This window comes from Danio rerio, chromosome 1 (assembly GCF_049306965.1).
Source record: "Danio rerio strain Tuebingen ecotype United States chromosome 1, GRCz12tu, whole genome shotgun sequence".
Classification (NCBI taxonomy): Eukaryota; Metazoa; Chordata; class Actinopteri; order Cypriniformes; family Danionidae; genus Danio; species Danio rerio.
The window spans coordinates 5,490,001-5,630,000 of NC_133176.1; the positions used below are offsets into that span (position 1 = coordinate 5,490,001).

At 34.7% G+C, this 140,000-nt stretch overlaps 2 long non-coding RNA genes and 1 other non-coding gene across 5 annotated transcripts; all 3 read right to left on the reverse strand.

Annotated features, from left to right (window-relative positions):
• Window positions 1-11,099: 11,099 nt before the first annotated feature.
• LOC141384400 (uncharacterized) lies at window positions 11,100-79,592 on the reverse strand. 2 transcript variants are annotated; one of them, XR_012405397.1, is made up of 4 exons: window positions 79,503-79,592; window positions 66,695-66,921; window positions 12,904-12,966; window positions 11,100-12,765 (listed from the first exon to the last, which is right to left on the reverse strand). It is a non-coding gene; the product is annotated as an uncharacterized lncRNA (long non-coding RNA). The 2 variants fall into 2 exon arrangements; XR_012405398.1 differs by lacking the exons at window positions 11,100-12,765; window positions 12,904-12,966 and adding an exon at window positions 63,676-64,059 and having other exon boundaries at window positions 64,732-66,921.
• Window positions 39,666-39,815, reverse strand: LOC137496058 (5.8S ribosomal RNA). Its single transcript, XR_011016145.1, has one exon. It is a non-coding gene; the product is annotated as a 5.8S ribosomal RNA (ribosomal RNA).
• A 51,834-nt stretch (window positions 79,593-131,426) lies between the features above and the next one.
• On the reverse strand, window positions 131,427-135,348 carry LOC137495394 (uncharacterized). 2 transcript variants are annotated; one of them, XR_012405388.1, is made up of 7 exons: window positions 135,296-135,348; window positions 134,872-134,978; window positions 134,414-134,615; window positions 133,774-133,900; window positions 133,512-133,597; window positions 133,131-133,173; window positions 131,427-133,033 (listed from the first exon to the last, which is right to left on the reverse strand). It is a non-coding gene; the product is annotated as an uncharacterized lncRNA (long non-coding RNA). The 2 variants fall into 2 exon arrangements; XR_011015233.2 differs by lacking the exon at window positions 134,414-134,615.
• Between the last annotated feature and the right edge of the window lie 4,652 nt (window positions 135,349-140,000).

Consider the following 140,000-nt stretch of genomic DNA (forward strand, 5'->3'; position numbering starts at 1 on the left):
TTCAATGGGTAATTTGATAAATAATATAAATATCAATAATGCATAATTACTTTTTTATGTACATTACGGTGATGGTTAGGGTAGATGTTAATAAAATACAATTATTGGGTTATTTACTAAATGATATAAATAATTCTCATTAACTTCTGGCCACAGCTGTATCCCTTCTAGGAACAACCGATTGAACAGAGTGACTGAATTGAATAAATGTGTTCATTTAAAACATACAATGGCAGCCTGACAGCATGACTGAAAATATGATTATTTTGGAGGAATGTTTAGACAAAACAAAGCAAATGTTTTAGGTTTAGAAGAATTAAGAAAGCAACATTTGAAGGAGTATCGCAGACTTTCAATTACAGCAAGCACAAACATTTGGTATTTGGAATAATTGACATTTTCTGAAGGAAAAAAAAAACAGATCAGACCTTTAAAAAAAAGTAAAAAACAACAAATACATTCTAAATTACATACAAAGTGACAATTTTCTACTGATTTAAACAATGTATTATAAAAGCAGAGAAATATGATAAATTATTATTATTATTATTATTAATATGATAATAGTTTTTTGTTTATTTCATATTATTATTATTACATATTATTTTGATTTTATTATTATTATTTTTTCATTATCATTATTATTATCAGGATTATTATTATTAATAATAATAATATTAATACTACTACTACTACTACTACCACCACTACTACTACTACTACTACTACTACTACTACTACTACTAATAATAATAATAATAATAATAATGAAGATAATAATAATTGTTTATTTATTTCATATTATTACTATTACTTCTTATTTATTAATGATAATGTGATTATTAATAGTAATAAATAATAATATTAATAATAAAAATAATAATAATAATGATAATAATATTTTTATATCATATAATTATATATTTTTTTCTTTTATTAATAATAATATGACTAATAATAATAATAATAATAATAATAATAAAAATAATAATAATAATAATAATAATAATAATATTATTATTATTATTATTAATATTCCAACAAAAAATTATGAACAAAAATGTATAATGCATATTTAAAAAAACAGCAATTAATAATGATAACAATAATAATAAAAAATGTAATTTATTTGATATTATTATTATCATTATTATAAAATTATTATTATTATTATTATTATTATTATTATTATTATTATTATTATTATTATTCCAAAAACAGTAAACAATAAACAAAAATAATTAATGCATATCCTAAAAACAACAATTAATGAAGGTAATAATAACAGTACAATATTATTATTATTATTATTATTATTATTATTATTATTATTATTATTATTATTAATACTACTACTACTACTAACGCTAATAATAATAATAATAATAATATTAATAATAATAATAATAATAATAATAATAGAAAATAATAGAAAATAATTTAAAATAATAATACTAATAATGCAACTGAATCACAATTATAATATAATACATTTAAATTATATTTGAAAAATAAATTTACATATTTCTCAGAAATGGGTTGCAGCTGGAAGGGCATCCGCTGCGTAAAACATATGCTGGAAAAGTTAGCAGTTCATTCCGCTGTGGCGACCTCAGATTAATAAAGGGACTAAGACAAAAAGAAAATGAATGAATGAATGAATGAATGAATGAATGAATGAATGAATGAATGAATGAATGAATGAAATTTACATATCATCATAATCCATCATTTTGTTGTTCATATGCAACAAATCCCTCCAATGGCAATTATGATCAGTTCAGATGAGAAATTCAGATTAACAAGAGCACAACTAAAAGAGATTCAGTGACATCTACGGTCATGGCAAAAAGTAAAAGGAGTCGGTGACACCTGAGGCCTGAGGAAACAAGACCAAAATCCATCAAATAAAGCAGCTCAGTCGGGACTGACAGCATAACGAGGCAATTCACAAAAACCAAAGGGTCAGCAATAAAACCCAGCGACCTCTGACCCCCGTCCCACTCCAGGATTCCTCGGATTTAAAGGGCAAGCGCACACGCCAAAGTGACCTCTGCTGAACTTTGTGTTGTTGTCCACTTGGTCTGGAGCTTTTTCTGATGTACTGGTCTGTCAGTCTCACTTCCGGATAAGCACTGGAGTCAAATCTTCTCTACAATCTGAGTCCGGCCTCTCACAAATTCACAATGCCAGTCTGACCAACCCTGAGGCTATTTTTAAATGCTTCACTGCACCTCCAAAATGAGCACCAGCCTCTCTTTTCTCCATTTGATGGCCTCTTCTTTTTAAAGTTTGGGAAATGGGGCAATCAATTGCTCTTGCATGTTATGCAATGATCTCACGACTTCACTTCTCACGTCATATATCATTTCCTCTTTAGCCCTACAGTGCCCTCAAATAACATTGACATCCTTAAAGGGGACCTATTATGCAAAAATCACTTTTATATAGGGTTTAAACGCAGCTATGTGTCAACAGTCTGTGAATATAACCAGCTTCTAATGGTAAATTTTTTTTTTCATTTTTTGTTTTGTCATTATTAACAACTTTTAATAAAATGTTGAGAATAAACATTACAATATATTTATATAAAAGTTACCTATACCTTGACAAAAAAAAAAAAGTTAAGAATAAACATTCAATTTCAAGAATGAAGTTGTTTAGAGAAAAAAACTAAAATTAAAAAAAAAACTAAATTAAAATTGAGAATTCATCAAATTTAGGAGGGAATGTTTAAATGAAATGTCAGGAATAAACTAAATTAATTTGAGAGAATAAATAATTAGAGGATAATGTTGTTTTAAGAAAGTAACTTGTGACATTTTAAGATTTTTTTAAAAATAAATTGTTGGGAATAAACTCATTCAATTTTCAGAATAAAGTTATGTTCATAAGTTTGACCGTACTCAACACATTTTGTAAACATGAGCAAAGAAAAACAATTAATGTTCAACTTTTTATCTTTGCATAAAATATTAACAAAGAAAAAAGCTGGACAGTTTAGTTTGTTTTTTAGGATCAAAGTAGAGGCTTTTTTCTTAAAGGGTCACGAAACACCAAAACACATGTTTTGAGCTGTTGACAGTCATATATGTGTCCCACACTGCTATAAACACTATCAGGACACCTATATTTCACTAAAAAGTGTAAATTGGTTGTTTTTGAGTTATTTCAAGCAAATTCGTACTTCCGGTTTGAAACTAATTTTTGAAGCTGCGTCACGATCATGAGATAATATCGTGTATTCCAGCATGCAGACTGGACGTCTGTGCCAGAGTGAGTCTTATTACGTCTTACAGTGTGCTGCATTAATGCATGAGTAAGGCTTGGTTCAAACCAATCAGTGCGCTCTATTGTGCAACTTCATTAATATTCATTACTGTCACAGTGTTTAGACGACAGAGACGCCACGTTGTGTTGGCAAAACAAGCGTGAAGTGTTGCTTTTATAGTTTGCTGCCGTTAAGTTTTGTTTTCATTTTCTCTCTGTGAGAGCGCAGCTGGAGTCACGTGTGGATTAACAGTGTACGCGACGCTCGACAACAATAACTTACGTGTCTAAGGAGGATTATTGTTTACCTGAGAGCTGTTCTCATCTGCAAACGCTGAGATCCGGATTCGCTTGTAGTCTCCTCTTAACAAAGACGCAGCTCTAGTTGCTGGTGATTGTTCTGTCTCTACAGATTTGGTAAGTGAGCGACCAGTGCTCTTTGTTTATTCAGTTTGTTCATATCGAACTAAGTTAACTATTGCACCGAGTGTAAACATGTTAGCACCACAACCAAACTTTAACCTCGTGTAGGGTTTTTACCGCATTTTGTGACCGGAATAACACACGCGGCTTTCTGACGCCACCTGCTGTGTGCATCTAAGTTTCCGGGAAATGCTGAGTTTTTTTCTCTCTCATTCGCCGTGCGGTATCAAACATTGCATGAAAAATACACGCTTAGAGCAGATCCTCGAATCAAATATCTCGTTTGTCGCGAGGGGCATGAATGAATTCCCTGAGTAAAAGAGCCAAACTGCAGTTAAAGTCCACCATTTAATAATTTGGCAAATAATTCGACTACAGATGTCCATGTAAACACCATCACTTTCTCCTGTGTGTGTGTGTGTGTTTTGACTCTGAAACTCGCGTGTGTCCAAATAGACACTCCCACACCATCCTACTTTAGTTCCTCCGACACTCCCCCCTAAACAGAGCTGGACACGCCCACTTTTCTGACTTTTTCCAAAGTAGAGGTGTGAAAACACCCTGCTGAAACGAGGGGGTTTCATGGCCCTTTAAAGAGAAAGAAACAGTCATGAACATTACATAATTAGGAAGCCTAAAAGGGTCAGTTTCACAGGGTTATAAAACATTATTTGTGTGTTATTTTAAGTTGAAACTTCACATACACATCGTAGGAAGATCAGAGACTTATGTTACATCTTGTAAAAATAGGCATAACAGGTCCGCTTTAAACAATAAGACTTTTTTTTTCCAGTTTTCTTCGCTCATATTTACTAAGGCTGTCAATATTCGTGGAGGGCTCATGTCTTGATTTGTTGCTTTGGCTTTGGGTATTTTTTTTTTTTTCCACTCAGCAATATTTCCAGAAAGTTCTATTTCTCAGGGTACCTGGCAGGATAATCTCAGGATTACGGCTTAAAGCGTCAGTGATCTCGACTGTCAAAACTCTCCTGTAGTTACACGTGTAAACGTATGATTACCTTTGGTCTGAGTTAGCAGAGTAAACACAGAGGAATTTAGAAAAGCCAGATGGAGGTGGGACGGCATGACAAGACGAATGTGCATTTTCTTGCTGGGGTGTGTCTTTGTTCTGGCTACAGGGCGAACGTATCATTGTGTTGTTTATCTGAAGTTTGGAGATATGCGGCTGGACAGTGTCCAAAACCAAGGGTGTTACTGAAAGATTGATGAAGAGTGGGATTTAAATAAAGGAAACAGGAAGATCAGGTACATTCGACATGGCACCTGGTGGAGATTCAGGTGACGCTAGTTGCTTCTGTTGATGAATCATTCACATATATAACAGCACTGATCATACATTTACTGTAAATCACTGGTAGATGGAGAAGAAAAGGATTAAAAATACCTGCCAAACCTTAAGATTCTGCATCAAATGCACATAAAAAATAAACAATAAATATAAATTAATAAAGAAATTTAACACATTAACACATTTTCAGAAGTTAACTATTACTAAATAAATTACTAGTTATATTTTGCAATAATCCATTACACTAAACAAAAGTGTCAATTCAAATTTTTATATTTTATTATTATTATTATTATTAATAATATTTTGAGTTTTATATGCATCAAGAGAACGGTTAAATGTTTTCACAAAATTAAAAACGTAATAAAATGTCAAAATTAATAACAGTAATGAATAACTTTTTATTATTTTAATTATTTTTGTAAAATAATGTTTTTTTTATTATTGACATTTTCCCATTATTCACTTATTTGAAAGTTTGTTTGTTTATTTTATTAAAAAAAAAAAAAAACATCCTAAAAATCACACAGACACTAATCTATCATGAATACAAAATACATGAATGAAAGAATGAATCATACAATTTTATTCAAAATAAAAATCTAAAAAATAAAACAAAACAAATCAACTTCAGACTAGGAATTGTTTTAATTTTAAAATGTACACCACCTCTTTTCTCTCCACACAAGTGGAGTAATTTAGACTAGCAATTATTTATGTTTAAATAATTAAAACAGTTAAACAGTTAAAACAAATATACATGTTTAAAATCTACACCCCGACTCTTCACTCCACCCTAAACAAAAATAACATTAAGAAATAATATTTCGTACCAAAGAAAATTACAGCAATAATAATTACAGCAATAATAATTACAGCAATAACAATTACAGAAATAATAATTACAGCAATAAAAATTACAGCAATAATAATTACAGCAATAATAATTACAGCAATAACAATTACAGAAATAATAATTACAGCAATAAAAATTACAGCAATAACAATTACAGAAATAATAATTACAGTAATAAAAATTACAGCAATAACAATTACAGAAATAATAATTACAGCAATAAAAATTACAGCAATAACAATTACAGAAATAATAATTACAGCAATAAAAATTACAGCAATAAAAATTACAGCAATAATAATTACAGCAATAATAATCACAGCAATATAAATTACAGCAATAATAATTACAGCAATAATAATTACAGCAATAATAATTACAGCAATAAAAATTACAGCAATAAAAATTACAGCAATAATAATTACAGCAATAATAATCACAGCAATATAAATTACAGCAATAAAAATTACAGCAATAATAATTACAGCAATAAAAATTACAGCAATAATAATTACAGCAATATAAATTACAGCAATAATAATTACAGCAATAAAAATTATAGCAATAAAAGGATTTTCTTCTTGAATTAAATAATAAATTATCCAGTTTTCTTCAAAATAAAAATAAATAATTAAGTAAATAAATAAAATCTCTTTGTCTAGCAATTATTTCAAATATACCTGTTTAAAATATACACCCACCCCTTAACCCCACACTAAAAAAACAAATAATAAAAAAATAATTTTTTGTACCAAAGAAAAATAGAGCAATAATAATTACAGCAATAATAATTACAACCACAATAATAAGAATTCATATTTTATTTGAATGAAAGAATGAATTATCCAATTTCTTCAAAATGTAAATAAATAAATACATGTATAAATAAATAAATAAATAAATCTATTTTAAACTAGCAATTAACTTAAATATACATAAATAAATACCTTAAAAAGTTAATTACAGCAATACTCACAGCAATAATAATTAGGATTAATATATATTTCTTGAATGAAAGAATGAGTTATCCTATTTCCTCAAAATAAAATAAATATTAAATATAAATCTATTTTAGGCTAGCAATTATTTCAAATATAGATGTTTTAAAATGTACATCCACCCCTTTGCCCCACCCTAAAAAAATAAAATAATAATAATCCTAAGAAATATTTGTACCAAAGAAAATTACAGTAACAATAATTATTTTATTGTTTTATTATAATTAATTTTTTCTTTGCTATGCATTGAATTCCTGACCCCATTTTGTCATTATCATCACCATAATTTCTGATGATATTATTTCTGATGTACGAGTTTGCCATGTTCCTATAACCCAGTGTTCTCTGAAAGGAGCACTCCTCATGTTTTAGCTGTAATGCCTCTACCCACAGAACCACAGAGCAGCTATTTCACAGTGGAGGGAGAGGGTCCGTGTGTGTCTTTGACCTGCGCAGGGCGTAATGTTACACAGGTGTGTGACCAGAAGCACTCCTTTCAGCTGTCTCTCAGCACGCAACAAAACACACGAACCCTCAGGGCTTCCACACGCCGAAACCACAGCCAAAAAAAAAAACACAGCGGCATTCCTCATGTCAGAGGACTGCACTTCAAGCACTCCGGCACGTAAAAGCAGCGATAAGTGCTGATAATGCCATGAAAATGATCAGCTTATATGTTTGTGCATACATATCAAATCCAGGTCACTGATTACTCGGCTGTGAAAGAACAAAGTGAAGCATAAATAACTGTATATTAGTGCAACAACACCCGGTTTTAATGTGAGCTTTTGTCGGCAGAGATTATTATTATTATTATTTATCTTTATAAATGACATTATGTGATTTAGTCTATGGTAAAGACAATGGGAGTGGTGTTAAAATATCGTGAACGTACTTAGCGAAGGATTTTAAAAACAAATCTTCTCAATGAGCTCACTCTGCACAGGATTTTAAACAGCTTAATGCATGTATACACTAGCAAACGGCACACTGAAGCATTGACAAACTATTGCAGTTGGTTGATGTGATTTGGTGCTGTGGTTGTGTTTCTGTTAAAAACTGTGTACACTGAAAAAAGTGTAGGGCTACTTTTTTAGTTGGCAGTACATTTTACTTTAAAAATGCCTTTAAAATGTTAAAAAAGGTACTTCCTTTTTTCAATTAAAATTGCAAAACTGCAACGTATCACGATTAATATTCTGCAAATATTACAATTTTCAGTTCAGTTGATAGTGCAAAATCATACAAGTCACTATATAAAACATCAAATACCACTCAGTGCAAAAAAATTAAATAAATAATATAATACCAACAAATTTGTACAAGAATACACAAAGACACACACTCACACACACACTCACACACACACACACACACACACACACACACACACACACACACACACACACACACACACACACACACATATATATATATATATATATATATATATTTTTATATATATATATATATATATATATATATATATATATATATATATATATATATATATATATATATATATATAAAGAGTGCATACACAAAATCCAAAGCATTCAGGGTTAATCTCTGAAAGGGACACAATCAATCAATCAAAAGATGGATCAATCAATCAATCAAATCAATCAATCAATCGAGATAGATGAAATAATCTATATTCTAAATATAAAAACTGAATTAGAACAAAAGATAGATGCAACAAAAAAAGAGCAATACATTGGATGGATGGATGGATGGATGGATGGATGGAAAAATAGAAAGAACCAAAGAAAGAATGATAGATAGATAGATGGATAGACAGGGATAGATGGATGGATCAACCTATATGATGAATAAAAAAACTGAATGGATGGATGGAATGATAGATGCAGTTAAAACATTAGATATATACAACAAAAAATAGAATGATATGGATGGATGGTTAAAATGACAGACAGACAGACAGATAGACGATAGATAGATAGATAGATAGATAGATAGATAGATAGATAGATAGATAGATAGATAGATAGATAGATAGATAGATAGATAGATAGATAGATAGATAGATAGATAGATAGATAGATAGATAGATAGATAGATAGATAGATAGATAGATAGATAGATAAATAGATAGAAAAAAATAATAAATAAATAAACAATAAATAAATCCAATGGGAAAAAAATTAAATAATAAATATTAAATAAACAAACAAATAAAGAAAATAAATAATATTAGAACAATGGATGGATGGATGGATGGATAGATCAATAGACAGACAAATAGACAGAGATGTATGGATAGATGGATGGATGAACAGACAGACAGACAGACAGACAGACAGACAGACAGACAGACAGACAGACAGACAGACAGACAGACAGACAGACAGACAGACAGACAGACAGACAGACAGACAGACAGACAGATAGATAGATAGATAGATAGATAGATAGATAGATAGATAGATATAGATAGATAGAATAAATATAAAACCACTTAATGACCTCCTCTAAATGTAACATCTCCTCATGCAAAGGTGTTCTAGTGTTCCTTGTTTGTTGCTATGCGGTTGCTAATGTGTTCTGCGTCACTTCTCACAGGTCTGAGTAAAGTCAAAATAATTTCTTTCCTCTCTTCATTTATTGTCTACCAGGTGAAAATCATGAAAACCAATTACAAAAAAAAAAAGATGAAAAAAGTAACAGCTCATCACTTCTCCACAACACACTTGATACTGTACGAGCGTTTCACATCTGCAGCACGGAGTGTGAGATAAGATACACACCACAGTCTAACACTTGAGGTCAATGCCTTTGAAAACCCCTCCTAACCCTATATAATGGCGATGCTTGCCTCAGCAAACACCACTGACGGCATTATCCTTCAAGAACTAAAGACTGCTGACAACATCCAAAGATTTTATATATTACAAAAAATAAATAAATAAATAACAAAGGAAAAAATTTCGCAGCCATCTAGCTTATATGCATCTATGATTCAGAAAGACACAATAAAACAGTAGACACATCCATATACTTTGCCTGTTGGCTGAAGAGTCTAATAATTCGGCAATAAAGACTAAAGATTCATAGTGTGAAAATGTTGATTAATAAGAAGAGAAATATTAAATGTTTACCTCTGTTATGAACAGTTTCATTTATCTTCTTTACGGCTTAATCCCTTTATTAATCAGGGGTCACCACAGCGGAATGAACCACCAACTCATCCAGCATATGCTTTACGCAGCGGATGACTTTCCAGCTGCAACCCATCACTGGAAAACACCCATATACTCTCATTCACACACATACATTACGGCTAATTTAGCTTACCCAATTCACCTGTAGCGCATGTCTTTGGACTTGTGGGGGAAACAGGAGCCCCCAGAGGAAACCCACATGAACACGGGGAGAACATGCAAACTCCACACAGAAATGCCAACTGACCCATGGCTTGAACCAGCGACCTTCTTGCTGTGAGGAGATCATGCAACCCACTGCGCCACCATGACGCTCCCTTTTCTAATAGAATTATTATTATTATTGCTTTCCTTTACAATGTAAATTGTAACTTTGTGGAATTATATTTGGCACCTTAAAATTTGGAAATATTGTGGAATCCCCAATCAGGGGCCGGATGTTGAAGCTCTGAATTTATGAAAGTAACGATTATTTATTTTATTTTATTTTGTATTATTTTTCGGTCTGAATCGAAAACCTGAAGGAAACTGACGGGAGCCGACAGATTTGACTTAATTTCTATCATTTTAGACGGGGTCGGGCAAGCCTCAGGTTTGCGCTCCGGCGGTAAATGAACAGTTATGTGATACATTTCGATTAGCACGAGAAAGTAATCAAATCGCTAGATACAACATCAAAACCCATCCCTGCAAAGGTGAAACAAATGATGACAGAGAAGACAGAGGGAATTTTGCAGAGTGCAACTATATATATATATATATACATATATATATATATATATATATATATATATATATATATATATATATATATATATATATACATATACACAGTTAAAGTCATAATTATTAGCCGCACTTTGATAGTTTTTTTCTTTTTTAAATATCTCCTAAATGATGTTTAACAGAGCAAGGAAATTTTCACAGTATGTCTGATAATATTTTTTCTTCTGGAAAAAGTCCTATTTGTTTTATTTCGGCTATAATAAAATCAGTTACTAATTTTTAAAAATCGTTTTAGGGACAAAATTATTAGCCTCTTTAAGCTATTTTTTTTTTTTGGTAGTCTACAGAATAAACCATAGTTATACAATAACTTGCCTAATTACCTTAACCTGCCTAGTTAACCTAATTAACCTAGTTAAGTGTCTTGAAAAATATTTAGTAAAATATTATGTCCTGTCATCATGGCAAAGATAAGATAAATCAGTTATTAGAAATGAGTTATTAAAACTTTTATGTTTACAAATGTGTTGAAAAAATCTTCTCGGTTGAACAGAAATTGGGTAAATATTAAACAGGCGGGCAATAATTCAGGTAGGACTAATAATTCTGACTTCAACTGTATATATACATTTTCCATCAGATACTTTTTTACTCTTACTCGAGTAACTTTTAAGGTTGTTATTTTTACTTTTACTTGAGAAAAATCTCCGCAAGCACTCACACTTTTACTTGAGTATAGACTTTGGACACTCTACCCATCTCTGCTCGCATCCAATATCTCGTTTGTCACGGAGGCATCCATAAAATGTTCCTGAATGAAAGTAAAAGTCCCAAACTCCATTTAAAGTCGACAAATTAAAAATGAAACACCTGAAATACATGAAACTCAGAAGGCAACGTGGATAGAGCAGTGAAGCAATGACTTTAACTGAATTATGTGCTATACAATGTAAAACAAGATCATAACAGGAACATCAAAAAGAAACTCATGCGAACACCTTAATCATAGTATTGTCTAATTCAGATTAAGGCAAATAATTCGATTAGTGATGTCCATGTAAATGTAGTCGCAGATTTGTAACGTTACTATTGAATCAACACCTCCTCTAAGCGTTTCTCCCATTGACTTTTCATAAAAGCTTCCTCCATTACGCTCCCTAGAATGTGACGAGCAGAGAAATAATCTGAAAAGACTGAGAGAAATGTTCCAACATGCAAAGTGGAAATTACAAGGTTTTAGCACTCATGTGTCGGAGTGAACGGCTGACTATTAGAGCGCTCAGTCATGTGGAACAGTCAAATTTGTGGCGTGGCTGCACTGGAATACACTGCTTGATATGTACTGTATGTATATGCGAGTGTGTGCTCCATTCGTGGCGTCCCTCATGCGAGTCTAACTATATCCCGTCTAAAAAGCGAATGGACAGTCAGTGTCACAATTCATGTCCTCTTGCAGATTCATTTGGATGTCAAGTCCGCGGCTCCCTTAAAGTTGCCTACGCGCTGCTTTATTTTGCTGGCCACTGACGGCCAATGTGGATGATGAAGCAAGCAGCGGTAAATTTCCACATCTACAGCTTGAAATGAGCATCAGCTGCTGTTGATAAGCCACAGATATAAGCAAGATATGAGACTCCTGTTGGAAAGGTCATTTTAGTGTCTCATGGCATGGCGTTTGAAATGGTGCTCTGGTGAACCGTGTCGCGATCTGCCAAAAGTCATCATCCTCCCCTGATGGCGGGTCAGGATATCCTCAGAAATGGGACGATTACTGGTTTATTTGAGGTGTGTGATGATTGTGACCAGTACAGTGGTGATATTTCCTCTTGGTGCTCAAGTATTTCATCATAATGTTGAGGCTAAATGGAGACTTCCGCTTGCTGGATTATTATTCTGACTTTAGTCTTCATTACCTCAGTTCTCGGGTGCTGTTTAGCATGATGCAAAGCAAAGCAAAGGGTTGTATATCGCCTGAAGATGATGAGCTGCTTTTGCAAAAAGCTAATAAAATAGACAACAACTTTAGGGTTAGGGTTCGGAATTAATGATCATGATGCTATACAGTTAATTGAGTTAAAGTTATATGGTTTAGTAATATAGAATTAATTTGACGTGCTCTTCCAGCTGCGCATATTTCACCTGCTCCAATGGTGACTCATGCAGCCATTACAGAGGTAGTCTCTTGGTAAATTTTTGGGAAACCTGTCAAAAAAAAAAAAAGCACAGGTACCATTTCAGCCTAAAAATGAGGAAAGAAGAACAAAAATACACAAAGAAAAAGTTATTTGCATAAAGAAAAAAGTAATCTGCTGGTATACATTAACCTAAATTGGGACATTATCTTTAGATGAATCATCATAATTTATTCCCATATTGTAACCGATATGTTTAGTATTCCATATTCAGTGTGTGTGTGTGTATATATATATATATATATATATATATATATATATATATATATATATATATATATATATATATATATATATATATATATATATACAGATTTATATATATATATATATATATATATAAATCTGTATATATGTATATATATATATATACACACACACACACACACACACACACACACACACATACATATATATATATATATATATATATACACACACACACACACACACACACACACACACACACACACATATATATATATATATATATATATATATATATATATATATATATATATATATATATATATATATATATATATATATATATACAGATTTTTCCAATGAATCATGTGTTGAACTGCATCCCTATCATCATAAATACTGCAGAAGACCTACTGGAACCAGAATGGACCCAAGATTCTTACAGAAATCAGAAAGTTTGTAGAAGGAAATATCATGTTTTGGGGATACATTTAGTATAGGGGGTGTGAGAGATCTGCAGAGTGTATGGCAACATTAACAGCCTGAGGTGTCAAGACATTTGTGCTGCCCATTACATTACAAACCAAAGTAGATGGCAAATTCTCCAGCAGGATAGCGCTCCTTCTCATACTTCAGCCTCCACATCCAAGTTGCTGAAAGCAAAGAAGGTCAAGGTGCTCCAGGATTGGCCAGCCCAGTCACCAGACATAAACATTATTGAGCATGTCTGGGGTAAGATGGAGGAGGAGGCATTGAAGATGAATCTAAAGAATGATGAACTCTGGGAGTCCTGCAAGAACGCTTTCTTTGCCATTACAGATGACTTTATTAATCAGTGATTTGAGTCATTGCAGAGATGTATGGATGCAGTCCTCCAAGCTCATGATGGAGTCAGACACAATATTAACTCTTTTTCCACTGCACCATGACTTTATATTCTATACTTGACATTATTTCTGTTAAGTGACAAGACTATTGTCTAAGCAAAGTCAGAGCTTACTGTCCTAATTAAATAATTAAAAATTAAGGCATGATCATATTTTATTTTGGTCAAATAAGCGTAATCTAGAGCCCTTTACCTTTCATTTAGGCCACTTCTGATACCAAAGGATCAACTACAAGTCAAGTTATTATGTGTTGTTCCTAAACCTTGGATAGACGACACCACTTTTGTCAGGTAGTGTACACATTAGTGTTTCTTTTTATCTATTTGCATTTTGACAAATAGCTTCTGACGTTTTATTCTATACTATACATGTCTTGCTTTAAGCATTATCAAATAATGTACAGTTCATTTTAAACATTTACCACCCCTCAAGAGCCTCATATCTCAGTTCTTCTTTCTCACTCTCTTACCATCAAACGCTTTCAAAAAAAAAAAAAAAAACGAATAATAATACAAGAGCAGATCTCGAAGTGTCAGAGCCACAGTTGTGATGGCCACCAAACTTACACCCAGTTATCATTAGCCGGTGCCTGCTAATGACTCAAGTGTAAGAGGGCTGTCACTGCCTATATTTTTAATGGCCTTCAGCGGGATCTTCTCTACCTGTCACACAGGCTCCGTGACAGTGGTCTTCCTTCACTCGCTGACGGAAACAGTCGCCCAGAAAGCACTGCGCCTTCCTGCTCATCACCAAGCTCATCGCCTTTCAATATAAACGCTGTCACCATTTTAACAAACAACACGGCTCGTCTGACATTCACGTCAGCCGCTCAAGTTCCCCCGCTCGTCAGCTTCTAAAACAAGATAAAAAAGGTCATTTCCAACTCAAGACAGGCTTGAAAGTGTGTTGCACACCTCGTTGAAAAGGTAAGTTTCCTGGCTGAGTGACAGATTTTCCCAAGGCAGAGTTTTTACATGAAACGCTCAACCTCAGAAGCCAAACTGTGATTCATTAGAGGAACAATATTGCTGAAAAGAAAGGTGCTCTTTTGGGTTTTGATTGCATCGGGTTGGTACAGAGGTGAACTATGCCAAAAGTGTGGGCGGTTGAGCTGTTTGTCTGGTTTATGATCAAGGGCACAGACTGAAATCACATTAAAACAAATTTCAAGTGGTGAATATATTTATTTGGTTCAGAATTGGACTTCTTGTGTATGCATTGGGGATGTAAGAATTAGTGATGGGAAGTTCGGATCATTTTACATTTTATTTCGGATCTTTCAGTCTCGTTCATTTTTTTCTTTTTTCGAGTCATTTGGTTCATTTGGTTCAATTTGCCAAAATATTATTAAAATGTTACGAACTGCTTCCAAACACATCAACAAGCAACAAAGGTTAAAAGACAACAACAACAAGCCTAAAAGGTTGATTGCACGACAAATAAGTCATAAATAGAATATAAAAAGGAGAAAATATTAATTCAATGTTTACCTGCTCTTTTATCTATGAAGGTATTGTTGTCTCTTTGCTCAGCTCACCTCTCCATGTCTTCAAATGTCAGGGGTTCATTCACGTTACACTGACAGTCACATATAATCTTAATCAATGCACAGCATAAGCCGGTAGGAGCCATGATCGTTCGTTCATCACGTGACAGAATGACTCAAACCCGATGACTCGAGAGATGAACGGATCAATTCTTTTTCCAGCCCTAAACGCGTTTCATTGCCCGTGAGGAACGAATGATTCAAACCCGATAGAGGACTCGAGAGATGAACTGATCAAAACTTTTTCCGGCTCTAAGCGCATATGATTGGCCCGTGAGGAAAGAGTGACTCAGACCCGATAGAGGACTCGAGAGGTGAGCGGATCAATTCTTTTTCCGGCTCTAAACGCATATGATTGGCTTCTGCCAATGTGATGAAGACTTGAAATTAACGATACTACCTGCACAAATGTGCGCACGCGCGAATGAACGAATCACTCCCTGAGAGGACTCGTAGTTCCCGAGTCATATTGAAGATTCGTTCAAAATGAACGAATCGTTCATGGACGACCCATCACTAGTAAGAATGGGTTTTAATCACATCAGTTCGAACTGTAGTTTTGCCGTATGACTAAAAAGTTATCAGCATGATGGTAAAAAAACTGTACATTTCTAGTCAAACCATTCTTCTGCAATCTTATACCAAAAACGGAAATAAGGGCCGTATTAAAGGGCACATAGTTTACCCCTTTATTATGATTTAATATTAATTTTATGGTTGTTCTGAGTGTGCCAGTTTAGGTTTAGTTCAACACACAGTTTAGCTGTTTTTATTATAATGCGTTCAATAGTATCATACTGTGGGTGTGTACACAGCTCGCTGTTTTAGGGGCGTGTATTTTCTTCACATGAAAATTTATTCGGCTTCCCGCCCAACGTAACAAGGGGGCGGAGCCAAGAGCACCCATGCTCTGTGTTTGCAACAGACAGGCAGAGAGAGAGAAGCTAAGCTATGATCAGCATCCGGCGCTACATGTACGACTTGGACACAGAGCAAGCAGAGAGTACAAAATCATTTGTGTCTTTGTATAATTTGTATAGTCTCGGTGTACAAGTGCCGATTAATAACCACACACACTGAATTAACTTTGACTGAGGCACCGGATAAGCCACAGCACGGCACATTAAACACTGTCAGTGGCACGGCAGAAACATGAAGTGTTCCGAATCGTCGCGCTACGCAGCGCCAAGCATTACAGAACTCACAAGCCTCCACCAGGGCAAACACAACTGCACCCCAACAGAAACCCATGCCCAGAACTCCGAAATGCACGTTGCCAAGAGGCGCTTCTTGTGTGCGACCGGCACACAATATTTACATTAAAAACGTTATTATAAAATAAAGTTGTTAATTCTGTTCAATTTTCTTTCTTCATAAAAAAAAAACACTACAAAAAATACCGATAAGAGAACCGTTAAAGTACCGAACTGATAAGTGGTATCGATAAAAGTAGTAATGCCACTAAAACCTTAACGATATCCATCCCTATGTGGCTCACTAAGTCAAAGTAAATGTCATAAGTCAAGCTGTGATTAACTGTGTACCAGTCAGCACAAAAATAGTGTGTTTGACTATCTGGGAAGCAGAGTGTATTCAGCATTCTCCACTGTTTTCAACTCTTCCTCCGACTCAAAGAGGTAAATCTTGTTGTTCAGTCTGTGCAGTGACACTTTAAGTTAAGAACACACCATATGAATTGGTAAGGAGTATGTGCGTTTTTGTGTATGTGTGTGTCAAAGCAGGCAAAAGCCAGTGATTTGATTTAACTGCTATAAAACCCTGAACTTGAGTCGCCAGTACTAAGAAAGGAGAAGAAAGCTGCTGAATAAAAGCTGGAATCTGCATCTGTTCCTCATAATTGCATGGCTTCTACACATCAATAAAATCAATTCCTTTTGTGATTTTTTTTTGTGTTGCATTTTTTGGTGTATTTTATGGTGCTATTGTGAGTTACAACATGATTGAAAAACAAATTCAAGTAGCGTGTTCACACTGAAAACTTCAAGAATAAAGAGTGCACTTCAGATACCAGAATGATGCACTTACTTAACATAAAAAAAACACATGAAGGTTGAAGGTTGGACACTTCACACTCAACAGATGCAGCTTTAATTACAGTGGAGAGCTGATGATGAATGGCAAAATAACCTTATAAAGTTCATACAGGAGGCAGTTGAGAGAGATGTGGAAATACATCAACGTGTCAGTCGTAAAGATCAGTGTTATAGGATAAGTCATGGTTGGCGATTACAGAAATTGTATTTATTTTAAGGTTTTAAAGTGCACTCATGTTTAACATTATGAAATGGTTGTTTGGAACAGAACAAAATGCGCTCTCTTCTCTATTTAATAAGTAAATGAGTAAACTGCATTTAATAAATCCGAGTTTAAAACAGAATGCCTTTGATATGACAATGTAATACAATATTTTCAAAATCTTAATGCCATGGTTTAAGTATTCAAAGACTTCACTTGTAACACCTTGTTCGATTTGGGGTAAACTTTGGGGTAAAGTTGGTTTTATATTTGCACATTCATTCATTTTTAATCAGTGACATGCTAATTTAAATATTCAGTCTGAAATTGCATGTATGATGTCAAAACAACATTAGGGGCTTTATTTTGACAATCCATGCGCAAAATGCAAAGCACAAAAGCAATTAGGGATTGTCAGAATTGACTTTTGCTAAAATAAGGACGGAAAAGATCCACTTTTCTAAAAGGGCTGAGCTTATTCTCTTAATGAGTGATAGGGGTGTTTTGAGAATAAACCAATCAAGAGTTTCATCTCCCACTCCCTTTAAGAGCCAGTTGCGTTGCGCCATAGCGCATTTGCTATTTACATGGCGAAATTTGTAAGTGGAAAAACTGAGCGTTTCACTAGCAAGAGAACAGTTAAACAGAGCATCTGCAGCGCGAGAATGAGATGAGCCTTCTCATTATCTACTTTTACTTTCGCTCTCGTGGATAGGCAAACCTTGTACGCACAGATATCCATTAGCCTATAAATAATTAATTTAGGCTGTTAAGCGCAAAGATTTGTTTCAAAACTATTTCTGAATTCAGTTCTAATTTCCAGCAAACGAATAAATGAACAATAATAAAGAAGTGTGGTCAAAAAACTGAGTTATGTCCAAACATGCATGCTGTGCCCCATATGGTCTAAATCCTGACAGGTGGACAAATCTAAGCTTTTTTTTAATAAAGCTGCCCTTCCAGCTGCAACCCATCTCTGGGAAACATCCACACACACATTCATACACACACTCATACACTAAGGACAATTTAGCCAATTTAGCCTGAAATTGATATGTTTTATCGCGTGTAATTACGTCTGTAAAGATCATAAGTAGAAAGTTGTGCATGTTGTCATTATTTCAATATTGCATATTTAAGTCTTATTAAAACATCAGTATTGAACAATTCAAAGTACACACACGATTGGTAGAACCACACTTTGTGCAAAATGCACATGGTTGCTTAAGAAATCACAATGGCCGTTTTAGTTGTTTCTTACAACAGCAGTGTTTACTGGAGAGAGAAAAAAAGCACCAATTGTTTCATAGAGGACATTTGGTTTAGTGTCAGACTTTGTACTCCAGAGAGCATTTCTGTATACACACACACACAACAAACCAAAGTCTTGGCTACAGAAAGCTATTGAATGTGCCCACCATTATTGTCAAGAAAAAAAAAAAAGGCTTCAGTTATGTCCATCTTCTGTTCTTGTGCACAACATGCCCCGGCAGCATACTGTACGGTTACTGCCAGACTGTACTAGTCAAAATGTCACCATGGGAACCTGATGCTGTGGGCTATTTAATGGCTTTCCATGGATTTAAACTGGAAAAGTAAATTATAACACACACAAAAAAAAAAAAAAAAAAAAAGATGTGAAAGGTGACTTGCACATTTAGCTTAAATAAATTAAAAGAGTTATTTAAATAACTAAGTTTACAAAAAATAAATAAATAAATAAAACATCACAAGTCTTTAAACTAGTTTTAAATCTATCTATCACCGTCCGTCCGTGCGTCTATTTAACGTGTTTTTTTTCTGTTCAGTTAAATGCTTCTTTTTAACGTGCAATACAAGACAACAAAGGAGAGGAATACTGATATTATTAAGATCCTTGTAACAAAATAAGAATCCACTTGTATAAACTAATTTGCTTAAGTGAATTAAATCTCTACCAGCGAACAGAGAATTGCTGAAAATCTAATTTGTGAATTCTGGCTTTACTGACATATTCAATCCTATAAAACAGACTATGATTGTGTTGCAAAACTATATTTGGGAATACAAACAGGGATTTGCAATCAATTTTATATCCATAAATGTAAAAACTAGCAATGGAAACTTCATCAGTGACACTAATAAGATGATGGTGGTGATAATAATAATAATAATAATAATAATAATAATAGAAATAATAATAATAATAACAACAACATCAACAACAACTGTTATAATAACAACAATAACTATTGTTATTATTATTATTTAAATTTATTTTTTATTTTAAAATATAATACAATATAAAATAATCTATTAATTATTTTGCTCATGTGATTTATTAAATAATAATAATAATAATAATAATAATAATAATAATAATAATAATAATAATAATAATAATAATAATAATAATAATAATAATAATAATAATAATGGGACAGCACGGTGGCGCAATGAAGCCGAAAAGAAAATGAATACATCAAAATGAATACATTTTTTATTTAATTTTTATTTTAAATAATACAATATAATACAATATAAAATAATCTATTCATTATTTTGCTCAGGTGATTTTTTTGATAATAATAATAATAATACTAATAATAATAATACATAGAAAATAAATATTATTATTTTTGTTGTTGTTGAATTAAAAATTATCAGAGCAGATATTCATTTTATTGTGTTACTGCATGCACTATCAACTTAAGGTTTTTAATAATAATAATAATAATACATAGAAAATAAATATTATTATTAATATTTATCATTATTATTATTATTATTATTGTTGTTGTTGTTGTTGTTGTTGTTGAATTAAAAATTATCAGAGCAGATATTCATTTTATTGTGTTACTGCATGCACTATCAACTTAAGGTTTTTAATTAAAAAAATAATAATAACAATAGCAACAAAAAATGTGTGTTCTTTTATTTCCATTCGAGCTTCTCTTCAGCCATAATTACTCAAATATCATAATAAACATTTCAGTGCAGAGAAAAAAGAGGGGGTCCAAATGTGGCCTGCAGATGCACAAAACAGAGATTAGATTTAGATTAAACATCTGGGCTTCGTGCCCTCTAGAAAGATCTGAAAGAGGGTTTGTAACGCAGTATGGTGTTATTCTTGTTATTCATGTGAATTTACATGTACATCTACAAATACAAGATAATAAGAGACAATGTTTAACAAATAAACACAGACAGGGAGGTTTTGAATCACCCTGAAGGGGTTTGCTTTGCGAATGTGCAATCTTCTACTTATTATGTGGCTAATCGTTAAATATTTTAATAAATGGAAGAGGGAAATATTGATTTGATTTTAAATTATTTTAAAATGAGAGGAAATAGAATAAGATGTGGCACAGGAGAGAAATATCTGCAAAACGATCAATACCACAATTAAAATATAGCAATAAATATAAATGTAATGTGCAAAGGCTTACATGTGTATGCATACATCTCTTTCAGTGTAACTGTGGGTCTAAAATTAGATTTGGACATATACTTTTACTTTTATTAGTATATTATTTATATTTTGCTGGTTAAATTAATATAATACAAGTAATACATACTTTGAGAGACTGCATTTTGTAATTAAAATATGTATCTTACCGTTATCTGTCCTCAAGATTATTGCTCATTCATTGATTGAATGGCATTTGTTTATTCATCACTCATCATTTCGGCTAAATCCCCTTATTAATCTGGTGTTGCCACAGCGAATGAACCGCCAACTTATCCAGCATATGTTTTACACAGCAGATGCCCTTCCAGCTGTAACCCATCACTAGAAAACATCCATACACACTCATTCACACACATACACTAAATGTTTTTGGGCACCCAGAGGAAACCCCCATGAACACGGGGACAACATGCAAACTCCACACATAAATGCCAACTGACCTAGCCGGGGCTCGAACCAGTGACGTTCTTGCTGTAAGGCGATTGTGCTACCCACCATGCAGCCGTGCTGCCCGTCATATGTTTATTGTTTTATTATTGTATTTCAAACTTCTTGTGCATTAAGTCCACTTTACTGTGTAATTTAAAAAAAAACAAACATGATTTATTTCAAGAATGCATTGCTAATAAAGACACGTAGTGTCTAGGTGTAACATTTCATGTCATAGTTTAATAGTTTATTTATATAGTGACGTAAAAAAAAATAGACCTGAAACACAAAATACAATATAGATTTTGAAACTTATGTTTTGGTAAAAAATATAAATAAATAAATAAATAAATAATTAAATTATATATATATATATATATATATATATATATATATATATATATATATATATATATATATATATATATATATGAGCAATATCACACTCTTAGCAGTGCGATATGGCTGTATATCGGCACTGGTGGGAGGCATGCCTTAGTGCCCCCACCAGTGCCGATATACAGCCATATCGCACTGCTACGAGTGTGATATTGCGTTTATACAACAGTTTGACAACATAATTGTGTATATAAAAACAAAATCAAACATGGAGAGTCTCAAAAACCCTTTTGTATGAGGAACTACTTTCTTCCGCATTGGATTCAAATCATAAGGTGACAGTTTAACAGCTGTTAAAACAGTTAAAAGCATCTTTTAAACTTTAGATCTGTAGTGTCGGCTTTTTGCTGGCTGTATGTGGGCGGTGTAATACACAAAGGGTAAAGAGGCTGTAGGAGTTCTGATATTCCAGTATATGGCACGGTTATCAGCCAATCAGATTTGAGAATCAGACAGAACTGTTGTATAAATATATATTTATGTTTGTGTGTGTGTGTGTATACTGTGTATATATATATATATATATATATATATATATATATATATATATATATATATATATATATATATATATATATATATATATATATATATATATATCTCACACAGTCGGTAAATAAATAAGTGACTTGTTAAGTATTAAACACGTCATAATTTTTTCATAAAAAACAGACTTGAAATTTTTACCAGATGTTATTAACAATCAAAATAATTTAAAATATGCAAAGAAAACAAATATTAATTAGTTTACAAATGAAGTTATGTGTATTAATATGAAATGACAAAGGAAAAAGTATGGAACACATGAAGAAAGGAGGTGTAAAAAGGCAGTGAAAGCCCAGACAGCAGCTGGAACCTCTCCGTAGTTTCTCAGCAAGACAACACAGAACCATCAAGAGTTTGACACTCTGTTGAAGTCTGTGAATAAATCACACCTGAGCAATGCATGTGACTTCATTCTCCAAATATGAGGCGTCTTTAAGCTGCCGTCACCAAAAAAAAAAAAAAAAGCCTTTTATATAAACTACTTAATATATTTCAGTAGTTCGGTACAGTGTAATTATTATTTTTTTTATTATTGTGCCTTGTAATTACATTTGCAAGTGTTTTGTAATAAAAAAACAACATTTTATTTTAAATCAATTTATTTATATAGTTAAAAAAAACTATAAAACTTTTTTCAAATTTGCATTTTATTTTCAGAAATATGAGCAAGCTGTTGATTTTTGTTACAACATTCTTTATGATATATGTCCAATCCTTTATTTTTTAACAAAAGCCATTGTTTAAGTAAGGCACAGCACACTTGGAAGTTAACAAGAGCAAAGAGTTTGAGCAGAAGACGGATGTAAACAAATGGCAGATGTTTATTCCTGCGGTTTCCCTGGAGCTGAACACAGTCCGGCCACATTAATGGCTCATGATGAAGATGGAGAACAACACCATCATACAATATTAACAGCAGCTCAGAGGCAGCGCATGATCAGCAAAGACAAGCCGTTTTTGCCTTCCTGAATAAAGACAGCTGTGATTTCCTTTTGGAAAAACTTTGGACAAACTCACCTGCACGCTCACATCTGGGTTCATCCTTAAACTTGCCTTTATGGAGGATGACAGCAGTACTTATGATTCTGCAGATTTTCTTTATTTAATAACATGATAATGAACAGTGAACTTCATTGTTATAAACTTTAAAATTATTCAGTGAAAAAAAACAACTGGGAAGTGATGCATTAAATGACAGCACAACGTTTTAGAGAGGAAATATGAAAAGCAAACATATAATAAATGAATAGTTGTAATATTTATTTATTTATTGCATTTATTATTATTATTATTATTTTATTTATTTATTTATTTTTGGTCAGTTTTTAGCACTTGGAAGTTATATTATTACGGTATACTGTATGTGTAAAACATAAACTGGATAAGTTCAGGGCAACCCCTGATTAATAAAGAGACTAAGCCGAAAAGAAAATGAATGAATGTTATATATTTATGAATAATATTTATTTATTGCCGGATTTTAGTAATAGACAGTTATGATTATTTTAATAAAGGAACTAATTTATTTATTTATTGTTGCACTTGACAAGAATGTTTATGATATTTTATTATTTATATATTCCCGTGTTTTAGTACTAGACAGTTATGATTATATTTATTTATTAAACAATTAATTTATTTATTGTTGCACTTAACAGTTATGTTTATGATAATATTTATTTTATGGTTACAGTTATGCTTGTTTATTTATTTTATTGCCATTTGTTTTTTTTCACTTGAAAGTTGTGATTATGATAATATTTATTTATTTATGTATTCATTGCTGGTTTTTAGCACTTGACAGCTACGTTTATTTCTTTATTTAATTAACTTTTTAGCCAGTTTTTAGCAGTTAACAGTTATGCTTATGATAATATTGATTTATTTGTTTATTTATTGCCAGTTTTCAGCTAACAACTATGTTTATGATAATATTTAATATTTATTTGTGTATTTTATTTATTTATTTGTTTTTTAGCACTTTACAGTTGTTTATTTATTTATTTATTTATTGTATTGCCTATTTTTATTACTTGAAAGTTGTGATTATAATAATATTTATGTTTATTCATTCATTTATTTCTTGCTGTCTTTAGCAAATAATAGTTATGTTAATAATAATATTTATTTTTATACATTTTCTATTGTCTATTTTTAGCAGTTAACAGTTATGTTTATGATCATATTTATTAATTTATACCTGTTCTATCTATCTATCTATCCATCCATCCATCCATCCATCCATCCATCATCTATCTATCTATCTATCTATCTATCTATCTATCTATCTATCTATCTATCTATCTATCTATCTATCTATCTATCTATCTATCTATCCATCTTTCCATCTATCTATCTATCTATCTATCTATCTATCTATCTATCTATCTATCTATCTATCTATCTATCTATCTATCCATCTTTCCATCTATCTATCTATCTATCTATCTATCTATCTATCTATCTATCTATCTATCTATCTATCTATCTATCTATCTATCCATCTATCTCACAGAATATGAAGTAGAACCTTTTTAAGATGTGCCATTGTTGCCTTCCTGAAATAAAGACATCTGGGATTTGTTTTTGGAGAAAGTTCAGATAAATTCACCTGCTGCTCATATTTGTGTTTATCATCAGCCTGTCACGGCTATAACTGAGGCTGTCTGATGCACAGATTGTTGCTCAATCTGCTGCCAAGTGACAACTGCTGAAATCTCATTCCAATAAAACTAATTAAAGTTCACCCGAACATGGAAATCATGTCATTTTTACTCCTCCTTATGTCCTTCCAAACCCATATGCTGATGTTCATGAGTTGAAACACAAGGAGAATTCCTGAAAAAAAAACATATTTGTATTCTTCAACAACACATCAACACCCCATCAAGATTTTCAGTGAACAGACATTAAAAAAAAAAAATAAACATGAGAATAAAAAAATAAAAAAAATAATCTAAATTAGCTAAATGAATAAATACCATGTGTAACCAAGTATTTAAATTTATGTTTCCTTTTTATTTATATTTATTCGGAGTACTTAAGGCGTCAAGGTGGCACAGTGGGTAGCACGATCGCCTCAAAGCAAGGTCGCTAAATTGTCTTTAGTGTATGAGTGTGTGTGTGTGTGTGTGTGTGAGAGAGAATGAGGGTGTATTGGTGTTTCCCAGTCATGGGTTGCAGGTGGAAGGGCATCCACCGCGTAAAACATGCTCTGGATAAGTTTGTGGTTCATTCCGCTGTGGCGACCCCTGATTAATATAGGGACTAAGCTGAAAAGAAAACGAATGAATGAATGAATGAATGAATGAATGAATGAATGAATGAATGAAAGAGCGAATGAATGAATGAATGAATGAATGAATGAATGAATGAATGAATGAATGAATGAAAGAGCGAATGAATGAATGAATGAATGAAGTACTTAAATAAAACATTATGGTAAACAAAAATAAAATACAAAACAAATTTAAAATTAATGTTTCATGTTTATTTTTTATTTACTTGAAGTATTTAAACAAATCATGAGGGTAAGTAAAAAGATAATACAAAAAATAAAAATAAATAAATCTGGGTAAACAGCATATACCCATGTATTGTGTGAGGGTTAGTAAAAATAAACAATGAAATAAAATGAATCAAAATAAATCCAAAAATTAAATAAATAAATAAATGAACGAACGAACGAACGAACGAACGAACGAACAAACGAACGAACGAACAAACAAACAAACAAATAAATAAATAAATAAATAAATCTGGATAAAGAGCATACATTCATATGTCCTGTTCATTTATATTTATTTGGAGTATTTAAATAAAACATGGTAAGTCATAAAAATTTAACAAAACAAAATAAAAATAAAAATAAATGGATAGATGGATGGATGAATCAGAGTAAACAGCATAAATTCATGTATTGTGTTTATATTTATTTGGAGTGTTTAAAAAACAACATGAGAGTTAGTAAAAATAAAATGAAATAAAATAAATCAAAATTAATTAATTATTTAATTAAATGAACGAATGAACGAACGAACGAATGAATAAATGAATCTGGATAAACAGCATAAATTAATGTGTCCTGTTTATCTATATTTATTTGGAGTATTTAAATAAAACATGATGCTAAAAAAAAAAAAAACATATTAAATAAAATAAAAATGAATAAAAATAAACAAATAAAACAAACAAACAAACAAATCAATAAATAAATCAAATAAATAATTAAAACAGATAAATAAATAAATAAATAAATAAATGAATAAATAAATAAACAAATAAATGGCTGAATTAAGAAATGTATGTCTCCTGTTGATATTTACTTGAAGTATGTTATATTTAAATAATAAAATGTGTCTAAATCATAGACCTTTATTGTTTTTTGAAACATCTCTGCTTTACAAGACAGCATCATTATATTTTATAGTGAGGGTGAAAAACACACATTAATTTTCAAGTCAACCCTACAATTACACAAATCAATTACTTTACAGACTAATTAAAAAGAAAAAGCCAATTTAAAACATTACCAATATTTAAAAGCCTACACAAAGCCTACACAGATGACGTAAAAAAAGAGGTGACATGAATAAATAATGGCCGAAAAGCACTTCGGCCCCCGCAGTGCTATTCTTATGTCCATAAGCACAACTCTACACTGTATGCGCTCGTGGATATTTAAGAGCTTTATAACTCTCCAATCACATCCGATCCATAAACAGTGTGATGGAGCGCACCATTAGGCTCAGAGAAACAATTATATTTAATTATGCAAATAGCTGAATCGCCCAATAAAATCCAGAGAGGAATGGAAAATGCAAGTCGGGTCAGCAGATATTTTCAGCAAGCTCACTTTCGGCATCACAGCTTGATTTTCACAGTCACAATCTCCAGAGTTAATTGAAGTCAATAACATTCGGCCCCTGGGGTGGGATTTAAATGGTTTGTTGCAGGTGAGCACTTCAAAACCCGACCATACTTTGATTTATACTCTTGTGGAGGAAGAAAGAAGAAAAAAAAACACTACGACACAAAGCAGAACCGCGCCGAGGACGAAAGGTAATTGTGATCACAGCATTCTTGTACAACATTTCTGGAGACACGAGGAAAAATCAATAGCAGTTTGACAGAGTTCAGGGGAAGACAAGCGGGTTTGTGTCTAACGCACAATGAGACGATGACACAAACAACTTTCAATTCACTCATTCACTCCGCCATAGTAATAATCAGTCGCCAACTTGAATAATAAACAGATGTAGCGTGATATTAAGTATTATTACTTCAATACTGTACTTCAGTATAGAGTGCATCCGGAAAGTACTTATAATGCTTCACTTTCCCCACATTTTTTTATGTAACAGCCTTATTCCTAAATGGATTAAATTAATTTATTTCCTCAAAATTCCACACACAATACCACATAATGACAATTAGATTTTTTTTTTTTTAATTGTTGTACATTCATTTAAAATAAAATAAAAAAACGTGTAAATAATGCACTGTAAACAATCTGTAAAAAACAATCTGTAAACAAGTAAACAACTCATTGATTTAAATAACCCATTCAGAGTGAGTCTCTGGTAAACAACTCACCAATTCAAATGAAGCTTTCAGAGTGAGTCTCTGTTAAACAACTCACTGATTCAAATGAAGCTTTCAGAGTGAGTCTCTGGTAAACAACTCACTGATTCAAATAATCCTTTCAGAGTGAGTCTCTGGTAAACAACTCACTGATACAAATGACCCATTCAGAGCGAGTTTCTGGTAAACAAAACACTGATTCAAATAATCCTTTCAGAGCGAGTTTCTGGTAAACAACTCAATGATTTAAATGATCCTTTAAGAGCGAGTCTCTGGAAACAACTCACTGATTCAAATGATCTTTTCAAAGTGAGTCTCTGGTAAACAACACACTGATTCAAATGATCTTTTCAGAGTGAGTCTCTGGTAAACAACACACTGATTCAAATGACCCATTCAGAGGGAGTCTCTGGTAAACAACTCACTGATTCAAATTATCTTTGCAGAGTGAGTCTCTGGTAAACAACACACTGATTCAAATGACCAATTCAAAGAGAGTCTCTGGTAAACAACTCACTGATTCAAATGACCAATTCAAAGGGAGTCTCTGGTAAACAACTCACTTATTCAAATGACCCGTTCAATCCGAGCTTCTGGTAAACAACTCACTGATTCAAATGATCCTTTCAGAGTGAGTCTCTGGTAAACAACACACAGATTTAAATGACCCATTCAGAGTGAGTCTCTGGTAAACAACACACTGATTTAAATGACCCATTCAGAGGGAGTCTCTGGTAAACAACTCACTGATTCAAATGACCCATTCAATGCGAGCTTCTGGTAAACAACTCACTGATTCAAATGATCCTTTCAGAGTGAGTCTCTGGTAAACAACTCACTGATTCAAATGATCCTTTCAGAGCGAGTCTCTGGTAAACAACTCACTGATTCAAATGATCCTTTCACATTGAGTCTCAAGTAAACAACTTATTGATTCAAATGATCTATTCTGAGGGAGTCTCCAATAAACAACTGCCTGATTTAAATGATCTGTTCAAGGTGAGTCTCCAATAATTATCTCACTGATTCAAATACTCATTTAAAGTAAGTTTCCAGTAAACAAACGGATGGAGTTTAGCGTGAGAATGTATTCACATGTTTTCAATGCAATTGCCATGATTATCTGTGTGATTATAAGAGAATGAACAGTTTAGGTATCAAAAAAATCAAGGACTTTTGTATTTTTACTCAAGCCACATGTAGCAAAAAGGAAAAAAAAAAAAAAGTTATCTATGCACCAGACACTTACTTCATTCAGACCAAATATGTGACTTCACAAAAGCTGATGTTGTAGCAGATGAATTATAACTTAAAAATATGAAATAAATAGTTTGATAGTATATCAATCAAGATCTTTGCATCTGCCATGTTTGTAGTTTTGTATTTTTTTATGTACTTTGTAGTTCTAATCTAAAACACATTCAGTGCACTAATGCATTTTGAACAATATTAGCCATTATAGTAAGCATAGATTTGCACAACTATTTTTTTTTTTTAAATACTGGAAATATTAGACCATATACAGTTCATTTCAGGCTACTCATTTAATACATCAAATTGAGTTCAGGTCAGTCAGTTTGCAGCTCAAATATACAAATTTGTGCTCTCAGAGACTGACCAAATTTCCTCCTGCTTTCTTGTCATGGCAACATTTTAGCAGCTCAAGGAAAATAACATGGTCACTAATGGAAATAGCATTAGGTTGAGTAGACTTTTAATTTTAATGTAGCAGTTATTTATTCCCATCAAGACAAATATGAACAGCATGTCCCCTGTTCTGACACATTGAGAAAATGGGCTTAAAATGTTGTTTTTTTTTACTTTGAAACATAAAAGCCAAGGATCATATTATTATGTGTTCTTAGTAAACAACTGTGCCCATAATTTCACCTCTAACAAACACTGTAAGACATGTAGCATTAAAAAAAAAAAAAAAACATCTTAATATACAATCACTGGGTTTTATCAATGTGAATGAACCAATTATATCACAAGACAATACATACTCGATTAGTATATATTTAAAGATAATTCATGGAAATATATGGTGGGCCGTTATCGGCGTTAAATGCTGCGTTAACGCAAGACTCTTATCGCGCGATTTAAAAAACAAAAAACAAAACAACAACTTTAATTGCGTATTAACTTTAATACGCAAGCTATGATAATTTTCACTTTGATTGTTTAGTGCGGATGTATGCCTGACCGGTGAGCCGTCAGACAAAATAGTACCCTTCTGAATGAAAATGAATTCTGAATAAAAAAACAACATGTTTATATATATATATATATATATATATATATATATATATATATATATATATATATGCATTTATTCATTTTCTTTTCGACTTAGTCCCTTTATTGATCTGGGGTCACCACATGAATGAACCGCCAACTTAACCAGCATATGTTTTACGCAGCGGATGCCCTTCCAGCTGCAACCCATCACTGGGAAACACACATACACCTTCATTCACACACATAAACTAAGGACGATTTAGCTTACCCAATTCACCTATAGCGCATGTCTTTAGACGTTTGGGGGAAACTGGAGCACCCGGAGAAAACACACGCCAACACGGAGAGAACATGCAAACTCCACACAGAAACGCCAACTGACCCAGCAGAGACTCAAACCAGCAACCTTCTTGCTGTGAGGTGATCATGCTACCCACTGAGCCACTATGTTGCCCACATGTTCTCCATCTATATAAAAAATGTTGCCCTTAACATTTTTTTCATAATATAGCAAAAAGTAGCCTATTTACATATTTAGAGAATTTTTTGACAACACATTACCATTCGTTTAATTCAAAAGCAGAAGTGTTAAGAAATACATTTTTGGTGAAATAACCTAAATGAAAACATTATTCGTGCATAATGTCCTTTATTTCTTCCTTTCTTCCATCCTTTTTTCTTCCTTATTAAGCAAGTAAGCTTAAATAAATAAATACTTCCCCCCCTTGGATTAATTATCTTCCTAACATGCCCTGTTTTTACCAGCTGCTGTAACTCCATTTATATTTATATAATCAATAATTAATTAAATAAATCTTTCATTCACTAAATTTTCTTCGGCTTAGTCCCTTTATTAATCTGGGGTCACCACAGCGGAATGAACCGCCAACTTACCCAGCATGTGTTTAACACAGCGGATGTCCTTCCAGCTGCAACCCAGTACTGGGAAACAACTATACACACTCATACACTAAGGCCAATTTAGTTTATTTAATTCACCTGTTCCACATGTCTTTGTGTGACGGAGGCCAGCTAGTAAGTGCTGTGCAGGTTAACCTCACTCCTCTGACCTCTAAAGGTGCTCTAGCGACAGACGCTAGAGGCCATGGTCTTTAGCCTCCTTGTTAGAGCAACAGACTCCCATGCAAAAGGTCGCCGGGTTGATCCCAGCTCGGAGTGGGTTGGGTGATGTAGGACCGGTGGGGGTTACATTGGTGCCGTGACCCAGATGGGAGTGAGGTTTAGAGGGGTGAGTGTAACGGAGGCCAGCTAGTAGGTGATGTGGAGGTAAACCTCACTCCTCTGACCTCTAAAGGTGCTCTAGTGACAGACGCTAGAGGTCATGGTCTTTAGCCTCCTTGTTAGATCAACCGACTCCCATACGAAATGTCGCTGGGTTGATCCCAGCTCGGATTGGGTTAGGTGATGTAGGACTGGCGAGGTTACATTGGTGCCGTGACCCGGATGTGAGTGAGATTTAGAGGTGTGAGTAAAACGGATGGCAGCTAGTGTGTGATGTGCAGGTAAACCTGACTCCTCTGACCTCTAAAGGTGCTCTAGCGACAGACGCTAGAAGCCATGGTCTTAAACCTCTAGAGCAACCGACTCCCATGCGGAAGGTTGCTGGTTTGATCCCAGCTCGGAGCAGGTTAGGTGATGTAGGACCAGCGGAGGTTACATTGGTGCCGTGACCCGGATGGGAGTGAGGTTTAGAGGGGTGAGTGTGGCCAGCTAGTAGGTGATGTGCAGGTAAACCTCACTCCTCTGACCTCTAAACGTGCTCTAGCGACAGACGCTAGAGGCCATGGTCTTTAGCCTCCTTGGTAGGGCAACCAACTCCCATGCGAAATGTCGCTGGGTCGATCCCAGCTCGGAGTGGGTTGGGTGATGTAGGACTGGCGAGGTTACATTGGTGCCGTGACCCGGATGGGAGTGAGGTTTATAAGGGTGAGTGAAACAGATGGCAGCTAGTAGGTGATGTGCAGGTAAACATGACTCCTCTGACCTCCAAAGGTTGTCTAGCAACAGACGCTAGAGGCCATGGTCTTTAACCTCCAGAGCAACCGACTCCCATGCGGAAGGTCGCCGGTTCGATCCCAGCTCGGAGCGAGTTGGGTGATGTAGGACCAGCGGGGGTTACATTTGGACTGTGGGGAAAAACCGAAGCACGCGGAGGAAACCCACGCCAATACAGGGAGAACATGCAAACTCCACAAAGAAATGCCAACTGGCCCAGCCAGGACTCAAACCAGCAACCTTCTTTCTGTGAGGTTACAGTGCTGACCACTGAGCCATCGTGGTACCCTAAATAAATATTTTAAACAGTAAAATTATTTCCAAGCAAAGGCTAAATTGCATCATATCCCCAGCCCGAGCGCCTCCTGGAAGTGTCCTTATTTTATTACTAAGACTAATGAAGCATTTGTAGTTTTATTGCATATCTCGTAGCGAGGACATGTTTGTGTCCCCTTTTTCTGCCTCTATCAGTATTTTGCGAGTTTTATTTGAGCAGATGGTTTACCATGCAGACGGACTGGCTTCACTTCTGAATGGATAAACACAAGTCAAAGCATTTGTGGCATGAGTGAGCTTTACGCCGATAAATGAGTGTAAAAAAGAAAGAAAAAAGGCATTCCCAGCAGACCAGACTGCTATGAACGCACGGCTGACACCAGCAGCCCACTTATCCCGCAAGCCTTCATGGATATGGGACAAGGTCTTCTGCCTTTTTTTAGACGTACGAGATCTTTTCCGAACCTGTCACAGATTACGCTTTCTAGTTCCCTGTAAATGCAGAGACACTTGTGTGTGATGAATACATGGATGAGCCTGGACTGATGGGTTGAAAATAGCAGTTTTTATTTTATTCAGACTGTTGCATCACTTCGGCGTCGCTCAAAATAACAAGTTCAAGACCCACGGTGAAGACGACAGGGAATCATTAGGCTACCGCTGGATTTTGTGTGCCATGTCCAAGTGCTGGGAAGTCATTCTTAGTACTAAAACACATGAAGTATTTGAAGATGTTATTGTCTTTGAATAAGAAGAAGAATAAGAAGAAAAGAAAGCTGAATGGCATATTGAGCTCAAAGGTTTGTAGGACAACATCTGCTGGGTTTTCCAGACAGGCTAGTCTTAAAGGGATAGTTCGCACCACACTGAAATTGCAGCCATCATCGTTCATTTGTTCCTGTTTGAGTTTCTTTCTTCTGTTCAACACAAATGAAAATATACTGAATAATGCTGAAAACCTGTCACTATTGACCTTCATGGTATTTGTTTTCTCCTACTATGGAAGTCAGTGGTTACAGTTATGTATTTATTCATTTCAAAACAAAACTCATAAAAGTAGTAAATCAGATTGAGTGCAAGTAAATTGAGAGTTTGTTTACATTTTTGAGTGAACTATCCCTTTAATATGTATAACAGATTTATAATAATATTCTTGTTAGACGATGAAAAATTGGCAACGCAGTTGCTCAGTAGGTAGTGATGTTGCCTCACAGCAAGAAGGTCGCTGTTTCAAGCCTCGGGTGGGTCAGTTGCCGTTTCTGTGTGGAGTTTGCATGTTCTCTCTGCCTTCGCGTGGGTTTCCTCCGGGTGCTCCGGTTTCCCCCACAGTTCAAAGACATGCGGTACAGGTGAATTGGGTAGGATAAATTGTCCGTAGTGTATGAGTGTGAATGAGTGTGTGTGGAGGTTTCCCAGAGAAGGGCTTCTGCTGCGTAAAAACGTGTTGGATAAGTTGGCGGTTCATTTCACTGTGGCGACCCCGGATTATTAAAGGGACTAAGCCGAAAAGAAAATAAATGAATGAATGACAATAAAAAAATAATAAAAAATAATACATGATAATAAATCTCTTTACATCTGAGAATTAAAAAGAAAGAAGGAAAAACTAGTCATGTATAGATTTGTAATGCAAAATGCATCGAGTGTGATCATACTGTTATATAATACTGTCTGCAATATCATTAGAAATATATATCCGTAGTTCCAGAATTGAAAAAAAAACTTCAAAGGCAAACAACATCAGAAATGTTCTTTAATTAATACACACGAATTGGCAAAATGCTAAGATTGTATGTATGTTGCCAATATTTTATGTATGCATGTACTATTTGTATGTAAGTACATATGCACAGTATATATTTATAGTGCTCATTAAATATTAAACAATAAGCATAAAAAAATCAAGTTAAGTTTTTCTGGAAAAATAGGACTGCCTGTGATTTGCTAATATGATCAATTCCTTGCAATTGTCAACCTTGCCATGAAAAAAATTAAGTTTTTACCAAAATACAGAAATCGTTTCTGGGTTTTTTGGGCAAGCAAGTATTTTACAGCGCTTTAGAAATACTCAAATGCATCGGTCAAATTTTTCAAACTATTCTATTTGATTTCCCAAAGTCACACACGTGGCAATTTCACATGCGTGACATCCATAACGGAGAGATGTCACATTCATAATGACACTTTTTTCCTCATAAATGTGAAAATATTAAATAAAATTAAATCAATCATTTTCGTTTTATAGAGATCCAACTCTTATCCTTTTGATTATTATTGTTTCTTTTGGGTTATGTTGTAGTATGTTGTATACTGTAAACATGCAGACTTTTTTGTCACATTCATAACGCATCTTTATTTTCCTCATTTTAAATACAAATCATGTTTACAGATTGATATTTTTGAACAATTCCTTGCTCTGTTAGACATTTGGGAAATATCTGAAAAATAAATTCACAGAAGTACTAACAATTTTAACTGTACATACTTTTGTGTTTGTCATGTCTTGTGAACACGCGCAGCTAACCCTCATGAGTTACTGTACACAATCCTGGCGCTGAAATTAGTATCAGATGCTCAGGATCTCCAAATAAGCTCAACGCATCTGGATGACTTCCAGACCCCATCTCCTTTATGGTGCTTATAAACCCTGAGCCGTAACTTAAAGTCTGAAACTAAAAACAGACCAGACTTGGCAGATACGAAGTGCTGATGGTCTACAGACCCTCGCTAAACCTTAAACAATCAGAAAAAAAAAGTAGAGTTCAAGCCGGGAGCTCAGCAAACGCACACAAACCAGGCTGTTGGATCTTTTTCTAGCAACATTTTTGTTTTTTTTCTCTCAAACTGATCTAAAATCAGTCCTACAGCTTGAATTAATGAAGACCTATTATTCCCATTTTTACAAGATGTAAACTAATGGCCAATCCCAATTCTATTTTTGTATCTCTACCTCTTCCTTGGCCCTTGAAACAGAGTGAGAAGGGGAAGGCTTTCAAAATGTATCCCTATAAGAAATGACACACATCTACAACACCTGTACACGTCATCACATGTCATCTCGTCATCATATGTCATGCTGTAGTTATTCCAGTAGTTATTCCAGTTCCGTTATTTTTTGGTATTTATCCTCAGGAAATCACTGAAGACAACAATATAATGTGGCAATAAGGTCGTAACTGTACTGTGCATTTACACCACGGCCAAATTTATGTAACAGTAAACACAAGAAAACAACATTAACATTATAGCAGACACTGTAAAAAGGTCAATCCCAGCCAGTAGATATTTCTGACAGATACTCGAGGGTCATCGAGTGACACTATACCGGAGTATATAGGAGTTATCATTATTATTATTATTATTATTATTATTATTATTATTAATAACAATAATACATTTTATTTGTATAGCAATGTTCCTACATACATGCAACTCAAAGTGCTTCACAAGAAACAAAAAATAAATAAATAAATAAGCATTGTAAAATTAACCAAATAAAAAAAAATGTATAGACAAAGCAAAATAAACAACTAAATATATACTCGGATAAAAAAAGCATACACGTACATGCGTATATAGATATATACACACAATCACACACATAATAGCCTTTACATATGCATTGACATGCACACACCGTATATATATACATAACACCTACGCAATATATATATATATATATATATATATATATATATATATATATATATATATATATATATATATATATATACATACATACAGTTGAAGTCAGAATTATTAGCCCCCCTTTGATTTATTTATTTTTTTAAATATTTCCCAAATGATGTTTAACAGAGTAGGAAAATTTCCACAGTATGTCTGATAATATTTTTCCTCCTGAAAAAAGTCTTATTTGTTTTATTTCGGCTAGAATAAAAGCAGTTTTAAATTTTTTAAAAGCCATTTTAATGACAAAATTATTAGCCCCTTTAAGCTCTATTTTTTTCCGATAGTCTACAGAACAAACCATCTTTATACAATAACTTGCCTAATTACCCAAACCTGCCTAGTTAACCTAATTAACCTAGTTAAGCCTTTAAATGTCACTTTAAGCTGTATAGAAGTGTCTTGAAAAAATATCTAGTCAAATATTGTTTACTGTCATCATGGCAAAGATAAAATAAATCAGTTATTGGAGATGAGTTATTAAAACTATTATGTTGAGAAATGTGTTGAAAAAATCTGCTCTCCTTTAAACAGAAATTGGGGGTAAAAATAAACAGGGGGGCTAATAAGTCAGGGACGCTAATAATTCTGACTTCAACTGTATATATACATAAAATAAAATGCATACACTTTACATATTGTTATATTCAATTTTAAAAAGGTTCATTTTAAGATGCTTTGCAAAAACACTGTAAAAACTTTTACTTCATTTGGCTTTTTACTATATCTTACTGTTGTATTTTAGATGTGCAATACCTGATTTCTTAAATTAAATGTTTTTGCTGTCTAGTACAATTTGTTTATTGTTAAGTATACCATACTAAATGCAGTAAATAACTGAACTTAACAATTATGCTGCATATGTTTCATTGGAAGTTTTACTGATCACTAAAACAGAACTTGGATTGAGTAACTAATAGCTTAGCTCACAACATTTTCCCAGTAGCTTGCCCAACACTTTTGAAGTTTATAATTCCTCTTACTCGCAAACATTATCTTCAGCAGGTGAAAACTCTAATGCCAGACAGCTGCTTCGTACTCATGGCTGTTTATGCTAATGAGGGAGAGATGGTCACTAATGGGTGGGGATTTCCCGTTCTGATGACATGTACAAAGGAAGAATGTTAATCACAGTTAATATTTCACAGTTTTTATCAAGTATGATTATAAAAAATGTAATTAATACATTACATACTGGCTATATTTGCACACTGCTGCCACACAACCACTTATAAAAGTGATTTTTGCATAATAGGTTCCCTTTAATGGTAGTGCTCAGGTCTCATGCAGGATGTGGTGGAACCAAAGCAGCGGTAAACACTGGCTCCAATCCAGAGCTCCAGAGAAATCCAGCGCGTGATGTGTTTGCATAATCAAGACTGTAACACAATATGATAATTTGAGTTAATGGGGAGATGCACATTAAGTGATGTTTAATAAGTGGGGCTGGCTGTGGCAAGCGTCACTATTAGGGATGCTCGTAATTGGGGTTAGTTACATGCAATCTGCCATGCACTTTTTGTGCAATGGTGTGTTATAACTTTTAGGTTTGTTGGATAAATAAAGTGGCCAATATCTGCAGCATAGACAGCAAAAAGGAGGGAATCAAAACAGCACAAATGCTTATGGTGGGATTTTTACAAACTTAGAAAGCATAAAATAAAATAAAAAATAAAATAAAATAAAATAAAATAAAATAAAAAAATGAAATAAAATAAAATGACAAAATAAAATAAAATGGCAAAATAAAAAAATAAAAAATTATATTAATAATAATAAATATAAAATAAATATATAATAAATAAATAAAAAAACAAATACATAATAATAATAATAAATAAATATAAAATAAATACATAATAAATAAACAAATAAAAACAAATAAATAATAATAATAAATAAATATAAAATAAATAAATAAACAAAAATAATAAAAATAAATTATTTAAAGAATAAAATAAATAATAATAGCTTGGGATGAGGTAAGGATGGTATGTAATATTGACAGGTGGATCGGTGCAGCGGCAGCAATAATGTTTGTAATGGTCGATGTACCAGTCCGTAGTGTTAAAAAAGGAGCTGAGCTGAAAGGCAAACCTCTCGAGTTACCGGGCAAGATCTCGAATACAAGCGGCCGAAATGAGTTTCCTTCGCAAGGTGGCAGGGTGCACCTTTATAGATGTGTGAGGAGCTCTGACACCCGGGATGAGCTTGGAGTAGAGCCACTGCTCCTCCACATCCAGAGAAGTCAGCTGAGGTGGCTTGGGCATCTGTATCGGATGCCTCCTGGATGCCTACCTATGTGTTCCAAGCATGTCCCACCGGGAGGAGACCTCAGGGAAGACCCAGGACACGCTGAAGGGACAATATCTCTCGGCTAGCCTGCAACGCCTCGGGATCCCCCCGGAGCAGCTAGAGGAAGTATCTGGGGAGAGGGAAGTCTGGGGCTCTCTCCTAAGACTGCTGCCCCCGGAAAGTAAACAAAAATGAGATGAAAGATAAATAATAATATTAAAAAAAATGTAAATAAATATATAAATAATAAAAATAAATAAATAAATATGAGCTGCAAACACCATTTCATCATGGTGGCCTTAAACAAAGAAAAAAAAGTCAATAGTTCAACTTAATTATCATTGTTTTTTGTCACTGGCATGATTTAAATGCATAAGAGAGGTTCAGGTTTAATTATCGCTTTGTCTTTTTCACTTCGATTCACTTGCACAACAGTTAAATCAAAATATTGGCAGGAGCATTTGTTAATCTCACAGCCTTAGCTCAATAGTGGCATCAGAGTCATATCTGAAAATATTAACATCATAGAAATATCTTACGACAAGCCAGACAAGGTGCCTCGTGGCATGAATTTCATTTTTTGTCATTGCTTTAAATTGTTAAATATAATACTAATATTAAAATGATACTGATACATAAAAAAAACTAACTAAACAATATTTTGATGTAAAATATATTGATATTAAAATAATACATACAGGTCATCTTCAAGTGAAATTTAAAGGAACAGTCGCCTCAGCAAGAAGGTCACTGGTTGGAGTCCCAGCTGGCCAAGTTGACACTTCCTGGTGATGTGGAGCTATTCCGCGAATCACATCACATTATGTTAGCTGAGCAATCAGAGCATCTTGAGGGCGGGCTTTCAGAGGAACTAGGAATAGTCGTTTTCATGTCAGCTGAGTAGCCCCGGGATGGACCCGGGGCCGCAATGTGCGTTCGAAAGGTCGATGATCAATGTGTGTCCTGCAATTCACATAAGTTCTCGCAGCTAGCTGCGTTCTTCATCGACGCACGAGCCGAGTGATCCACCGCTAAGAGTTGTACACTCTTGGTTTCGTTCTTTCAATCGTTACGGTCCGAGACAAAGGACGGTACGGGAGGGGGAAAATTTTTGCATCGGCCGGCAGAGCCCCGGGACGGGCGTCTCCTCTGTATTAGGCTTGGGGCGGTAATATGGTAATATGGTATACCGCGGGATCTACAAATAGCAATGGTGTCAGTTTCAATATTGTTATACCTTCATAAAAAACAATGCACTCAAATAGGAGACCAGTTTTAAATTATAAAGATTTTTTTATTTAATGCCTACAAATGCATATGCGGGATTGTTATCACCGGAAAGTGTGGAGGAGAAAGAGAAAGAGAGGTGAGGCGAGTCGCGAACCAAGTGACCTGCAATTTGGCAGTGCTTCCGGTTTCGACCGAACGAGAAGGGAGATGTGGTAAATACGAACTTAGAGGTCTGAGAGAGAGAGCGTGAAGCTCTGTGTTGCTAGGTGCTCTCTTTATGTGTGTGTGTGAATGAGAGAGAAATGTGGTGCTGTGCGTCGCTTGGTGCTGTCTCTCTCTCTCTTTCTGTGTGTGTGCGTGCGTGCGTTTGTGTGCGTGTGCGTATGAGAGAGAGCGTCCCGCACAGATCTCTAAAACAAACAAAACAAACAGGTGACCGCGACCCTATGGTCACATATACGTTATTCAGTTTCTGAATGGTTTAGGCACAAGCCAACAGTTTGGTGACGCTGTCTGAGCCTTACATCATATTTTTTATTTAAAATGCACGGTAATACCGGATACTGAGGTAAAATAGGGAGGAGGTTTGACGGTATCAAAATTTGGATACCGCCCAAGCCTAAGCTGTATATCTATAAAGATCTATAAACAAATATGACTTCTTCTTTTTTTACGTGAAGCATGAGCACACATTGCTTTGCATCTTATAAACACAACCAAGCCTTAAAAATACACTCTGGACCACCCCAAAAAGTCATATTTGTTATTACCCTCTTTTTTGATTAAAGGAGCAGTAGGTGATTGTCTTCAGAAACATTTTTTATTGTGCTGGTTGAAAGTCTCTTCACAGTCCAATAGTGATGATTACAGTAAATGATCTAAATGTGTTTTATATTCAGGGTAAAGCATTAAACTAAAAAATGTTCATCCAATTAAACAGAGTCGGACCGTCACCTCCCTTAATTCCGATAGGCAGGTCAGACTGTCTGTCAACAAATGTAGATTCCGACTTCTACGCATCTGTTCATGCAGATCCGCAATTAGTGCCTGCACGTCTGCCTGCCCGTCTGCAGGCCTCTCACAGATGCCGAGTCGGAGCCGGAGACGTCGAAGGACAGCCGAGCTCGGGCCGGTTACTGTAAAGCCAAGCGCAGGTATAATTCGCCCTTAAAGCGGCCGCGCGGTCACGAGACGGACCGGGAGAAATCAAATGCTGCATTGAAACTTTTGAAAATCCTGAATCAGTATTGGAGTTACTTTAGCACGCTGGAGGAAGAACGACACCATGGCTGAAGTATTACTGTTAGATAGGTAATGTTCTGTTTTAAACTATTTTAGTCAGGCTAAGCTTATGTTAGATTGTGTTGTTATGAATGACTTACATGCACAGACGTGTTGTTCAGCCACTGAAATCTCCCAGTGAAAGATTGATGTGATTATTTTCAGTTTCATAAGGTTCTTTGACAGCATCTATAATGTAGATTTATATTTAGTTTAACAACAAAACACCAGTAAATAGCGCTATTCCGCCTAACCTGCTTTATTGAGCTGAAGTTGCTTTTATATTCACATTGGGTCATTTTTGAACAATGACAGCCTTCCTATACTGTTTACCGCTAACGTTACTCTGAATATTCGCTCTGAAATAGCATGCAAGTGTGGCAAAGTAATACATGTAATTCCTGCACAGCGCTGGCACTAACTAACTGGCGAATGACATGAACTAGTGGGTTGTCTGTCGGCTGTTGTGACGCGGTCCGCGCGCTCGCGATATCAGGGGGTGTGGCTTTGAATCACAGTCCCTATCCGCCGTTCAAAGATCTGCAAACACAGTTGCAGTTCAAAGACTTGATTTCACTACATGCTTTTAAAACGACTATAAAAGTTTTAGAGGTTAAAACACAGGTTTGTAGATGTTTTGAATAGTTATCAGTGTGATTCATGTTAACTGTAAATTGTTTTTTGTTTGTTGTCTGTTGGACTCATGTGACTTGTGTACTGCCTAATCTTGGCCAAGACGGTCTTGTAAAAAGAGATTTTTAATCTCAATGTGTCTTTCCTGGTAAAATAAAGGTTATAATAATAATAATAATAAATTGATGCAGCCTATGTATTAGAATGATTAGAATATTAGATTATTACTCTTTGAAGAAATCAAGCAGCCCCCTAACCTTTAAACGGTACAGTACATTTAATGTGACCTTATTAAAAACAATAATAATGATAATAATATTAATAAAGCATTTCAAGATGCTTTCCATTTCTGGACAATCTGCTCAGATCAAAGCAGGTGATTTTCAATTAAAGTACTGTCATCGCCAAAATAATAGACAAATGCATTTTCCACAGTGCATTTTAATCTCATTACTCGTGTCCTATTTTCATCCTTCAACTGATGTGGTGAGCAGTCCAGTCCAATTGGAAAACTACTGTAAACGCTGTCAGCGTGGCGTCACATTTTTGGTCTTAAGATCTTTTTTTTTTTGTTGTCGCTGCCATACACTGGGCATTTCCTGTGAACAGAGTGTCCTATTCATGAGATATTCACTTTGAAAAATTCAAAAGGCCTGTCTTGATGTCAGCCGGGTGATGTAAGTGGATCAGTCTTATCAGATCATTGCTTCAGCCAGACAATGAACATGCCCTGTAATTCAAAATCAATGAGTCATTGAAGCGTGATGATCTGATGCCGCTCCGAGCGCCGCCTAATAGACCACGCTGCAAATGAATGGACATTTATTAGTGCATCTGGTCAGACTGCACAATATATCGCTTCAGCATCGATATCGCAATGGGAGCATCTGCAATAGACACATTGCACAGTCAAACTACTAATTTAAAATGAGCTGAAACAGCACAATTCTTGAGGTTTTTTTTTTTTTTTTTTTTTTTAAGACAACTTATATATTTTAGGTTCATTCATTCGTTTTCCTTCAGCCTAGTCTCTTGTTTATCAGGGGTCACCACAGTGGAATGAACAGCCAACTATTCCAACATATGTTTTACGCAGCAGATGCCCTTCCAGCCACAACCCAGTACTGAGAAACATCCATACACTCTCACATTCACACACACAGTGGTCAATTCAGTTCATTCAATCCCCTTATAGAGCATGTGTTTGGACTGTGGGGGAAACCGAAGCACCCAGAGGAAACCCACGCCAACACGGGCAAATCATGCAAACTCCACACAAAAAAAGCCAACTGCTCCAGTCGGGACTCAAACCCGACTGATCTTTTCGCTGGGAGGTGACACTGCTAACTGCTGAGCCACCGTGCTGCCTAATGTTCAATCCCTTTAAATTTGTAAAAACTAACAAGCCAACTTAATTTTGTCATGTCGTCCCAACACAAATCGATTATAAGTAACCCAAATTTTTTTACAGAGCAGGATCGGAAATATGGAGTCGGGATTATAAGAGCTACCGTTGAGGAAAAAAACTAAAATAAATAAATTAAAATAACTTGTAATTTATTGTTTCACTATGCAGTAACTCCACTAATTTACCAAAAATTAGGGCTACATGATATTAGAAAAATCTGACATATATGATATTTTATTATTGCTGCGATACACACAACAGTTCTGTCTGGTTCTCGAATCTGATTGGCTGATAGGCGTAATATATTTAAGTACGATCAGCATCCGTACAGCCTCTTTACTCTTTGTGTATTACTCCACCCACATACAGCCAGCAACAAGCAGACACTACAGTTTGACAAATATTACTGCTGTTAGACAACAAAATATACTTTTGAGGATTTTTTAGTAGAGAATGTAGTTGTTTAGACTGCAACTATGCAGTTTATTTGTAAGAATAGAGACTATTTTAAAATATTTACAATTTCTGAGAGCTTGTCGGCAGCCAAAGACGGTTGACGTTGTCTATTCACAAAATGGCGCCAGGGCTGCATAATAAGCCCTTGCTCAGTGTTTTCTTAAACGCGAATAAAAAGCTGAAAAATGGAATCCTCATAGTTTTTATGGTAGACCGGATAGAGTCAATAAGAAGCTACGAATAAGAAGCTGCATACAGCCTTGTCCCTCCTTATCGCAAACACAACAGCAGTCTGGTGAGAAATCTATGTAGACGGATGGCATTTCATGTCACGTTCAGCCTTATAATCTTAAAATGCGAGCAAAATTTACTGTTTTGTCATCACCTTTAGGGGGTCACACACCAGAAGCACAGTTCACATTATGCTATAGAGAATCAATCAAATACTAGCTCTAAAGTGAAGTTGGTGAATGTGATTGAATGGCGGAAGAAAGTAGTTCCTAATACAAAAGGGTTTTAGGCTCTCTGTGTTTGATGTTCTTTTTTTATGTACAAGATTGGTGCCGTCGAACTGTTGTATAAACGCAACATCACACTCAAAGCAGTGTGCTATGGCTGTATATCAGCACTAAGCTAAGGCCTGATGCCAATACACGCTTCCCACCAGTGCTGATATACAGCCATAGCACACTGCTACTTGTGTATATATATATATATATATATATATATATATATATATATATAGTGCTGTCAATCGATAAAAAAAATTAACTAATTAATCACACTTTTTTTTGCAATTAATCGCTATTAATCACATTTAAAAGACTGAAACTTATAATTTTGGCTATTCAAATGTAAAATTAATGTAAACACAAGACAAAAACTATTCAAATTCAAAATATAATTGTTTATTATAATTTTTGTTTAACTTGTAACACAGATTTCTTCATGTAAACAACACACCCACAATAAACCAAGATCCTGGCTTGACAGCCATATTTATTACTTAAATTTATTAAAATATAAATAAAAATTAAATGAAAATTAAATTATTAAATGATTTTTTTCAATTTTGTGCAGCTCTAGCAGAAAGTTAGCGTCACAATAAATTGTGCATGTCGTTCAGGCTTTGGTGACCTTTTTCAACAAACTCCAGGTGCTTTGGGAGACGAAATGTGTTGCAAGACATGCAAAAAAGCATGCTGGGATGACCTGAACCCTCTGACAGCGGGTCAATTTTAAGACACTGGTGCTGCTGCACGGGGGACGAACACATGCGAGATCAGACTAGATGTTTGTGTGCATGTGCAAGCTTTTTTTTTTTTTGACCTCTGTTGACACATAGATCCTTGTGTGATGTACACTTCAAGGGCACTTTGATGCCAAACCCTGACAAGCGCACATCTCGGCAAACTTTTTGCATTTATTCCCCAGCCTGGATCTGAGTGACCACGGCTCGTCATGAATATCAATGTCAAGCCTGTCAGACGAAGCAAAGACGAGCCGGTGGGATGACGGCTGATGCAACCCAGTGCCAATATAATTCACCGTCTAATTGATACGGCGGGTTCTGCTCCAATCGCGGAGAACCTCCGGGAAATGTACGCATTAATTTCCCTGCTCAACATGGGAATACATTAAGCGAGGGGGGCCCGGAGAAGCCGTACGTTACAGTAATTTTAACATGGTTGAGGGGTGTAATGTGCCAAGTGGAAAATTCAAAGTCGACCTCAAGAGGCTTGTTGCTTTTATTAAATGATAACAGCAGCAATATGACACAATATGCTGACGTAGAAAGCTCACAATAAAATAAATAAAATGCATCCCCAAAGTAATTAATCAGTCAAGTATGTTAATGCAGACGCTTCTAGCTATGGTTTCGTAATGCAACCCAAGTATTCATTGGAATCGGATTAGCATCTTCAATGGTGAATTTTCTCTTTCAAAGCCAAAAAAAATGCAGCTGAGTAGATCACAGGTTCTGTTTAAAGAGACAGAATTGTTTTTTTTTTAGACATTTTAAACTGTTTTTAGCGCACAATGTTGACTTCAGAGGATTATTCCACCATAAGTCAATCTACATTCACATGTATGCATTATGAATGCCTTGATACACTATACATTTACAGTGCTCAGCATAATCGAGTACACCCCATTTTGAAAATAAATTGTTTCATCTTATTCTCAGTGATATTAGGCAATGTATTTTGGTGTATTTAATCAAAACTGTTATATTAAACAGATATATTTCTGAAAATAATATTTTAGTCACCAAACATTCATTCATTCATTCATTCATTTTTTTGTCGGCTTAGTCCCTTTATTAATCCGGGGTCACCACAGCGGAATGAACCACCAACTTATCCAGCAAGTTTTTACGCAGCGGATGCCCTTCCAGCCACAACCCATCTCTGGGAAACATTCACACACAAACTCATACACTAAGGACAATTTAGCCTACCCAATTCACCTGTACCGCATGTCTTTGGACTGTGGGGGAAACCGGAGCACCCGGAGGAAACCCACGCGAAGGCAGGGAGAACATGCAAACTCCACACAGAAACACCAACTAAGCCGAGGTTCGAACCAACAACCCAGCGACCTTCTTGCTGTGAGGCGACAGCACTACCTACTGCGCCACTGCCTCGCCGTCACCAAACATATTTAGAAATTAAAAAAATAACACAATTTAATTCAAGCAAAATATTGCAAAAATAAATTACAACCTACAAAATGTCAACAAAAGTTTTCCTTATTTTTGCTTCTCTTGATTTTTCCTCTTTTTTAATTTGCATTTAATATTTTTCTATAACATATAAATTTGGCTGTACTAGTTTTTAGGCCTGCAGTGCTTTGCAGTACAATACAGAATGTGTTGAGCTTTATGAAGATACATACAAATTATATACGGTAAATAGCAGCAAGTGTATAACTTTAAATTGAGAAATTGGGTGGTGGTAGGGTTGGGAGGCGTTATGGAGACAAACGATTTCCGGCGTATTTTTATCTAATTTGTGGGCGTCACAGCTCCTCTATAAAGAGGCCTATACGGGAGAACAGTGCAGCTTCTGGCAAAGGCCATACGGTTGAATGAGACTAGATAGCAACGATCGCTCCGGTCACGTCACAGCTGAAAACACTGGACATACAATGACTGTGCATAATTAAAATGCATAATAAAAAATAACTCAGTCAAAAATTCTGAGAATTAATTTTTATATACTGTATATAAAAAAAATGTTCTCTGAATTTTTCACTTAGTTATTTTTTAATTATGCTTAAAGTTATTGCTAAAAAAAAAAAAAAAGCAGACTCTCTCTCTGTCCTGTTCGGCCACTGTTTTCCACGTCGATGATGACACCCGGTTTAATAAAAATATAAAAAGTGTGTGGGGGGAGGACGGGGTTAGGCACAAAAAAATGGATTTCAAAAAGTGGAAGGAGAAATGTCCCCAGTAGACGTTACGCCCCTGTATAGCAGTATAAAAAATTCAATAAAGCATTAAGCAGTTCCACATAGACATCAGTGTTGTTTATCAGATTGAGTCAGTTCAATACAGATGTCAACACTGAAGGATGTTTCAAATTTAGGCAGCTCCAACAACCCAAACTAACTCCACTCCAGTGGGAGCTGTTCTTGATATCACACTCTCATGATGACGTTTTTTTTTTGACTGTCAGGTAAGTTGGTGCTCGTCACAGTGTGCAAGCGGACACAACGGGGATGTGATGATCACTTGCTTGAAAGCTAAAATGATGAAAGAGACACTTTACGATTCAACACTATGGTCTTCCGTCTTGTGGGGATGCAGCAGGCTTTGCAAGTTCGCAAGACCTCATGTCCACATGAAGTTTGTACTGTGGGACTGGCCATCAAACACCACAACTGCAGTCCTGCATTTTCATCCTAAAAAGTAAGGCTGGTGCAAACTCTGACACTCTACACTCTCAGAAATAATGGTACATGCGCTGTCACTGGGGTGGTGCCTTTTCAAAAGGTACAAATTTGTACCTAAAAGGTCCATATCAATACCTTAAGCAGGGCTCGAAATTAACTTTTTTGCTTGGTAGCACTGGTGCTCCTAACTTTAAAAAGTTAGGCGCATCAGCCAAAATTTAGTCGCACCCACCAATTATGAGCACCGTTACTACAAGTTTTATACAAACATATTTATTGTATTTGAAATCAACACTAATCAAACTAACAAGCAATATATATATATATATATATATATATATATATATATATATATATATATATATATATATATATATATATATATATATATATATAAATAAATAAAAATAATATATATATATATATATATATATATATATATATATATATATATATATATATATATATATATATATATATATGCAAGCGTGAGGAAAATATGTCTCAACGAAATCCCGTTATCACAAGAAAATACATTTTATAACATAACTGAGTGACCAAAGCACGGAGCGCTCACCGGCCCTGCACGCACTGCTTGAATGAATCTGTTAACGGTATAACTGTGCTGTTCTCACAAGTGCTGTCTGATATTGCACTGATGCTTTTGACACATACTGTACCTTACTATATGCATACATGTTAATAGCAATATCTGTCTTTTTAGGAGTAGCGATGTAAGTTTACTCAGTGCAAGCCCGTTTGCGATAGTGTACGTGGTGTAATTTGACATATATCTGCCACTAGCACGGCGGACAGCATCTGGCGATTATATGAAGGATTAAACAGAAGCTCTCGTGCTAGATGTGGCAAGCAGTTACCTGAAAATTCCATCCCACTGACTTTTCATAGCGGACTTGAAGCCACTGGAAGTCTTTTACTCTTGAAAAAGTGTAGATGGTGGACTAACATTCAGCACATGATCACTAGTAAGATGTCATTATTTGTAACTTTAGATGCCCTGGTTTCTAAAACAAAATCTGTCAGTGTTAACCATTCTAATCTTCAGTGCTTTAGTTTTTCGCGGTAGTAGCTCTTTGTCATCCGAAGCCAGAATGCACTGAGTGATTGACAGCTGATATTAACCAATCATTCGCGTTCAGTGCTAGAGCAGTGGTGGGTCAATAAGAAGAGCGTGAAGGCGGGGCAAGCATTACGGACTTGGATTTGTTTACTGCAGCAAGTTGACATGACAACTGTTTTAAACCATTCCTGAGCGCTGCGTTTCGCGTTTTAAGTGCGGACAAAGAGCTTAGAGATGCATTCTGCGTAAATGTCTCCCGAATCCGCGCATGTGGTGAACATTTTACAGTAAAAACTGGTCGCACACAACAGTTTTGAGCACTCGCAGAAATGCTCCCATATATATTTTGAGGTCGCATAGATGAAATTTCGGGCGCATATGCGACCAAAATGGTCTCAATTTCGAGCCCTGTTAAGGGTACATATTACTGACATATCTAATGCAGAGTGGCTAGTAATGTTGGAAAACTACTAGCCGCAGAGGCTCGTGATAAAAAAAAGTTAAGGTCGAGCCCTGGTTATTGTGCTACAGACCTTTTTCTTGGAACGCAAAATTACCCATTATGCTACCCAGAATGCGAAGAACTTCTGGTCGGCAGCTGATGCGTGTAAACAGTCACATTTGGACAGCTTTGAAACGATAGTTTTAATCTATTTTACCTGCTTTTATCCTCTTTGAACTAATACTGTTGTCCATCAGCAGCATCTCCTGGACTGATCATTTAAAGAAATGCGATCTAATAGGATGGAAAACAGCTGCTGTCAGGCATTTTCCCCTCGTTGTCAGACGGCACCTTCTGCAGTTTAAATGAAGCCTCGTCATCGCTAAAGTCAACATTTTCTCGTTATTTCAAATATATAACCAGCCCAAACAAATGTAGTTCACCAAAATGTAACATACACATACACAAGCACCAACTCGCTCGCTCTCTCTCTCTCATTCGCATAGCAATATCCGCGATATTGCTAGACAGCCCGCTCCCGTCCCAAATTAAACCCGTTACCGACCACTCCCGCGATTTATTCGGAAATTTATTGCAGACCTCTACCAGTAACATTACTCTGTTTTTTTTTCTCTCTCTCTTTCTCTCTGTGTGTGTGTGTGTGTGTGTTAAAGAGCCACTGAGCTAACAGCTGACAGGCCGGGAATGCACAAACACCTTGTATTTCTGACGGCAGACACGTGAACTAGGAGAACGTTTTTCTCGTATTTCTGACGCGCTTGAACCACATGTGACAGATTATAACGGCTTTAACAGACACATTTATAAGTTGTGTGTCACAAAAACACTCTGTTATCCATTAAAAAAAATATTGAAACCCATTTTCGGAGCGCAAATTACCAGTTGTACACACTGTAAACGGAAGTTTTTAGCATTCTACCGGAACACGCTGGTCGCTATGGCGCCCTCCATGCAGCAGCCATGAAAAAGGTCTATATAAATAAACATATATTTCATTTTAATATCAGTCATTCATTAATTTTCCTTTGGCTTAGTCGCTTAATCGTCAGAGGTCACCACAGTGGAATGGACCGCCAACTATTCCAGCATATGTTTTATATAGCGGATACCCTTCCAGCTGCAACCCAGAACTGGGAAACGCCCATACATTCTCACTACGGTCAATTTTGTTTACCAAATTCAACTATACCGGATGTCTTTGGACTGTGGGGGAAACCGGAGCACCCGAAGAAAACAGAAATGCCAGCTGGATTGAACCAGCAACCTTCTTGCTGTGAGGTGACAGTGCTGACCACTGAGTCACCATGCCGCCTTCCTTTTAAATGCGAGTAAAAATAAAACGAATAATTAATTACGCCGCATACAAAATTACGCCGAAATAAAATGTTTGATTCAAGCAAGCCTCAAGATTATAGATCAGCTTTTAAAGTTCACTCAACTAGAATGTGTTCACAATGCGAGCTTAATCCATTTCATGAAAAGATAATGGCATTAAGCAGTCAAGACACAAGACACACGCTTCCACATGTTTCCTGCCTGTTCTACTTCATAATGCATAAATGCACCAGACCTACCCTACATTTACCCCGGCTACTGAGGGGGAAAAGTCTTGGGCATTGTGTTACAATTACAGCTTCAAGCTTTGTCTACTCTTATGCCTCCATTACAATCGAGCAGAGCAGCGAAAAAGCAATTAGTTTAAGTGAAACTCCTCAGCAGGCACAATTATTTCACATATTAAAAGCAAAAAAAAATAGGGACCGTTTCTCCTGCATCTCCATTCAGAAAGGAAAAGGCTTCTCACATCGGCGTCTCGAGGCTACACATGTGGTCATAATTGATTCGCAGCACCTGACTGCTTCGGTCATGCTATAAACTCCACTTTAGTGACTTCCTCGGGGGGGAAAAAGCACATTAGCGCAAGGTGTGCTGGTTTAATTGATGCCGTTTCTTTCAGCTCTCACATCTGTTTTTGTTTCTGCCGTATTTGTAAGCACACGATATGTACTGTATTCGTCATGTAATCAAAGATGTCTACTATATTATTTGCGATTGATCTCGGTGCTAATTAGCTGTGGATGAAAGGAGCGAGTATCTGCACCAAAGTGTGACAGCCATTATTAGTGTAGGAAATGTTAAATCAAAGCCAATTAGATGGAGAATGAGGGCAGACGTATTACAGATGAAGTTTACCTCGTGCATACAAAAGATGTAGAGATTAACTGAGTCGCACAGGTGAAGTGAGTGGGCATGAGCTGTGCAAAATGATCCCTGTTTCAAAGGTTGCATTTCTAGTTTGTAATAAACAACAATTTTAATGGCTTAATGAGCATTGAGGTTTCATGTGACTTCAAAAAATAAGTTGTAAGTGATGTATTCTGAATACAACATTTTAGATGATGTGTGGCTTTTTACATTAGTTCAGAGGGTTCTAATTGTTCCATAATACTGAATATATATTTATTGACAAGCAGCTACATGGATAGATAGCTCTTTCGATTAGTTGCTTAATATTAACAACAACAACAATTATTATTATTATTATTATTATTATTATTATTATTATTATTATTATTATTATTTTTATTATTATTATTAATATTGCTATTATAATTGGCATTCTCAAAAACAAATTAATATAAATAACTATTTCACTTAACTAACTTAACTTTCACTTAAATAACTTTCTCTACAATTACTTTCCTATTATTGTCATTGTCAAGAAAAATTCATATAAATTATGAAAAAATATAATAATTTATAATAAAACAATGTAATTGATAATAACAATAATAATAATAATAAAACCTCATTATTAATAATAATAAAAATATAAACAATAAAAATAAAACCTAATTATTATATAATATAATCAATTTTATATATAATAAAATCTATATAATTTATTAATGTATAATATTATTGACTCGAGCATCCTGAGAGGTAAGTGGCAAACAGATATGCTGAGTGGTTGAGTATGTGTGTGTGTGTGTGTGTGTGTGTGTGTGTGTGTGTGTGTGTGTGTGTGTGTATGTGCAGTTGGCCTAGATAATGAAAAAAAGAGAAAGAATGAAACTAAAAGTTATAGATTTTTATAATGATAAATAAAACATTACAATTAATATAAATAACTAAATAAAAAAACGAATGATTGCATAATAAAAGAATTTTTTTTTATACTAATAGTAATAATAATAATAATAATAATATTATTATTATTATTATTATTATTATTATTATTATTATTATTATTATTATTATGATTATTATTATTATCATCACCATCATAGGTCAAGAAAAAATAATAAAAATTATGAAATAAAGATTAACAATTTCCCAATAAAATATTATTGATAATAACAATAAATAATAATAATAATAATAATAATAATAATAATAATTATTATTATTATTATTATTATTATTATTATTATCATAAATTTGTCATAATTATTATTTAAATTTAAATAATTGGGTGCACAATAAAATAAATTAGTTTTTGATAATAATAATAATAATAATAATAATTATTATTATTATTATAATAATAATAATAATAATAATAATAATAATAATAATAATTTAAAACAAGTGATTGATTTTAATAATAATAATAATAATAATAATTTTTATTTATTTTTTATTATTTTGATTATTATTTTGTTGTTGTTTTTGTCATGATATTGAATAAATCAACACATAAATAAATAGGACCTTACAAAAAAAACATATGTAACAGATAAAACAGATGAAATTGTCCTACAGATGAAACATATTACTGTATACAAAAACTGTGTGATGAGTAGATGATGACATAATATTTAGTTTTCCCCTGTCTCAATATCCGCGGTGTATAATGTTCTACATAAAGTGGTTTTGTTTAGAGATCAGTGTTATTGATATGCGGCCAAAATCTGTTTAGTCAGTATGAAGGCAGGCGCTGATAACATTTAGTCATGCCGCACTAGTTTGTATTGCATGCAAAACTCAAGGCGAAGCACGCTAGAGTTCAAGAGTTGGAGTTTTGATATGAGATTTTGAGGCTGTTTTGTTGGTGTCAGGACTGCGGAGCGCCGGCGGAGGGGGTGACTCATATTTTTGTGATGGATCCCGCCGCTTCACAGTAGTAGAAGGGCTTGGCTTGCAAATACAAGCGACAGTGTGCTGAGTGAAAGAGACGTGTTTATTGATGTCGAGCATCCTGAGAGGTAAGTGACAAAAAGATCTCAAGGGAGCCAATTGCTGAGTGTGTGTGTGTATGTGTATGTGTGTATGTGTGTGTATATGTGTGTGCGGTTGGCCTAAATAATCGAGATTTTACAGAAAGCACACAACCGCCTTCATGGTATATTGTGGTTATTGCTTCTCTAAGACTGTAATTCACTAATGTCAGGGAAAAAAAATAGAGGGAGAAAGTTTCTGTTCACTAAAGGGGATGAAGTGATGCTGTGAAGGAATTAGGGATACTGTGTTCACCACAAACTCACTTAAATTACTTCAATTTGTTAGACTCAAAGGGCAGAATGGTAGCTAAGTGGTTAGCGCTGTCACCTCACAGCAAGAAGATCACTGGTTCGAGTCCGGCTGGGTCAGTTGGCATTTCTATGTAGAGTTTGCATGTACTCCCCGTGTTGGCATGGTTTTCCTCTGGGTGCTCTGGTTTCCCCAAGAGTCCAAACCCAGGAAAAACCCACACAACCACGGGGAGAACATGCAAACTGGCCCGATAAGTGCTCGAACCAGTGGTGTTCTTGCTGTGAGGCAACGGTGCTAACCACTGGGCTGCCCTATAAGGGAGAAGGGAGAGGAGTAGAGGTGGAAGGGGGGATTCTTCGAGACGAAGATGACTGGAGTGAAAACAATTATGGCTGTTTATAGTGAGTTAGTATTCATATGATTTGCGCAATCTGTGAAGTTGATGCAGAACCAGCTGTGATCAATCATAAGCATGTGATCTTCTCGAAATTAGTTTATAAATTACTTTATAAACTTTATCCGCACTTATTTATGATTGAACACTCACTGTAATAAGATAAGTTGAAAGAAATCACATTTTTAAGATACGTTTAGATATTTATAAAAAAAAAAAATTCTACAGTGCACTGTAAAAGGTAATAAAAAGGCATTAGGAATATTTGTTTACCACAAATCACAACTATACACTGTCTAAAGGGAGAACTTGAACAAGTTACTTCAAATGGTTACACCCAAAATAATTTAGTTTTGTTTTTTCAACTTAATTTATTACAGTGTTTAATAATAAATTAAGTTTAATAAATGTATTTTTTAAATTATTTTGCATATTTTTAGTGCACTGAAAAGAGAAAACTTTTGAACGAATTAATAAACAAAAGAAAGAAAAGAGAAAGAAAGAACAGACAGACGAGCGAGTGAACTAACGAACTAAAGAAATAACGAGTAAACGAAAAAATACAGAACAAACAAAAGAAATAATGAACAAACAAAGGAAAAAATAATTAACAAAAGAATGAAATAGCAAACAAACAAACAAAAGAAAGAAAAAAAGAAAGAACAGACTGATGAGCGAGTGAACTAACGAATGAAAGAAAAGTTACTTTTAACTTTTAGACCCAAAAGAATAGAGTTCTCGACTTAATTTACTACAGTGTTCAATAATAAATACAATTTAAAAAGTAATTCTATAAGTTCCTTTTTCAACTTTATTTATTCATTCGTTCGTTCATTCATTCATTCATTCATTTTAACTTCAGGCAAGATGGCAGCGCGAAAAAAAAAAAAAAAATCATTCATTCATTAATATATTCATACATTCATTCGTTTATATATTTATATAGATTCGTTAATTTCCTTTCTGCCTAGTACATTTATTCATCAGGGGTCCCCACAGCAGAATGACTGCCCAACTTATCCAGCATATGCTGCAACCCAGTACTGGGACTTATTTTTTTTATTTGTTTATTTATTTTAGTGTAGTCTAGTTGTACACTCTGAAGCTAAATCATTCAACAAACGGCTCCATAGAGAGTTAGTGTAATCCAAAGCTGATCGATACTAATATCATCAAAACGTTGATCTAGAGATTTACACAGTGGCAAATATAAAGAAAGAGTGGGTATGAGCTCTGCAAAATCACCCCTTTTAAAGGGTTGCATTCCTAGTTTGATTATTAATATTATTTTAAACAGAATATTTAAAAGGTTGGCACGGTGGCTTAGTGGTTAGCACTGTCGCCTCACAGCAAGAAGGTCACTGGCTTGAGTCTCGGATGGGCCAGTTGGCATTTCTGTGAGGAGTTTGCATGTTCTCCCAGTGTTGGCATGGGTTTCCTCCGGGTGCTCCGGTTTCACCCACAAGTCCAAACACGTGTGATAGGGGAATTGGGTAAGCTGAACTGTCCATAGTGTATAAGTTTGTGTGTGAATGAGTGTGTATGGGTGTTTCCCAGTACTGGGTTGCGGCTGGAAGGGCATTTGCTGCGTAAAACATATGCTGGAATATAATTCTACAATTCACTAAAATCTGACAAAAACAAGACAAGAGAGAGAAAAATTGTTTCTGTTCACTAAAGGGGATGAAGTGCTGCTGTGCATTCATGAATTAGGGATACTTTGTTAACCACAAAGCAAGACATTACAAATACTTTATACCACAAACCTGAACTAGTCTGATTTCACCCTCGAAAACTAAATCATTCAGCACACAGCTCCATTGAGAGTTAGTGTAATCCAGAACTGATCGATACTAATATGATCAAAGCTTTCCATCTGATCACGGTTGTCCATGATCTTTATGCTTCCCCTTGTATTTATCTTGTTTTTCAATCACAGATTTACAGGAGTAATTCATACTTCATGTTGTGCATCAAAAGGAATGGCTGTTTTACAAAAAGCAGTCGAGTTCTTTAAAAATAAAAACCTTTTTATTATTAGTCTAGAGCCATAGAGGTTTAAAACATTCTTTAAAAACCAGTCTGATTCTCTGTATATTCACAAAAGCACAAAGAAGCAATGAAATGTTGTTTTTCTGCCAATTTTTTCTTTGGTCTGATTGCTCAGAAATTCCACTTCATGTGTAAAAAGTGGCAATGTTGATGTGCAAACTATAATGTGAGCTATTATTTCTACATCTGTGTCATGATAAGCTAGATAATATACATAAAATCTATGGTTTTATGTACCTACAAATATTTAAATGTAAGTTAGAAAACAAGATTCCCTAACCCCTTTCATTGTACTAAACAAAGTGTATATTGTCGCTAATTCACTAATTTATTAATTAATTTAATTGATTATTTCATTTATTTTAACCACCAGCCTAAACAAATACAGGTTAATGGAAGGAAGGAAGGAAGGAAGGAAGGAAGGAAGGAAGAAAGAAAGAAAGAAAGAAAGAAAGAAAGAAAGAAAGAAAGAAAGAAAGAAAGAAAGAAACAAAGAAACAAACAAACAAACAAACAAACAAACAAATGAACGAAAGAAATAACAAACTACATAAATAACGAACAAACAAAAGAAATAATAAACAAATGAACGAAGGAAAGAAATAATGAACAAATGAAAGTAATAACGAACAAACAAACAAACAAAAGAAAGAAAAAAGAAAGACTGATGAGCAAGTGAACTAACAAATGAAATAAATAAATAACTAGCAAATGAATAAACGAAAAAAATAATGAACAAACAAAAAATTATGAACAAAGGAACGAAGCAAAGAAATAAACAAATGAAAGAAGTAAACAAACAAAAGAAATAATGAACAAACTAATGAAGGAAAGAAATAACGAACAAATGAAAGAAATAAACAAACAAACAAATGAAAGAAAAAACAAACAAAAACAAACTAGAAAAAGAAATAACAAACAAATGCACAAAAGAAAAGAAAGAAAGAAAGAAAGAAAGAAAGAAAGAAAAGAACAGATGGATGAGCGATTGAAAGAAATAGCGAACGAACAAACTAAATAAATAACAAACAAATGATAGAAATAACCAACAAAATAAATAATGAACAAACGAACAAATGAAAAACATAACAAACAAACGAAAGAAACAACGAACAAACACAAGAAATAGCAAACTAACGAAATAAATAATAAACGAATTAACAAACAAATAAAAGAAAGGACAAACGGACGGACGGACAGAAGAAAGATTGAAGGATGGGGTGGAAAGAAAGAAAGAAGTGGAAGTTTCTTTATAAGATGAACAGAATTTGAAAGATGATATTATTTATTTCTTGTGATTATTGGATAGGAGGTGTGCTTTATGAAAAATATATCCAGAAAAGTTTTATTCAGCAGAATAAAACTTTGTATTAGTCAGCAGGAACCATATGGCCTAAAATAATAGTCTCGGGATGTAAAGTTGTATGATATATAAAAGTGTCAAACTGGATTCCATGCAGTAATTAAAACAGTCAGTATGTTGTGCACGTACTGTTTTTGGAACACACACACACACACACACACACACACACACACACACACACACACCACACACACACACACACACACACACACACACACACACACACACACACACACACACACACACACACACACAGACACACACACACACACACACACACACACACACACACACACACACACACACACACACACACACATCTCAATATGGGAATAATGATGTTTCTACTGTACAAACCGTAAATTCTCTACCCCAACTCTACCCCCCTAAGCCCAAACCTCACAAACAATCTAGAATTTTACATTTGCAAAATAACCCATTCTGTGTGATTAATAAGCATGTTTACTCATGGGGACCTCAATTGTCGTCCCCATGCTGACAAGTCCCCATGAATGTGTTTGTATTTGAGTTGAAGTCCCCACCAGGATATGAAAACATACACACACAAACACACACAGCCTGTACATGCACTTGGCTCCAAAAAGGCCCTAATAAATGTTTTCAAAAAGTCACAACTGTGAAAACCAAAAAGCAATTTGCATTTGTTTTCCTTGCATATATGGATATACACACATCCCATCATTTACAGCCGCCCGTATAGCAGTATTTCCGCCAAAAGAAAACAAAACATTTCCATGCAGCATTTTATTTCTGAGCTCAGAAACGCAAAAGCCTGAAATCTAAACGAACCTAAATCTCCAGCACTATTCATTTGGCGCCCTTGCAAGCGCTGCCATTTCCTGGAGGAAATGCAAATGTACAGTACTTGGCCATATCTTCTTGTTTTCTTTGCAAATACGGACCTTTGTCTTTTCTTGTGGTTATAAACCACCCACGGTCTCTGTGCTGCTTGTGTTGGTGAGGTTCTGGAGTGATGATTCACTGCCATTATTAAAAAAAAAAAAAAAAAAAAAAAAAAGGAAATATAGTATATCATGACTATCCTCCGAAAGTAAAGATAACAGTCATTCATAATAAGGCGAGCGTGAAATGTTAATATCCTTTTAGCCGATGTTGTTGTGGCGTTTGCAGCAGCCTCTTTCCATAAACAAGCGAAAGGATTTACAGAGGAAGTAAAATGATTAGCTCTCTTGTGATTTATTTCTCCTTTTTTTTAAATATTTTCCAAATTATGCTTAACAGAGCAAGGAATATTTCACAATATTTCATATAATATTTTTACTTCTAGAAAAATCTTATTTGTTTTATTTTGGCTAGAATGAAAGCAGTTTTCATTTATTTTAAGCCACTTTTATTTATTTAATAAAAGCTATTTTAATGTTTTATTCATTTTTCAATATTATTAGCCCCTTAAGCAATGTTTTTTTTTCTTTTTTCGTTTGTCTGCTGAAAAAACCCACAGTTTTTTTGATTACCCTAACTTCCCTAATTAACCTAGTAAAGCCTTTAAATTGCACTTTTAGCTGAATACTAGTATCTTAAAAAATGTCTAGACTATCTGACAAAAGTCTTGTCGTTGATCCCAGTAGTAAAAGCAACAAATAATACTTTGATTTCCAGTTGATCATTTGCAAAAGTGGCATCCCAATCATCACAAATACTGCAGAAGACCTATTGATACCCAAATGGACCCAAGACTCACATAAATCAGTTAAGTTTGGTGAAGGAAAATCATGGTTTGGGGTTACATTCGGTATGGGGCGTGCAAGAGATCTGCAGAGTGGATGGCAACATCAACAGCCTGAGGTATCACGACATTTGCAGCCTACTACATTGCAAACCACAACAGAGGGCAAATTCTTTAGCAGGATAGCACTCCTTCTCATACTAAAGCCTCTACATCCAAGTTCCTGAAAGCAAAGAAGGTCAAGGTGCTCCAGGATTGGACAGCCCAGTCAACAGACATGAACATTATTGAGCATGTCTGGGGTAAGATGCAGGAAAAGGCATTGAAAATGAATTCAAAGAGTCTTGATGAACTCTGGGAGTCCTGCATAAACGCTTTTCTTTGCCATTTCAGTAAAGCTCATGATGGAGTCAGACACAATATTAACTCTTTTTCCACTGCACCATGACTTTATATTCTATACTGGATATTATTTCTGTTTAGTGACAGGACTTTTGTCTAAACAAAGTCAGACCTTACTGTCCTAATTAAATAATTAAAAATTAAGGCATGATCATATTTTATTTGGGTAAAATAAGCGTAATCTAGAGGCCTTTGCCTTTTATAAAAGCCACTTCTGATACCGAACAATCAACTAGAAGTCAAGTTACTATTTGTTGTTCTTAAAACTTGGATAGCCGACAAGACTTTTGTCAGGTAGTGTAGTACTCTATTATGTACTATTATCATGGCAAAGATAAAATTAATCAGTTAACAGAATTGAGTTATTAAATCTATTATGTTTAGAAACGTGTTGAAAAAATCTTTCTGTTAAACAGAAATTGGAGTAAACATACACATATACAGGGGGGCTCATAATTCAGGAGGGTTAATACTTCAACTGTATTTCTGAGCCAATAATAGTCATTTTATCTGCATTCTAGGAGGCCGTATCATGCATTATATCTGATGTAACAGCAGTAACTGCCATCATCCTGGCGTGCGAGGCTTAAGAAATACACTTTAATTGGGAATGCTCAGGGAATGCAAATCCCGCTGGAGGCAATTCCTCTCACGACGTCTGCTTCTCCCTTAAGCAAGTCACTTAATTCATGTCCGCTCCAGGATTGCTCCTGGCCCCTGTGCACTGACCGCCCTCCTTCTGCATTAAAAAAACGCGAGAAGAAAATACCCAATGTGGAACTAATGTTGACATCCGCTAAACCTGGAATAACTAAAATTGTGGAAGACTTCAGTTTCCGACTCAAACTCTTCCACATCATCAGCCAATTCATTTAAAGTTTGGCTCGCTCGCTTTACAGCTGGAGGGGAAATGCAGGTTCTGTTATCAGAGGCTCGTAATATGCAAATGAGAAATTCCTTGAATATCAGTGTCATTCTCTTCTTTCTCCTCTGTGAAGTCTTTCCAATCACACTGACAGGCGAACGGCGCGCAACTCGCATTGTAGTCGCTTAACAATGCGGAGATCAAATCCCTCAAGGCGTGCTCTTTAACCGACTCCAAAAAAAGCAGAAATGCCACGCATCGGTGACTATAAGCCAATGACGTTACGTTCACAACATGCAAAACATGTTAGGGTAACAACTTGAAGACGATGATGGGAAAAACAAACCGCATGGTTTTATGTGCCTACATATATTTAAATGTAAGTTAGAAAACATATAAGATTCCCCAATCCCTTTCATTGTACTAAACAAAGCATATATTGTCATTAACTCACTAATTTATCAATTAATTCAATTGATTACTTCATTTTACCCATCAACGAGGAAAGACAGAAAGAAAGAAAGAAAGAAAGAAAGAAAGAAAGAAAGAAAGAAAGAAAGAAAGAAAGAAAGAAAGAAAGAAAGAAAGAAAGAAAGAAAGAAAGAAAGAAAGAAAGAAAGTGGGGTGGGTGGTTGGGCAATCAGGCGGGCGAGTAAGCGAACGAACGAACAAACAAACAAACAAAAAAAGAAAAAAGAAAGAACACACAGATGAGCAATTGAACAAACGAAAGAAATAACGAACAAATAAAATAAATAATGAACAAAAGAATGAAGGAAAGAAATAATGAACAAATGAAAGAAATAATGAACAAACAAACAAAATAAATAACAAACAAACAAAAGAAATAAACAAATGAACGAAAGAAATAACAAACAAATGAACGAAAGAAATAAGAAAGAAAGAAATAACGAACAAAAGAAACAATGAAAAAACAAACAAAAGGAAAAAGGAAAAAACAGACAGATGAAAGATTGAACAAACAAAAGAAGTAACGAACAAACAAAAGAAAGAAACAAACGAATGGACAAAAGAAAGAAAAACGAAAGAAATAACTGACAGCTGAGTGATTGAACGAATTAAAAAAATAAACAAATGAACGAACGAAAGAAGAAACAAACAAAATAAACTAAGGAAAAAAATAACGAACAAATGAAAGAAATGAGTATTATTCATTAATTCATCCATTTTCTCTTTGGCTTAGTGCCTTTATTAATCTAGGGTCGCCACAAGGGAATGAACCGCCAACTTATCCAGCACATCTTTTATGCAGCGGATGCCCTTCCAGCCGGAACCCATCACTGCGAAAGAAATAACAAACAAACAAAATAAATAACGAACAAATGAAAAAAGGACAAAAGGACGAACAAACGAATGAAAAACTCACAAACCAAAGAAAGAAAAAAAAAGGTCAGGAAGAAAGAAAGGTTGGGTGAACGAACAAACAGAAAAAAAAGAAAGAAAGAAAGAATGAAAGAAAGATGTAAGTTAGAAAACATAAGATTCCCTAACCTATTTTATTGTACTAAACAAAGTGTATATTGTCATTAATTCACTAATTTATTCATTAATTTAATTGATTATTTTATTCATTTTAACCACCAGCCAAAACAAATACAGTTTGATGGAAAGAAAGAAAGAAAGAAAGAAAGAAAGAAAGAAAGAAAGAAAGAAAGAAAGAAAGAAAGAAAGAAAGAAAGAAAGAAAGAAAGAAAGAAAGAAAGAAAGAAAGAAAGAAAGAAAGAAAGAAAGAAAGAAAGAAAGAAAGAAAGAAAGAGGAGAAGAGGAGATCTCTTCTTTGTTAAGAAGAGATTCTTGAAGAAAAGCAGAAATGGCACGCACCAGTAACCATGAGCCAAAGACGTTACATTCACGACATGAAACAACATGTTAGGGTCACAACTTGAAGACAATGATGGGAAAAGCAAACCACGTGTGATGCAATCCTGCATGACTGTATTCCACTGTGTTTCAGATCATATATATACAGGGCTGAAGTATTCAATAATAGACGGCTTATCTGATTTTATGAGAATCTGGCGAGGAATATGAATGCTACTGTTAATAAAATGGGAATCTATTCATATATAAATGAATGATGAGGCCTGTTTCGCACATACTGATTTTCTCATGGGTGAAAGATCTGCACGTCCAAGAAAAGGAGCATGAAGCTGCTGGATACCATTAATGGGGTGTTAAGAATACTGGCACCTACAAAGTATGGTCCAGTATGGGTCTTTTGGTTTCGATATTCATGTATTAAACTAATGCAATGTTATGTTTAAAAGCTCCACATGAGAGCTTCGTTTGATACTTGCTAAATCCTATGATCGATCATTTGGTGTATGCTGTTTGAGTTATGCATGAATACAAGTTGACTATAGGGAAACTCCCTTTCATTAATCTCAAGAAGCATTGTGTTTTGATTTTGCAAGTCTCAATGAATGCTAACGAAAATATAGATGTCGGTGTAGAGAAAACCTACAGTTCATTAGATGTAACTATCAGATGCTGGACAATGAATGTGCTTTTATGACAGGTAGTCTATGCTTATACATGGTCTAGGTGTGAAAGCCTTACTTAACCAGAACTTTAAACACTAGGATTTCCTCAAAATATCTGCATAATATAAAGCTTAACAACACAAACTTCTCAAATTGAGACTTTTATGAAGTAAAAGATGAAATACAGATCTGCTTGATTCAGATGGCATAGCGGCAGGTAACATTTCTGTGTTGATTAATTAGCATTTGAAAGAAAAAGTGACACTTCTGCTGCATAAATAATATTTTTTACGATGAGAAAGTCTGTAATAACTCTCAGTGGCTCACTCCAATAACCACTGTATAATTTATTGCCATTATTAAAGGAAATACTCAATACAGTGACACACACAGACACTCAGTGTGTCTGTATACTAAATCACACCTCACGAGCACTAATAAAACTGTATGCAGGAACCGGGGTGTAATTTGCTCTAAGGATTCATGGCGCTTTTTAATTCTTCAGTGTATTTTATGAAACGTTGCTTTTGATTCCTGCTTTCTTCTCTCCGGGAAGTTTGATATTTTTTTCAGCAGCTTCTGCAGCCAAGTCTCCGCCAGATGGCAAAGAAACTATAATTTAATGGACTTCATCTAAGGACCCTGTATCTCTAGGACGTGTTTGTTTTTTTTCTTATTTATCTTTTTAAACAGACCATCTGAAGTTGGAAAGAGATATGCATAATTTCAACATACTGCCTATTTTTCACTTCTGATATCATCAGTGTTTTCTACTGACATTTAACAACACCGGTGTGAATCATGTTATGTTTATCGAACACTTCTTGGTGACTATGAGCAATTCGTTTTCATTCTGCACTTGTTAGCTACATAATCTTTTTATATATTTGTGTTTTTTTTAATTGCTGAAAACTATGGAGCAGCATTTAAGAATCTTTGATTTGTGGTGCAACTTTATGATTAATCTTAAAGTACAAATGAAATCAAAACTAACTATATGATCTTATTAGCTCACATTCATAATTCTGTGGTGAATCTGAGCTAATAAGATCAAATAGGGTGCTTTCACACCTGTGAATCGATTTAGTTGTTCCGAAACAGAGATTACATTTGTTACATTGTTGCTCTTTGCTCTTGGAGCGGTTCGCTTTCACACTGCAAAGTTTCTAATCGGACCAAAAGAGCTAAAACAAGTCACGTGTGAGTAAACTCTCCTTACATTGGACAGAGTGTCAGGGTTTATTTTGCAGCGTCCCGCTAAGCTGTCAGGAGAGATGGTGGTTTGGTGGTGATTGACAAGGTGCAAGCGCGCAACGTGTCTGAGGAGAGATGCGGTGGGGAGGGGTGAGAAGGGTGCGCGACGATGCCTATTTGAGGACCGGGAGGGAGACGCAAGATTACCGGAAGATCATCACTCGTTTGCGGGCATCCGGACACTCGCGAAACTTCCCGCCATACTCATAATTCTCTCTTCATATAGCCGTAAGCCTATTACATATCCATAAAACACAATGATATGACCGCGCTCGGATCGCTTTCTCACTGCAATCGAACCGCTCCAGGGTTCGTTTCAATTGAGCCGAGACCACCTCATTCAAGCGATCTCGGAGCGATTACTTTGGTGCGGAACAGAGCGCGATTGCCCTGTTCACATATGCCAAACGAACCGCGCTAACTGGGCAAACGAGACACGTTCCGAAACAAAAGTGTAGGTGTGAAAGCACCCTTAGTTTTGATTTTCACTAACTATGAGTTCATCTGTGCGTGTCATAAAAAAAAAAAGGTCAGATTATTTATGTATGAGGTATTTGGGCATGGCTAACATACTTAACCACGCCCCTCCAACTATCAGTTTTGACAACAAACAGAAATGATGGGCAGGAGGTGTCTGTTAGGTTGTAATAACTCTTCCAAACCTTTTTCCCGATCTTTCTGAATGAAGTGCCTACTTTACTATTTCCAATCAGCTCGCAGTAGAAAAACAAGCCACGCCCACTGCTTTCTTATTTATTATTCCTTTCTCTGGGAACTGCATCACAATACAAATGAAAATGATATCTAGCAACCAAAATAATACCAGTAGTGCGTCACAATTCACATGCTATTGGTCCTAAATAGTACTGGAAAATAAAAATAGTATGTCACAAACTGTAATACGTCGAAAAAGTATTGCTGCATCTGAAAGTGCATACTTCTATACTATATAGTATGCTAGGAAAACAGTATGCAAGAAGTACGTAGGTGACCTACTACTTTCGGCGAGATTCTGTAGTGCGCATTCGATGAAGCAATGTGAAAGAATTCATGAATGCGAGTGAATTGACGCCACTGACACAGGTAGGTCACATGATAATGACAAATGGCAGATGTAGTACATCCAAATTTCATTCATTCATACACATTAACGATGTAGAAGCAATGATTGTGTAGTAAATTTGAAATTAATTGTAGTAGCCTATGTCAATGATTCCCGGATGGTCAACCATTTTGGTAGAAATTCGAAGTGTAGAACCATTTGTACTGCTAACATTGACCACAATATATAGCGGGTTGGATGTGAATTTCATTAGAACTACAAATGTGGGTAAAAAAAAAGGTGTAAAACTACAAAAATGGCAGATGCTCGAGACCAACCGTCAAGTAGAGAACCTTTGGTAAAGATGTTTGAATGACTGCTAATTAATATCTAGGCAACTGAAAAATATTTAAATCACATTTTGTGTGTTATATTTCATCAGCAACAATAACGTGTGGACGTTTAGACAATGTCTGAATGCATAATTTTGTAAACACTACTATTAAAATTTTAATAAACATCAGCTTGTTTGTTTTTTACTTTTCAAGGTTAAAAGTTGTTTGAAGAAAGATGAAGGTCCCATAATTCAATTCAAAAGCATAAATAAACGGGGGGAAAAATAAATCATGTATCACAAAATTTAGACAATTTTACAGACATTTTCCACAGTGTAGTAATGTATTAGCAACCCACCCAGACCACCCTAGTAACAAAAGCGTGATGAACAAACACTGGAGGAGTTTTCAAACCAGAAGCAACCCGAGATACTAAATAAATCTTAGTGATGTTTCATTCCTACGGTTAGACCGATGGGGGTTTCTCCTCAACCCAAAAGCTCCGTTTTCATTTATATATTTTTCTCCCCTTTCTGACCTAAATCACGACAAACACTGCCATTATGTATGTAATGTATTTGCCCTGTGTTTTTTTTTTCTTTTGTTTGGCATTGCGGTTTGTCTCTAAGCCTTGTGCATCTTGCCATGGGCACATATTAAGTTCTTCCTGTCACATTTTTAGCCATCATTGACAAGCTGCCGTCTGACTGTGACAGGACATCATGCTGGTGATCATCGGTCAAACTCAAGCACAATTGTCCTGAGGAGACTGGACACTGACCACCACTGGCCAAACACAGCAGTTTAACTCTTCTTGGATGATGACCGATGATCGGTGCTCTGATTTATAAAATGCGTAGAAATTATGCATGGGACGATAACCGGTATGTTTAGCGCAATTTGTAAAAGTCAAGGTTTTAATAACATTCACAATTCAGCAAACATCTGAAAAATGCTTATATAGCAATGAAAGATATCCAAAGATGCCTTTAAAAGTTCATGTTCAATGGTCGTAGCTTGGATCAAGTTCAAATCATTGATGCTTGCTTACAGGACAACCACTGCACCCTCTTACCTCCACCTGCTGCTGAAGGTCTACACCCCCTCCAGGAGCCTCGGGTCAGTGAGTGAGCATCGCCTTGTGGTACCATCGCAGAGAGGCCATAGGTCTCTTTCCAAAACCTTTACATTCAATGTTCCAAGCTGGTGGTATGATCTTCCCATTCCAACACGGACTGCAGATTCACTGGTATCCTTCAAATGACAACCAGAAACTAATCTTCTCAGATAGCTCCTTAACCCCTGTGAATAAAACCAAGACAAAAAAAAAAAAAAAACACACTTTTTTTAGCAAATCTCTGAGCACAAACAAGTTACTTTGCATAATCAGCACCTCTTGGCCCATATTTAATGATGCAGGCGCAAAATCTAAAGTGATTGGTGCAAAAGCGTTAAGGACATTAAGCATTAATCTAAATACTCTTTTGCTATTCTAAGGACAGAAAAATATGCTCTGCCCCAAGGCGCATGGTCTAAGAGGATTGCGCTTATTCTCTTAACGAGTTCTGGGTGTGTTTTGAGCATAACAAGCATTAAACCAGAGTCTCATCTGCCATTCCCTTCAAGAGTCAGATGTGTCGTGCCATGGTGCATTTGCCGTTTACATGGCGATTTTGTAAGTAGAAAACCTGAACGCTTCACTAGCTATGAAACAGTTAAACAGAGCATCTGCAGCAACAGTATAAAGAATGAGCCTCCTCCATTCGTATTCTTTATTTTCTCTTTACTTTTACTCTTTACTCCTTTACTTTCGTGTAAAAGGAAACGATGTTGTTCGCACTCCCCTGAAGACATCCATTAGCCTACATATTTAATTTTGTTTGTTAAGCACAAACATTTGTTCCTATACAAAACTAAAAATTCAAAACTACGTCTAAACTCAGTTCTAATTTCCAGCAAATTAAAAAATGAACAATAATGACACAGTGTGGTTAATATCAAACACACGTCCTATTCTTATGGCCCATATGGTGATGCATATGTCTCCAAAACCCAAGAGGAGGACAAATCTATACTTGTTTTTATTAAAACAAATATAATTATGCATATAATAAATAATACTGCTGACAATAATAACATTATACAAATGCAAATTTTCATGACTAAGCTGAAAAAAGCCTCCCGAGATGAGGCATGGAGGCAGGGGTTTTTATATTTACGTAGAAAATATTGTTTTTGTAACATTTTAATCCTTTAATTGATTTCATGTGTAAAGATATTTGTGTATTGCTGCAAATCCTGTGTGTATTAAGCACTGTGTAAAAGTTAAGAATTGCATAGGTGCATAAATAACGCGCTCTGCGCTGGACTTTGAACCAGCTTTCATTCGGTCAATGGTGCGGTTCTATTTCAGTTCCTCAACACACCAACAACGCGTCTTAACACACTTCTATTTTAGACCTGCACAACCATGACTCAACAAAGTGGCACAAATGGATTTGCTATTTAAACAATGTAGTGAAAACATGAAAATTAGGGTTGCACTGGTCTGAAAATAGCAACAAGTCATGCCAAACATGTCTTGCGCCTTATTGCCCGGGTGTATGATAGGGCCCCTTGTGTGTCCTGCCTAATCTTGTTAAATCGCTGAATGCCTCCAAAGTTGCTTTGGACATCAGCATCTCCTAAATGACTAAATATAAATGTAAGTATCAATGGGGAAAAAAAGTTGCTGTTTTTCACCCAGACATTTAAACAAGCACATATTTTAGAGCCATAATAGGGTATATGCCGAAGCAATAGGACTTTGAATGTGCCATTAACCTGGGTTAAGCGCTTCCGGTCAACTGTAAGGTCAATTTTATTTTAAAATCAGCGATCTCTATTGGCTGTGTGATATACAATATAAAGTGGGTCACAGATTGTACAAAAAGCACTGCTTTAAATTACATTTTTCCCCGCCATGTCTTTATAATATGAGCCTTTATTTTACCCCAGTATATTCAATGGAGCTTCTGCGCTATCCTGCCGATTCTGATGGGCGCGTGGAGTAAACAGCTTTGTGTCTCGTTTTACTCTTGAGCAACTAAATGAATGCCAAAGTTTATTTAACTGAATGTATTTTAATTACATTACAACATTGATGCTGTAAAAGGAACCGTATAAATTAGAAAAAAAAAAATCACAATAACAGGTCACCGGAAGTTTATCAGTTTGGCAAAAACACTAGCTCGGCATATACCCTATCACAACACCGTAATACCGTTAAATATTTTTTATCCAAGATTATCATACTGTCCGAATTTTATACTGGCCCATTTCATATTGCAATATATATATCACAGAAAATGTAGCATAGTGGCTCAGTGGTTAGAACCGTCACCTCACAGAAAGAAGGTTGCTGGTTCGAGTCCCGGCTGGGTCAGTTGGCGTTTCTGTGTGGAGTTTGCATGTTCTCCCTGTGTTGGCGTGGGTTTCCTACAGCTGCAGTTTCCCTCACAGTCCAAACACATGAGCTATAAGTGAATTGAATAAACTAAACTGGTAGTGTATGAGTATGTGTGTGAATGAGTTTGTATGGGTGTTTTCCAGTACTGGGTTGCAGCTAGAAGGACATCCGCCTTGTAAAACACATGCTGGAATAGTTGTTGGCTCATTCTGCTGTGGTGACCTCTGAAATTGAGACTAAGCCGAAGGAAAAATCCTAAAAAAACAAAAATTTGCGATGCCATTTTTTTACATCATGCAGCCCTACAGCACATGTAGATCTATTTCATAATTACAGTCTCTGAAATGCACAAAAGCGTGAGCGTTGCTGTAATTTTGAAGGAGGGAGAACGTATAATGTCCTATAATGGGAAAATTAATTGAAAAGATTCTTAGACTGGCAAACCGCAGCCAATTGCTTACGCCGTGGACAGATACTGTATCTGACAGGGAAGACAATCCAGGAAAATTCTTTCTCTAGGCATCATCGTGACTCATGCGACGGAGTTAGTTAACAGTCCACTTGAGCTCGAACATCTTGTTACTTACATGCCATTTATCAGACACTGTTCATCCACAGCGACTGCACAGTGCACTAATTGTGAGGACAGTTCATCTAGATTTAAGTGTCTCGGTAAAATCTGCTGTGGTAATAGACCAGGACAGTAATATTAGTGGCGTCTGAACAATTACTGCTAAATGAACACGTGTAAAATGCATTCGAATTCTCTTTTTAATGAGCCAATACAACAGTGTTTAGTTAAGTAGTTCTTGAAGCATAGCTTTCAAAATATGAGAGCAGATTATGAATTAAGCATAACTATTTATCTTTTAGTAAGATGTACTGGCCAGGGGTGTTGCAAATATGGCCGAAGAGGGAACAGACTTTCCTTGAAAGGGATACTGCACACTATCTTTGCACTATATAGCATCAGTATATATACTGTATAAAAACAGTATATAGTTTTAGCATTAATATTGCAATGTGAGGGGCGGCACAGTGGCTAAGTGGTTAGCACTGTCACCTCACAGCAAGAAGGTTGCTGATTTAAATCCTGGCTGAGTCAGTTGGCATTTCTGTGTGGAGTTGGCGTGTTCTCCCCATGTTGGCGTGGGTTTCCTCCGGGTGCTCCGGTTTTCCCCCACAGTCCAAAACATGTGCTGTAAGTGAATTGAATAAACTAAATTAGCCGTAGTGTATGTGTGTGAATAAATGTGTATGGGTGCTTCCCAATACTGGGTTGCAGCCGGAAGGGCATCAGGTTTATAAAACATATGCTGGATGAGTTGACAGTTCATTCCGCTGAGGCAACCCCTGATGAATAAAGGGACTAAGCTGAAGAAAAATTAATGTAAATATTAATTGTAATGTAATATAAATGATAAGATGTACTGGCCAGAGATGTTGCCAATGTGGCCACAGAGGAAACTGAATTACATTGAAAGGGATTATATAAGGGCTGCACAATATATAGTTTCAGTGCTTCCACAATAGTCACATCGCAAAACAATAGAGATTTGATATTTATTTATTTATTTATTTATTTATTTATTTATTTATTTATTTATTTATTTATTTATTTATTTATTTATTTATTTATTTATTTATTTATTTATTTTATTTTTTTATTTTTTTATTTGTTTATGTGTTTGTTTGTTTGTTTGTTTGTTTTTTTATTTGTTTAAATTTTTCATTCTTTTTAATAAACAAAGATGCATTAAAGTGTTAAAAAAGTGACATAAAATAATCATAGCCCTACAAAAAAATTAAGTAAATAAATTCAGTGAACTTTAACATTTTAAAATGATTACGAAAAAGACAAAAAAATGATTATTTCAAGTCTATAAAAGATATAAAAGTATACATTACAAAAGTAAGATGATTATAACTTTTTTCAAATGCGACACCATTCATGATGCATATAATAGTGTTATAATAATAATAATAATAATAATAATAATTTTAATAATACTAATACTACTACTATTACTAATAATAATAATAATAATAATAATAATAATCACCATCATCATCATCATCATCATCATCATCATTATACCAATCATATATTTTTTTTTATTATTATTACAGTTTTTCCTGAGCATTAGTCAGCAGGAAACTTTATTAAACACATAGAAATACAATAGATTAATAATAATAATAATAATAATAATAATAATAATAAATATTATTATTATTATTATTATTATTATTATTATTATTAAATTAATTACATTTAATTAAATTGTGTATAATCACTGTGCAAGCCTTTTTATTAAGAATTGGGCACCAAACAGATTCATTTAAAACATTATAGGAGCCTTTTTTGTCATTTCATGCTGTTTTTAAGTATATAAAACACATAAAAAGGGTTTGGATTTGACATTGATATCAAAAATTGGCCCAAATGTGCAACCATGTTACTCATTTTTCAGTATAAGAACATACACTTAAATCTGTCTATAAATAATAAATGCAATTATCTATCACATGTTTAACAGGGTTAATACAAAACGTCCATTTATTAAACAATCTAAAAGTCAATTGGACTTGCTGAGGTTAAAAAAATCAAATAATATGTGAAGGACTATCTCTATAACTGGTGTAAAAAAACAAAATAGATTTATTTTTCATCTTCTGTACCCTATTTGTGAAAATACCCTGCATAATAAGCAGGATAAGCTGCTCGACATCTAAATTTAACTCTGATATGAACTCTTGGCAGCTCCAGCAGATTTCACTGCGTGTGAATATTCTGAACTATTGTTTGCAAGAGTACAATATGAGCTGGCCTTTAAAGATGCCCCCCTTTATTCTAAGAAAAAGTCTATAGCAAACACAAGAAACATGCACAACCCCGACTGCGCTTGCCAAAAAACAAACTGTGAGTCTGTTTAATGAATTTTGGCTCTGTGTATGATTCATCTGTTTGAATGGGGAGCTTGGCAAACTGATTTGGCAGCGTATTAGCAATTTCATCTTGGATGTGTAAAATAATAATAGAGGCACAAAGCAGGTCCATAGGTGTGATCTGACATCTGTAGTGCTTCTGCTTGCTGCACAGATCAATCTGGTGTCACATAACCTGCTCTCGCGATGCCAGACGACTGATTATTGGCATGAGCTTCCCACATTTACACTATGCTCATGCCAACAGCCTTGACTTACACAGATCCCAAAAAAAGTTTTTGCACTGCATGAAAGATTTCTTATTTATTATGTAACTTAGTGTAGGTCCTGTGGAAAATTGCCAAAACAATATTAAAAATGTGCCTTTTAATATTAATGTATTTACCAAAACTTTACAGAAAATGGCATAAGATCAAGATAAGCTTCAAATTATGTAAAACCAATATGAGTTTTCACAGTTAACAATTTAGAATTATGCACAGCATGCCTGAGAAGTTGTTAATGTTAGAAACATTTATCATTGTCTTACTTAATCTTTCCTTTTTTAAAATAGAAACAACAACAAAAACAACAAATAATAATAATAATAATAATAATAATAACAATAATAATAATAGTAAAAATAATATTAATAATAATAATAATAATAATCGAAAACATATTAATATTAGTATTAATAATAATAATAATAACAATAATAATAATAATAATAATAATTGAAAACATAAGAAGAAGAAGAAGAAGAAGAAAAAACAGCCATATTAATAATAAAATAATTGAAAACAATAATAATATTAATTGAAAACATAATAATAATAATAATAATAATAATAATAATAATAATAATAATAATAATAATTGAAAACATAAGAAGAAAAAACATAGCCATATTAATAATAAAAATAATTGAAAACATAATAATAATAATATTAATTAAAAACATAATAATAATAATAATAATAATAATAATAATAATAATAATAATAATAATAATAATAATAACAATAATAATAATAACAATAATAATAATATAATACCCATACACTCTTATTAACACACTTACAATACAGACAATTTGGCTTACCCAATTCACCTAAAGCGCATGTCTTTGGACTGTGGGGGAAAACTCAGAAGAAACCTACGTCAACATGCGGAGCACATACAAACTCCACACAGAAATGCCAACTGACCCAGCTGAGGCTCGAACCAGCAGTAAGTTCCACTTACAAAGTTTGCCATATAAATAGCAAATACACCATAGCCCGATACAACTGACCCTTAAAGATGATGTGAAATGAGACTCTGATTGGTTTAATGCACGTTATGCTCCAACACACCTAGAACTCATTAAGAGAATAAGTACAACCATGTTAGACCATGTGCCGGGGCACAGAGCGTATTTACCTGTCCTAAAACGACATTAGACTTTGCACCTAGATCATCAAAATAGAGCCCAGAGACACACACATACACAGAGAGAGTGAGAGAGAGAGAGAGAGAGAGACAGACACACACACACACACACACACACACACACACACACACACACACACACACACACACACACACACAGAGTCTTATTCATTCATTAATGTAATATATAGCAGTTCGAATAGGTTTTTCCCCTTTTAACAGACTTGTAATCTTCTTTACAGTTGCCATCCTCTCAAGCAACCCACCCTACTAAAAATTTCATGGAAATCTCCTGAAAACCTCCCAAAACTGAGATGCTATCCGGAACACGTAAACACTACTAAAACCACCTGTGGACTCCTAAAAAGCCCTGAAATCGATCCCCCTCAAGCTATTCTGTATTCAAAACACAGCCTACTGTTTCAAACCAAGCATCTCAAAAGAGTGGTAAATATCATGATCTGCCATGCTTCACTACGGCAACTTAATTCTACAAGTATGCAATGAAAGCAACATCTATAATGCACTCAAAGCACATACTTTTTTTTTTTTTTTTTACTGTACCCCGATTTCTTGCCAAACTCGTGCTACACAACTTGCCTTTACAACCTTTCAAGGTTATTTAATGACAAGCATATGCGATGAGGCGCGAAAACGACATCAAGCGCTGTGAAACATAAATCACACCATTAACGCTGGTCTTCTCACAAACTACAAGATCCGAAAGATGGCAGGTGGCGGAAAACAAAAGACGGCGGCATCAAGGAGCGCTTTGAAGGACAGAGAAATGCTTTCGGCTGAGATTTATCTGAAATTCATACCACTGACATGAGATTCAGAGTATTTCCCTCTGGCTCATGACCTCCCACGCATGCAGAGCTGGTCACAATTTAGAGATTAATAAAACTCAAGTCTACAAATGTGGAGAAAGATGAGCTGACCTTCAGAAATTTAATGAGAGTTCATGAAAATGTCAAAATATAATATAATATAATATAATATAATATAATATAATATAATATAATATAATATAATATAATATAATATAATATAATATAATAGAGTAGTTAATATAATGGAATATGCAATGCATACATTATTATTATTATTATTGTTATTGTTATTATTATTATTATTATTATTATTATTATTATTATTATTATTATTATTATTATTATTATAACTATTAATACTGATGATGATGACGGTGGTGATGATGATGATGGATAATAATAATAATAATAATAATAATAATAATAATAATAATAATAATAATAATAATAATAATCAATGCATGTGCAAATCTAAACTTTTCTTAATTAAAAAAATGTGCAATTATTGTTGATATCCTTATATTTACAAAACAAACAATAATACATAAATGAAAATAAATACATGCATAATTTAAAAATCAAATGAAAATAATTTATCATAAATGCATAAAGAGCTACTGAAAACATTTGGAATTCTATAATACAAAAAAAAAAATACTATACATAAAGACACACTTATTCATCCATTTATCCAATAAACAGCTGTCTGAAATGTTTTTCCCCCTTTACAACAGATTTATAATGTTCTTTACAGTTGATATCCTCTCATGTAACTCGTTTTACCACTTTAAAAATTGATGAAAATCCCCAGAAAACCTCCCAAAACTAAGATGCAATTCAGAACATGTAAACACTACTAAAACCATCTGTGGACTCTCAAAAAGTTCTCAGAAATTAATAATTATTGAAAATGTCATAATATAATATAATGTAATGTAATGTAATGTAATGTAATGTAATATAATATAATATAATATAATATAATATATTTTTAGATCATAAGAAATCTGATCCATCTGGAGTCTTCACATTTTGTGAAAGACCTTCAGAAATTCAATGGCTGTTCATGAGAATGTCAAAATAACCGAAGAACTAAGAACTTATGGATAATTTATAACACATGTTGTTCAATACAGGCCACAACTTGCCTCTTGCTGCTATATTAATATTACAATTGCTGAATCAGGCTAGAATTGTTTGGATGGATGGATGGATGGATGGATGGATGGATGGATGGATGGGCCATAAATTTATGGATGGATATATGGATGGATAGAAATGAAAAATTAAAAAAAGAAATGGATGGACGGATGGATGGATAGGCAGACAGATACAAGGATAGTTGAATAGATATATAGTATGTTAGATGTACAGACAGGATGGATGAATGGAAGGAAAGACGGATGGCTCTTTTTAGATATTTGACAGATAGACCAATAGATATATTTGATAGATGAACATGGATGGATGGATGGATAATTTTTTTAAAGAAATGGATGGATGAATGGATAAGACAGATAAAAGGAAAGAATGATAGTTGGATGGATAGATAGAATGTAAGATGTACAGACAAGGTGAATAAAAGGATGGATGGATGGATGGATCTTTTTAGATATTTGATAGACAGATGGATGGATGGATGAATGAATGGACAAATTGATGGATGGATACATGGATGGAAAGTGGAATGGAAGGATTAATCGATAGGTAGGACAACGGATGGATGGATGAATGGATGGATGGACGGATGGATATTTCTAGATATATGATGGATGGATGTATGAACATATGGATGGATGAATGGATAGATGGATGAAACAATAGAATAATAGATGGATGGATGATGGATGGATAAAATGATAGTTGGATGGATAAAATGATAGTTGGATGAAAGGATGGATAGAAAGATAGTTAGAACAGTAGTTGGATAGAGAGATGGGTAGATAAAATTAGTGTATGGATGGATGGATGGATGGATGGATGGATGGCTAATTATAGGCAATTCTGATTAATCATATTTTGAGTTTACTATAGTAATTGACGGCTGAATGTTAATGTTTGGGTGAACTATCCCTTTAACAGATTCATGCAGGGTTTACTCTGAAAGAAAGTTGACTCTCTAACAACAACTACTGAGAACTGCATTAGATCTCCTGAGCTATAAGAGAGCAACCTCTGAGCAATAAAGTTTTCCTCTGGGTCTCGAGCTTCTCTCCTGTCATAACACTGACTTTATCCTCATTTCAGAAGTTATTGTTCTTAAACGTGTGAAGTCAGCATAAACATGGTCCGGTGCACCACTTGAAGAAACCTATAGATTAAACGCTTGAAACAACACTGTCTGCCGCCTGATGCTTTGTGTATTAAACTCTCCGCAGAAAATATATAGTCCCCAGCAGTTCAGACCTGGCTGCACATGATAAATGTCTCGCCAGTGATTATGTTTTGCTGACATTGCAATCATTTCAGCTGAGCTTTGTTATGACCTGATCAAGTTCATGTGGTCATGTCCCTGAAATATAAAACACAACACCTTGGGTTCTGCAGCTAGGATAGTGTAGAAACCAGTGAGGAGAACTGACCCTCCCACTGTATGTATGTATGTATGTTATTTATTTGTTTGTTTGTTATGTTGTTGTGAATCCAAGGTTTTGTTTCATTTATGTATTTATAAACATTCAGCTCAGCTAAATGTCACTATTAATAAGAAAATCAAGCAATGGGTTTTTGTAGGCAAGGGAAAACCCAAAAAACCCGCTCTTCAGTTCCATACTCAAAGACAGCATATATGATGCATTTGAAATTGCTGAATTATACACCCACACAATGAGAAAGGAGCAGCAACATATGTTATTACAGGACAGTACATTTATTGTGCACTAGTGAACACTTTTATTTTAGCGTATGCAGTGATTTCGTAGATTTATTTATTTATATTCATTAGTTTTTAATTTATTTTCATGTAATTGTGTTTATTTATTTTTTTATTTTTTTATTTTTTTTGTAGTGAATCCAACGTTTTGTTTGATTTATTTATACATTTTTAAAATTATTTTTATTATTATAATTTTAGCATGTGCAGTGATTTCATAGATTTGTTAATTTATTTCATTTATATTTATTAAGTTTTTATTATTTCGTTTTTTTATTTTATTTATTTATTATGTTGTTTTAAATCCAATTTTTTGTTTGATTTATTTATTTTTATTTGTTAGTTTTTTATTTTTATTTATTTATTTATTTACTATGTTGTCGTGAATCCAAGGTTTTGTTTGTTTGATTTATTTTTCTATTCATTTTATTATTATTTTTTATGCTGTTGTTGTCAATCCAGGATTTCATTTATTTATTTATTCATTTATTTATGTATTTTAGTTTACTTATCAGTTTAATTTTATTTTGTTTGTTAGTTTACTTATTTATGTTATTTGTAATATGATGTTTGCCATTATTAATGTTGAAAATGGGGAATACAAAAATGGGTCAATAAAGCAGTCTGACTCACACAGTCAGAGACGCTGAAAGCAATGTGCCAAAAATAAATAAATAAAACAAATAATTAAAATAAACTCCAAATGGAGAGTAAAGAAAAAGCTGAAATTGTGTGACTTGATGATTGTGTAGCCGGCTAAACAATGGGCCACTTTCATTTGAGGTGGAAATTTGTGATAATGGGATTATGAAACGTTACGGCTTTAAAAGGATACTTCACACAAAAAAATGAAAATTCTGTCATTATTTATTCAGCCTCTTGTTGTTTCAAGTCAATATGACCTTCTTTTGCAGAACACAAACCAAAATATAATGAAATGAGTGTTCACAAACCACATTAAAAGCATTCCCCCTCTCTCTCTCTCTCTCTCTCTGCAAAGGACGGGTAAAAGGACAAAACAAAGCTTCAAACTCTCACTTAAAAAACCAAACAATAGTTTTATGATGAAGTATATATTTTCACTAGTACTGTACATGTACTAATGCTCATAAGTTTAGCATTGCTGATGCTTATGACTTTCATTTATGCATCACCGAGCTGAACATGATAATAATAAATGAAATAATTTGCTGCCCAAGGGAAAAAAGGTATTATTGTCAATTGTTTAAAAAACACATGAAAATATAAAAAGAGCTTTATTAATTCAAAATAGAAGGTTCAAATGACAAAATAAGTTTTTTTTTTTTCTTTCTTTCTCAAAGCCACATAATCAGGAGTTGTTTTTTCTTGCTCTTTCTTACAGAAGAATTATTTTCTTGGAGAAGTACTTAATGACCCCAGCATTTAATTAAATGGCTTTATGGGTTTGATATAAATTACTTGAATACAGTCGTGAAATTGAGGTTATAAGCCTATTAAAACCACACACACACACACACACACACACACACACACACACACTAAAGCATGCAATATGGCTCTAACGTAAACTTGTATATCCACACAGCTTGGTTGCGGGCATAAGGCCACGGGTTATAACAGCCCAGCAGTGTTTCGTTTAGAGCCATTTTACACTAATATATAATATAGCCTATGTCGCGTTTATGCAAGTGTCTGAGGGCACAAATGTCTAAATAAAAACGACTCCGTGTTAAAAGCCCTGATTTGTGAGGAACTACTTTCTTCCGCCACATTTAAAATACATGTTTGAGAACTGAAAGAGCAAATGTCCTATTTCCAAATGAAAAAAAAAAAATCACTTTACAAGTAGTAACAAAGTGTCTTTTTATGTCTTAAATAAAGTTAATAGCTTATCGAATTAAGTACTAGAGTAAAGTATTATTTGTACAAGAAAAATGGACTGAGATTAAACCTAGCTGTAATTTACCTCACAGGAGTATTTAACGCTACGATATGGCTCTAGAACTTCAAAGTATGGTTATATAAACAGAGTTGTGGGCACGAGGCTAATGTTACGTGTAATAACAGCAGTCTTGGTACAGTATAGAGAAATTTTACAATGATTTTGTGCAATTTCGCGTTTATGCAACAGTTCAAGGGCACAAATGTTAAAATAAACGCGACCAAGTCTAGATTTGTGAGGAACTACTTCCTTCCGTCATAGATTTAAAATCGATGTTTGAGAGCGGAATGAGCAAAGGTCCGTTTTGCAAAAGAAAACCATAACTTAACAAGTAGTAAGAAAGTACTGTTAAATTTCTTCAATAAATTTAATGGATTATATCATATTAAGTACTAAAGTAGAGTAATGGTCTATTTGTGAGAAGAAAAATAGCTTGAATCGTACCTCATTTTGTTTTCTTTATTGCGATTTGTCGGTTATCATCTTTCTATAATGTATCCCATGATGTTTCAATGACACTTGGTAGCTGGAAGTAAAACTTAAGTCCGTGTTTCGTCTCTTTTCAATATAAAAGTCTTGCTATCGGTTATAAAGGTAGTCCCGTGGTGCCATCTAAAGGTGTAACAATTCATAGAGGTAACAGTGTATCACGGTGTAAATCATCGTTCACGACTACAGAAAACAGGCGATTATTGCTGCCTAATAAATCTACAAAAAGTTATATCTGTTAAAGAACACCAGTAATAATAATACTATAAACAACGACTAAACAATAAATAAATAAAGCTTTTATTTGCAATGCAGAAAAAACCCACTTATTTTACAGAATAAAAAAGCAAATATTAAAAGCTAGCAGTAGTCAAGCACATGCTAGAAAATAAATAATAATAATAATAATAATAGGCGGTTCATTCTGCTGTGGTAATCCCTGATAAATCATAAACTAAACCAAAGAAAAATTAACAAATTATTAAAAATAATAATGAGGTGGCACAGTGGCTCAGTGAATAGCACAGTCACCACACAGCAAGAAGGTTGCTGGTTCGAGTCCTAACTGGGCTAGTTGGCATTTCTGTGTGAGGTTTGCATGTACTCCCCATGTTAACGTGGCTTTTCTCAGGATACTCCGGTTTCCGCCACAAGTCCAAAAACACACCCTATGGTGAATTGAATAAACTAAATTGGCTGTAGTGTATGAGTGTGTGTGAATGAGTGTGTATGGCTGTTTTCCAATTTTGGGTTGCCACTGAAAGGGCATCCGCTGCTTAAAACATATGCTGGATAATTTGGCGGTTCATTCCACTGTGGTGACCCATGATGTATTAAGGGACTAAACCGGAGGAAAATAAATCAATGATAATAATTATATAATAATAATAATGAAATCATCTTAGATTTATATATATATATATATATATATATATATATATATATATATATATATATATATATATATATATATATATATATATATATATATATATATATATATATATATATTCACTGTAAATTTGCAGGAAAAATATGATTCATCCATATGGAAATAAAACTTTCTTTCTATGTTTCTTTTTGTTGTTGTTTTTGTTTTCCATTAAAATAATAGCAAAATGACATGAGTAAAAATGACAAAATTTTAGTTTTGGGTCAATTATTCCATAATAATATATCTTCAGGCAGTTTTCTAGAACATATGTTACAGTGACTTTTTCTGTGCTAAGGACAATAAGTTGGTAAGAGTTTTTTTTTTCTTCTTCTTTTTGTGCAAGCCTTGCACAAAAGTCCTCAGGTTTTTTTCTCCTCAACAGAGTGTGACATTACCCAAGGCCCCTGCTCATATTCCCAATGTAAACCCAAGTTGAAACTTTGCCTAATGACCCGAGGGATCACTGAGTGGCCTGATCTTCTTCAAAGCGGTAATGTATCATGCCACTGTTGTTTTTCAACCTCTCCAGCCACTTTTACCTCCGCTTTTTGCATCAAGAACACCTTAGCGCACTTCAAGATTTATTTTATATTCACATGTACACACACAGCAGAATGCATGGGTGAACTTCACAAATAAAACATTCACATCTCCAGACTTGGTTTATACACACACACAGGAAATATATATATATATATATATATATATATATATATATATATATATATATATATATATATATATATATATACAATCTTGTTTGTTTTATTTTGTCTAGAATAAAATAATTTATTTTAATATTGACCATCTTAAAGGGGCTAATATACAAGTATCTAGTAAAATATGATGAACTCTCATGATGTCAAAGATTAATTAATCTTTCTATTAAGCATAAATTGGGGAAAATATACAGGGGGGGGGGCTAATAATTGTGAATTTGACTGTACCATATAAGTCATATTCACACAATGAAGCATTGTGGCTACTGTTTCAATCATTTTCCATTATCATAAAGCACTAATTTCCAAAAAAAAAAAAAACTTTGATTTTATATTATATCATGACCTCTCTATGTTTGTGAAATACACCAGCATCAACACAATAAATAATTTACACTCAACTCAGTTCTTCAGTGTAGAACTGTGTGCTTCTGTTTCCCTGCTTACACCAGAACATCTCTTAGATATATATGGAAATACATATATGGAAATCACAACAATATATCTTAAGCCACATGTAGACAATAAAAATGGGCATGCCACATTTGTTTCCATCAACCACATACAGAAATAGCTACAAGAGTGAATAATGCTTCTTTGATTCAGTCATACAATCTATCACAATGTTTCCGGTAAACGTTCAGCTCAGCTAAATGTCATTATTAATAAGAAAATTAAGCATTCAGTTTTTGTAGGTGGGGGAAAACCCACAAAGCCCACTCTTCAGTCCCATACTGATCAAAGCCAGTATATATGATGCATATGAAATTGCTGAATTATACACCCACACGATGAGAAAGGAGCCGGAACATATGTTATTTATTACAGGACAGTACATTTATTGTGCACCAGTGAACACTTTTATTTTAGCATATGCAGTGATTTCGTAGGTCACAGGTGTATGGCTTAAAGACCCAGCCATGCAAGTGAAGCGGAAGTGGACATAACTGGGCCAAAATACAATGTACACAATTCCTGAAAGACTGTATATGCTTACAAACACCTTTAAACTGCAACCTAGAATAGTGTAAGGGTACATACAGTATACACAACACCCTTATTTTGATTCTGGTGCATCGAGATTTCAACGCCGTTTGGCACAATTCAAGTAGAGTACCTTTACCATTAATTAATTAATTAATTAATTAATTATTTATTTATTTATTTAGTTATTTATTTATTTATTTATTTAATTATTTATTTATTTATTTATTTATTTATTTATTTATTTTTATTTATTTATATGTTTGTTTGTTTGTTTGTTTGTTTACTATTTATTTATTTGTCTGTTTGTTTATCTGTTTGATTGTTTGTTTTATCTTTTCTTAAAATATTTATTTTAATTATTATTGTTGTTATTATTCATTAATTCATTCATTCATAGAATCATTTTCTTTTTGGCTTAGTCCCTTTATTAATCTGGGGTCGCCACAGTGGAATGAACCACCAACTTATCTAGCATATGTTTTATGCAGTGGATGCCCTTTCAGCTGCAACCCATCACTGGGAAAATTATAACTATTATTATTATTATTATTATTATTAATATTATTGTTATTCATTCATTCATTAATTTTTTGTCGGCATAGTCCCTTTATTAATCTGGATATGAACGGATATGAACACTCAAGAACACCCGATCTGGTCAGCCAAAGAGCTGCTCTGAACACACAACATGACAAACCTTACAGCTGATGAGAAATAGGGGAGGAAGATGATGATGATGATGATGATGATAATGATGATGATGATGATAAAGTAGAATAACAAGAACAACAAGACAATGATGATGGTAATGAAGAAGCAAAAAAGAGGAAGAAGATAATGAAGACGAAGAAGAAGAAGAAGAAGAAGAAGAAGAAGAAGAAGAAGAAGAAGACAATGCTGATGATGATGAAGATAAAAAAGAAGAAGATAATGATGATGATGAGGAAGAAAACCAAGAAGAATAAGACAATGACAATGATGAGCAAAAAGAGCAAGAAGATGATTCATTTATTCATTCATTCATTTTCTTGTCGGCTTAGTCCCTTTATTAATTCGGGGTCACCACAGCGGAATGAACCGCCAACTTATCCAGCAAGATTTTACGCAGCTTATACCCTTCCAGCCGCAACCCATCTCTGGGAAACATCCACACAGATTAAGATGATGATAATGATGATGATGATGACGATGAATGTGAAGTAGAAAAAGAAGAAAAGAAGAAGGAAAAGAGGATAAAGGCGACAATGAAGATGACAATGATGATGATGATGATAATGTCTTCCGGATGTGACGTTAAACAGAGGTCACAACAAAAACAAGAAGACAATGATGATGGTGATGATGATGATAATGTCTTCCGGATGTGACGTTAAACAGAGGTCACAACAAAAACAAGAAGACAATGATGATGGTGATGAAGTAGAATAAAAAGAGCTACGTGAAGAAGAAGAAGAAGAAGAAGAAGAATGTGAAGTAGAAGAAGAAAAAAGGGGGAAAAGGAGGAAGATGATAACAGCATTGACGATGAAGAAGAAGAGGAAGACAATGACTAATGGGAGAAATGAGTATAGATATAATGAGAATAATGTTCTACAAACAAGTGTGTTGATGAATATACATAACAAGGAGAAGATTATAATTCAAACATATCAGCGCGCAATATCAAGCAGCAGGACGAGCTGTTTTTAATGCCTAAAAGTCAATGGAAGTGAATGAGAGCAGAAGTGTCGAGTCAAAATTTTATTTCAACGGCTGCGCCCGCTTGTATGTTAAGAATCAGGTCAATATGGATCTACTGCCACCAACAAATCTGTAACAACTATCATGAATAAAAAATACATAAATAAATAAAATGAAAAATCCCCCCCACCCCTCAAATAAATATCTATGACCCATATATATACAATTGAAGGCAGAATTATTAGCCCACCTGAATTATTATCACCCCTGTTTATTTTTTTCCCCAATTTCTGTTTAATAGAGGGAAGACTGTTTTAGCACATTTCTTATCATAATAGTTTTAAAAACATATTTCTAATGACGGATTTATTTTATCTTTGCCATGATGACAGTAAATAATATTTTACTTGATATTCAGAACACTTTTATACAGCTTAAAGTGACATTTAAAGGCTTAACTAGGTTAATTAGGTTAATTAGGCAGGTTAGGGTTAGGCAAGTTATTGTATAATGATGGTTTATTCTGTAGACTATCGAAAAAAAATAGCTTAAGGGGCTAATAATTTTGTCCCAAAATGTTTTTTAAAAAATTCAAAACTGCTTTTATTCTAGCCGAAATAAAAAAAATAAGACTTTCTCCAGAGGAAAAAAATAGACATCAGACATAAATAGAAATCAGACATACTGTGAAAATTTCCTTGCTCTGTTAAAAACCATTTGGGAAATATTTAAAAAAGAATAAAAAAATTGAAAGTAGCTTATAATACTGACTTCAACTGTATATGTGTACCGAAAGCAAATTAGTTTGACATGTCTCCAAGAACTGCACCCAAGATCAAAGTCTAGAGCTCTTGCGGGTTTTAATAGGTGTGTTTGAGCGCAACAGTTTTTATGTGTTACAATATGTACTGCGCTATAGCGGTGGGGCTGTATTCATTATTGCACATTTTATTTGTCCACACCATTGAGCACAAACAGCCTTCCCCATAAAAAAGAATAGATCTGGCCAGAGAAAAGGTGATGCAACGTAGAGCTGGAATAGAAACCCAAGCAGGGCTATTCTGGTTCAAGCCTGGAGGGATCGCTTGTAATGTAATACAACTCAATTCTATAATCCTAAATCAAGAGCAGACTCTAAACGTGTTGTTTTAATACCCCAGAGATAAAATCAACACTTAAAGCGCTTTGTACATTTAAAAATGAATCGTTCTTCTTGATTATTTGTAATTATCCAACTAAATAAGCTGCATTTCAAAAGACATTTTATTCTGGCATTTATATTTAATAAGTCTGCATTAATATTTAAATTCCTTTCATAAAAGAAAAAAAGGCGTTTTGTCCTAAAAAAAATAATAGAGTAGCCAGAGTTCTTCCTTACTTAATAATTCAAACAATTGATCTCCCATGAGCAAAAGCATTGAAAAGCACAGCTAGAGCTGTCAAATTGTTCACAAGAAGAAGGGGTTTCATACATCCAACTGATTTTGAAGACCTCAAAGGTAGAAGAACTTACAAAAGTGATTTATTTGTTGTGTTTATTTACCTTCCTCCTCAAAGTACACGCAGTAAGCAAACTCAACACTTAATAATTGAACAGTCTTCAGTAATCTCTCAGCTCTCCTTTTTCAGCACTTCACATTTTGAATACAATTAGCATTCAGAATAGACTCAGGGATTAAAGTGCACACGGTCTGTCATTTTGAAGATTGGAATCAAAGTGATATGCCTGATGGAGCCCAGAAATAAATATAAGATAATATAATAAATCAATATAACAAATATAATAAATAAATATAAGATAAACATATAGAAAATAAGTTAAATAATGAATTTAACATAATAAATGGACAAAAGCAGTTAAACAGTCATTGTAAAAACAAACATGCATCATATTTGCAGTGAAAACAAACAAACAAACAAACAAACAAACAAATAAATAAATAAATAAATAAAATTGATGCACGGATGGATGGATGGATGGATGGATGGATGGATGGATGGATGGATGGATGGATGGATGGATGGATAGATGGATGGATGGATGGATGGATGGACAGATAGATTAACGAAATGATGGATGATGGATGCATGGATGGATGATGGGTGGGTGTATGGAATGATGGATAGATAGACGGATATTTGGGTGGGTGGATGGATGGATGGATGGATGGATGGATGGATGGATGGATGGATGGATGATTGGGTGGGCGGGTGGGCAGGCGAATGGATAATTGATGGATAGATAGATAGATAGATAGATAGATAGATAGATAGATAGATAGATAGATAGATAGATAGATAGATAGATAGATAGATAGATAGATAGATAGATAGATAGATAGATAGATAGATAGATAGATAGATAGATAGATAGATAGGAATATCAGAACTCTCTAGAATTCAGAGACATATGATATCCTAAATAATAAATTGTAAGATTTAAGCACACACACACACACACACACACACACACACACACGAATGCCATATCAATTATTACATGGATTTCTGGATTTTAATTTAAAATGTAAAAACCCCAAACATCCCTGAAGGCAAATCCAGAGCCTTTGCTAAAACCAATGTAGGGCATATGAAAACTGCATCTTCATAATTCATATATGTTTTATAGTGTGTCACTACTATGTTACTCTCACTAAACTTTTAAACGTCTGAAGCAGCAGTGTTTTCAATTGAGAATAATAAACAACATGTTTTATTTACAATATAAAAACTGCATACATTATAAGATTTCTTTTATTTTGAAAGTATTAAAGTATCTATCTATCTATCTATCTATCTATCTATCTATCTATCTATCTATCTATCTATCTATCTATCTATCTATCTATCTATCTATCTATCTATCTATCTGTCTGTCTGTCTGTCTGTCTGTCTGTCTGTCTGTCTGTCTGTCTGTCTGTCTGTCTGTCTGTCACCATCAATCCATGTTTACCATCCACCCATCCATCCATCCATGTTCACCACCCATGCATCAATTAAATTTCACTATTTATCCATTCATCCATCCATCCATCCAGCCATCCATCCTTCCATCCATTTTCACCATCCTTCCATCCACCCATTACTTTTCACCATCCATCCACTCCTCCATTCATCCATCCATTTTTACCATCCATGTTCACTCTCCACCCATCAATTAAATCTCACCATCCCCCCTCCATCCATTTTATCATCCATCCATCCATGTTCATATCCATCAATTTTCACATCCATCCATTCATTTTTACCATCCATTTACTCATCCATCCATCCATTTTCACCATCCAGTTTCACCATCCATTCAGCCATCCCTTTTCGCTATCCATACATCAATTAAATTTCACCATACACTCATCCATCCATCCATCCATTTATTCATCCATTCATCCATCCATCAACACATCCATTTACTCATACATCAAATATACATTATCCATCCATTCATCCATCCATCCATCCATCCATTTATCCATCCATTCATCCATCCATCAACACATCCATTTACTCATACATCAAATATACATTATCCATCCATTCATCCATCCATCCATTTATCCATCCATTCATCCATCCATCAACACATCCATTTACTCATACATCAAATATACATTATCCATCCATTCATCCATCCATTCATTTATCCATCCATTCATCCATCCATCAACACATCCATTTACTCATACATCAAATATACATTATCCATCCATTCATCCATCCATCCATCCATCCATTTATCCATCCATTCATCCATCAATCAACACATCCATTTACTCATACATCAAATATACATTATCCATCCATTCATCCATCCATCCATCCATCCATCCATCCATTTATCCATCCATTCATCCATCCATCAACACATCCATTTACTCATACATCAAATATACATTATCCATCCATTCATCCATCCATCCATTTATCCATCCATTCATCCATCCATCAACACATCCATTTACTCATACATCAAATATACATTATCCATCCATTCATCCATCCATTCATTTATCCATCCATTCATCCATCCATCAACACATCCATTTACTCATACATCAAATATACATTATCCATCCATTCATCCATCCATCCATCCATCCATTTATCCATCCATTCATCCATCAATCAACACATCCATTTACTCATACATCAAATATACATTATCCATCCATTCATCCATCCATCCATCCATCCATCCATTTATCCATCCATTCATCCATCCATCAACACATCCATTTACTCATACATCAAATATACATTATCCATCCATTCATCCATCCATCCATTTATTCATCCATTCATCTATCTATCCATCCATCCATTTATGCACACATCCATTCATCTATGCATCCACCAATCTATTCATTTATTTATCCATCCATACATCCATTTTTACCATCCAGTTTCACCATCCATCCATCCATCCATGTTCACTATCCATCCATCAATTAAATTTTACAATCCACCCATCCATGCATCTATCCATCCATCCATCCATCCATGAAAGAAAAAAATATATTTATATAATATGAAGAATATCATTTCATATGGATTCACTAGAATTAAGAGACAATGACATGATATTACAAGATATCATAAATAAAACAAAAGACATGCTAAATAAATAAACGGCACACCACTAATGTCACATCAATTATTACAAAGAAATCTAGATTTTTAACTTAAAATGTAAAAACCCAAACATCCCTGCATGCAAATGCAGCAGATTTGCAAAAAGACAATCTACATAGGGCATATGAAAATAGCACATCCTCATACTTGTGTTTTTAATAGCGCATCACTATATGTTACCATCATTAAGCTTTTAAAAGAGAGCAAAACAACTCGTTTAGACATCCGAAGAGTGCTTGTGGTCAGCAGCGTTCCCAATAACAGCACAAACACAGCAAATACAAAGCCTCTTAATAACCGAGACGCACTAAATCAGCTTGAGAAAATCTATTGAGAATAATAAACAATACAAGCAAAAGATAAACGATAATGATGCAGCGACTGAACAAAAAAGAGAACCCGCAGTGACCTTCATGCTTTCTAAATGAGGTCAATCCCTCTGAATTTAGGCCAGATTTGCTTTGGGTTCTAAGTAAGTACATATGCATATACATTTTTGAGTGCCCTCCATAAAAAAAAATTAAATAAAAAAATGCAGAGATCCAAAATGAAGTAATAACTCTGGAGTCAGTTTTCTACAGTCGATGAATAAATCAAAGCTGACAGCGTATTGTATCCTTCCTGAGGGGTTGAGCTGTACTCTTTGATTGTCTAGCTTTATTCGGGTTTTGGCCATGGCAAGTGTTTGCTGAACCCCCCCTAACCCTAAGTATATATAAGTTATATCACGTACAGTATAACTCACAGCATGAATTATGCCTCAGATCTTGTGGGTCATGTGGAGAGGTGAGCTGCTACTTTTACAAGTGATCAGACTTCCAATATGTTTACCTGTTGTAGCAAACAAAACAAAACAAGTGAAACATAACACGCTGAAAAAGTGGTGCACTCTTGCTGCCTTCAACTTTTTTTGTTGAATGAACTTTTCTAGAAACTTACATCAATTAAACTGACTAAAAATATTAAGTTAAACTTCGAATAAAATTAGTGGAAGTCAAGTTGACTTATTAAAATAGGTTACAGCAACAGTAATAAGGTGAATTGAATAAAATAAATTGGCCGAAGTATATAGGCTCGTTTATGTTATTGCCTAGCGCTGCATCGCTGACCTCCGCTGACTGCATACACTCTAAAAAACGAGTTATTTAATTACCCAATGGTTGACTTAAAAATATTTGGTGCTGTGTTGGATTCATTTTAATCTTTTTTTGGTTATTTATTTAATAACTCAACCAGTTGGGTTAAACATCAGTGTGTTGATAAGCGTGCGTAATGTTGTTAGGAAGGTGCTATACATCGATCTATCCATCCGTCTGTCTGTCGACCGATCGATCGGTCCGTCCGTCCGTCCGTCCGTCCGTCCGTCTATCTATCTATCTATCTATCATCTGTCTGTCTATCCATCGGTCAGTCCCTTCGTCTGTCTATCTATCTATCTATCTATCTATCTATCTATCTATCTATCTATCTATCTATCTATCTATCTATCTATCTATCTATCTATCTATCATCTATCTATCATCTGTCTGTCTATCCATCGGTCAGTCCCTCCGTCTATCTATCTATCTATCTATCTATCTATCTATCTATCTATCTATCTATCTATCTATCTATCTATCTATCTATCTATCTATCTATCTATCTATCTATCTATCTATCTACCATTTGTCTGTCTATCCATCGGTCAGTCCCTCCGTCCGTCTTTCTATCTATCTATCTATCTATCTATCTATCTATCTATCTATCTATCTATCTATCTATCTATCTATCTATCTATCTATCTATCTATCTATCTATCTATCTATCTATCTATCTATCTATCATCTGTCTGTCTATCCATCGGTCAGTCCCTCCGTCTATCTATCTATCTATCTATCTATCTATCTATCTATCTATCTATCTATCTATCTATCTATCTATCTATCTATCTATCTATCTATCTATCTATCTATCTATCTATCATCTGTCTGTCTATCCATCGGTCAGTCCCTCCGTCTATCTATCTATCTATCTATCTATCTATCTATCTATCTATCTATCTATCTATCTATCTATCTATCTATCTATCTATCTATCTATCTATCTATCTATCTATCTATCTATCTATCTACCATTTGTCTGTCTATCCATCGGTCAGTCCCTCCGTCCGTCTTTCTATCTATCTATCTATCTATCTATCTATCTATCTATCTATCTATCTATCTATCTATCTATCTATCTATCTATCTATCTATCTATCTATCTATCTATCTATCTATCATCTGTCTGTCTATCCATCGGTCAGTCTATCTATCTATCTATCTATCTATCTATCTATCTATCTATCTATCTATCTATCTATCTATCTATCTATCTATCTATCTATCTATCTATCTATCTATCTATCCCTACATCCATCCATCCATTTATTTATTTTCATGGATAGTTATATATATGTGCATAAGCAGTTAGGTAACACTGTCAAAAAATAATAATACAAAACAATGAAGCTATGTGTATTTATTTGTGACATTATAAATAAAAATGATTTTATGTTTGTTATCCTCAGTTATTAAGAGGCTTTGTATTTGCGGTGTTTGTGCTGTTATTGGGAGCACTGCTGACCTTCGGGTGTGTAAATGACTTGTTTTGCTCTCTTTTAAAAGCTGGGAGATAATCTGGGTGCAAATGCTTTGATGGCGTTCTCTCCATATGGACAAAACCCTCACAAAACACCCACAGCAGAACCGTGAGCGAGGCAGATTCACTGGACGGATCCAGCACAATTCACTGCGAGGAGATTAGCTTGGCTGCTGCTGCCAGAATTCAAACCTTTCCTCTCTGGATCAAGGAAAGAGTCTCTCATATTCTTCCAGAATGTGTGTGATTATGTGTGAATGTGGCTGTGAATCTGAAGGCTTCAGAAACAGAAGCCTCGGGGTGTCAGCGAACACTGGGAGAGAAAAAAAAAACAAAAAAACTTTGACATGAAGTTATAGAGAAATACCCCGCTGACTGATTCCTTCAGATTTAAAGAAGAGTAGAATCAATTAACTTTAACATTCAAAGACCAGTGCATTGTGAGGACTATCTAATTATAAATGCAGCATATTCCCTAGAATGAGGAAATTATGAAACTTTATACACTCAAAAATAAAAAGAGCACTATGTTGTTTTGGTATGCCCTATTAATCAGCATTTTTACATTAGTGATGTAAATAAGTATTTTTTAAAATTGTTTAGTGGTAAATATTTGAGAGCATTAATTTTAAGGAGATATACAGTAACAAATCAAATATTATTTTTAAGTCTTACAGTGAAGTCTTTGCCATGATCACAGTAAATACTATTTTATTAGATATATTTTAATACACTTCTATACAGCTTAAAGTGACATTTAAAGGCTTAACTAGGTTAATTAGGTCAACTAGGCTAAGTTAGGGTAGTTAGGCAAGTTATTGTATAACGATGGCTTGTTCTGTAGACTATCGAAACAAAATATAGCTTAAAGAGGCTAATAATTTTGACCTTAAAATGGCTTTTAAAATGTTTTAAACAGCTATTATTTTAGCCGAAATAAAACAAATAAGAATTTCTCCAGAAGAAAAAATATTATCAGACATACTGTAAAAATTCCTTTGCTCTGTGAAACATCGTTTGGAAAATATAAAAGGGGGGCTAATAATTCTGACTTCAACTGTACATCTCATATACATCTCATATACGTATCTTTGATTTATCATTATGTCAGTGGCTCAAAAGTGAATTAAATGCATAATGCATGTATCCAGTCAATCAATTAATCAATCAATTAATCAATCAATCAATTAATCAATCAATCAATCAATCAATCAATCAGTCAATCAATCAATCACTGGTGGGACACTAAAGCATCCAGCCTGAGGCCTCATGCCAACGCACGCCTCCCACCAGTGCCAATATAAAGCCATATCGCACTGCTACTCGTGTAATATTGCTCACACACACACACACACACACACACATATATATATATATATATATATATATATATATATATATATATATATATATATATATATATATATATATATATATATATATATATATATATATCAGGGCTCAACAATAAGGACTGCCCGCTGGCCCGGGGCCATTGTGCAAGACACTCGGGACAGTATACAGAATGGTTACTGGCCCGATAGGGGCCAGTGCTGCTTTGTCACTAAAGTTTAATTTGGCTGCGACTGTTTGTCAATTGCATGCTTTCATGCCCAAACGTTTGTTTCAGAACTTGTTTGCCCAGTAAGCGCGATTCGTGCGGCTAATATGATTATTATGTTGATGGATCAAGCAAGAACAAGAAGTGAAATGCATTTTAAATTAAGATTTACAAATAAATGAATAATAAAAATACTGACAGTATTATAGACTGATGTAATGAGCTGGCTTATAAAATTAGGAATTTTGGTGGATTTTAAACAAACAAAAAAGCATAAAATTGTCAACTAAATAATTAAACTAAACCACACATTAAACAATTCACTTTAATTAATCTAATCAGTATTGTATTTAAATTAAATCATGTTTAAATTGTCAGTTGTATTTAAAGAAAAGTTATGCTGAATAACTAAATGGCTAATGGAGAAAATTTTGGCAGGGCAAGTAAAAATCTGAACCACTTGCCCGATCGGGCCAGAAGAAAAAAATCCCTAGCGTTGAACCCTGTATATATATATATATATATATATATATATATATATATATATATATATATATATATATATATATATATATATATATATATATGTGTTCTCCTTGTGTTGGCTTGGGTTTTCTCCAGGTGCTCCAGTTTGGAGCTGTAACGGGCCATAAAAGTTGAACCCGATAGGGGCAAATGTGCACATGAACACAGCTCTTTTGCATTTTTTCATGAGTTGTTTATATGCGTTTTTAAATATTTTTATCATAACAAACTTAGGCTATGGGCCACTTGGAAGGCCAACACACCAATGAAAATAAGCCTTTCTTAAGCAGTTAAATTAAAATAAATTCTAAATTATGATGAGTATTTGGCAATAGCGAAATTAAGATAACCATCGTTCCTGTCAGCTTTTGCTATCATAAGCAAATGGTGATGTTGTAAAACAGCAGAGAGTTATATAAATGCAGTTGATGCATGTCCAAAAGCATGGAATGAGAAACTGCTACTATAATGTGCACACATGACTGATTGTTTTGAGAAATGCATGAATTGTTGTGCAAATGTAAATAGTGTTGTGATAAATGCACCAAAGCGAAAGAAAAACTAATGTAACAAACAAATAGATTATTTTCTCGCACTAATCCAAATGCATCACATGAATGTTCATTTACTATGTAAGCTCAAGCCCAGCCCGACCCTGTCTAAAATGATTGGGTAAGCTAAATAGTGCATAGTCTATGTGTGAATGAGAGTGTATGGATGTTTCCCAGAGATGGGTTGCAGTTGGAAGGGCATCCACTGTGTAAAACAAATGCTGGATAAGTTGGTGGTTTCACTGGGGTGACCCCAGATTAATAAAGGGACTTTCAAGAGTTCACACTTAGCTGTTAGCTTAACTCAGATGTTTTTAAACAGTGGAAGGAAATCGAGAAAGCCGGGGGAAACTCACGTTAGCACGGAGAGAACATGTAAAGTCCACACAGAAATGTCTGTTGGCTTGGTAAGGAACCAGTGAAGTTCTTGCTGTGAGGCAATAGTGCTAACCACCGGGCCACTGTGCCACCCATCTAGAATAGGAGGAGAAGTAGGGGTGGAAGGGAGGATTCTTCGAAGATAGAAACGAAGATAGCGGTGGTATGGAATTTAGGGTATTTATAGTGGCTTAGAAATCGTCTGATTGGTGAATTATAAATTGGATAACGAGGGACCAGCCGCAGTCAATCATAAGCACGTGATCCTCTCGAAATAAGTTTATAAATAAACTTAACAACCTAAAAGAAAATAAATAAATAAACATAGTTAATTAAATATATTATATATATATATATATATATATATATATATATATATATATATATATATATATATATATATATATATATATAAAATAAGTGTATAATAACATTTATTTTATATCTGTTCAGTAAAATACCAACGCTGTTTCACATATAGCCGCCGGAAGCCGCTATCAAGAGACCGCCTGTCCGACTGACTGAATGACTAAATGATTGACTGGGCAAACGGCCAATCGGCCGACTCACCCTCCTCCTTCCCTAAACCCAACCGGTTATACCGATTAACCCACCCGCTCGCTCGCTTCCCTAAACACAAGCAACGATTTACAAAAACCGTCCAGAAAAAGAAAAGCCCTTGTCTGATTTTGACCGCGTTTTTAGGAAATTACCCCATTCTCACTCTGTTATGAACTCGTTCACTTTATTTTTTGGATTCAGTTTTTGTCTTACCTAGTTTCTGGAACTTCTCTTCCCTGCATACACACCCGGTCGTCGTGGTCGGCTCCCCTCCGGGTCTCCACTCCACCGTCGTACACGGCGAGCTAACCGGACTAACTAATTGCGGCAGGAAAGCCCTCCACACGAAGGGGAGCTCTCAGCCGGCGAGCGGAAAGAGGAGTACGTCACACCGCCCATAGCGTATGCTTAAAAAAATTAAATGCAGCCATACGTACCTCTGGCCACATAAATCGTGGTCTCCAGAAACGTCCGCGGGACTACGTTTTCAGAATGAGCTTGGGTTGTAAAATACAGTCAGATATACCACCATTCAGTGTAATGACACTTCATGTATGATTTCATATTTCATATCGTCAGTATTTCATTATTTTACTTCATTCAGTACATTAACAATATTATATTCCTGATAACATTTGTGTGTTAAAATAACAACCATAATAATTCCCAGATGTAATTTAGTATGATAGACTTAGTTTTAAGTGTATTTTATGTACATCTATACTGCAACCTAATATCAGCATTACTCTACCGTTGTTTAGTGGTTGCTGGAAAGATGCTAACAGTGAAGTTTACGGTAAAACAGCACTGTATACAATAGTGAACGAGGAACAAAACACAGCCTGCATTGCTTTGTAAACATTTATTACACAGTAAAATAACAGTGTTTATTCCTGGATGTCTATCAAAGCATCTAACAATGTGAACGCTCGCCTTGCATCTGGCTGAGCCTCATGTTGATAAAAACCCCGTGACCTGAGAGATCCAGAAACAGATCACTGATTAGATGCTATGGAAAATGTTGGAAGAAGCATTCTTTAATTATTCATGTTTCTAATCTACAATTACCCGCCGCCTGCTCTTTATCTGCAGAAATAAAGCTCTTTTGAGACGAAGCTATCAACAGTGTGTTTCTGTACAAGTAAACATTTCCAGTGTCACGTAAAACAGTCTGCTGCTTTAAAAGGGGCTTTCTTTTGGACGTGCTGAAAGTGAATTATGACCTGCGATCGGCACTTAATTAGTGACACGCGGACCACCTGGCTTGACCACCGTGTTTATATCAGCATCACACCATTTATGTCTAAACAGTCTGTTCAGGATGACTGGGGTTTTCACAGTATCAGAAAGAGCTTACAGAGAGTAAACTAGCAACAAATATGTAAATAATAATAATAATTATTATTATTATTATTATAAATTTAATTATTAATAATATTATTATTAGTACTAGTAGTAGTAGTGTTGTGCTACATTTTTATTATTTGTGTTATATTATTATTATTAATATTATTATTAATATTTTTATTATTGCGCTACATTATTATTATTATTATTATTATTATCATTGCACTACACTATTATTATTATTATTATTATTATTATTATTATTATTGCACTATATTATTATTATTATTATTATTAATATTATTATTATTATTATTATTATTATTGCACTATATTATTATTATTATTATTATTATTAATATTATTATTATTATTATTATTATTATTATTATTATTATTATTATTATTATTGCGCTACATTATTATTATTATTATTAATATTATTATTATTATTATTATTATTATTATTATTATTATTGCACTAAATTATTATTATTATTATTAATATTATTATTATTATTATTATTATTATTATTATTATTGCACTAAATTATTATTATTATTATTCATTTTCTTGTCGGCTTAAGTCCCTTTATTAATCCGGGGTCGCCACAGCGGAATGAACCGCCAACTTTTCTAGCACACTTTTACGCAGCGGATGCCCTTCCAGCCGCAACCCATGTCTGGGAAATATCCACACACACATTCACACACTCTTACACTACGGACAATTTAGCCTACCCAATTCACCTGTTCCACATGGCTTTGGACTGTGGGGGAAACCCGAGCACCCGGAGGAAAACATCAGACTGAGCCGAGGATCGAACCAGCAACCCAGCGACCTTCTTGCGACAGTACTACCTAGTGCTTACCTTACACTACCTTACCTATTTTGGTAACTTTCCAACACAACCTAAAATCAAGCAAATATCAACATCATTTGACGTCATTATTGAGCATCAAAATAACATTGTCCTTAAACGCTGGCTAGATGTTGAATTTTGGTCACCTGACATCGAACTAAATATAACCTAATATTAATGTCTTATGATGTTGTGTGTCTGTTGGGCAATAATTTAATGCACTACCGAATGTTTATTTTTCACATGTCTACAAATGACATGTAAATGCATCAGCTTTTAACAGCATAAAACTCACTACTCTTGAGTATTATTGAAAGGTCTACTTTATACTCATACTTTGGATACAAAACCGATACTTTTACTCTACTTTTTAGGCAAGTAATGGTACTTTAATTTGAGTATGATTTTTAGTACCCTTTTCACGACTGACTGACAAGCTGTGAAATAGGCAAAGAAATAAGTGTCTAACATAATATCTGCAATGTTTAAAGGTATTTCTGAGCATGCACACTAACCAAACCTCTGCTTTAAAAATAGGGCCTAATCTAAACTCCTCTGATTGGCCGTTGCATTCTTAAGCTCAACATGAAATATGTGTAATTGGTTGTAATTGTCCACAAAAGAAACCTGATGCAACACACACAGATCTAAATGTAATACCGCAAACTGACACTCTTCATTCATCTTAACATTTCAGTTCAGTCGCAACAGCCATAATAGCTTAGTTTCATTTGCAAGCCAGTTTTTTTTTTCTTTGCCCCTTATTCTAAATTTGCGTGACACACTTGCATGACAGTTCTCATGCTTGTTAAACTTCACCATAAAGAAATGCAAATGACCTGACATTCGTTAAACACTCTCTCGGTTTGATCTGTAAATTAATTGCCCATAAAGAGGATCATTCTCCATCATTGACTGATAAATGGTGGTTGAGTGCAGGAGACAGATTTGTTCCATTTAGCTCTGCGTGAACTGATTTATTATATGCATATTATTTACTTATTTATTTATTTATTGTACAAAATGCCACAAAGCTGAATTAAATTATTTATCCATTCATTTTCCTTCGATGTAGTCTTTTATTTATCAGCGGTAACCACAGGGGAATGAACCACCAACTATTCCAGCATATGTTTTATGCAGTGGATGCCCTTCCAGCTGCAACCCATCAGTGAGAAATACCCATACACACTCATTCACACACATACACTGCGGCCAATTTAGTTGATCCAATTCCCCTATAGCGCATGTGTTTGGACTGTGGGGGAAACTGGAGCACCCGGAGGAAACCCACGCCAACACAGTGAGAACATGCAATCTCCATCAATCTTCAACCAACTTAAACCATCAACTTTCTTGGTGTGAGTCGCTATTGCTAACCACTGAGTCACCGTGAATTAAATTATGTAAAATGTAATTAGTTAATATAATAATATGTTTATTTATAAATAAATAAATAAATAAATAAATAAATAAATAAATAAATAAATAAATAAATAAATGAATGAATGAATGAATGAATGAATGAATGAATAAATGAATGAATATTTATATATAGCCTAGGGGTTAATTGAGCAGACATTTAGCACCATGGTGTTCACGGTGATTCGAGTTCGATTCCCGACTTAAGGTCATTTCCCAACCCTTCCCTTTTTCCTGCTCCCAATACTTCCCTGTCTGTAATCTCCATTATCCTATCCAAATTAAAGAAAAAAAAAAAACTAAAAAATAGTCATAAAACAAATAACACATGATTAAAAATAAATAAACAACACGTAATTTTAAATAAATAAATACATACATAAATAAAACATAATAAAATAAATAAATAAATAAATAACATGAAATTAAAAATAAACAAATAAATAAATAAATAATGCGTAATTAAAAATAAATAAATCAATTACAAGTAATTAAAACGAAATAAATCAATAACATGTCATTAAAAATAAATAAATTAATTAATAACCAATTAATCAATTAATAATAATAATCAATTTTGATAAGTAGTTAAAATGAAAGAATAAATAACTTGTTATTAAACATACATAAATAAACGAATAAATAAATAAATAACATGTAATTAAAAATAAGTAAATAAATAACATGTAATTGAAAATGAATAAATAAATAAAAGGTAATTAAAAATAAATAAATAACAAGTAATTGAAAATAAATGAATAAATAACATGTAATTAAAAATAAATAAATAAATAACATGTAATTAAAAATAAATAAATAACACATAATTAAAATAAGTAAATAAATAACACGTAATTAAAATAAATAAATAACAAGTAATTTAAAATAAATAAATAAACAAAACATAATTAAAAATAAATAAATAAATAAATAAATAAATAAATAAATAAATAAATAAATAAATAAATAAATAAATAAATAAATAAATAAATAATTTCATTTTTCCTTTTGAGATTGGATAAGTTTGCTTGTTTTAAGGTACAACGCACTTGATTTTGGCTCATTATTTCTGATAACAAAACAATAATTTTGCTTGTCAAGAAAATGTCTCTTGATATTAAGAAGTTTTAGACATTTGGACTAGAAACAAGACAAAAAAGGTAAGTAAAACCTGCACACACACACACACGCACGCACGCACGCACGCACACACACACACACACACACACACACACACACACTTTAGCAACGTTAAACATCAAAATTCTAAATATCATGCTAATAGACCAAATATAAATGCACAAACACACATTCAGTCACAAACGCCAGCATTTCAACACTGGTCACAGGCAGGGCTTCACACAAACACTATAAATGTGGTGTGGCTCAGATTGCAGTCAAACATTTTGCTAAAAGAAATGCCGACCCACTTATAGTGCTTTTGTTTGTGCACGAGTGGACTGCAGAAAAAGGAAACCTCAGGCTTTTCAGAACTGCATACAGATGCACCAAAACAATTGTTAGCAATAGTCAGTCCAAACTAATTACGCTCTTAAAAAAAAGGTCTGTTCACATTCCTTGTTAGATTAGTCCACTTTATTTCTGCAACAGCATGCATGCAGGCATATACAGTTGGGTTGTAAATGAAGTTGTTTACATAATGTCCTTGTTCCAAGCCATTTGTGTCCTTTAATGATGGCGACAGATGCAACACCTCTTCGATTTAATCATGAACAGTTCTTTTAGGGAATCAATCAAAACGTTAATAGCCTTAACATCAAGCCTGTAGTCAAATATGTTGCGGATTTAAAGCAGATTAGCGATCTGAAATGCATTGTTTTAATCTCTGACCCCTTTATGGCATCTGTTTGGCATGTTTACTTTTGGCATTAAAAAAAAATGTGGGCAGATTTTCACAAACAAATTTCCCTGACAGCTGTCACCATTGTAAAAGCCACTGTGGTGTCAAACAAGCACCAACAACAACTTTTTTTTTTGCACATCCCTAACATGCTGACATTTCACGCATGTTCCAGAAGCATAACACACTTCATTATTTTCTCCAATTCTCCAAGATTGAGGTTAAAGTGAGGTAAACGTTCGCCCTCAGACAAGACGCCGAGAGGTTTGGTATAGCAGACTCTCATTATTCTAAACTTGCGGTAATAATTCTGCTTCAGTGTTTTATGCCTCTCTCGTCCAATCTGTTGAAGTATCTTTCCCACCTGCATATAACAAGCTGGCACACACATTAGCTCAACGCTATTATCACTCATTCACTCTCTCTCTGCGCTGTAATTTTGGCTGAAAGGAATGGAAACTCCTCATTTCTATGCACATCTCTCCTATGGTGATGAATGATGATTTTTCTGCTTTTCATCAATTGAGATTAGATAAAAGCGACATTATCAACAAACAGGCTTTTTAGCCTAACTAATGCGGGAATATTGGATGCAATGTTTTACCTTAGAGCGATCATCAGTGGCAAAAAAAGAAATAAGCAGACGTTGTGAATGTGAAGGTGTTCTAAGTGGTTACTACAGCTTTAACCCTTTAATTACCCCACCAAGAATATCAATGCATTTTTTTTTCAACACGTCTCAAATGTTTTGCTTTTGTTTAATATCATAATGTTTTATTAAAAGTGACCTTACTGAAGGGATATTAATAATTTATTAAATTATTTATTCTTCTTTTTTCTTATATTGATAAAATGATGACAATGATAATAATAATAATAATAGTAATAATAATAATAATAATAATAATAACAATAATAATAATGATAATAATAATAATAATAATAACAATAATAATAACAACAACAATAATAATAATAATAATAATAATTATTATTATTATTATTATTATTATTATTATTATGTAATTTATTTCTAATTATGGTAAAAGTACTGCACTTGATACATATCCTATGAAAAGTGTAAGACCATTTTTTTTTAAACACATTCCAAATAAAACATTTTTGAACACTAAATCACCTTTTTTAAGTATGCCATATAAAACTCACAAGCTCCCTTGTTTTTTATCCAAATAATAATAATAATAATAATAATAATAATAATAATAATAATAATAATAAAATAATGATAATAATATATACGTTTTTGTACAATTATAAATATATTTCATTGTTTTACTTTTGTTTAATAGCATAATGTTTTAATAAAAGTCACTTTATTGAAGAGATCTTAAGAATTTATTTTTTCTTAACTTTTTATTTTTTTCATATAATAATAAAAATAATAATAGGAAGAAGAACAAGTATCATCATTATTGTTATTATTATCGTTATTATTATTATTATTATTATTATTATTATTATGTAACTGTGTAATTTAAATTGTTGCCAAAAGAGTTGCCAAAATTAGTTAATGAATTTGTCAAGTCAAAAGAGTTATATTTCATCAATAATAGTTTTATGAGCATTTTTATTAACTTAAGTGGCATTTTTGACTCAAACTTCAATGGTTTTCTGTCCCAGAACAACAGTAAAAAAATAAGCAAATAAATCATATTAAAATCATATAAAAAAAATTATTTAAAATGTTATTAATGTTATATTATTTACTGATTGCATTTTAAAAAGGCAGCATACACTGAATCCTAATTATGTTAATAAATAAATCAGATAATGCACAAGTAATTTGCTGATATCCCTATTGCAGTCATTTATCACATAAAATCCCAATAATATCAGTATAAGCACAAATACAATCCAAAACAAGTAAATAATGAATGAATGAATGAATGAATGAATGAATGAATGAACGAATGAACGATTGAATGCATGTAGCATAAATGAGTTATGAATGAATAAATGCATGAATGAACGAACGAACAAATTAATAAATGCATGAATGAATGTATAAATGCATACATGAATGAATGCATGAATAAATGAATGCATACATGAGGTAATTAATAAATAAATGAATGGATACATCAATGAATGAACAAATGAATGAATGGATGAATTGATAAATGAATGAAATAACAAATGAATAAATGAATGAATGAACAAATGAATGAATGAATGAATGAACAAACGAACGAGTGAATGAATGAATGAATGAATGAATGAATGAATGAATGAATAAAAGCATGGATTAATGAATGCATAAATGAATGCATGAAAGCCTGAATGCATGCATTAATGAATAACTGACTGACTGACTGACTGACTGACTGACTGAATGAATGAATGAATGAATGAATGAATGAATGAAATCAATACCTTTGAAAAAGTTTCCATAATCTCAGTCAAAATGTTATATTCCCAGAACACTTTTTTTTTTTTTTTTTTTTTTTTAGCTGTGTTGCAAAATTGCTTTGCAAGAAAAGTGTTATAAAATTATAAACCAGACTTCTGACAAAAATGAGTCATGCAAAACTGGCAGACACAATGTTAATGTGTTCAAAGTACTTGCTGTAAGAAATAGCTTTGTGGTTGCTATGGTATTCTGGGCTGTTACTCTGAGGTCGATTACTACAGTAGCAATGTTCAAAGTGGACGTTTTGCTATTGCAGTGTCAAGATATGGTCTTATCTTTTATTGTTTTTATATTTTAGGCATCTTGTAAAAAAGGGAGTATGTATTGACACGTTTAAATTAGTTTATATTGTTAATGCTTAAAAAATGATAGTCTTTCAACACATTTCTAAACATAATAGTTTTCATAACTCATCTTTAATAACTGATTTATTTTATCTCTGCCATGATGACAGCACATAATATTTTACTAGATATTTTTCAGGACACTTATATACAGCTTAAATAGACATTTAAATGCTTAACTAGGTTAATTCGGTTAACTAGGCAGGTCATTTTATCACAGTGGTTTGTTGAGCCTCATGTCAACACCACAACCTACCTGAGTATTGTTGCTGACCATGTCCATCCCTTTATGATCACAGTGTACCCATCTTCTGATGCCTACTTCCAGCAGGACAACGCACCATGTCATAAAGTGTGAATCATCTCAGACTGGTTTCTTAAACATGACAATGAGTTCACTGAACTCAAATGGCCTCCACAGTTAACAGAACTCAATCCAATAGAGCACCTTTGGGATGTGATGGAACTGGAGATTCACATCATTGATGTGCAGCCGACAAATCTGCAGCAAATGCGGGATGCTACAGTGGACCAAAACATCTGAGGGATATTTCCAGTACTTGTTGAATCTACGCCAAGAAGGATTAAGGCAGTTCTGAAGGCAAAAGTGGGGTCCAACACATTAGTAAGGTGTACCTAATAAAGTGGCCGGTGAGTGAATATTGTAATATATTATAGTTGTATGCACATATCAAGGTTATAATAGTTTAGAATTTTTCATTAGTTTTAGTTGTTATTTTGTTTTGACTTTTTGTTTTCAAATTCAGTTAGTTTTATTAAGTTTTAGAGGCAGATTTACTAGTTTTTATTAGTTTGTATATTTTGAAATGACTTAGTTTTAGTTTAGTTTTTATTAGTTTCAGTATTAGTTTTTTTATTTATTATTATTATTATTATTATTATATTTTTTAATGAGGATGTTTGTTAGGTGCAAGATTAAAAATCAACAGAATAAATATTGTATAATAAAAACATTTTTTGAAACCTGTATTCAGAGGACACATGAACACTATCATCTAGCAATACCATCTACCCATCCTCAAACTCAAATACAACAGCCCACAAGATAGCAGTTTTACGTACAATATGTCTGCAAGGCTGCTCTGAAGTTAGATATACAGTAGTGATGAAAAGTTCAGATTTTTTACGTGTATGTTAGGACTCAACATACCAAAATTATGTAGTCAGCAATAGTAATTTCAGTCAGTTAAAACATCCCCATGATCTGAAAAATGTCTAACTGTAAAGTTTTGCAACCCAACTGAAGCATGATTCGCTTATTGAAATTCCATTACGATTGTCTGTAATGAAATAAACTTACGTTTTCCACCAGATCCTCTCATTTAAGCCCTCGGTTTACCCGCGCTGCAGTTGTTTAAGTTTAGTTCACTCACAGCAGGCTCTACTGTTTGTGTTTGGTTCACTAAATCACGCATACGCAGTAAAATCCGTTCACTGCTTCCCATTGTAACGTCATTGTTTTAATAAATGAATAAGAGTATATATTGGTTTATTTAGAGTCAGAGGCGGGTATTAGGCTTGTTAAAAAGTAAGTAGTTTGTGGATAAGTGCTTACTGGAGACGCGAATCGTTTCAAATGATTCAGTTCAATTTGGGGAACTAGTTCAACCGGTTCACTTAGAAGATCCGGTTAAAAAGATTTATTCGCGATCGCGAAACAGAAATAAACCCCATTATTGGGTACAAATGTGTTAAAGTAATAGTTTAAAGTCTCTGTATTTAATGTTGTCACTGTGCTGCTGTCATGTTCACTCGTTGTTTTTGTCGCGGGAGCAAAAGCGAGGATGACTGGAGGAGAACCGGCTCAATCTGGCCAATGGCAGCAGGATTACAGACTCTGAATTATGTTTACTACTAAAATGCTTACTGTAAGATTATGTATTAAATACATTTACAAATACGAAAACGAAGGAGGTTATAGCAATAATTTTAGTTAGTTTCAGTTAGTTTTGTATGTACACAATACAGTTTTAGTAAGTTTTTGTAAATGTTATTTTTATTTCAGTTAACAACAGTTATTTTACATTTAAGTTTTCGTTCTTTCATTCGTTTTCGTTAACTATAATAACCTAGGCAGAAATGTATGTATGTATGCACATTTTATATATATATATATATATATATATATATATATATATATATATATATATATATATATATATATATATATATATATATATATATATATATATATATATATATATATATATATATATATATATATATATATATATATATATATATATATATATATATATAGGGCGAAGCAGTGGCGCAGTAGGTAGTGCTGTCGCCTCACAGCAAGAAGATCGCTGGGTCGCTGGTTCGAACCTCGGCTCAGTTGGTGTTTCTGTGTGGAGTTTGCATGTTCTCCCTGCCTTCGAGTGGGTTTCTTCCAGGTGCTCCGGTTTCCCCCACAGTCCAAAGACATGCAGTACAAGTGAATTGGGTAGGCTAAATTGTCCGTAGTGTGTGAGTGTGTGTAAATGTGTGAGGATGTTTCCCAGAGATGGGTTGCAGCTGGAAGGCCATCCGCTGCGTAAAAACATGCTGGATAAGTTGGCGGTTCATTCCGCTGTTGCGACCCCGGATTAATAAAGAGACTAAGCCGACAAATGAATGAATGAATATATAATATATACAGTACATTCATTTTCCAGAATAACAGAAGATGTTGTTCCAGAGGAGATCACTAAAAATAACTGGAGTTGCTGTTTACTCTGCTGGTGCTTTAAAACACTTGCCACGATGCCTTTGTTTCTGAGGTTATGGATCAGCAGACAATTGATTCACAGATGATTAAAGAGCTTCAAAACAGGCTTGTTCCTTGTACCAATTTACTCTTATAAAAGTCCGGCACGTCGCAACTCTCAGAAGCAGAACTACAGAGCCTATTGCTTGCTGATAATGAAGCGGGCGTGACTTACTCCTTCGGCCATTTCCATATCTTTTTGAAGATCCCTGGAGTCAATTAATTTATACCACCATTGAAGATGTCTTTTAATTAAGACTAGGGGTTTATTAATATGATAACTGATTTTTTTTTTCCTTTCCTTTTTCTTCTTCTATGAAATGTTCAAAAAAGAAGCCTTTTTCTCTGTTATTTACTCACCCCATGTTGTTTCATAGTGTTGTTTTTTTCCATGAAAGATAAAAGTGGGCACTTTTGGGTCTTTCTTTCCATGAAATGATGGTTCTTAGTGACCATGTCTGTCAAGCTCCAAAAAGGACAGAGAAAACCATGAAAGCAACATAAAAAAGTTGATGTATAAGTCACATGCTGTGATGCTTCTTGCTCATAAATGCAAGTAAGATGTGAGCTTTTATGATAATGTTTAGTTGCTTTTTGGGTGTGTGAGTGCATGTCTCTCTGTGTGTGTGTGCAAGCCATGGTGATTATGAACGGCCATTGTATGGAAAGAGCTGCACTTTCTTTAAAAAAAACTCAAAATGTAATTTAATTTAATTTAGTGAGTCACTTTTGCTCATCAATTTAGTTTTAATTTGCGTTTTAATTTATGTTATCTAAATTTGTTTTTTTGTTGTTGTTTATCTCTCCAGAATTTTAATTAAATTTTTATTTAATTTAATTTAATTTAATTTAATTTAATAATTTAATTTAATTTAATTTAATTCAATTCAATTCAATTCAATTCAATTTAATTTAATTTATTTTAATTTAACTTTTTATTTTAGTTGATAAAATTATAAAATTTTATTTGGTAAAATTATTAAAATATTATAAGATCAATAAATCTTTCCTTATTGGTTTAATTGTTTATTTATTTAAAATATATAATTACATTTTATTTAATTATACTTTGTTTTGTATTTTATAACACTTATTTTGTACTTTGTTTTATTTTGTATTTTATTTTATTTTGTATTTTATTTTTATTTTGTATTTTATTTTATTTAGTTTGCATTTTGTTTTATTTATTTTGTATTTTATTTTGTATTTTATTTTATTCTATTTTTTTATTTTATTTTAATATAGTTTGTATTTTATTTTATTTATTTTGTATTTTATTGTGTATTTTATTATATTTAGATTTTTTATTTTGTATTTTATTTTTTATATTTTATTATATTTTTTTATTTTATGTATTTTGTATTTTATTTGTTTTAATATTTTACCATTTTTTTATTTTTTATTTTACTATATTTTGCTATTTTATTTTTTTATTTGATTTAGCTTAATTTATTTTAATTTTATTTTATTTTATTTTATTTTAGGGATGGATGGATGGATTAGATAGATAGATGTGGTCATGATTTGACGCTCTTTTTCAGTTGTATAGACTTTTTAAGCGTGCTTGTCTTTGAAACAGAACAAACTCCACAAATTGCATCTTCAACCACACTCCACAGCCCCGGTTATTGGGAGGGTTTGAAAGGAGACTGTATTAATATTTCACATGCTCCGTGAATTAGGTTAATCTCCGTCCCTATTCCCCGCATGCGGGACTCTGAGTTTCTTTCATTTCTCTTCAATCCTGTCTAGCATTCACAATGGGCGGCCTGAGCTCCAGCGGCAGAGGAAAGGCAATGGCAGATGTGCTGGAGAGGCCGTGAGCGCACAGAAACCAAGGTTGGGATTACAAAAAGCATGACATCTGGAGCCGATAACAAGATAGAGCCTCGTCTAGCGTTCGGCACAAACTCCCACATCCAGCCACAAAGAGCTGCTTTACCGTTCACGCTAATGAATGCGTGCAGTCACGGCCGTCCTCAGCTCTCCGACTAAAATAAAAACTGGTGAGAACAACGACGGAAACAGCTGAAAGGTTTTACTTAAAGGGGAGCTATTATGCCTCATTTTTACAAGATGTTAAATAAGTCTCTGATGTCCCTAGAGAGTGTGTGTGATGTTTCAGCATATACTCCACAAATGCACAGTTGAAGTCAGAAATATTAGCTCTGCTGAATTATTAACCCACTGTATATGTTTTCCCCCAATTTATTTGTTTAAGGAAGAGAAGATGTCTAAACATAATAGTTTTAATAACTCATTTCTAATAACTGACTCTTATCTTTGTCATGATGACAGTAAATGCTTACTGAAAAAAATCAGCTTAAACCAGTCTAGGTTAGTTGGCTGGTTTTAGCTGGTCGACCAGGCTGGTTTTAGAGTGGTTTTGGCCATTTCCAGGCTGGTTTCCGGCCATTTCCAGCCTGGCTGGTCAGGCTGGGAGATGACCAGATAAAATCAGCTATGTCCAGCTTAAACCAGGCTGGCCAAGCTGGTTTTAGCTGGATTTAGGTGGTCATTTTCCAGCCTGACCAGCTAAGACCAGGCTGAAAATGGCTAGAAACCAGCCTGGAAATTGTCAAAAGCACTCTAAAGCCAGCCTGGTCAACCAGCTAAAACCAGCCAACCAGCCTATGCTGGTCTAAGCTGGATTTTTCAGCAGGGATAATATTTGACTAGAGATTTTTCAAGATACTATTCAGCTTAAAGTGATGTTTAAAGGCTTAACTACTCTGTAAAAATAGTTGGGCTAAAAACACCCCAACATATAACCCAACTGTGGGTTATTATAGCACCTTCCCAAATATGGGTTATTTTAACCCACTGCATTGGATTATATAATTTAACCCAATGCATTGGGTTATTTTGATGTTAGTGTTTTCATGCTGCTATTACTATTGCTACTATTACTAGTACTATTTTTAATTTATAATTAAGACTGTGTAAATAAATAACATACACTTTAAAAAATACTTAAAATACTTCTTTTCTATTACATTTTCAATTTCAGACACTTTTGTGTCTGGAAAGCAACATACGCTGTTAAAATAGCTGTGTTAAAATACCCCAACATATAACCCAATTATAAGATATTACAGCACCTTCCCAACTATGGGTTATTGTAACCCAATGCATTGGGTTATATAATTTATCCCAATGCATTGGGTTATTTTAATTAAATGTTATTTTTTTCCATTCTAGTATTACTATTACTACTTTTAATTTTATAATTCTGGCAGTGTAAATAAATAAATATCTCCCTTAGGTCCTAAAGGCTAGAATGGTGGCCTGAAATCTCTAATATGTGTATTCTTTCCTTTAAAAAAGAAAAAGAAAAAAAAGAAAGAAACAAAGCGAGAGAAAGCATTTTCTCCATTTAATATAGATCAGCTATGAAGCACACGTTTGTATCATCAATAATTAAGAGTGCTGGTGAAACGGATATAAAAAACACGACACGGAGAGGTCATTTCATAAAAATAAAAAAAATAACAGCAATATTATTGTGTTAGAGCTTTAATGAACTTTATAACGCAAAAACAAAATTACGCACACATATTAATACAGCTGTTCTGACTCAGTTAAATCAGTTCACTGTTGAAATTGAAAATTTTAACCCAACTTGTTGAGTTAATATAGAAATAACCAAATAAAGGTTAAAATAACCCTACAAAGCACCAAATATTTAACCCAACTGGTTGAGTTATTAATAACCTAATAAAGGGTAAAAATAACCCAACAAAGCACCAAATATGTTTAAATCAAGCATTTGGTAAAATAAATAACTCCTGTCTGGTGTTATTGATGTCTCCGCTGGGTCCTAAAGGCGAGAATGACGGCCGAATAGCTCAAATATGTGTATCAAAAAATAGCTGAGATGAACTAGGAAAGCAAACTAATTCATGCATAACCCTTTGGTTTAAATAAGAATTCACACCATTTACTACTGGATTTTACCTGCATATTATTAAGCTATTAACTGTTTATTAGGACTTACAAAATGTGAACTCTAATCTCTGATCATCACTAATCCTACTCAATACCTACATCCAACTTCTACCTTACCTCGAGAAACTGGTAATTAGCAGCTAATTAGTATTTTTTGTGTGCTGAAAATCTGAAAAATAAAGCTTGAACAAATCATGTTATTTCAATTTTTTGGTTAAATTAAATTACATTTTAAAATAATAGCTTTATATAACTTTTCTATATAAAGTTCTAAAGTGCTTTTAATAACTTGTTATCGCTGTGGTCAAATTTCTCCAAATTTGCATGCATAAAGGACCTTACTAATTGCATTTATGTAATCATGGGTTAAATTGGATATATATGTGACCAAATCATCAAATCATGTTATTCTGAATAAGTGTTGTTTTCTAAAATAAAAAATAAATAACATATAAAAATAAACAATAAAATAAAATAAACAAAAACAAAATAAAATAAACAATAAAATAAAATTTTAATAAAACAAAACAAAACAAAATAAAAAAACAAAACAAAAAATAAAAATACACAATAAAAAAGAAAAGAAAAGAAATTAAATTAAATAAACAATAAAATGAAATAAAATAAAAAAGTAACAGTCCTATATAAAGTTCTATAAAAGTCTAAAATACTTAATAATAACTTGTTATTCCTATGGTGAAATTTCTCCAGAGTTAGCATGCATGAAGGACCTTTCACTAATTGTGTTTTATGTAATTATAGGTTAGATTGGATATATGGTTGCCTAGAAACTACAAGTTATACATGAGATATTAAAAATCCATCCACTCTTCAACCTCGTTTGAGATACAGAGTTGAGATTTCATCAAACAAAGTTTATCATGAGGAACAAATTTGCCTCAAGGCCTCAAAAGTTTTATCATAAGAAAATAATTACAGTGTTTTAAGTAAAACCTTAATAAACCAAAGTATTATGAACCAATCATCCAACATTTGATATCAGATCTGACATGCAATTAATGAGCATCCAGTTTTTTAAAACGTTAAATTTTTATAGATCTACACATTAAAAATGGTTCAACTTAAAAAAAACGTGCTTTATGGTGTTTACCTTTTTTCAATTTCTCTCGCAAGTGTCATTCTTGCCTGCTGTTCTCACTTAAATCCACAAGAGGGCGCTGTCAACTAACTGACCAATCGACTGACTGACTGACTGACTCACTTTCCTCCTTTCATAAACCCAACCAATAGTGTTTTCAAAAGCACTGATTGACCCGCCCACCCACTTCCCTAAACCCAACTGACAGTGTTTTAAAAAGCAATCCACAAAAAGAAAACCCCTTGCGGCCGCCAGATTTTTACCACATGTTCAGATTTTACCACATCCCCCCTGTTATTTACTTTTTCATTATTATTATTATTATTTCGGCTTTTATTTTTTTTATTTATTTATTTTTATTTTTTTGTCTTCACCCGACTCATTGTCAACTCCTCTCTGTGTCTCAAGTCTACTGACGTACGTGGCGAGCCACTGGACAAACTGGTATCAGCGGCAAAGCCATTTACATGGAGGTAATCGGTCAACTGTAACGTGAAAAAGAACGCCGTCATAACGTCCCGTAGCATTAGTTTTAAAGATGAAATGCAATCATTTGTACCTCTGACTACATAGTTCGCGATCTCCAGAAATCTATATAGTGGTACATCTTCAGAATAACTGGGCCATTCTAGCTGGGCCACTCAAGGACATTTACCCAGTTGTTGTGAAGCCACTCCATTGATATTTTGGTGGTGTGCTTTGGGTCATTGCCCTGCTGGAAAATAAACCGTTGCCCCAGTCTGAGGTCAAGAGCACTCTGAAACACTCTGATGTCTCTGTACTGCATTCATCTTTCCCTCTATCCTGACTAGTCTTCCAGTTCCTGCTGCTGAAAAACATCCCCACACGTGATGCTGCCCCCACCATGCTTCACTGTCGGGATGGTATTAGCCTGGTGATGAGCGGTGCATGGTTTTCTCCAAACGTAATGCCTGGCATTCACTCCAAAGAGTTCAATTTAAGTCTCATCAGATCAAAGAGTTTTGTTATTTATGGTCTGAGAGTCCTTCAGATGCCTCCAGACGTGGAATGGGTTCCGTCTGGCCACTCAACCATACAGGCCTGATTGGTGGATTACTGCACAGATGGTTATCCTTCTGTAAGGTTCTCCTCTCTCCACAGAAGAACACTGAAGCTCAGACAGAGTGACCATCGGGTTATTGATCACCTCCCTGACTAAGGCCCTTCTCCCCTGATCACTCAGCTGAGGTGGTCGGCCAGCTCTAGGAAGAGTCCTGGTGGTTCCAAACATCTTCCACTTATGGATGATGGAGGCCGCTGTGCTCATTGGAGCTTTCAGAGCAGCAGAGATTTCTCTGTAACCCTCCCCAGCCTTGTGCCTCGAGACAATCCTGTCAGATAATTCCTTTGTCTTCATGCTTGTGTGCTTTGACATGCACTGTCAACCCTGGGTCTTTATATAGACAGGTGTCTGCCTTCTCAAATCATTTCCAATCAACTGAATTTACTACAGCTGAACTCTAATTAAGCAGCTAAAACATCTTAAGTATGATCAGTGGAAACAGAATGTACCTGGGCTTAATTTAGAGCTTCACGGGAAAGGCTGTGAATACTGATGTACATGTAATTTTTCAGCTTTTTTATTTTTAATAAATTTTCAACTATTAAAAGAAAAAAATCCACATTGTCATTATGGGGGATTGTGTGTAGAATTTTGAGAAAATAAATGAATTCAATTCATTTTTTAATAAGGCTGTAACATAAACAAATGTGGAAAAAGTGAAGCACTATGAACACTTTCCGGAAGCACTTTGATTCCTTCATGCTGTCCCAGCACAAATCGTGTCTAACCCAACATGTTATCCAGTGTACATGCTTCATTTCAGTCTTTATTCCTTTCTTTAGGAAATAATAAAGAGGGCATTTGTCATTACAATGGTAAAACTACTGTGATTTGATACACCTGCATGATATCTAAATCTAGTAATGTAATGGTCGGGTAAGTAATATATGAAGTGACAGATTTAATATCGAGCTCTAATATAATTGATAAATGTAAACAACATGACGTGCACCCCTCACACCAAGACTAATATTTCAGTCACGAGCACAGAAATCATACAGTAAACCCACTGGGCAATACAAATCGCTGCTTACGGTTTGCTGAAATAGCCTTTAAAATATTCTGTGACAACCTATATTAGAGTGACAGCATGCCTTGATAGAAGACAATAGGCAAATCAAGACTTTTTAAAAGCATTTTCTGGACACCGCCAATACAGAAGCTGGCAACTAAAAATATGAGCGTTATATGCACAATCAAAAAAAAAAGTGTTAAATGTTTGGCAAAAGACCAAGGCGTTTTCAAATGGTAACAATGGGACTAAACACTTTAAATTGAACCCACCCTGTTTGCCGTGTTTCTTAATTGCATACTCTTTTTTTTTTTTTTTCGACGAAAAATGCAACACAATAGAAGTGAGATAAAGTATCCTGAGCTTCATGGAATCCTTCATGAATTACCATAATAAAGCGAGCAGGTGTGACACTGCTAGCAAAACAAGTCCGGTTACAATCTTGTGCACAGCCATGCAGTTGACATTGTTAAAGCTCTCCATTAAAAAGTTCAAGTCAGCACTAGCCGTTGGAGGTAAACACAGAAGGTAATTACAGCAATTAAGCAGATTTGCCGCAGTGCGGAATGCACCCAAATATTTCACCCCCCAGGCATTTGTATTTTTTTTTCCACCAACAAACAATTGGTATTTTAAGTGCTCGCTCGCGGACAATGCGGGTCCCCTGTGACATGTGGGAACTCAGTCCCAAAATGATCTTTGTCCTTAAGGTTGAAAAGAAACCTTGGTTGTAGCAGCTCATACACATCTAGAGTTCTGGGTCACTGCTTGAATCACTGACCACAGTTTTGGGCTTGTTCAGATAACATTTCTATAGATTTCACCTTTAGACTGGAGGGAAAAAAAGGTTTTGAAAGAGCAGGGTGTAACTAAGCTAGCCACATATAGGTTTGTAAACTCTTTCTTGAAGTATGTATTGTATTATAGTTAAAAGTACAGAGAGATTAATCAAATAGAGGATTTTGTCTTTGAGAGATTTCCAAAAGATGTGACACAAGGGTGGGGTAAAGATGATGAAAATTCAGCTTTACGTCACAGAAAAAAAAATGCATTTGAAAAGGTATTTACACATACTTTAAACCACAATAATTTTTGACAATATCATTTTTTTTTTCATATAAATGCAGCCTTGGTGAGACTTCTTTTAAAACTTTTGATTTGTAAAAACGTTCTACCAACCCTAGCATTTAGATTTCAAGTAGCTTAGGTTGAAAAAAAAAAAAAAAGATCTGGGCATTTTAAATCACATAAATTGACACCTTCATTTTAAGTGTTCAATTTCAAAGTCACATTTTATTTTGCAAGAATATTACTAAGCCACTACACCCAACAACCACAATATATTCAAGATGGATAAATGGATGGAGAGAATAAGCAGGAAAATTGATGGATGGAAAATGAGCAGAACATGGATTGTTGTATGGGTGGATGGAAAACTGGGCAGAAAAATGGATGGATGGATGGATGGATGGATGCAGGATAATCTGTGGAAAATGAACAGTTGGAAAAATTATCAAATGGATGGATGGATGGACAGAAAAATTAGCAGGAAAAAATGAATGGATGATTAAATGAGCAAAACAATGGATGGAAGGACAAAATATGAGCTGAAAAAATAATGAACGGATGGATGGATGGATGGATGGATGGATGGAAAGCTGAATAGATAAAATGAATGGATTTATGCATGGATGGATGCAAAAAATGACAAAAAAACTGATTGATGGAAAATGGAGCAGAAAATGGATAGATGAATGAATAGGAAAATTAGCAGAAAAATGGATAGATGGATGGATGGATGGGTGGGTGGAAAACATAATCCAATGTATGGATGGATGAATAAAAAAAAATGAGCAGGAGAAAATCATGAATAGATGGTAAAACTAGCATAATAATGGATGGATGGAAGATAAGCAGAAAAAATTTAGGATTTTTTAGGATGGACAGATGCAAAAATTGGCAGAAAAACAAAACAAATAAATGGTTGGAAAAATTAGCAGAAAAATGGATGGATGGATGGAGAGATGGATGGATGGATGGATGGATGGATGGATGGATGGATGGATGGATGGATGGATGGATGGATGGATGGACAGAAAAATGAAAAATAATGAACGAATGGAAAACTGAGAAAAACTGATGGATTTATGCATGGATGGATGCAAAAATTAGGAGAAAAAAACAGATGAATGGATAGAAAAATAAACAAAAGTATGGATGGATAAATGGGAAAATGAGCAGAAAACTGAATGGATGGATGGATGGATGGATGGATGGATGGATGGAAAAAATTAACGAAAATTTGATGGATGGGTGGAAAATGGACAGGAAAATTGATGGATGCATGGATTAATGGGAAAAAGAGCAGACATGGATGGAAGGATGGATGATGGATGGATGATAAGCAGCAGAAATACAGATAGATTTATGTATGGATTGACAGATGCAAAATTTGGCAGAAAAAAACAAATAAATGGTTGAAAAAATGAGCATAAAAATGGATGGATGGATGAAAAATTAGCAGAAAATGGATAGATACATTGATAGATGGAAAAATGAGTGGGGAACATAATGAATTTATAGTCAAATGAGCATAAAATTGATAGATGGATGGAAAATGGAGCAAAAAATAGATGGATGAGGAAAAATGAACTAAAAAAGGGGTGGATGGATATATGCATGGATGGATGGATGTATGGATGGATGGATGGAGTAATTAAAAGAAAATGGAAGCTTGAATGAAAGGATGGATAAATGGATGGATGGATGGATGGATGAAAAATTAGCATAAAATTGAGATTGAAAATATTAAAACATATAACATAAAAAACAATTAACATAACATAACATAACATAACACAACTCCATCACAATAATACGAAGAGCACCAACATTTTCAGTGGACTGTTTATATATACATTTATCTTCATTCTGCACACCCTTGTGAACACAGTCCTGTGAGGAAATCTGAATACTGCAGCACATGTGAACTGAATCCATTAAAAAAACTGAGCTGCAATTCTTGCATCCACAGGAAAACGAACTTCCCTCATCCAGTGCCTGCATGCAAAACACACTTTCAACAACAATATCTCACCCGCCTTCAAGCCTCACTCCAGTTAATCAGATGCAACACGCCTTGCTAAAGTTAGGACTCCAAAACAATAACAAAAAGAGCATAAAAAAAGAAAACAGTTCACACAGAGAGAGAGAAAAAACTCATAATGAGCAGAAAAACGTCCATTTCCTTGACTCCAAAAAGCCACTTCTTTTGATGGCCACTGTACACAGTGAGGAGAAAATAATTAGGGGAGCCGTTGTCACAGTAAAACACTGCAACTCTATCGGGACGCATCAAAAACCTCCATTCATTAATTTAATTGGCCGGTGATGAGATAGGCACTGTGTTGCATGACTCTTATTATTGTGGAGAACGAGAAAGAGATACGAAAAGACCCTTTCTTTTTTCCTTCAACAGCCTAATCGTCCTCTGCCATCTTTTCCCATTCCCCTAACATGAATGTATAGAATTTTGGGCTGCTTTGCGTGGGTGAAAAGCGAGATGGAGAGAGGGATAGTTGACTCTCTGGCCCCCCTGGTTTTCGATGGACATTTTGGGCTGCGAGTGTCAAGAGAGCAGGCGTTTTGGGAGAAGCCATTTCTTCCTCAAACGCGGCGGCAGACACAAAAGAGCTCAGTGTTTGTGCGTCTGAGGGGCTCGCAGCTCATTTTTCCAGAGTAAGAGCTATCAGGAGTCTGCGTCTCGCAAGCCAAACAATGCCGCATCTGATCAAAGTGCACAGAGACGTGACATTCACATTCAAGTTTACGAGCCGCGGAATGTATTATGCCACCGACAAAAGAGAAAAGGAGAGAGGGGGGGAAAAAAGCAAGCGAGACAAGGGGAAAGACGAGTGATTGAGAGAGGGATCTTGAGAATGTGTAAACATTTTTGCAATTTTTCACAGACGGCTCCCAAAGGAAATTTCAGAGTTCTGCGTTTGTTTCTAATAAGCATCAACTTAAGATGTTTGTCCTCGGGAGAAATGGAGATTAAAGATGTCAATTGTTAAGAAAGTTATGTGCATTAATTAACGGAAAAGCAATCTTTGCCGATTAAAAAAAAAAAAAAAGGTGATGATTAAAATGCGCTGCATGATTGTGGCAGACGAGGAAATTATTGAATATACACTCATTTACTTATTCATTCCTTCCTTCCTGACAGGATATCATGCCACTGACAAAAACAGTCAAGTCCAAAATTATTCAGTCAAGACCAAAATTATTCACACCTCTAGCAAATTCTGACTTAAAGTTACTTTTAGTCAGCCTGCAAGTTTATTTATTTATTTATTTAGTTTTGACTGGAAATGACTGAAGCTTCTCACAGTAGATAAGACAACCATGAGCAATAGGTATTGTTTTGGTAAATCAGCATTTATGTGTATTTGAACAAAAAGAGGCATGTCCAAAATACTCATGTACAAAAATAAAAATAAAACATTGCTGGTTGAATAAAAGTAGCTTTAAGGGAATCAGGGAATCATTTTTGGCTTGATTTCTATGTATTACTATTTATGTACATTTGAAGTCAGTATGATCAGTCCCTCATTTTTTATTTTTTTTTATTTTAAAAATATTTCCCAAACGATGTTTAACAAAGCAAGGGAATTTTCACAGTATTTATTTATTCATTTTCTTTTTGGCTTGGTCCCTTTATTAATCTGGAGTCGCCACAGTTGCAACCCATCTCTTGGAAAACATCCAACCCAGGGTCATTCTGAAAACGTAGTCCAGCGGACGTTTCTGGAGACCGCGAAATACGTCCCGGGAGGTACGTATTTGTGCAGTTTTTGTTTTCGTGAATTCGCGAGAGGCCGCTGTCTGCGCTTTTTCGTATCTCGAACGTCTCTCGCGAGATTTACCGATTGACCCGCCTGCCCGCTCATTTCCCTAAACCCGAACAACAATTTAGAAAAGCCGTCAAGAAAAAGAAAAGCCCTCGTCTGTTTTTTTTTTATTTTTTATCTTTTTAACACATTTTTGGATTTTACCATGTTCTCACCCTGTTATGAACTTTTTGGATTCTGTTTTTGTCTTACCTGATTTCTGGAACCGCTCTTCCCCGGACTCGAACCCTGACGCCTTTGTCAACTCCTCCTCTCTGCATCTGAAGGCTGCCGACGCACACAATAAGCTGAACGGACAAATTGATTGCGGCGGGAAAGCCCTTCACACGGAGGTAAGTGGTCAGTCGGCAAGCACGAAAGGGAGCGGTGTCACATCGCCCCGTAGCGTTCGCTTAAAAAAATTAAATGCAGTCATACGTACCTCCCGGGACGTATTTCGCGGTCTCCAGAAACGTCCACGGGACTACGTTTTCAGAATGAGCCTGGGTTGGAAACTTCCATACACACTCATTCACACTCATACACTACAGATAATTTAGCCTACCCAATTCACCTGTACCGCATGTCTTTGGACTGTGAGGGAAACCGGAGGACCCGGAGGAAACCCACACAAATGCAGGGAGAACAAGCAAACTCAACACAGAAACACCAACTGACCCGGTTGAGGCTCTTACTGTGAGGCGACAGCACATACTACTGCGCCACTACGTTGCCTTTAGGTACTAATATGTACCATAAAGTTACCTATATAGACCATTCAGTGTGTGTGTGTGTGTGTGTGTTTTGAATGATACTGCATCAGTGACAGCATTTGTACCTTTATTTCTAAGAGTGTATGTTGTCTATGAAAGCCAGGATTGATTTTTATGCGAGGGACGTTTCAAAAGGATGTGATGTTTATGTGATCTCCTGAGAAGCTCTGCTCTGTTTTTGACTTATGAAACAAACGCTTACATGGTGTTCATGATAATGCAGAAACAGCCATTCTGTTCGGCACTCTCTCAGAAATAAAGCTGCTAGAACTCGTAAAAGTTTCCATAATGGTACCTTATGTGTACCAGAAGATACGACCCCAGTATCAGCTTTTTTACCTTTATGTCTGAAAGTTTAACATCAATTTGTCAAGAAAAGCACTCAAAAAATTATGTATGCTCAAACAACTTATTAAAATGAGGTAAAAACAACCAACATAGGCTTATTCCAACACAATCTCATGGCAAATCGTAACTTTTTGATTTAGTGGCTAATTCGTATGAATTTGTACGATCTAATTTATACAATTTAGTACGATTTGCTCATCCCCCAATGACGGTTGAGGTTAAGGGTGGGGTTAGGTGCCACGCCTCCTTTTAAAATCGTACATTTTCATACGACTGAACTCGAACAAATTTGTATGAATTAGCCACTAAACCTGCAAAACTTAAAATACTTTCGTTTTCTCGTGAGATCAGGCTGGCTTATTCTGAAAAAGTAGCCCTATATACATTCCTGGAGATCGCGAATTATGTAGCCAAAGGTACATATGGCTGCATTTCACCTTTAAAGGGCCACAAACCCCTTGTCTTAGCAGGCTGTTTTTACACCTCTAGTTTGGAAAAAGTCCAGCCTGATCTCACGATGAAACGTAAGTATTTTACATTTTGTCAGTTTAGTGGCTAATTCGTACGAATTCGTTCGAGTTTAGTCGTACGGAAATGTACGATTTTAAAAAGGAGGCATGGGACCCAACCCCACCCCTAACCCCAAACATCATTGGGTGATGAGCAAATCATACTAAATTTAAGAATTAGTATAAATCAAAAAGTTACGAGTTGCCGTGAGATTGTGTTGAAAAGTGAGGAGAGTGGGAGGGTCTAGCTCTGTTTAGGTGGGAGTGTTAGGAGTGGAAACGAGGGAAGGTTTTAGAAAAAAATGGGAGTTTCCATTTGGGCACATGCTGATCTTTACAGAGGCAAAACAGACGCAGGGGAGAAATACATTGACTGTTTACATGGACATCAGAAATCAAATTATTTACTAAATTCTTAATTTGTTGACCTTAACTGCAGTTTGGCACTTTCACTTTTATTCAGTAACGTATCATTCATGCCCCTAAGACAAATGAGATATTGCATACAAGGAACTGCTGGAGTTTTAATGGAATCTTTAATACCTCACGTCATATAAGAGAATAAAAAATCTCCGCATTTCTCTGTAACTTGGATGCACTAGGTAGCTAATCTCAAAAATTTGAAAATGTGGTAAAAATCAGGCAGCCGGAGGGTTTTTCTTTTACCGGAGAGCTTTTGAAAACACTGTTGGTTGAGTGTAGGGAAGTGTGTAGGCACTGGTCAATCTGTGCTTTTGAAAAACTATGAATTGGGTTTAGGGAAGGAGGAGGGTGAGTCAGTCGATTAGTCAGTCGACAGCAGGTGGATTATAAAATTGGGTGACACGGTGGCTCAGTGGTTAGGACTGTAGCCTCGCAATAAGAAGGCCACTGGTTCAAGTCCTGGCTGTGTCTGTTGGTGTTTCTGTGTGTAGTTTGCATGTTCTCCCCATGTTGGCGTGGGGTTCCCAGTATTGGGTTGCAGCTGGAAGGGCATCCGCTGTGTAAAACATATGCTATAAAAGTTGGCGGATCATTCCGCTGTGGCAATCCCTGATAAATAAAGGGACTAAGCTGAAGGAAAATGAATGAATGAATGAATAAATGAATGTTCTAAAATTATTGTTATAATCACTGTTACAATCAAATTCAAAATAGCTAAGGTCATTAGTTACTGTAAATTTATTAGTTGCTAAAAAATTTAACAAATGAACTAGTAACCAATAGCTTTTAACAGTTAAAGTTCATTCATTCATTTTCTTGTCTGCTTAGTCCATTTATTAATCCGGGGTTGCCACAGCGGAATGAATCGCCAACTTATCTAGCAAGCTTTTATGCAGCGGATGCCCTTCCAGCCGCAACCCATCTCTGGGAAACATCCACACCTACCCAATACACCTGTACCGCATGTCTTTGAACTGTGGGGGACACCGGAGCACCCGGAGGAAACCAACATGAACACAGGGAGAACATGCAAACTCCACACAGAACCGCCAATTGAGCCGAGGCTCGAACCAGCGACCTTCTTGCTGTAAGGCGACAGCACTACCTACTGCGCCACTGCTTCGCCCACAGTTAAAGTTATTATGTATAGAAATATTTAACCTGCAGTTATATAGTGTATAGGTGATGTGTGATACATGTTCAGTTCATACACTTCAGTTCATATTACAGATAAATACTGTAATTTACAAAAATCATTAACAGTTAGGCGACAATGCAGCTCTTTACTGACTTTACTAAACATTCTATATACAGGAGTGAAAAACATCTTTTGAGAGGAGATAATTTCAGGGAAAATTATTCGTCTGTAGCATCACCAGGGACGAACAAAGCCCTTTTTTGAACCTTTATTTTTCAGAGTGCAAATTAACACAGTACATTGTGTCCTATTTTTTTACAGAGCTTTTTCTTAGAGCTCAGGTTGTTGTCTGATGCGTACAATATATCCACTCTCCATGACCTCCCTCTCAATTATCCCTCCATTCTTTCATTCCCCCCTCTATTCTTGTCAGTAAGAGTCCCCCGTCTCCAGTTTTAAAGGCCTGGCCCCCATTCCAGTATAAGGTATCCTTCACTCTCTCCATATTGTTGTCAGACCCTCCATTCACTCCCACAACAACAAAAGGGATCGAATGATCAACAAGGCGCCGCTTTTCAACCGGAAGCAATCACATGACCGTCCAGAGCTGGAGGAACGCACAAAAAGACAGACATTGTTAACCACTGAAGAATCCTGTGAGGTGGAAATAACTGCAGCTAGTCTGGGAATTTCAATGGGAATCGCACAATGAACATGGCAACAAAGGTGTGCTGTACTAAAATGCAAATCAAACTTCTTTTCTAATATTTGTATGTTTGATAAAGCAACAGCGTGAATACAAGATTGTAAAAACACAATGACAAAGGGTGTTGTAAGAGGTTGCTTGGGTATTTTTGATGTTTGCGAGGACATTCTATTCGTAGTCTAATCTGAAAGATTTTCAGCAGTTGTAATAGTTGTGGAAATGCCATATAAAAAAATTTAATAAATAAATAAATAAATAAATAAATAAATAAATAAATAAGTTAATAATAAAACCATTAATAAATTTATTAATTAAAAAAATAAATAAAAAATAAAAAATAAAAATACATAAATAAATAAAAAATAAATAAACAAATAAAAATTAAATAAATAAAAATTGAAATAAATAAATAAATAAATAGATGTAAATAAAAGTAAATAAATATAAAAAGATAAATGTAAATAAACCTAGATAAAAAAATAAAAAATAAAATAAAATAAAATAAAATAAAATAAAATAAAATAAAACAAAATAAAATAAAATAAAATAAAATAAAATAAAATAAAATAAAATAAAATAAAAGTTTTAAGTTGAGCTTTATTGTTATTTCAGTAAATGTGGAACATACAGTGGACATACAGTGGAACAAAATGCTGTCTCGCAGGATGACGGTGCTGCGTACATAAACGCAATCATAAATATGAACAGAACACTGAACATAAGAGTTATCTTAAACCTATACATATCTAGCATACCAGTGTGATAATCTAACTGTACTAACGACTAATAATACTGTCAATAAATCAAATTATACACATAAAAGTATTAACAATAGGTAAAAAGACAAATAAACAACCTTTTTTTTGCGTTACTAACTTGATATATTTTGTTTGTCCGTTTTTTGCTGAATTTTATCAAAGTCTTGACTCTTCTAAAGTTTAAATATTAGTATTTTGTTGTCTATAATATAATATAATATAATATAATATAATATAATATAATATAATATAATATAATATAATATAATATAATATAATATAATATAATAGGGCATCACTGGGACACAGTGGGTAGCACAATCACCTCACAGCAAGAAGGTCGCTGGTTTGAGCTGTACATTTGACACCCCTGCATTAAATAAAGTTTATTTATAAACAAATTTCGAGAGGATCACGTGCTTATGATTGCTTGCAGCCGATTCTGCATTATTCAATTTATAATACACTAATCAGACGATTCCTAAGCCACTAAAAATCACTTAAGTTCCATATAACAGCCATCTTCATTTTGAAGAATCCCCCTTCCACCCCTACTCCTCCTCCTTTCCTAGATGGGAGGCATGGTGGCCCAGTGGTTAGCACTGTTGCCTCACAGCAAGAACATCACTGGTTCTAGTCCTTACCAAGCCAGGTGACGTTTCTGTGCGGAGTTTACACATTCTCCCTGTGCTGAAGTGGGTTTCCCCCGGGTTCCCCAGTTCTCCCACCGTCCAAAAACATGCAACTTAAGATAATTGACTAATCCAAATCAGCACCATAGACATGCTCCAAGTAAGTAGTTATCTCTTAAGAGCCACCGCTATCTGTTCATAAGCTACTACAGCAGGGGAGTTCTCGAGAGCTACCTGAGCTCAAACTCCCCTCTCGCCCTGCAAACCAGAGGGAACCCCGAGCTCGAGGATCTTATGAGCTCAGGGCTCTCTCCCTGGACAGCATGCCAAACAAGCTCTAAAATCAATCATCAGCTAAGTGTGAAGTCTTGAAATAAATTAACTGCATGCACTATAGTAAAACAATTTAATTAAATAAATCACCTATTGCTACACACACACTTTAGCTTTTTCAAGGTCAACTTTTTTCAATTTCAGCCAAAATGCTTTTGTATTATTTCTCATTTTTTAAAATTACAATAAAGCTTCGTTGTCCCCTTACACTATGCGCACAAATGCAAACGGTTTCTTTTCTGTCCTATAAACGCTCAATTGAATGTTTAGTTGCATGTTGTTATTTGCTTGTCGCATCATTTCCATCATTTTCCCTGCAGTCTGCAAACTTGTGACAATAGACCCGTGTGACCCACTTTTCCAGAACCACTGTTCTTGTGTATCTAGTCCAAATATTTTCCTTTCACTGGCGGTCTTCTGAAAGGAAAGGTCATTTAACAGGTAAGGGAAGAGAAAGAAAAACAGATGGTATGTATAGATAAAACGACACACAGGGGGTTGAATTCTGCGATGCACCGCTCCAGTTCTCATCACCACATGTTTCCTTTCATCTCCCCATTTATAAATGACCTTTCTACAGCTTTATAGGGTGCTACAATTCACCTTAAAACCCCCTCTAATACTTTCTTGTTGACCTTCCCAGACATCTTAAACCCTTTGCATGTGGGAAGAGGTTTGAAATGCACACACGCAGACGAAATGTGTTAAATAGTTTTGTATTTACTAAAGAAAATATGGGGGTGTTTGTACTTACAAATGACACGTTTGCTGTGCAGTTTCTAAGGTGTTCTTGCTAGCTGCACACTAGTCATTAGTGTATCCTGAGTGCTTTTAAAATGCTTTTAATGCTATGGAGTTGTTGGTTTTCTGGTTGCTGGAATGTTGCTATGTAATGTTATTTAAAATTCATTCACTCCTTTTTGTTCGGCTTACTCTCTTATTTATCAGGGGTCACCACAGTGGAATGAACCACCAACTATTCTGGCATATGTTCTAGCTGCAACCAAGTACTGGGAAACATCCATACACACTCATTCACACACATACACTACTGACAATTTAGCTTTCCTAATTCACCTGTACCACATGTTATTGGACTTGGGGAAACCGTAGCACCCGGAGGAAATCTATTATTTTTTCTTTATTGTTTAATATTATTTCCACTTTATTTTATTATTTTTTTTATTTATAGTTTTATTTTATTTTTTGTTATTTTTTATTAATTTAATTTAATTTAATTTAATTTAATTTAATTTAATTTAATTTAATTTAATTTAATTTAATTTAATTTTCACACTGGGAAATAAACCAGTGACTTTCTTGCTGTGAGGCGACAATGCTAACCACTGAGCCATCATATTGCCCCATTTAAAAAATGTATAATGTTATTCTGGGTGGCTGTTTATCCTAATTTCATTCTGTATTTTTTTAAAAATTTATTATTTTCTATTATTGTATTGTCCACTACATGTAGAAAAAACATATATTAGGCTGGAAATTAAAACACAAACAAACAAACAAAGAACAAAAAGGCTGAAAACAAAAAAAAAATAAAACAAACAATAAAAAACAAACAAATACAAAATATTTAAATCCTTTATTAAGCTGAAAACAAATCAAAAGAAAAACAAACAAACAGACACTTAAAATCAAACATATTTTGATTAGTATGTTGACTAGTCTTGTGAAGGTGGCAGGCAAGATCCTCGGTTTTAACCAAACTGGTCCAGTCGTAACTTATCATAATCATGTCTTAAAGAGAGTTCATCTTATGCAGCAAGAAGGTCGCTGGCTCGAGTCCCGCCTGGGCCAACTGACATTTCTATGTGGAGTTTACATGTTCTCCCCATGTTGTTCCTGTGTTTCCCATTACTGGCAGGACATAAGCTGTATAAAACATATGCTGAAATAGTTTGTGCTTCCTTACGAAGGAAAATGAATGATTGAATGAATGAAACCCAACCAGATTAAAGCTATTAGCCCCTCCCCCAACCAAAAAAATAAAAATCAAATTTTACTATAAATATAATAAATGTTTATTTGTTAAATTGATTAATATATTATTATATTATGTTATGCGGTTCATTCTGCTGTGGCGACCCCTGATAAATAAGGGACTGAGCTGAAGGAAAATTCATGAATGAATAATATCCAATTAGATTCAAGCTATTAGGGCTAAAGGAAAATGACTGAATTAATATATTATATATTCCTTGTATAATAATTATTATATTCTATTATTTTATATTAATAAATATTACATACTATGCATTATTTCTGTTTCTCTAAAGCAAAATTGCATTCTTAATTGAATGACTTTCTTTCTATTTCTTAAATTGTCTGACCTGATTGACAATGGTTTCAATCTAAATGTCACATCACCTATTCTAATTCAGTTTAAATACCATATAAATAACTCTAAACACCTCACTTTTGCTGTTAAGTGAGAAAAAAATAGTAAAGGGGGGAAGAATAGCAGTGTAAGGAAGTACTGTGTGCCAAACAGACCGAGTTACCCAGTGCATCAATCCCAGACTGAGCCTGGAACTCAGCACAGATGTTCAGCAGATCCTGGAACTGCAGGATGCAGTGGCCGTGGCAGGACTACTGGGACAAGAAGAAGAGCACGAGAGGCGAAATATAGATCCCTCACACCTCCAGCCTGCCCTTCACAGTCGATTCCAACAAGAATCATCGGCTCTGCAATCTGCTATCACTCAGGTTTCTTCTTGCCCGCCTCTACACACACACACACACACACATTCACATCCATTTCTTTTCACTCCCACATTTCCTCCTGTCCCCGTAGATGTGTTCAGTGCAGTTGTACCAGCGCAGATTGACATCTATAATGGGCTGTGTTGGCACAGCACTGGCTTAAGAGAGAGTCTGGGAGGAAACGGATTAAACGTGACGAAACGCTGAATAAAATCTGGGATGCTCACATGTTAATTTGCTGAGAATGGATTAAGTATGAAATTTCATTCTGTCCTTTTTTTCTCCCGCAGGAGGCTTTGTTTCAGGTGTTTCTCCTACAAGCCCCGAGGTGGAATAAAAATAGAGCCGAATAAGCCAATAGATGTACAATACTGTAAGAGCACAAAGCGTTGCTGGATTGCAGCTCGCATGATTTGCTCTTGGAAGAATTTGATGAGTTTATTCTGAAATCTCCGAGTTGCAGACTTGGCAAATACGAGCGCAGGAGTTTTCGTAGCTAAAGCATTCTTTGGTGGCTGCAGTGATATTATTATTCTGCTGTGAGGGTTTTAAAATGTCGCTGTGCAGTTGCTATGCTGTTCTGGATGGTCGCCACGATGTTGCTATGTAGTGTTGTAAAAGATTGGAGAACGTTACTATGCTGTTGAATATTGTTGCTGGGGTGTTGCTACAGTATTGTGTGATATTTAAGATTTTAAAATGCTGCCATGCACAGCTCTATTTGTTGCTACAGTATGTAGTGTTCTGCTATTCTGTTTTGTTGCCAGGTTGTTTTTATGTCGTATTTTGAACTGCCTGGGGTTTAAACGTGTATCTACACTAAATGGCTGTACACTAAATTTACGGTTATTCGCCGTATATATTAAAGAAACATACCGTTAACTAGGTTACGGATTTGTACTGTAGCATTTTTACAGTTTTTTACCGTTGAAATCACAGCCATTTTTTACATTACATTACAGGGCCAATTCTTTAGCAGGATAGTGCTCCTTCTCATACTTCAGCCTCCACATCAAAGCTCGTGAAAGCAAAGAAGGTCAAGGTGCTCCAGGAATGGCCAGCCCAGTCACCTGACATAAATATTATTAAGCTTGTCTGGGGTAAGATGAAGGTTGCTGGTTTGAGCCTCGGCTGGCTCAGTTGGCGTTTCTGTGTGGAGTTTACATGTTGTCCCAGCCTTCGCGTGAGTTTCCTTCGGGTGCTTCAGTTTCCCCCACAGTCCAAAGACATGCGGTACAGGTGAATTGGGTAGGTTAAATTGTCCGTAGTGTATGTGTGTATGGGTGTTTTGCAGAGATGGGTTGCAGCTGAAAGGGCATCCGCTGCATAGAACATATGCTGGATAAGTTGGCGGTTCATTCCGCTGTGGCGACCCCAGATTAATAAAGGGACTAAGCCGAAAAGAAAATGAATGATGAATGAATTATTTGTCATTTGATTATGCTTTTATATTTTATTATTTCATTATAATTATTGCTTCATTATTATATAGTTCTTCCATATTGATATAATCTTATGACTGCGCGGATTCAAGCAACACTTGATTTCAAAAGTAAGAAATAGGAGGATGTCTCCATTTCAAGGTCTGTATTGTCTCTGGACAATGTTGTGAAGCAGTAATTTTCCATTGCTGTTGCTTGTGTTATAATAACACTGGGATTTATACTGGTCTGACGAAATACGCAACTAAGATTATTCAATAAACTCTACTCTTTCTTTATCATCAGTACTTTATCTCTTGCTTCTGCTCCTCTCCAGCTTTCTCAGTCGACTCCTATATTGATAGGAGACTGCTATTCAGTTGAATACTGGTTAACAGGTTTGGGTATTGGGTGGCTCTATTACATACCTGTCAACATTGGGATGTGAAAATAAGGGATATGCCCAACATAATAAGGGACCCCCCCCCCCCTAAAAAAATCCCCAAATTACTAAAAATGTTCATTAGGAGCTGTTTCATTGTAAATAAACAGTTAAATGGTCAGTAATATGTTTTAGAAAAATAAATATATAGATTAGCAGCAAATACATTAGCAAACAGTTCAGCTTATTAAAATCAATAGCTATTATAATGACATAGAATCAAGCTATCAAATCTCATTAGCCGTTTCTACACTGTATAACTTACACTTTCTGATTAAAGAGCAACGAATCAATATCTCATTTATTAAGATTTTTTTTATTAAATTAAAAAAGAGAGGTGTCACTTTAGAAATGCACACATCTCATGTTATTAAGAAAGCATTCGACTGCTCTCCTAACTTTTTATGCTCATTTAAGACGAAATTAGTTGTGTTTGAAAAAAACAAAAAACAAAAAAAAAAACACCAAGATCGACATCCTTATATGTTATTATTATTAAATATGTGTGTATGTCTGTTTAAACACGCACCCAAAAGTCAGACTTTCTCTCCGCTTCAAATCGCGTGTACAGAATCCATTTGGGAAACAGCATCTGTTTATCACTATGGAGCACGTCAGCTGATAGTCATGCACCATTATATGACTGTTTTGAGATTGTATAGGATGGGCGACGGCACCTGTAATCAAAAGGAAATGGTATCGCGTTGTTTTTAATATTTATAAGTGTTTTTTTTATTCCTAAACAAAGCGAAAGCACAGAAGACTCACGTTTTAGACCAAGGGCGACCCCTGGTGGTTCGGCGGTATGGGTTGCGTATAGGGAGGCTCGGCTGTACAGAGAAAGACTGAAAATATGGGAGAAACACGGGAAAATACCTTTGCGGGATGATAGCGGGATAGAACAGTAAAATACGGGAGAATCCTGGGAAAAACGGGAGGGTTGACAGGTATGCTCCATTAGCTTGTTGTCTGGATACCCAGAGAAACAGACATCTTCTGATATGATCAGGCGTCTGGGGCTAGATCTTATTTATCTGGTGTGAAGACTTTGATCTAACACAGGGCATTCCTATATAACGCTCTTAAAAGGATTTTTAAATTGTTACTTCCAGTTAGCATAATGTCCTGAGTGCTAATTTTAATAGTTTTAATGAAATGCCAACTTGAGCACAGATTTTTCCTCAGAGTTTTCAGAAGCAATGCCAACTATCTCAGAAACATGGCCGATGACGTAATCGCTTTCCTGCTGCATATTCATGTTCTTGATTCTTTGCACATATAGAATCTTACATGGTTTTAATATTTACTCTCCATGATGCCTAGGAGAAGAGCTGAGATATTAAAGAGATTGATTTAGTTTTTTTTTCTTCTTCTTTTTCTTTCCTACAGCCTGAACTAGTGCTCAAACCGGCCTGCAGCACAGCATTAGCAAGTAGCTGCTGTTGGTGAACATTACGAGGCTAAGCAGGCATCTGAAGACCAGTATCAGCATCAGAAGAGCAGGTTGAGTCAGAGAATGGCAGTTCACGTGAATGTCACTGAATGTTTTATTTAGAAGAACTAAAGGACTCTGAATTAATCATCATCCTTCTACATACATGTTTATGTTTCCGTTTTAGGCGAACATGTGCTCTGCATACACTGAGGTTCTTTATTATTATTTTAAATAAGCAAGCATGTATTAGAGGCATTTATTATGTCATAAATTTAAAATGAACTCTGTTCCTTTGAACATTTTATTCATCAGATAATACTATAAAATGCATAACATTTTCCACAAATGTATTCAGCAGCACTACTGTGTTCAATATTCATAATTATAAGTAATGACTAGGCCCACATGGAATCTGAGCACCAGAAATCCGCAGATTTCCACAGATTTTTCTTCATTGAATCTATTTATTTACTTGTGTAAATGTGTGAAAATGTATATTTATTCAGCTGTTCATATGCCTTATGTACAATACAGTTTTTAAAGCAATATTTTCTCTGTTTTAGTAGATATATTCTATTAGAAACTTGACCAAAAAAGTTGATCTATTTGGAGTTGCATTGTAAACATACAATATAAGTTAAAAGAGAAATATTTTTTATGTCATATATTAAATTTTTACTTATGATGCTCCCAAAATCGTTCAACATAAATCCGCAGAGTGCTTGCAAAATACGACGTACCAAAAAATGTCTGCAGATTCTGTCTGGGCCTAGTAATGACCACTAAACTGGCCTTTTAGACACATTTTGTAACAGATTAAATTAAAATGCAGTTCAATTCTGAAATAAGAGTCAGAATGTGTTTGTGCATTTTTTTATAATATAAAATAAAATAATTAATAAAGGGACTAAGCTGAAAAAGAAAATGAATGAATTCATGAAGTTTTTTTTTCCCTCTCCGCTGTCGCCACTAGCTTACATGGTTTGGGATTGGTAGAGCTACCCATCGATGAATTTGCTCTTCAGTGTTTGGACTCTTAGTAATGATTTTAAACCACACCGAACTGAGCTAAACTGAACCGAAGGCTCCAATGTTCTGATTGACCAAATTTCAGAAGTAGTGTACTTTTGTATGTGCACAATTTGTATTTACATGCATAGATTATAGACCTCTTTATGACACTTGCACAAACTGCATTCACATATGTATTTGATACATTCTGATTCTGATAAAGCGTCTTTAGCTTGCACAAGTTTGTTATTTCCAATGGAGGACATGGGAATGCATATTCCAGGCAAACCCAGTTGAAAACATGTCAACTTTTCAGAATGCTGCATGAGAGTCACGTAACATGAACTGAGCGATCAGCTTCATACTTTGTATAGAATCTACACATTTCGGCAGACTAATTATCTCAGACGAACAGAGAACACTCATACACTTAGTGCTTTTTAATTTTCTTCGTAAATAAAACTTGTGTCGGAACTGCAGCAATGTTTTCTTAATTTGTCATCAGAGAAAAAGAAAGAAGAGACGAACCTTGCGCTTTACACACGTTTTTTTTTACTGGCAAGTTTTAGAAATTAACTGATTCTGCAATATATCAGCTTTTCTCTATCCAAAGTATTACCACACCCCCGATTTTGACTTTTTTTAGCACCAAGTCTTCCTGTGCCAAAATCATCATCCCTGTCTATGCAGGCTATTTGTCTCCTGATCTTGCGCTCTCTTTAGGCGTGCTGCGTTACAATTGGTTTATACAGCATACTGCGGGAAAATCGTGATGTAAGGCGCTTTAAAAATCGCACATGTCCAAATGACAATGTCGATACGATTTCATTGAATCACACAGCCCTAATTCTTAGAGTAAAACATTTAAAATAAAATTGATAAATATATTATTCATGCATTCTCCTTCAGCTTGGTCTCCATTTCAGAGGTCACCATAGCAGAATGAATCACCAACTATACCATCTAAAGTGAGGATACTGTCATGTTAGCGTAATCAAAACAAGAACAAAATCGTGAGTAGAATCCAAGTGCAGTTTAATTGATGTATAGTGCAGTGAAAGTGACAAAAAATACAAAAATACAAAGTACAAAGTAGCAAAATAGCAAACAAACAAACAAAACAAGAAACTAAGACAGATTAAACTCGAACTAGACTATAACAAGATACAAGAGCAAGCATCATGAACAACATACCAAAGACAACAACGACCAACTGACAAACAGAGGATGAATGACTGATTATATAGTCCATGTAATCAACGGAGAACGGAGACAGCTGTGGTTGTAATCAGTGTAGATGACAGACCGGGTGTGTGCGTGAAAGAATGTATGGAAATGTAGTTCTTAAGCCACTGTAGTTCGCTGGGGGTTGATGGCGAACTTCAGTGGCATCTGGTGGACAAACACAGTCATGACAGATACTGGATAACGCAGTGAGGATTCATGTGCAGGTTTTTGTTAAGAAATAGCCAGGAAGGCAAAAGTCAGACACAAGAGCAATCGGGTACGTACTGATTACAGAAACAGAGTAGTCGGGTCACAAGCAAAGAGATCGGTCCAGGCGGAAACTACATAAACAATGGAACAAAGCAAGGGTCAAACACGACTAGGCAAGGCAAGGAAAATGCATCGTAATGCTCGATAAAGCAAATAAACAAGACTCAGCACTGGTGTGTGTGCCTGTGCTGTTTTTAAATTCATCATGATCCTGTTTGTGTGTAATCAAAGTGAAACAGGAACCGGTGTGTGTGAGGTGCATGCTGGGAGTTGTAGTTTGTAAATGTGGCATATATGTAGTTCTCCAGCATTCCACAGTACACAGCAAAATATGGGGACCCAAAACAACTCTATGGGTGTTAATTTCAACACTTTGAAAGTGTCTCATGGGGTCCACTCAAAACAAAGTTAAATCAACACTTTCAAAAGGGTTGGCACATTGACACCGAAGTAAGGGTTAATTTTAACTCTGGGCAGAGTTAAAAAATTTAACTATATTTAACACCGCCTGGTGTAATATATTGTTATTTTATTCAACTCTCTTGAGTGTAAATATGGTAAAAAGGTCAAATAGACTGTAAATTACAAAAGAAAAAACATTTTATTTGAAAACATTCACCACTTCAACAATTCATTCAGTTTTTAAAATGCAACAATGTCAAATATGCTTTAAATGTTTTATTAGTACAGACAGTATCAACAAAATATGTATGACTAGTGCTCAAAAAGGCTGTTTCAGTCCTTTGGTCCAAACTTGATGTTTCATCAGAGCAATTTGAAAGTTCAATATTGCGTCACTCATAGTTTACTTCTGAACTCATAGTTTTCTTCTGAAATAACATTTTAAACAACTTGGCGTGCAAATCTTTCACTTCTGGTGTTTCCTTGGTCCTCCATATCAAACACAGCAGTTTAAATGAAGGTATAAATGCTGTAAACTTGTGTGAAAACAAACTGGGGCTGGAAAATCTCATCAAGCATGTCCTGTGAATGAAGTGCTTCCCAGCCACAGGATGACCTTTTTATCCATGACGATGTAGTAGCTGCTGATCGCTCGTCTGGTGGTTCCTGATGCACGGATATAGGGTGATGCTCATCTAAGAACTCTTCAAGACTCCAGCATGACTAAGAAAAATGTTTGAAAACAAATTGCAATCAAATTCTATGATATATTTAAAAGAACATTTAAAGTAAATAAAACATTCAAGAAATCTAAACTCACCTTTTGAAAATCTTCATGATGATCCACAACTTGACTCTCCCAGCTGGTTGAGGTGACAGGATATGGAAAAGTAGAAAAAACACATACATCACTGTTGAATCTCCAAAAACAATTAGGTTAATCACTATGACTAGAACTGGAAAAACAGGCAGCTGTCTGTCCAGAATCCTGAATTTAACACAACACTTGGAGCAAAATTTAGAGGAGCTTAAAATCTTTTATATCATTTAGTGATGCTGACTTCCCCAAAATATTGGCCACAGTGTAAAAAATATTCATAAACTTACAGTTTTCTGTAAGCGTGTGTGTGTGTGTGTGTGTGTGTGTGTGTGTGTGTGTGTGTGTGTGTGTGTGTGTGTGTGTGTGTGTGTGTTTCTTTACCAGATTCAACTTGTTAGGCCCTTTCAGGTCCAGTATTGACGCCACCTTTACTGGAGTCTAGCAGATGTTTCAGGTCCAAATATAACCTAAAATATTAGGATAAGCAGAAGAGGAAAAGTGCAAAGCAAAGAGCAAAACATTATTTAAGTAACAGTTCACCCACAATACAAAACTTATCACCTTCATGTCATTCATTATTCTTTAATGCTCTAATACCCTCTCAGCTTATTGTGAAACAAATACAGAACTTTATCAAACATACCTTCATTATTATCACCACATATGACCAAGAAGGTGTGCTTGGTCATTTCACCAACTCTGGAAATACACCATCCGTCTCTAATCAGCCACCGTCACAGGGTCTTGTGTTATTGTATAGAGAACTGTGGCTGTTAAAAAACAACAAAACATTAGTATCTAACACATATGCATAACCTTCAGATAAAAAAGAGAGATGAACATCACAAAGTATGCCTCACACTTTTTCAGATATCTTTTGATTCAGATGTTGATTATTGATAATAAATCTACAAATCAAACCTGTATCATCATTAGGCTGCTCAAATATGAATCAGTTGATTAATTTTACAGACAGGTGGCTGTTTACAACGCACTAAATTGTCTTTAATAAAACGGAAATGTTGTGTACAGTACATGCTAAGTTTAGCCTATAGTTTTAAGCACAATATCATGCGGGAGAAAAAGCTTGACTAAGATGTTCCTGACTACAGAAATAGCCTAACTTACTAACGTCAGACATCCCGAGTTGGGAAAAGTAATTTTCGGGGGATACAGAGTTGATTTGCGGGAGGTAGCGGGAGAGATGAGTACCTAAAGAACAATGGAATGAGTTGCGCGCGACGTACCTAAAGAGCGGTGGGGGTGACTTGCGCGCGACGTACCTGAAGAGCTGGGAGGGATGCGGTGGAGTCGTGGAGAGGGGTGTGCAAAGTGTTTAATGACCGGGCGGGAGACGCGCGATTTCCGGGAGATTATCATTCATTTGCGGGCATCTACTTGGGCATCTGGGAGTCTCTGTGCATTTGCGGGATAACGTTAATGTTAGTCCCACAACTTCCGGGAGACTTCTGTAACCTTAAAAGTCTGAGAAAGTGCAAACGCGGTCATTTAAAGACATTAATGTTAACATTCCGACTTTAATGGTTGTCAACGCTTAATATAATTCAAGCGTACGTTATCACGCGAGTCTATCAACTAACGGTATATGGACGGCCACCAATTAACCAGTTTAAAAGGGCCGCGGTGTTTAAAACAACCAAATTAACGTACACGAATAACAAACAATCATATGTTTTAGTCAGAAAGCCTTTTACAAGTGAGCATATGTTCATTTACTCACCAGATATGTTTTAGAAACTCTCCAGAGCTTATGGAAACCGTCCTGTGTTGCCGTTAGCATCCGGGCAGAGTAGGCTAGGCTGCTCCGGGGATTCCCTCGCTAGTTTGCTTCGAATTAAAGGAGAAGTGTCGATTTTATTTTACAGATGGGTACCGAACAAAATGGCATTAAGCGTGACAGAAATGTGTTGAACATGTACATTTGATGTTTTTATGCACTATGTATGCGTGAGCATATATAAAAACATTCTTGAAAAGAAGTGAATAGTAATGCAGTTAAGCTAGATACACAAACGACCATGAATGAACCGCAGAAGATTAAAATTGTCACTCCATTCTAAAGTTATTAACTTAACAATATGTTTACAACTGTATTTCCTTAGAGAAAGTCAGTAAAATACCAACATTTAGGTAGTTTGACTCACCAGTTGCTGTTCTAAACCTCAGATGGAAAATGGCGTCTGGAAAATTCTTCAGTGACTGGGGCTGCATGAATTCCCGGATGTTGGAAATAACACCACCAAGTGTTGAAAAGATAACTCCTTGATTTCGCACTGGATAAAATCAATTCTAACTCTTATTATATTCATTTATCAAAATCTAACTCTTTAACGTCAACACTTTACTCTGAAATGCTTCAACACCGAGAATTTAACTCAGATGAATTTGCTGTGTAGCTAGATTGCTGGTGACTGTTACACCAGCATATGCTTTACGCAGCTGATGCCCTTCAAGCTGCAACCCAGCACTGGGAAACACCCATACACACACTACGCCAATGTTAGTTCTTTTAATTCACCTATAGCTCATGTCTTTGGACTGTGGGGAAAACCGGAGCACCCGGAGGAAACCCACGCCAACACAGAGAGAACTTGCAAACTCCACACAGAAATGCCAACTGACTCAGTCAGGACTTGAACCAGCAACCTTCTTGCTGTGAGGTGACAGCGCTAACCACTGAGCCACCGTGCTACCATATATATAATTCAATATATACATAATTTATATCCGGCATGTTCTTTCAAAGTGCAAATTTGTCCAAAAGACTTACTCCATGCTTTATAAAGTTTCACCAATCTTTATTCTATGCATTTAGGACTTCATATCTACATTATACAATACATAACATGCCTTCAACCAGTATTTCATCAATTCTAGTCAACAGTATAGTGTTGGGAGATGCACATTCTCATTCCAAACAGCATTTTATTGGACAAAACAGTGTACATACAGTACAGCTGCTAGTCCAAGATGCAGCTTCAATATTTTTGATCTGTTTCCTAGAAAAATAAAGATCAATTCTGTATACGGTACCTTTAGTAGTGCACTAGCATATATATAACTGCAGCGTATACAGACACAGAGAGCCTGCTTTACTTTCACAGGGATTTGTTTGAGGGCAGTGGAAACCAAGTTTGTGGAATTTGGATTTAATGGTAGGAAGTGGCTTCTTCAAAAAGGTCACTTGTGCGTTATCAATGTCAGACAACACAGTGGGGAATAAAACGTATAGGTAAACAAAGAACAAACAGTTTTCCACTCACAAAGATGAGGAAGAAGAAAAAAAAAAAGTCATGCTTGCTTTTAAAGAATTAACATAGCAATTAAAATGTACCTCCTGCCCAAACATCCATAGCTCAAATAAGTAATTGGGAGCCTCTGTATTAGCAGTTAGGACGCAATGTTCTTTGCATTTCGTCCGATAGCAGTGCCCTTTTTTGTGGCTCTAAATAAGCAATTGCTGGAATACTCTAATTGGAGCCTGAAGGGTGAATGCCACACCATAAACAACACACTAGCGCAGCTCTGCGATACATTGTTATGCACATATGCTGTGGTCAGCTGCATTTACTCTTTACTGTAGGTCTACTCAAAATGTATGAAAGTACAGATTTAGAACCAGCAACAGATCAGAGAGCAAACATTAAATATGTTCCACAGATTTTATAAAACATGCTACCGATCTGCTAAAACATGTTAGCAAGTGGGTGAATTAATATATTTATAGGGTGGGCCATTTATTTGGATACAACTTAATAAACTTACTTGGAATTTCACAAGAAAAACAATGGTGTGCTTGGTTTTATACATAACTTTATTTTTTCATGAGTTATTTACAAGCCCCCTCACATATACTAATGTGCCACAAACAGGTCGTTAATATCACCAGCCAGTCCCGTTTTATTAAGGTGTATCCATATAAATGGCCCACCCTGTATATTTGTACACACAGACTCAAATTATTATTATTATTTTTACCCATTTAAACTACTTATTTAAATTAAGCTGAAACAACACATTTCTTAAGACTTCATTGGGACAACTTAATGTTTTTTTTTTTTTTTTGGTTAATCCCCTTAAATTTGTTAAAAGTGTTAAGTTAACTTAATCTATTTGTGTTGGGACAACATGAATGCATTGTGTGGAACCCTGCATTTTTACAGTGTGTGTGGATGAATATATATATATATATATATATATATATATATATATATATATATATATATATATATATATATATATATATATATATATATATATATATATATACACACACAACAGTTTTGTCTGGATCTCGAATCTGATTGGCTGACAGCCGTGATATATTTGAGTAATATCAGCACCCTTACAGCCTCTTTACCCTTTGTTTATTACTCCACCCATATACAGCCAGCAACAAACAGACACTACTTTACTGACAAATATTACTGCTGTTACACAACAAAATATACTTTTGAGGCTTTTTTAGTCTAGAATGTACTTGTTTTGGTTGCAACTATGCAGTTTATTTGCAAGAATAGTGCCTATTTTAAAATGTTTGCAATTTCTGAGAGTCAGCTCAGGAAAAAATAAACAGGGGGGCGAATAATTCAGGGGGGGCTAATAATTCTGACTTCAACTGTATATATATATATGCATCAAGGCCAAGCTGAAGATAAAAAAAACATAGGAGCTGAACAATATACCTCAGAAGGTCAACCCGACTTCATTTTCTGATGAAAATTGAGGAGAAAAATAGGTGCGTGCGTTCCATACCCGCACACTAAAGGCCGAGGAGCCTCATCAGAGTGCTCTCATATCTGAAAGGCTTGACTTGTTTGATCGTGTCCTTCAGTGAATGAGCCTCCTAGACAGATCCATCAGTCAGCGCATATTTGTATTTACCCAACAGATGAGTAGATAAGAAAACAAAAAAAAAAAAGATCCTCTTTAAAAAAAAATACAAATAAAACTCAGAGCATTCTGAGGCAGACGAAGAGAAAGTAGGTGTTTGCAGCGTGACATTTTAAGACACTTTGAAGCTGAAGGTGATTACATAAACTACCGTCAGGATTGTAGCTTAGCTTGCATGACCTTATTTTCTCTCCCTCTTTTCTTCTCCTGTTTCACAGAATGAGAAACACTTGTGAGAGAGTGTCAGAGGGCGCACAGAGCTGCCCCGTGATGGACTTCATGTCTGTTCACTGCATCTCTCTAAACTAAACACACGCTTCTAGAACTTCATTAAAGCAACCGCAGTGTCATTTGTCATTTGGAACGACTGACAGTTTCTAAAGTTAGGTTAGCAACAGCACTCTTATTTTATTTTATTTTATTTTATTTTATTTTATTTTATTTTATTTTATTTTATTTTTTTATTTATTTATTTATTTATTTATTTATTTATTTATTTATTTATTTATTTATTTCAGCACCTCCATGTCTAAGGCCATAGTGCTTCACCGGAAAAAGGCTGTTTACCATCTCCAGGTTGGAAGGAAGTCCTTATGTGGAGGAGTTCAAGTATATTGGGGTTTTATTCATGAGTGGTGGAAGAATGGAACGGGAGTTTGCCAGGCGGATTGGTGCAGAGGCAGCAGTAATGCGTGGTAAAGAAGGAGCTGAGTCTAAAGGCAAAGCTCTCGATTTACCAGTCAATCTACGTTCCTACTCTCACCTATTGTCATTAGTTTTGGGTCATGACCAAAAGGACAAGATGGATAGGGTGAGGAGCTCTGACACCTGGGAGGAGCTTGGAGTAGAGCCATTGCTCCTCCACATTGAGATAAGTCAGCTGAGGTGGCTCGGACATCTGTTTCAGATGCCTCCTGGACGCCTAACTAGGGAGGTGTTCCAGGCATGTCCCACTGGGAGGAGGCCTTGGGGAAGACCCAGGACACGCTGGAGGGACTATGTCTCTCGGCTGGCCTGGGAACGCCTCGGGATCCCCCCCTGAGGAGCTGGAGGAAGTGTCTGAGGGGAGGGAAGTCTGGGGTTCTCTCCTAAGACTGCTCCAGCTGCAACCCGGCCCCGGAAAAGTGGTAGAAAATGAATGAATGATTGTGTTACTTTCCTGTCCCTATCCATCCATCTTTCTTTTTGTTAACCTATGTACAGTATAAACATTTATTTATCCATCCATCCATCTCTCTGTCTGTTCATACATATATTCATCTATCCAGTGGCGTAGCGGACGGGCCCGCAGGGCACGCACCGCGGGGGGGCCCCGCGTGATTAGGGGGCCCCACGTCGTCGCGATTTTTAATAATTGAAAATCCAGGAACCGCAATAATCAAACTCTTGGGAACAACTGTGGTCGGAACCAAAGTTTACAGGTCTGTGTTCTCTGAACTCCGCTCAAGCGGTGGACTACTTCATTCTGATTGCTTGCCGCCGAACCGCGTCATAGCCAATGAAGACGCGCCGCTGTTTCTTGCCGCCGTTTCTCGTTAAAAAAATTAATGACTTCTGGCTACCTTGACGCTCTCGCCACTTTCGGTTTGTGATCGCTCCTCAGTTTGTGAAGGATTCCCCGCGTTGTCACGCCACCCCGCCTCCTTTCCCCGCTCCTCAATTTGTGACATAGATATAAACACTAGATATCGCATAGGGACCCTGAGCATGCGTCTATAGCGCCGCCACATTGGTACAGTGCTCCCAGGACAAATGTCATTCAACCGCACTAGTCAAGACAGTGTTATTACGTGAAGATGCTGGACTTTAGCGCTGTCTACGGGTGTAGAAACGAGCAAACAAAGAAAACAAAGCACAAAGGCAGAACATTTCATAGGATTAAGTTTTTGACGTTTTTGTATGTTTTGAAATTTGTGCTAAACAGGTCACGTTATTGATAATAATAGCTATAGTCAC